Below are 124,044 nucleotides of genomic sequence, written 5' to 3'. Positions count from 1 at the left end.
TGGGCTTCTTAGCGGGGTGATGCCAGTTAAAACTTTAAGAACAAGTGTATTAAAACACTAGACAGTCTCTGATAAACATGCCAAACTCACACTTGTCTTACTCCTTTTTAAATCACTTTCTCAAACATTAGGAACTTTGTTTTGGAGCTCCTCGATATTAGATAATATTCATAACTCTTGACTAACTCTGAGTCAGTATAAATGGAAGCATCACTGAGGCTACGAACTACTCTGAATGCTACAGTCACTTACATTATCCCTCTTTTCATTAAAAAGGTGCATTTTTAAACTCTAAAAGCACTTTAGAAAACAATGAATGATAACCAACAGCACTGGTCTGAGAAATGGTGGAGGTATGCTTTGGAGACCTGTCATCTGTGTGGGGTGATGGAGCACCTCTTCAACCTGAGCCTGAGGTTGGGAAGAGTCCCACAGCTCTGGAAAACCTCCTGTGTTGTACCAGTGCCAAAGACTTCACGCCCCAAGGACCTCAACAGCTACAGGCCGGTGGCTCTGACATCCCACCTGATGAAGACCCTGGAGCGGTTGGTCCTGGCTCAGCTTCGGCGCCTAATAAGCTCATCACTGGACCCACTTCAGTTTGCCTACCAGCCTGGCATTGGAGCGGATGATGCCGTCATTCACCTCCTACATCGTTCCCTCGCTCACCTGGAGACCGCTGGAAGCACTGTGAGAATCATGTTCTTTGATTTCTCCAGTGCCTTCAACACTATTCTTCCCTCGGTTCTGAAGGACAAGCTGGAGAACTCTGGAGTGGACCATCACCTCACTACCTGGATCCTGGACTACCTCACCGACCGACCACAGTATGTGAGGACTCAGGGCTGTGTGTCGGACAGGGTCGTCTGCAGTACGGGGGCCCCACAGGGAACGGTTCTGGCTCCGTTCCTCTTCACCATCTACACTGCAGACTTCTCCCACAATTCCACCCAGTGCTTCCTGCAGAAGTTCTCTGATGACTCTGCAATAGTCGGCCTCATCACTGATGGGGACGACAAGGAGTACAGAGGACTGACTCAAGACTTTGTGGACTGGTGCCAGCTGAACTACCTCCAGATCAACGCCAGTAAAACCAAGGAGCTGGTGGTAGACTTCCGCAGGCACAAGCATTCTCCACTGCAACCACTGAACATCCAGGGTATGGACATTGAGGCTGTGGACAGCTACAGGTACCTTGGTGTTCATCTGAACAACAGACTGGACTGGACTCATAACTCAGACGCCCTCTACAGGAAAGGGCAGAGCAGGCTGTACCTGCTGCGGAGACTCAGGTCGTTTGGAGTGGAGGGCCCACTCCTGAAGACCTTCTATGACTCTGTTGTGGCTTCTGCTATCTTTTATGGCGTGGTCTGCTGGGGCGGCAGCATCTCTGCTGGGGACAGGAAGAGACTGAACAGGGTGATCCGAAGGGCCAGCTCTGTTCTAGGATGCCCTCTGGACCCAGTGGAGGTGGTGAGTGACAGGAGAACGGCGGCTAAGCTGTCATCCCTGTTGGACAACGTCTCCCACCCCATGCAGCAGACTGTGACAGCACTGAGCAGCTCCTTCAGTGGGAGACTGCGGCACCCACGGTGTGGGACGGAGAGATTTCGCAGGTCTTTCCTCCCCACTGCTGTCAGACTCCACAACAAAGACTTTAACTGAACACACACATCCACACATGTGCAATAACACTAAGTGCAATAATCTTTTCTGGCATCGTTGTATTTTTACTCAGTTGTATATAGCATTCGTATTCTATTTTTATCTTATTGTATATTTTTATTCTATTTTATTCTACTGTATATAGTATATTATTTTATTCTATTCTGTACAGCTGTGTACTGTATTTATTCTTATTGTATTCTAATTTTTGCATCATAACTTTTGCACTGTCCACTTCCTGCTGTGACAAAACAAATTTCCCACGTGTGGGACTAATAAAGGTTATCTTATCTTATCTTATCTTATCTTATCAAAGCATTCAAATTAAATGTGTACCAGCTGCTGCAGCATGGGTGCTGTTGCTGTTGTTGTTGAGTGTGTGCAGCAGTGTTGTCACAGCAAAACGTTGTCCTTTAGACGTCTCATGTAGCAGAAAAAATGACAGAGTTAAACCCTTTCTCCTTTGGCCTTACTGTCTTTGAACAGGTTTTGTCAACACAACCACTCAAGATGTGTCAAAAACACATGTGTAGTTAGAAGATGGGTCTGGTCCACGATGGGAACACATCAGTCTTCTGCTTTATGTCAGCAGATTTGCCTCCACTAGTTGAATATCAGTTGTTTTTGTTTACTAGCACAAGTTAAAAAGAAATAATCACTTTGCGACTGACCATCAGAGCCAGACTTTGGCCATTTAGCACAACTGTTACTGTTCAACAACAGTTTGAAATAATAACCTAAACTGAGGATACGCAGTCATTCCTGACTGCTGAATCATGCAGTTTTTCAAATGACCTAAATTATTGATGAATATTCAAAAATATTACTGAACAATATAAAGCACCTTGAGGCGACTATTGTTGTGATACAGCCAAGTGTGACTCACTTCACACTTGGCTGTATCCAGTGAATACTGTGAGTCAGTTCTTTGGCAGTTCTGAGCCTTCCTTTCTTTATAAGCCAATATTTGCAAAGATTATTTTCTATATGGGTGAAAGGGCTTGTGTTACATAACTGATTGCATGTTGATAAGATGTTTGATCCTTAGCAGTCTGCAAAGACTCTGTGTGCCTCCCAGAGCACTCTGGCATACACACGCATCATAAGGTCATGAGAGAGGTCGTACCTTCTCTTACTGATTTATGCTATGGGAAGACACCTACTCTGTATCTGCTTAAGTAAGACACAGAGAAAAAACCCAACAATCATATGACCCCCTATGAGCAAGCACTTTGGCGACAGTGGGAAGGAAAAACTCCCTTTTAACAGGAAGAAACCTCCAACAGAACCAGGCTCAGGGAGGGGCGGGGCCATCTGCTGTGATTGGTTGGGGTGGGAGAAGGAAGACAGGATAAAGACATGCTGTGGAAGAGAGACAGAGGTTAATAACAGATATGATTCAATGCAGAGAGGTCTGTTAACACATAGTGAGTGAGAAAGGTGACTGGAAAGGAAAAACTCAATGCATTATGGGAATCCCCCGGCAGCCTACGTCTATTGCGGCATAACTAAGGGAGGATTCAGGGTCACCTGGTCCAGCCCTAACTATATGCTTTAGCAAAAAGGAAAGTTTGAAGCCTAATCTTGAAAGTAGAGATAGTGTCTGTGACAGGGGATTTCTTTAAATCACCCGTAGTTCTTCAGCTAAGACACCTGAGTTAGAAAACACAAACACTGCAGTTGTCTTTACTAATTCATGAACGCAAGACCTGCGACCTGCGTCTCATCACTGTCTGCGTTCTTTATTTATACTTTTCTGTGTGTGCATGTGTGTGTGCATGTGTGTGCATGTGTGTGTGCATGTGTGTGTGTACAAAAATAACAACGTCACTCAGAGCAACGGGTTTTCCCCTTTTCTACATCTGTATGTTCTCGGAAAAGAGTTGAGGTTTCTCTTCTCTACATCTAACTGTTCTCTGAAAACAGGAAGCGGTTAGTAGCTGAATAACTTCATCATCACAAAAGTTATTAGGTGAAAAGTCACGTAGACATGTAGATTGCTTAGTGATCAATAAAAAGCACATTTCATGAAGCTGATCACATTATATAAAAACAATTTCCCTTTGACATTCCCTCCTGTTGATCAAAAAAAATGAAATGTACAAGTCATCAGTAAGTAACTACTTGTCTTTCACATTTTCAGTTACTACATAATTAGTTGCACGTCATCTTCATCTTACAAATAGGAAAGAAGTCTTCATGATCTTCATCGGTTTGTGGTACATCTGCGTATGCTGTGAGTGATAAACGTATCATCTGTGAAATTACAGCTTTTAAACAAGGAATAACACAAGTAAAGAAAAGCCAAATAAAATAAAATAAAACCAGGAAAACTCCAACGCCGATCAGCAGTCTCTTTAGAATCTGAAGCCATGTTTAAAGAATGTACATTATCTGGTATGTAGGTGCAGCACATGGTGTTGAAAAAGATACACAATCCTCCTTTCTCAGCCAGGATCATGTCCAGTGCTACACGATGTTGCATTACAGCAATTCTGAGAGCGTCTATTTCTTGGTTTTGTCCCTCGTTGACCTTGCAGGATGCATTGAAGAGCAAGCCGAATCTATAGTCCAGTGTCTCACTTCCGAGACCATGAGAGAGATACTCCCATACGGTTTATGACAAAATTTGATCCGATTTGATTGATGGCCCTAATCATGACCTTTTGACCTCCCCCCTCCCCCCCGGAAGTGTGTAATTTGATCCCCTAAGCGTGACGAATTGCATCCTGAGAAGGGAGGGGGGAAACCTCCGGAAGCGCGGCACCTGTTGTTGGGAAAAAAAGAAAAAAGTTTTTAGAGGGAGGGAGGGTCTGCGGTATGGGAGGAGAATAAAAGCAGAGAGGAGGAGTCCGTCACAATTTCTAAGGCACAGACGCAAGATGGATTTCCTTCTGCAGCCCAGCAGCGCTCCTGTGTACTTGGACGGCGAAGAAATCTGCTCCCCCGAACCCTCGAGCATGGGGGGCAGCAGCAGCGAGTGGTCCTCGTCGATTATCAGCGATACCCCCGTCACCATCTACAGTAACAGATCCGGAGCAACCGCCGCTCCGCGGAAAGAAGGGAGAAATAAGAGCGTCTTTATGTTCCGCAGCCAAATACCAGCACCGAGAAACTTGCGGGGAGAATGGACTCTGCCTTTTGAGGGCTGTGGAAAGTGGGGCTACATATTCAAATATGAGGTAGGAGAGCTTTGGCTTTATCAGCTTAATGAAGGAGAGAGCTTGATGGAGTCGAGCAGCATTGTGAAGCTGACTTCCGGTGACTGGGCCGTGCTGAAGCTGCTGATTGCGATGGTTATCGGAGAGGCTAACGAGGATTTTCCCATTCCGGAAGAGGAAGATGTTGCCCCTAAAAGACGCCGGAGAGAGGTAGATCCCCCTCCTCCCCCTCCTCCTTCTCCTTCTGATGAAAAAGAGTATGATGATCCTCCTGCTGAGAATGATGAAAAAGAGCATGATGAAAAAGAGCATGATGATCCTCCTGCTGAGAATGATGAAAAAGAGCATGATGATCCTCCTGCTGAGAATGATGAAAAAGAGCATGATGAAAAAGAGCATGATGATCCTCCTGCTGAGAATGATGAAAAAGAGCACGATGAAGATCCTCCTTCCCCTCCTTCTGACTCCTCTGATGAAAAAGAGCACGATGAAGATCCTCCTTCCCCTCCTTCTGACTCCTCTGATGAAAAAGAGCATGCTGACCCTGCTGCTGAGAATGATGAGGATAAAGAAAAGACCCTCTCTGTAGAAGATGTTTCCTCCTCGGATGAATCATCTGATGAGGATGATCTCTACACCATTACAGAAGATGATGAGCCCCTGGCTGAAAAACTTCCAGAAGATGACGATGTTCCCCCAGCTCCTGAAAAAAAAGAGGAGAAAGCAACCCCTGCTTCAGCCGCTGAGAATAAAGAAAACATTCCCCCGGCTCCAGAAAAAGCTTCTGAAGAAGAAGAAGAAGAAGAAGCTATTCCCCCTCCTCCACCACGGAACGGGGGCATACGCTTCAATGACGAGGAACTGATCAAGACTAAAACAATCTTGTCAACCGTCTGGTCTTCAGGAACCACAGCCACGGGGAGATGGAGAATGCGTGCCAGCCTGCGCTCGACGGATGAGTCTGATGCGCCTGACATTTTTGTCATGGAGAAATTCAACCCCGACTGCGGTTTATTTCGCAGCATGATGGTTTTACCAGCCAAAGAGTGGGTCGTAAGAATGCTGCAAGTGAGGAAGGATATTACAATTCTTTTTCAAACTTGCCGCTGCTGGAGAGACGCCGTAGGGGTGAGAAAATCTCTCAGCTTTTGAAAATCCCCGCCCCTCCCGGACCACGCCCCCCTTCCTTCTGTTTTAAAAAGGAAGCCCGTTCAAAAAGCCTTTTTTAGCTCAGAGAGAGAGATGGACTCTGCACCCCTGCTTCGCGATGAGGAGATCAGTTTTTCGGACGAGGGCGAGCTGGTACCCGACACTCCCGGCTACTACGGACCTCTGAAGCGACGGTGGCGGCAGCAACAGCAGCAGCATGCCGACAAGATGGACGGCTGGGCGTCTTCTTTATTCATCGACACTGTGAAAACGGCCGTGTATCATCTGGTCAACTTGGTGATCAACAAGTACCGCACCGAGGAATGCAACGGCTGTAAGATCGATCATCCCAGCCAGAGACAACACGAGTGTCTGCAAATCCTGGAGGATGATTTTTACTCCGACAACTATTACAACATCAGAAAGAAACTGCTCACCCCTCGCTTTGTCCCTTCCATTCAACGTCTGCTGATAGCCCGCAACATCAAGACTGATGACGTCAAAGTCGGGACGGTGGCGGAGACTCTGCTTCATGAGCTGAAATCGGTGAGGAAAGTCTTTGACGCCATCACCGATGCTTATGACAATTTGGTGGGTCAAGACGTAGTTAAAATCGGGGAACTGCGTTTGGTCACAGAGTACTACAAAGGGTACTGATTCTTATTCTGCATGCAACCTTGTTTTCTGAATCATGTATTCTTTTTCTTTAAAAAGAAAAAAAAAAAAAAACTACCTCGTTTTTTAATCCTGCTTTATTGTTTAAAAAACAGAACAAAACGAAAAAACATGTATGCTGCTTTTTTAAATCATGTATTCTGTTTCTTAAAATCCTACCTCATTTTTTAATCGTGTATGCTGCTTTTAAAAGAAAAAAGTATCCTGTTTGTTTGTAACCTTTTAGCATGTTTACCTCAGGTTTTTTAAAAAAAAAAAAAAGTTTTTGTAATTGTATTCCTGTTTGATTCTATAAGTGTGTTTTATCTCAGGGTTTTGAATAAAAATGTATTCCTGTTTTTTGCATGTTAAACCCTCTGGTTTTGAATAAAAAATATTTAAAAAGCATTCATCTCTGGTTTTTGAATAATGTATTCCTGTTTTCTGCACATTAAGCCCTCTGGTTTCGAATAAAATAAAATAAAAAAAATAAAAAATAAAATAAAATAAAAAATAAAAACATTCATCTCTGGTTTTTGAATAAAATAATAAAAGCCGACTCCTGCGACGCTATAACGCAGACGGGCTTTTTATCAGAAGACGAGATGGCTGAGGAAAGAGAGATGAAAAAAGTGTATTACGACCCCCTTCACCCCGGTAGTTTCGGAGGGGTAGATAGACTCCGACGTGCTATAGAAGATGAGACCGGTAAAAAAGTAGATGTCCGCAAGGTGCAGGATTTTTTATCTGAGCAGGACGCCTATACTCTACACAAGCCGGCGCGAGTAAGATTTAAGAGAAATAGAGTGTTTGTGACCAAACCCCTGAAGCAGCTTCAGGCCGACCTGTGCGACATGAGACACCTGTCTGAATACAACGACGGATTTAATTATTTATTAACCGTCATAGACGTATTTTCAAAAAAGGCTTACGCCCGTCCCCTGAAAAAGAAGACGGGTTCGGAAGTGACTGAAGCTTTCGAGTCTGTGTTGAGAGAGAGTGAAATACCGGAAAATTTACAGACCGATGCGGGAAAAGAGTTTTTCAACAAGAGTTTTCAAGCTCTGATGAAAAATCATGGCATCTCCCATTTTGCGACCGCCAGCGACCTAAAGGCCTCGGTGGTGGAGAGATTTAACCGCACCCTGAAAACGAGAATGTGGAGATATTTCACCGCACACAATACCAGACGCTATCTGGAGGTGTTGCCCGATCTGTTAGAAGGTTATAACCGCAGTTATCACAGCAGCATTAAAATGGCACCTGCCGAGGTAAGCCTCGAGAACGCGGATCGAGTGTTTCGTAACCTGTACGGAACGACCCCCGCCCGTCCTAAAATAAAGATGAAATTTAAGAGGGGTGATCTGGTGAGAATATCCAAATTGAGAGGAGTATTTGATAAAAAATACGAACAGAGTTTCATGGACGAAACCTTTACTGTGATCCGGGTCCTTCGGCGCTCGCCACCCGTGTATAAGCTAGAAGATTATGACTGGGAACCTATCGAAGGATCGTTTTATGAGCCCGAGCTGCAGAAAGTGAAACTGACCGAGGACAAAGCGTTTCATGTGGAGAAGATTTTAAAGCGGCGCGCAGTCAGAGGCGAAAAACAGGTTTTTGTCAAGTGGAAAAACTGGCCGGATAAATTCAACAGCTGGGTGAAAGCCTCGGAAGTGGTCGGCGTATAAAAAAAGAGGCCCCTCGGATCATTCGGCTCATTTCTTTTAATTTTCTCATGGAGTCCGATGGGTTTTACGTGACCCTGCCTTCCAACGCCAGCAAGGACTTATTTAAAGATAACACCAGCGGCTGCTACACGGTGGATCTGGCCAAACCCCTCGAGCTGACCGGAGAATGGACCGTGGGCCTCTGCGAATTTATTTATCCGCACACCTGGTACAATCTACCGTCGGACGCCTCCTACTTGGAGCTGATGCGGACGACGGAGGAGGAAGCTCAGCCCGTGGTGATTTTAAAATTCGGCAGGGGAGGTCATTACGGACGCGTTAAAGATCTATTGGATCACCTGGTGCCGGCGATCAAAAAGTACGACCCCTCCTTCGAGGCCTCTTTCAACAACATCACCAAACGTCTGGACGTCAAAGGAGACGGGAGCCATAAAATAAAGGTCTTCCCTCCTCTGGCTTACATGCTGGGATTGAAAACGAACGAGTGGTGGACTCTGACGAAGCGCTCTACCCCCTATCCGTGCGATATGAGCGCGGGCGTATATAACCTGTTTCTCTACACCGACATCGTTCAGTACCAACCGGTCGGTGACAGTTACTCGCCACTACTGAGTGTGCTGAACGTGAAAGGCGATTACGGAGACGTGGTGAGCGTCAGACACAACACGGTGCATTACCTGCGCGTATCTAAAAAATACATTAAAACCATACGCGTAGAAATTAAAACGGACCGCGACAGATTCGTGGATTTTGTTTACGGGAAAACGATAGTCAAGCTGCACTTTAAACCGGCTTGAGAATGGCGGCGCGTCTCCCACAGGACCCTCACCGTTTTGTGAGATATTATGAGGGTCAGGTGGGCGGATCCCTTCCGGGTTTTTACGGAGCCCCCGTGATGTACGGCAGAGGGATAGGATCCATCTTCTCCAGGCTGTTTCGTTTCGTGTCTCCTCTCTTCAAATCGGGGTTCGCCGTAGCTAAACCTCACCTGAAAACAGCCGCTACCAACATCGCTACAGACGCTGTGAAAAGAGTGATGGGTAAGCTGACCGAGCCTCGCCAGGAGGGGGCGGGGGGCATGATGGTCCTCTCCCGCAGGAAGAGGAAACGCCCTCCGGGCGAGCGGGTTAAAAATAAAAGTGCCGGAGTAAAAACTAAATCAGTCAAGACCGGCGGCGGAAAGAGAAGGAAGCCCCAGAGGAGCTCGGACATATTTTAGAAGAAAAAAAAAAAAAAGTCTCTCTTACACAAGAAATCTACCGAATGCACCCTGGCCGAACTGGATCTATTTTCGGCTCCCATGACCCAGCTATCTATAGAGGATAAAAAATATCAAGAATGTCAGCCCCTCTCTGCGTTGAACGACAACTCACCCATTGAATTTTTCATCCCCGGAGACGGGGAAAAGTATCTCGATCTGAACGATCAATTATCCTCTCAATACAATTTTCAGTCAGTGCGACGTTATTCTGGGGGATCATTTGATTTCGCAGTCCAGCGCCACCCATCCTTACAGGGCCATGATCGAGACGCTGCTCAACTTTTCAGAAGACACTCTAAAGAGTCAATTCAGCGCCAGTCTGTTTTACAAAGACACGGCCGGAGACATGGATTCTATAGTTATAAGCAACGGGCCGAACAAAGGGTTAAAACAGAGAGCCGTTTTCACGGCCGAGTCGCGAGAAGTGGACCTGCTGGGTCCCCTCCACGCAGATATTTTCTTCTGCGAGAGGCTCCTGCTGAACTCTGTGGATTTGAGAATTAAATTGATACGCAACAGCGACGCCTTCAGTCTGATGGGAACTCGGGATTCGCAGTTTGCCCTGAAAATAACTTCGGCCTCTCTGTTCGTTAAAAAGGTCACGGTCTCGCCGGCCGTCAGGCTGGGGCACGCCGCGGCCCTGATGAAAGGAAACGCCCTCTATCCTCTTTCGCGCGTTTCTGTGAAAACCTACTCCATCCCTGAAAATTCCAGGATCTGCAACCAAGAGAATCTCTTTCTGGGAGCCATGCCCAAATACGTGGTCCTGGGCATGGTTCATCACGACGCCTTCACCGGGAGGAGGGACATGTCGCCACTTTAGACACAACGACGTGGAGTATCTGGCGTTGTGTCAGGACGGCAGGCAGGTGCCCGCCAAAGCTTTCCAGCCACAGTTTGACCGCGGAAATTCGGTCAGGGAGTTTTACCACGTTTTCCGCCACGGGGAGACACCTCAAAGATTTGCCTCTGAGCATCGACCGCCGGGAATTTAACGAGGGGTACGCCCTGTTTGCCTTTAATCTGGAGCCCTGCGAGGATGCGGACGCCCTGTCTCCTGTCTCCAACGGGAATTTGAGGCTGGAGATGAGATTCAGAGTTCCTTTGCCTCAGACCACCACTCTCATAGTATACGCCTGCTACGACTCCATTTTGGAGATTGACTCTAAAAGGCAGGTGCTGGTGGATTATTACTAAAAAAAAAAAATACATGGATAACCTTCAGCTGGAGCACATTCTGCATCGCGCCTTGGGAGACGTTTTCTGCGGGGTTTGGGCCTCGGACCAGCTGGCCTTTTTGAGGCGCGACTTTAAATCCCCCGCCTACTTTATAGTAAACACTCACCCCTCGCACTTGAGGGGAGAACACTGGCTGGCTCTGACTCTGGAAAGGGACGGTTCCTCCACTTTTTTTGACTCTTACGGATTCCCTCCCGACTTTGCTCACTATCCCTCGGTCATCTCAGAGTTTCTGGAAGACCGCTCTGACAAAATACTCTATCATGATCGTCAGCTTCAGCACCCTATGTCTGTCGTTTGCGGGCAACATTGCATTTTTTATCTATGTCACAAGGCTCAGGGGTTATACGTCGGCAAAATACTTTCTCTGTACTATAACGATGTGTTTAAAAATGATGACATGGTGTCTGACTTTCTGAAAGGACGCTGCCCCGCTCGCTCTCGCAGAGGTCATCACGGGGCGTGCTCCTTACAAAAGTTTAAAGATGCGTGTATCGAATAAAGAAACGTAAACAAAAAAAAAGTTTGTTGCAGCGTTTTTTATTTCATTTGTAAAAAAAAACAAAACGTTTGTTTTACATAGAGGTCCAGGTCGGGGAAAGCATCTTTTTGACCCGAGAGGGTTTTCTCCCCCTTTGCGCAGGTGTCTGTACTCCCTCCTCCTCCACAGATTTAAGACGCGCGTACTGGTCGCGAGCTCGACGGTTATGTATGGAGGATGAGGGGATGTTTGATTCGACCAAAGTAGTTAAAAACGCGTTCCATCCTTTCGGTCGCGTTTGGTTTTTACTTTTAAAAGAGAGGGAGAGGTTTTTAAATAGATCGATCATGTGCGAACCCCGCACCGCATCCCCCTTGTAAACAAATTCTCCCCTCTTTGTCCATCCTCCTCCCTCCTCCGCTAATTTCTGCATAATGTAGCGGGCGTTTTTGCGGTCTCGAGGGGGTAAGGATTTTAATACTTCTTCCACCATTTCATCCTCCTCCTCCTCCCTGGGCTGCTGCACCTGCTCCTGCACTTGTTGCTGCTGCTGCTGCTGCGCCTCCTCGGGCGGGAGGTGGAAAGTCACCTGACTCTCCTCGTCCCGACCCTGTTTAGAGAGTGTGAGATATCTCCGCAGCAGAGACTCGTATCTTTTGACTTTTTCGTACGAATTTAGCCGCGGATCCTCCAGTATGGCTTTCATCTTTTCGTCCAAATCATCTTTGGCAGTTTCTCTGACGGTAGGCTCGGTGGGTCGGGTCAGTTTTTTCAACTCGTGAGAGGGAACGAGAATCATTTTTTTAAACATCTCAACGTTTCTGAAATATTCCTCCCAGCAGGTTCCCCAGAATGGGTACGGCTGCAGACAGCAGAGGGAAAAGAAACCCACCCGTTTGTTTCTTTAAAACTTGACGTTTACGGTTTAAGCTCGTTTTCTTGTCGGCCAGCAGCCTGATGATCTTTTGCTGGCGTTTCAGTTTTTGGTATTGAGAAGCGGAAAGAGGTATGTTCCCCTTTAAAAGATTTAAAGCTATCTCGCACAGCGCCTGGAGGAAATCCGGGGAGCTGTGAGCGAGAATGTCTTTGCGTTTCTGCGGCGACGCGTGGTACAGAGCTTGCAGTAAGACTGCGTTTCTTTTTATACGCTGAGACATGGCTACTTGGGTTTGGGCAGGTAAATGACGGGGTACTGCCCCGGAAGCAGACCGGCGCGCACTCTGTAGCGTTCTGGGCACGAGGGAGTGAGATCGAGGATTAAATACCCGTGGGGCTCCTCGGTGGCGTCTTTGAAACTGTCTGAGAAAAATGTTTTTTGCGAAGGGAAAATCTGACGGGCCAAAATCTCATTCTGCAGCTTGTCTCTGGGGTTTTTAAACAACACCATATAATTGGAGTTTAAGCTGATGGTGCGGCTGTATTTACCCTGATGGAAAACGTTCTGGGTCAGCATCATGACCGAGACGTTTTTATGGTGGCGGTATTGAGTGAAAATTTTAACCACTTCCTGGTGATCCGAGGCCTGAAAGATGACGTCATCCCGCACCACCAGAACGTCTCGGAAATCTTTGAAAGAATCAGGCAGCCCCTCGACAAATGTAATGTTTTTATTGGTCTTTGAAAGTTCCTCGTACATGGGTTGAAAAGAAGTATAAATCCACACAATATTCGCGGGCACAGTATCCATGACGCGTTCGCAGTTTTCCAAAACACACTTTACAAAATGAGTTTTCCCACACCCGCTAGGCCCCACAACGAGACAGGAAAAAGGCACTTTCAGTCTGTGATCAAAATCAGTTTCCTCCATTTTTTAGAAAAAAACAAAAAACAAAAACAAAACAAAACAAAACAAAAAACAAAAAACACCCTAGTACCCGAAAGGCAGAGTTGTGCCGTCTGGAAAGAGACGTCTCTTGTCGTAAACCACGCGAAACTTTTTCTGAAATGATCTGTTTTTGAGCACAAAGCCTCTCTTATCCCTCTGAATCCCGTGCTGAGGGGTCTCGAGCTCCGCCTCCTTCATACCAGAAAGGTAACTTTCCACCAACCCGCTCATACTGTCAAAATTGACCCGGTCGCAACATTCTCTCGTCTGCGTTATACCTTTCATCTTTACCACCAGTTTCTTTTTGTTTCTGGTCCAGTAGGCGTAACTCTTTGGACCCGCGGAGACAAATTCCTGGATGGTGTCCCCGTCTAATTCGTCCGTGAGATCCCCTAGATAGTTGCCCAGCTCTAAAGGTTCCTCCCCCTCTTTCACTACGTAGATCAGAGAGTCGGTGTCGGTGTACAGAACGCTGCGCTGCAATTTTTCTAAATACTTGTAGAGTTTTAGACGGGCGTAGGCTGTGGTGAAAGCGGCGATGAAAACGTTATTGGTCGCGCCGGGAGGTATCACGCACCGCTCGTTATAGCTCCACTGAATTAACGCCACTTCCTGTTTTTTGGTCTTTAAAAAAGAGACGTGTTTAAAGTCGTACTGGCCTGAAAAGACGTAGTTAAAAAACTGACTGGGCTTTCTGACCAGAGTGGTCTGAGTCAGGTTGGTTCTCTGAGCAAACTTTCCCCAGAAACTGTTGAGACACAATTTCGATACCTGCCTTTTGGCCGGATTCACCTCTATTTTTGACGGGTCTAAACGTATGCCCTGATGCCTGTGGTACTCTTCCACGTATTTGCTCCTCTCATCCTCGTCGCGAGCTTCCGGAGGATAGCCGGAGGCTTCCTGTTTGCCTTTGAGAAAAGTGTTAATATAACCAGCAAAAATGTCGCTGCTGCGGCTATCAAAGTGCCAGACCTCTGTGATTTTTGCCACTCTGTAACCCAATTCTAAGGCTTTGTTAAACTCGACGGTGACCCAGACCCCTGTGAGAGCTCTGGTCTCGTCGTCGTGAAGGCACGGGCCGCTTTGATGATTAGTCTCGGCGCAGGTGCGACAGAGGGAGAATATTAATTTACCTCCGGGGGTTTTGTACGGTAGAACGGGGAAATAGAGCCCGCGCGGCGGGTAAACGGTGGCTCTGATCAGCCCGAAATAACTGCGAGGGTCTGCAAAATTCTCTCTGATGATTTGGGGGTGATGCAGAGGGTAAGCGCACTTGGCGTTGACGTAAGGGTACAGGGATGTGACGTCTACGTAATACACATTTTCTCCTGGCGAGGCGCTGTAACGCAGCCTCAAGGCCGAAGTGCGGCCTCCGTAAAGTCCCGAGTGAGGAGACAGAGGTTCCGGGGCTTCGTAGCTCCGCATAAAATTTTTAACCTCCTCGTTCGATTTTTTCATCTCGTTCCATTCGTGCTCCCACAGCGTGACCGTGCGGACTCTGTAAACGTTTCTCAGCTCCCGGAGCCTCGCCTCGGCGGAGGCGTGCAGGTCCCCGTAAGGAGCGCGGGTCAAAGGGCAGATTTCCTCGGGCCTGTAGCATTTTGGACAGCCGTGATAAAAGCATCCCAGAAATTCCCACACCCACTTTTCCCCGTTAATCAGCGCGTATCCGTCGACAAAGTACGGGCCTATTTTTTTCTCCCCTCCGGTTGTGAGAGCGTGTTGAATGGGAATTTTCTGAGAGCGAGCTACCCACTCCAGCCACTGAATGGACGCGTGCGAATAGGCTTTGAACCTGCGGCCATAGTTGTCGGGTGAGGGGATGGCCAGAGTGTTTTCGGGTAGGAAATTGGTGAGAAACACTTTCATGCAGGCTGAAGCTATAGTGACGCAGCTGAAAGGGTCGACTTTAGTTTCGCCTATAAACCCGTCTCTGAACTTTACGCACGCCTCCCTCAGGATATTAACGTCGTTTCGGCAGTAATACAGGGACTCTTTTTCAAAGTTAAACACCCCACGGGAGGCCTCGCCGTGCCAACGCAAAAACTCCTCCCGTTCGGAGAGGGACATGCGTTCTACCCCGTAATCCGAAGGAGGCGGGTACGGACCCACGTATTTTAAACGGTCCCGCGAGCTGAATTTGTGAGGAAAAAATCCCTTGGATTTGTCCTCGAAGCCTAAAGCTTTGGGCATAGCGCTGAGACGCATGGTGAGAAAAGAAAGCGAGTCTATGAATTTGAGAAGGAAATCGGATTCTGTGAAACATATAATTTTACTGCCTTGCATGATGAGAGAGGGAGTCATCCCCTCTCCCACCAGGTGACTTAGAATTAAATAGCTGTCAAACCCTTTCGCGTTGTGCGCAACGAACGTGGTCTCTCTATATCTTTTCCTTCTGTATCTTTGGAGAAACTTTTCAACGCAGTCTACACCGTAAGCGTGCCACTCTTCTCCTTCTAGAGATTTTGTGCACACTAGGTAAGGGACGTGCGTCCCCTCCCTGTCTGGGAAGGTTTCAAAGTCATAAAAGATTATGGAAGCGGTGTCGAAGCTTTCGTGTTTCAGAGGTTGAATGTAACACAGGTGCTGATTTTTGTCGGGAGGAAGCTCCACGCGGCAGATTTTACATCTGGCGGCTGTGCACCTGTGCTTTTCGCGACGGGAGAGGAGTTTGCAGTCTGGACATTTATACAATTGTTGACAAACGCTGAGGCCGGAACTGGAGTGAATTCTGGGTTGTTTGTGTTTCAAATAACACATGCGTGTGCGACATGATCTGTTACAATCCGTACAGATTACAGAGTCCAGAAAGTGAGTGGGGCACGCGGGGTCAAAACAGAGGTTGCAGCGGTTTTGACAAAAGTGTTCCTCTCTTTTATAATATATGACACTCCTCGCAAATGTACTGGATTCCTAAAAATGTTTTTAGATTTTTTATCCCGTAATAGTGATGTCGGAATAAGAATAAGTACAGCGGGTGAGACGTGTTTGGGTAGTCTGTTTCGATTAGCGAAAGAGTTCTGTCCTCGGGCGGGCGGTAAAACACGACGATTTTACGATTTAGTATCTGCTCGAATTTACCTATGTCGGTGAGGGTTACCTGGGTGCGATCGCTCAGCCCCGCTAAACGTTGCAGCTCTCTGCCGCGTTCCAGGGCCTGTTTATCTGTGAAATGAGGTTGAGTGAGGTGAATCAGGTTAATGGCGAAACACAGATTATCGTTTTTGTTTCTTACCACGTACAGACAGCGTCGCTTTTTGACTAGAATTTCATCATCTAACGTTTTGCGAATCTTTTTACGCGGGTCATTGCCGCCTCTAGGATTTCTAATTACTTGCACAACAATTTCTAGGGGAGAGCCCGCCACGATCGCGCCGTTTGATTGTATCAGCCTGGCCAACAGGTCCTCAAAAACCGGTACAATGTTTTCAACGCTTTCGTCGACGTTAAAAACAGCGTGATTTCGCGCGTGCTCGCTGATGATCTCCAGTTGAACCCGGTCGTTACGACTAACTTCCGGTCTCACCCTATCCGCTAGATCTACAAAATTATCCCTGACGTCGAGGTAAAATTGAGCGAGGTCGGTCGCTTCATCAGGTCTGAAAATGACTAGACACTTCCGGAGTATTTCCGGTAGGGTCATAAGGTCCGGATCGAGGCCTTCCATAGTAAATATGCTGTATTTGAATATGTCATATTCAAAGCCTTCTTCGGGAGAGCAGATTTCTTCGCCGTCCAAGTACACAGGAGCGCTGCTGGGCTGCAGAAGGAAATCCATCTTGCGTCTGTGCCTTAGAAATTGTGACGGACTCCTCCTCTCTGCTTTTATTCTCCTCCCATACCGCAGACCCTCCCTCCCTCTAAAAACTTTTTTCTTTTTTTCCCAACAACAGGTGCCGCGCTTCCGGAGGTTTCCCCCCTCCCTTCTCCGGATGCACCGGGGGGTTCCCCCTCCCTTCTCAGGATGCAATTCGTCACGCTTAGGGACAGGTGGCGCGCTTCCGGAGGTTTCCCCCTCCCTTCTCCGGATGCAATTCGTCACGCTTAGGGGATCAAATTACACACTTCCGGGGGGGAGGGGGGAGGTCAAAAGGTCATGATTAGGGCCATCAATCAAATCGGATCAAATTTTGTCATAAACCGTATGGGAGTATCTCTCTACCATGTTTTCCGACTCCTGTCCACGGGGAAGAGTGAGTTGAGTACCTTTTGTCCGGTTGTCCAGAGTTGAATTCTTCAGGTACGTCGGTTCCCCAGATTGAGTCATGTGGTCTGACTGTTGAAGTTGAGCGTTTCTTCCTGGATGAGGATGTTGATGTTGATGTGCACTTTACAAAAGTCATTCTGAAGGTGTGGTCGGAGATCAGAATTAGTGCACTTGTTCCAGGGTGTTTCCCATAAATGGTTGTGTTAATATGCTCGACATGTGCGAGCAGACGTAGCAGTCTTTCTCTGTGGTCCTCTTAAGCACGTATCTGTATCAGGCATTTTTCATCCAAGGATAGATGTGGTCTTGTGTCATGTCCATTAGGTGGAAGTTGTCATGCGTTCATCTTCTCAGTCTGCCTCGTGGCTCAGCTGCTGTTGGCATCAGCTGGGGTCCTGTAAGGGTGAGCTTTGCAGTTAAGGTAACCAGGAGGGTTCCCCTTCCCATGGTTGCACATAGGTCCATCACACCCACACCTGGCTGCCCTAAAGTTGATCGGATGGAAGGTGGAAGTGCGGGCTTACCCTACGGGGGCCCAATCTTCACTCATCCCCGAAGCAACCAAAACGTGGGTGAGACTTCCCTAATGTGCTTCCTCCTTGGTGTCGGGGCTTCCCGGGACCTCAACCTTTTTGCAGTGGCTCTGATGTATCCAGGAGGGTCTCTCTGCAATTTTACAGGCTGTGGGTGTGGTCAATAACACTTGATAGGGACCCTCCCAGCGAGGCAAGCGCCAATTTCTCCTCTGGAGCACTCGTATTAGGACCCAATCGCCTGGTTTCAACCTGCAAGAGACTAGAGAAGCGTCGCACGGCAGTTTATTGTTCAAAACAATATCCTTATTTTCTAGTAGTTTTGCCATCCATTCTGCCAGAGTTGTTTCTCTGACAGATTTGTCTAGAGGTTCACTTGTCACTGGTAGTGGAAAAGGTCTGCCATGAACAACCTCAAATGGTGTAAGTTTTTGAGAGCCTTGTGTTAATCTCATCCACATCTTTACTAGACCTATGCATTCAGGCCATGGTCTTCCTATTTCTTCCATGCATTTTCTGAGTCTCTGTTTTATGGTGCAGTTAGTTCTCTCCACTAAGCCTGCACTTTGTGGGTGATAAGCACAATGGTTTCTCATGCTGAATCCTAGTGCTTCAGAGACTTTGCTGATCACATCATTGACAAAATGTGTCCCATTATCTGATCTTATCAGAGTAGGGATGCCATATGTTGGGATGAAATGATTACATAGACATTTTGCCACTGAGATTACATCTGCTTTTTTCACTGGATAAATCTCTGGCCATTTTGAGAATACGTCTATAATCACTAGAGCGTATTTTGAGCCTTGACCTTCACTTAATTCAATGAAGTCCATATGAATGGTGTGAAATGGATGAGGTGGTGTGGGGAAATGTCCTCTTTTTGGCCTTAGATTTCCCTGTGAGTTGTGTTTCTGGCAAATCATGCATGTTCTCACAAATTCTTTTACTGAAGTTTCGAAATTCAGAGTGTAAAAGTGTGTATTAATGATCTGAATCATCCCCACCGATGACACATGAGTAACTCCATGTGTCACTAATGCTGCTGTTTTGTGTAGGGATTTGGGAAGTATTGGTTTTCCTTCACAAGTCATCAGATCATCTTTTAGTTGTGCTCCACACTTTAACCATTTCTTCTGTTCTGTGGTTGGTGCTGCTTTTTGTTCATCCTTAAGTACGTCAAGTGGTATTTGCATGGTGAATGCAGACATTAATGTGTCTACAGTTTTTTGTGCGGCTAACTTAGCTGCTTGACCTGCAAAGTTATTGCCTTTAGTTATTTCTGATTTATCTTTCTAATGTGCAGCACATTTGCATAATGCTAACTGTTTTGGCAATATTATTACATCTAATAGTGTTTTCAGAAGACTTCCATGTTGTACCGGGTTTCCAGTAGATGTAATCATTCCTCTGTTCTGCCAGATTTTTGCAAAGTGGTGCACTGCTGAAAAAACATACTGGCTGTCAGTGTATATATTTATATCTTGGCCTGCGTGCAATTCACATGCACGTATGACTGCTTTGAGTTCTGCACTCTGAGCGGAGTGTGAGGATGTTAGCAGTTTTGCTTCTATCACTCTGTCTGCTGTCGTTACTGCATAGCCTACACAGTTTTGTCCTAGGCTATTCTTAGACACTGAGCCATCTACAAAAATGTCACTGAAACCGGGTTGTGGTGTGCTGTGAATGTCAGCACGTGGCTTTGTCTCCTCATCTAATTTTTGCATACAGCAGTGTGGATGACCTTCTTCGGGTGAGGCCAAAAGTGTGCTCAGGTTCAGCTGACAACATTTCTTGATTCTAATGTGTGATTGCGACAATAAGATTCCAACATATGAGAGCTGTCTCGCATGTGTGAGGTAGATCAAATTGGCTTGGAGTAGAATTGAAGTCACTGCGTGGGGTACTCTGATTATGTGCTCTAATAGGGTGATATGGTACTACAAGGTCATTAAGATAAGATGGGGCCTGATTATTTAAGCCCTTGTATGTGAGGAGCAGGATTTTGAATTCTGGATTTAACAGGAAGCCAAAACAGGAGAAATCTGCTCTCTCTTTCTAGTCCCTGTCAGGACTCTTGCTGCAGCATTTTGGATTAGCTGAAGGCTTTTCAGGGAGTTTTTAGGACATCCTGATAATAATGAATTACAGTCGTCCAGCCTGGAGTAATGAACTAGTTTTTCAGCGTCACTCTGAGACAGGATATTTCTAACTTTAGAGATGTTGCACAAATGGAAGAACGCAGTCTTACATATTTGTTTAATATGTGTGTTGAAGGACATGTCCTGGTCAAAAATGACTCCAAGGTTCCTCACAGTGTTACTGGAGGCCAAGGTAATGCCATCCAGAGTAAGAATCTGCTTAGATACCATATTTCTAAGCTTTTCAGGGCCGAGTACAATAACCTCAGTTTGATCTGAATTAAGAAGCAGAAAGTTAGCGGCCATCCAGGTCTTTATGTCTTTAAGACATTCCTGCAGTTTAACTCATTGGTGTGTGTTATCTGGCTTCATAGACAGATAGAGCTGGGTGTCATCAGCATAGCAGTGTAAATGTATGCTATGTCTTCTAATGATGCTGCCTAAGGGAAGCATGTATAATGTAAACAGAATTGGTCCTAGCACTGAACCCTGTGGAACTCCATAATTAACCTCAGTGTGTGAAGAGGACTCTCCATTTACATGCACAAACTGGAGTCTATTAGATAGATATGATACAAACCACTGCAGTGCAGTACCTGTAATACCTACAGCATGTTCTAATCGCTCTAATAGGATATTATGGTCGACAGTATCGAACGCTGCACTGAGGTCTAGCAGGACAAGCACAGAGATGAGTCCACTGTCAGAGGCCATAAGAAGATCATTTGTAACCTTCACTAAAGCTGTTTCTGTGCTGTGATGAGCTCTGAAACCTGACTGAAACTCTTCAAATAAACCATTCCTCTGCAGATGATCTGTTAGCTGTTTGACAACTACTCTTTCAAGGATGTTTGATATGAAACGAAGGTTGGAGATTGGCCTATAATTAGCTACACGCCATTTCCTCTCCAGCTTACGAGTCATCTGCTTTAAGCTACGTGTTTGAGAATTATACCACGGAGTCAGGTACTTCTGATTTGAGGCCTTAGTTTTCACAGGAGCTACAGTATCCAGAGTCGTAAGTAGTGAGGAGGTAAAATTATTAACAAGATAATCGACCTCTGTTGGAGCCGCGTTCAGATAGCTGCTCTGCTCTATGTTAGTACAGGGCATTGAAGATGATAACAGTGGGTGGATTATATTCTTAAACTTAGTTACAGCGCTTTCAGAAAGACATCTACTGTGATAAAGTCTACTCTCCACTGCTGTGTAATCAATTATTGTAAATGTAAATGTTATCAGGAAATGATCAGACAGGAGAGGGTTTTCAGGAAACACTGTTAAATGTTCAGTTTCTATGCCATATGTTAAAACAAGATCTAGAGTGTGATTAAAGTGGTGGGTGGGTTCTTTTACATTTTGAGAGAAACCAATTGAGTCTAATAACAGATTAAATGCCATGTTGAGGCTGTCATTTTTAGCATCTACATGGATGTTAAAATCACCCACAATAATTATTTTATCTGAGCTCAGAACTAAATCAGATAAAAACTCTGAGAAATCAGACAGAAACTCTGTGTAAGGCCCAGGTGGACGATAGATGATAACAAGTAAGACTGGTTTCTGAGTTTTACAGCTGGGGTGGACGAGGCTAAGCATCAGGCTTTCAAATGAATTAAAAGTCTGTCTGGGTCTTTGGTTGATTAATAGGCTGGTGTGAAAAATTGCTGCCACACCGCCCCCTCGGCCTGTGCTTCGAGGTTTCTGGTAGTTAGAATGACTCGGGGGTGTTGATTCATTTGACTAACATAATCATCCTGCTGCAACCAGGTTTCTGTAAGGCAGAGTAAATCAATTTGTTGATCAATTATTAAGTCATGTACTAACAGAGACTTGGAGGAGAGAGACCTAATATTTAATAATCCACATTTCACTGTTTTACTCTTTGGTTCAGATGTGGATACTGTATTGTTCTTTCTTTGTAATTGTTTATGTTTAAGTTGTTTGTTGCTGGTTTTTAGTTTGTTTTTTGTCTGTTTGGGAGCTGACACAGTCTCTATGGAGATGGGTTTTTGGGGGGGTAGCAGGAGGAGAGAAGCTGCAGAGAGGCGTGTAAGACTGCAACTCTGCTTCCTGGTCCCAACTCTGGATAGTCATATTTTGGGGGGTTTAATAAATTTGTCCATATTTCTAGAAATGAGAGCTGCTCCATCCAAAGTGGGATGGATGCCGTCTCTCCTAACAAGACCAGGTTTCCTCCAGAAGGTTTGCCAATTATCTATGAAGCCCACATCGTTTCTGGGACACCACTCAGACAGCCAGCAATTTAAGGAGAACATGCGTCTAAACATGTCACTCCTGGTCTGACTGGGGAGGGGACCAGAGAAAACTACAGAGTCCCACATTGTTTTGGCAAATTTACACACCAATTCAATATTGATTTTAGTGACCTCCGATTGTTGTAACCGGGTGTCATTACTGCCGATGTGAATTATAATTTTACTGTATTTACGATTACCCTTAGCCAGCAGTTTTAAATTTCCTTCAATGTCGCCTGCTCTGGCCCCTGGAAGACAATTGACTATGGTTGCCGGTGTCTCTAGCTTCACATGTCTGAGAACAGAATTACCAATTACCAGAGTTTGACCCCCGGCGGGTGTGTCACCGAGTGGGGAAGAACGGTTAGACACAAAAAGCGGTTCACAGGGGAAAGCCAGTTCAAGATAACCTTGGAAAGCAGATCTTTAGTTAACAATGGAGGATAATAAGCTGTCACGATCATTTGAAAAGAAGCTTTTTCTTTGCATATGAATTCGTCAAGGATCGATCTGACAGTTGGGTGGGCCCTCTCCCATTTCAGTCACCGAAACAGCGTCAGCTATTACAACAGGAAGTAAGACCTCAAACGTCTCATGTCTCTTTGGTGTAGGAAGGAAGCCAGAGATGAAAGGCCACTATGTACAGTTCATGGAAAAGATGTCCTGCAATGGTCAACCAGATTCTTCTTACATGGTAAAGAATGCTGGTACTTATCAAGGTTTGGTGTCTGTCATCCGCAGTAGTCATGGCAAATCAAGGGAGTGTTTGACTTCAGCGCTCAGTACAATAATATGTCCCTTTTTCATGTGCTACGCCAGGCTCAGGTCTAAATAACAGCCTGTTCGCTTTGCTTATCTGTTTCAAGTGCGAACCTTTTGCAGTTTAACTGACATTCAGCAAATGTTCCACAGCTTCTTGAATCCCAAAGAAAAACTTTGGTATTATTTCTGTCTTGTGGTTTTGTGACCTCAACCTTGAGTTTCAGATGAAGGTCCATGTGTTTGGTAATGGCCGATCTCCAGTGGCGGCCATCTATGGTTTGAAAAGAACAGATCAAACAGTTCACAAGAGTAAGACAATGGAAGTATGTGTATACCGACAACAATCCAGCTGACCAGCTAGTCTTTTCCTCATGGCTAATCAAGCCAACTCAGCAAAGCACAACCTTTCCTCGAAACATCTCAGAGTTGTCGGGTGGTTAACAAGAGCCCAGCTAACATCAGATGAATCACGCCTGATACTCATTCCTGGTAAACATCATGTTATTAAAGATTATCAGAAATGGTGACTGTTCCCGAGACCTGTGTCAGAGGTCATTCTTCTTGTTTGTGTTTGCTTGTTGTGTTTGTTAGTGTATATATGTTGTTTCTGGATTTGGCATCTTATAGATGCCAGGCCGGGAGTGTACGGATCCCAGTAAAGTAATTTAAACTTCTGCATATAAAACAGATCCACCGTTTTATTCTGGGGCACAGCAGTGTAAAGAGGCATTATTTGATGTTGAGTTTGTACAATCTGTAAGTATGTTTCAGTTGATTTCATGATTCACAGATTGTTATTTTCTTGTAATTTAATTGTCTCATGATTATAGTTAGTGAGGCAGATGGTACTATCCAGTCAGAACTAAGTATGTCACTGTTAAATGGCTTCCAAACCGTGCAGTTACTTTACTTGACCATATATTGAATAGGGTGTGCGACTGATGTGAACTTACACTGAAATTGTCTTTTATCTTTATCTATGTTTGCTTACAGTTTAACAAGTATGGTCCAGTAAACTACCTCAAACTTTGCTCTGGTCTCAAGTGTTTTATTGGACACTTGTTGAGCTCACTGTCCGTGTAAACTGTACATCGCATGGTGAGGGCAGCAGCAGCGTCTTGACTTTAAACATCTTACAGAATTCTTCAAGATTTTTTTCAAATATTTCAGCATATTTTCTCAAAGGTTTTTCACAGTTTTCTTTCATAAACTACCTCTGAGATATTAGGCCATTCACTTTCTTTACCCCTGTAATACTCCATCATCTGTATCAATCAAACCCAGCACAGTGCTCTTAGACTACCAAAGGTTTCCATTCCAGTACAAAGAAAAAGAACAAATAAGCGGAGAACAAGGCATTGAATAGACACCACTAGCCTCTGAATGCTAAAAGTGGTTGAGCAATGTGTGCTGTTCTTTCAAAGTTGTGACTAACCTTTCACATAGAGCAAAGGTTTAACAGCTGGCTGAGTTACGCATTTATAATCAGGTCAGCCAGCTACTGCTCTCAGTGCAGTCCAACTCATATGACCATATTTCTTTGAGTTGTGCTGCTATGGATCACAACTGGGTTTTTTCCTCTGTATGTATTATTGTTGGGTCTACCTTACAATGTAAAGCACCTTGAGGCGACTGTTGTTGTGATTTGGTGCTGTATAAATAAAATTGAATTGAATTGAATTCTTTTCCAACTAATGTCTTTACTTTTACATCTTCCACAATGTTTCAACATTTTTTCAACATTTCAGGAAATTTTAAAATATTTCCCACACTTTCACCACATCTGAGAAATTAGGCATTCACTTTGTTTACTCCTGCAATACTCCATCATGTCTACCCATCACATGTAATCACAGCACACAGTGCAGTGCTCTTAGGCTCCCAATGTTTGCCAATCCTTGAAAAAGGAATATGGCAAATTATTGGAGAGGTGGAGAAACCAACGAATGAATAGAAACCAAAAACTTCCTTTGGCTCTATCATATTTATGTGACGTCTTCACTCGCGTTTAATATAAAGAATCAATGTTCATAGGACAAAAGACAGAGGCAGAACAGTTGAGCTATTAGATTGTAGCATGTCAACCAGCTAGCCTCTACAGTGAACTAAGGGCTGTGGTATATTTAAGATGCTTCACACATAAATGACCACCTTAAGACTGAGACATGTTTCGTTAACTGTGGAGTGAAGGATCATAAAGAGAGATCCCCTTATCTTTGTTCTTTCATAACCTCAGCTTCTTGTTGCATATTGTTAGAGAAGACAGGTACTGATGTACAGTAGCCTATATGCACGCTAAAAGTGGTTGAGCAATGTGTGCTGTTCTTTCAAAGTTGTGACTAACCTTTCACATAGAGCAAAGGGTTAACAGCTGGCTGAGTTACGCGTATATAATCAGGTCAGCCAGCTACTGCTCTCAGTGCAGTCCAACTCATATGATCATGTTTCTTTCAGTTGTGCTGCTATGGATCTGCGTTTTCTTTATCATCCTTCAGGTCAAATCCAAGAGGCCAAAGAACTTCCCACCAGGACCCCCAGTCTTTCCCATACTGGGAACCATTTTGCAGCTGAGTTTAGAGAACCCCTTGAAGGACTTTGAGAGGGTAAGAAAAACCTTGCAATGAAATGTGTTTAAATGTCATATTCTTATCCCACTAGTGGATTTATTAATAGTATTAAATGGCTCTAAATGTTTAGATACTAAAACTCACACATAAATTAACATTATTGTGATTTTCCTGACATTAACAGATTCAAGAGTTGTTGTGGTTTTACTGTTAAAGACATGAAACCATGAAACAGCTGTGACTGGTAAATGAAATCATTTGAAATCCAGAAATCTTACACTGAAAGTGAAAATGCCACCATGAAACTAAACTACACTGGAAAAAGTAAAAATAAATAAATAAAAACTAATTAGGAAATGGAGACTATAATAACACCTGCGTCTCTAATCGGTCACACACTCATTAACATCTTTTAGAATATGAGTAAAACCCTAAATAATTGTGAAAGTTCATGCTAAACATGCACCTTTATGCAATAAACAACTTACTGGTTACCAGTACAGTTCCTTTTATGTCATGACTGTTAACTTTTGCATACATAAACTTTATATGGTACTTCCCCCGAAACACTTAGCTTAACTAATTTGGTAAATATGTTTAAGTCCTTTAGAAAGAAATGTTGATCTGAATATGTGTAAATGATTTCAGTCACTGTCATGTTACTTGTGGCACAGATCCACAAATGTAAGCATGTCCCACTGTAAATATGTGGGCTTCCTCTGTATCCCTCCATGAAATGTTCAGGATTAGTTCATTTGATGCTTTTTTCTCTCCACAGAATAACTGAAATTACTGGACAGAAATGTTTAACCGTGTTGGAGGGAAATGTCCACCTGAGTATCTGGTTCATAAATTTCAAAAACTGCCATGTCATTTTGTTCCCTCCCAGCTGAGGAAGTCTTATGGAGATGTCTACAGTATTTACATTGGCCAGAAACCAGCTGTAGTCATCAATGGGCTGAAGGCCGTAAAGGAGGCGATGGTGACTAAGGCTGCTGATTTTGCTGGACGACCCCAAGACTTGTTTGTTAATGATGTCACCAAAAGGAAAGGTAGAACAGATGTTATCTATCATATGAATTTTATACACCTAATATTTTACAACAAAAAAATTAAAATATAGACACCATCTCATTTAATGTTTTTTCTTTACTGTCACGACTACTTGAAACTATGAATAAACACATATGGATTTATTTACTAAATAAAGAAAGTGTGAAATTTGCTCACTCTTGGCCTTCTCTCCGTGAGCTTCATCAGGTCGTCACCTGAAATGGTTTCCAACAGTCCTGAAGGAGTTCACAGAGATGCTGAGCACTTGTTGGCCTTTGCCTTCACTCTGCGCTCCATCTCATCCCAAACCATCTCCACTGGGTTCAGGTGACTGTGGAGGCCAGGCCATCTGACACATCACTGCATCTCTCTCCTTCTTAGTCAAATAGCCCAGACACAGCCTGCAGGTGTGTTTGGGGTCATTGCTCTGTTAAACATAAATGATGGGATGGCATGTTGCTGCAGGATGCTGTGGTAGCCGTGCTGGCTCAGCGTGCCTTCAGTTTTGAATAAATCCCCAAGAGTGTCACCAGCAAAGCCCCCCCCACACCATCACACCTCCTCCATGCTTCACCTTTGCACAAAAACACGGCAGGTGGAACCAAAGATCTCAAATTTGGACTCATCAGACCAAACCACAGATGGTCTAACGTCCACTCCTTGTTTCTCAGACCAAACAAATCTCTTCCGCTTGTTGCTTTTCCTCAGTCGTGGTTTCTCAGCAGCTATTTGACCATAAAGGCCTGATTCCCACAGTCTGCTCTGAACATGTAGAGATGTGTCTGCTACTGGAGCTCTGTGCGGCATCTATCTGGGCTCTAATCTGAGCTGCTGTTAATGATTTCTGAGGCTGGTGACTCGGATGAACGTATCCTCAGCAGCAGATGTGACTCTTGGTCTTCCTTTCCTGGGTGTCCTCATGTCAGACAGTTTGATCGTAGTCTTGATGGTTTTGGGGGACACATTCAGAGTTTTAGTGTTTCCTGGACTGACTGACCTTCAGTTCTTAAAGTAATGATGGGCTGTTGTTTCTCTTTACTTAGCTGATTGGGTCTTGTCATAATATGAATCCTAACAGTTGTCAAATAGGGCTGTCAGCTGTGCACAACACACCTGATGGTCCCAACCCCATTAACAAGGCAACAAATTCCACAAATGATCGCTGACAGGCACACCTGTGGAGTGAAACCATCTCAGGTGACGACATCATGAAGCTCGTTGAGAGAAGGCCGAGTGTTTGCAGCGCTGTCAACAAAGCAAAGGGCGGCTGCTTACAGGAATCTAAAATATAAGACACATTTAGAGTTATTTATCAGCTTTTTCTTTGCTACATAATTCCATAAGTCTTGCTTCATATATTTGATGTCTTCAGTATTTATATAAAATGTAGGAAGTAGTAAATATAAACAAAAATTATTAAATGAGAAGGCGTGTCCAAACTTGGTAGTGTACCAGACCAGACTGGTAGTATATTTGATACTGATCTTGGAGGTTTTAGTGTGTTATTATTTAGTGCATACATAGGGGAAAACACGAATCGTTTTGGAAATAATCATGGTAAGAAAACAGACATGGGTTAAACTGCTCTTTAATATGTCTTTGTCCTATACTTCATCTTTGTCACGGGGTCCCCTTCCAGACCTCTCCCGGACAAACACAGGCGTAGTCGGTAAGGTATTAGTGTGGATACTTTATTTGAAACGGCCTCCCCAGTGCATAAAAAGATGGTTACAAAGACATAAAACTGAGATCCGCGCTACACAGCCTGTATGTTACAACACACTCCCCTTCATATCCGGCTCGCCGTCTCTTATATCCCGTAACCCCTCCCCCTTGGCGTCACCACCAATTCTCTATTCTAACTTTAATCCCCGTCTCCCTCCCCCAGAATTTCTTTCTCATTATACACTCACAAAACATATACATTGATACAGGCTCTCAACTATTTCCAGGAAGTCTACCCGACTTCATATACACATTAACGGCCCACGTAATGAGGCCATTCTCATGACGGTCCAGACACATTATTTAAACCCCACACCCCCATACCATCGGCTTGCGTCACCCTGCACGATTGGCGATCCCCCGCACGTCTCCCCGACCGACGCCCTTAACAAGTAAGTGGGAACCAAAATCTAGCCACCCCCGATGCGGCTCACAACTTGCTCCTCACCCCTTTTATTCCTCTACTCGGTCGACAGGAAGATACGCCGCCCCTGGTGCCAAATCGAACTAATGGTGGCGGTCTAATGGTGGCGGTGTCATACTCAGCGGACTCTGCCTTGAGACGGGTCACTCCGTCACAATCTTATCACAGAAAACAACACAAATACATGAATGCAAATTAAAAACACAACAAGCTACGTTATTATTGATAACCTTCATCTATCATGTAAAAAGCAATAAGTTATAAATTGAATCTAAATTCTAAGATGAGTCTAAGCTGAGCTAAGTTTTCAAACCACATTGGTTCATCTTGTTTGTTATTTCTAATTAATGAGATGTTTTTTGTTGTACCGTATTTTTTGGACTAAAAGGCGCACTCAAAATCCTTTTCTCAAAAGTGTGCCTTATATACACACTTTTGTGTGATCGTGGCTCAAGAGTTGGGAGTTCGCCTTGTAATCGGAAGGTTGCCGGTTCGAGCCCCGACTTGGACAGTCTCGGTCGTTGTGTCCTTGGGCAAGACACTTCACCCGTTGCCTACTGGTGGTGGTCAGAGGGCCCGGTGGCGCCAGTGTCCGGCAGCCTCGCCTCTGTCAGTGCGCCCCAGGGTGGCTGTGGCTACAATGTAGCTGCCATCACCAGTGTGTGAATGTATGCGTGAATGGGTGGATGACTGGATATGTAAAGCGCTTTGGGGTCCTTAGGGACTAGTAAAGCGCTATATAAATACAGGCCATTTACCATATATGAATTCTGGTTGTGCTTACTGACCTCGAACTGATTTTATGTGGTACACTCAAAAATCTGTCAACAAATGTTTTAGTACGACTTTGGTAAGCTATGAAGCCGCACCGCTTGATGGACTGTGGGAGCATTACGGCTACCGTAGTGATCGCAAGGCTCCTGCAAACACAATCGCATGGCAGGATGCTGTAAACGGACCAAACTTCAGTCAGGAGAACAACTGAGATAATCCATCCACAATATGAGGTTAGTCATTAATATACTGCAACAACATGGGAATAGAGCAGCGGCCAGAGAATTCATCATTGATGAATCAATGGTACAGAAGTGGAGGAAACAAGAAGAATGAGTTGAGTAAAGTTTGACTTATCTGTTTTGTTACGCTTAATGCGCCTTATGGTCCAAAAAATATGGTACTAGCCTGTAGGTTCAGCAAGAGTCTAGCATTCCCAGAGCAGCTTCTATCAATGGACCTGTTATTCTCATTTCAAGATCCTTGTAGTTATCCTGGAACTGGACTCGACTAGCTTTGCATCATTCACAGTTTAAATAATAATTGAATTTTAGCATGCATGCTAGAGATGTTAACAGTCCTTTCTGACTGCAGTGAAACTCCAGTGAGATGCTGGTGTATCGAGCTGTATTGAACTGGACATAAATAAAAGATGAAATGAGCCAGAAAGTCGAGGTTCTCTGAGAAAGAACAAAATGCCACCATTGATTATCCAAACGTTCTTCCCTTCTTTGTCGCTATTACTGTCGTAGGTGTCGTTTTGGTAGATTATGGCTCTAGTTGGAGGGAACATCGTCGCTTTGCTCTGATGACTTTGAGGAACTTTGGTCTGGGGAAGCACTCAATGGAGGACCGGGTTCATGAAGAGATAAAGTACCTCGTTAGTACGCTGAAAGAGAGCGTTGGTAAGTGTCCACATAACTGAATTTTGTGCTGTGCCATTATTTCTGTAATGTTTTGTGTTACATTACCAGGTAAAACCATGAGTCCTGGAGTTGTGTTTCACAATGCTGCCTCCAACATCATCTGCCAGGTTCTGTTTGCGAGACGCTTTGAGTATGATGATGCGCTAATCAAACAGATTGTTCAGTGCTTCACTGAGAACTCCAAGCTAGCCGTTGGACCGTGGGCTATGGTGAGGACGTTTTTATGAAGTAATAAAGCTCAATTAAGTATATAATTTATATTGAGCTCTTAAACCCACAATTCTACCAGTAACAAAACTAATATACAGATGTTTTACATATACAGCTGTATATTTACCAATCTGGACTGGCCTCTTCTGCTCCCAATTAAACAAAACTCACTTATCGTTCTTTCCAGCTCTATGATTCGTTCCCTATAATTCGTAACCTGCCACTGCCGTTTCAAAAGGCCTTTGAGAATTTTGAGGTAATATTAACAAAAACTTTATCAGTAGGAAGAATATGTTTTTGTTTCTTTGTGAATGACAGCTTTTGCTTTTTAGACTTATGGGACTATTGCAATTGGTTTTATCAATGAGCACAAGAAGACCAGAGTCCCTGGAGAGCCACGAGACTTTATTGACTGCTATCTGGATGAACTTGAGAAGGTGTGTGAGTGTGAAAAGAATCAAATCTAACCAGTGTAATCTTTTGAATTCGTGGAATCCTGGCTTTTCCACTGTGGAATTTTGACCCAATACAGGAACGTCTATAATTGGTTCTGTTTAAAAAAGTCCAAGTCTATGAATATTACCTTGTAGGAAAACAGCTTAGATAATGGAATTGTGAAGAAGACTCGCCCAGCTCTGACTGCTTTTCAGTCATCCATATGTTGAGCTTGCTCATTCTGGCCTAAGGTGTGCATGCAAGGATGGCCCTCCATTTGAGCCCAAATCCCCTCAGTCACAGCCATGATCAGCAGCTCTCCTCTAAATCTGTGCACTTGGTTACATACCAAAGTTAGAATTAGTGATAATTACTGTAATCATAATCCTGTTTTTGCCTATTACAGTATACTCAGAATAGCTTTTTTCAAATTATACATGTTAACATCAGAGTGTCTCTTTAGTGTCTCGCTTATTCCCCACTCCCATCCACACAGCCTCCAAGGTCATCTTTAACATGAACAAGCCACTCCACACAGAATCTCAGTGAGAGGACTGTTATTATTTCCTTACTCAGATCATATTTTATGATTCGTCGTATTGGTTAAACTCATACTTGATTGTATTCGGGCTAGTATTAAACATAATTACCTGTCAGCAAAATTAGATACACATTATGAAGGCTGGAGACACATTTCTTATCTTACACACACACACAACACACACACACACACACACACACACACACACTAATCTGACAGGGTCGATGCAGAATCATGCCAGCGCACAAAAAATCCAGACACGATAATCATTTTCATTTCCCGACGGCATTCCTAATTCAACATATTAATTAGACTTATACTTTGATTATATATTTGATTAAGAATTACAATTACAATTAGCAAACTCACGTACAGAAACATGACGTTTGAGCCCTCTGTGTCACTTTTACAGTTTTTTCTGAATGCTTAAACCCTAACTGTGATTCCTGTAGCACAATCTCTAAAACTATTCAGACTTATAGCAAAACCACTCACTGAGTTTGCAAAACTAAAAGCACAAAAACTGCTTTGCACTCAGTTTGCAATTTTGTAACACACACTTTGCAAAACTGTAGGCACAATTCACTGCACAACACTCAATTACCAAATTTCCAACACACTCCTAGCAAAAGTATACACATGTATGGCTATCATTAACTCTAATTTGCCAACTGTCTGGCACACTTTCACATGTGAAAACTTTTCTAGATAATTAGTTCACTTTGCAATCAGCCTAAGCACTATAATACAGGTAAGCTGTGTGTGCGGAGTACAATGGAGGGAGCAGGAAGAGTGAGAAGTAGAGGAGGCCGAGGAAGAGGACGTGGAGGTGAAGAAGTAGGATGAAGAGGACGACAAGGACAAGGAGGAGCAAGAGGAAGACGAGGAGGGGGGAGAGGAAGATGAGGAGGGGGCAGAGGAAGGGTAGGAAGAGTAAGAAATAGAATTGCTGATGACATCAGAGCTACAATAGTGGACCATGTAATCAACCGTGGAATGACCCTGAGGGTAGCTGGTCAACGGGTCCAGCCTAACTCGAGCCGCTACACTGTAGCAAGCACCATAAGGACATCTTGAAATGAGAATCGGTTAGTACAGTCACTTCGCACAAAGATTTGTAGCACTGCCATATGCCAATGAGAAACACACCAATACCATTGATGTAAAAATACTGAAATTGTTACTTTACAGAATTGCTAGATGACCAGATGCTGGGGCAGAGGAAGCATGTTCACTGCAGACCAAGTAACCCATATAGTCATTATGGCGATTGCAAATAATCCTATACTTGGAAATAAACACTTGTGTTTGTTTTGATGTGTTTGAATAAACACCAGTACTTGAAGTTTGGATCCCTCTATGCTTATGGATCTATGACAGAAGTATGAGCTCAAACTGACATAGCCTACCTACAGAGAAAGCAAAAGCCAGATGTGTTTTGTATTCATACCATCAGTGTGCAGTTGGCGCATTGTGTGATTAGTAGATGATGGCTTGTGTGTACTGTTTGATACGGAAACACCATTTTTACGAAGGTGTGAAGAGTTAATCTAGCTGTGTTTGCTTTTGCAAGAGAACTACAATGTTTTGATGATTGGGTGACAGGTTTTCTTATTTGTGTGAAGAGTTTTGCAAAATTAGCCAATAGTTACAAAAAATGTGCTTAAGCAATCAGAAAAAACTGTAACATAAAAAGCTGGATTTAGTCTGTTTACTGTCTCTCAGATATACTGAAAGGTACGCTTCTCAACACCAAAGAGAGATATCCATAAAGTTTTAATTCACACATTTAAAAAATGCATTTCCTTATTACAACTGAAAAAGACATTTGTCTTACAATAATCATTCTCCTCTTTTTAGAGAGGCAATGACAGTTCTTCATTTTCAGAAGAACAGCTCATTATGTACTCTTTAGATCTTCATGGTGCTGGGACTGACACCACCTCCAACACACTCCTTACTGCTTTCCTTTACCTTATGACCTTCCCACACATACAAGGTAAATCTGCACATGTAAATAAGACATAATATGTTTTTTTGATATTTGTATCTGCTACAGGCTCTGTATCTTCAGTTTGTCACATTCACGTGCACTTTAGGCTTCACATAGTAGAATCTAATTTGAAGAACACCTGGTAGCAACTAATTAGGGGTCAAAAAGTGCCCTGCGCATCACATATCATCACATCTTGTAAAGGTATGAGTCCTACTGAAGTCAGCTGAAATAATTTCCATTAGATCAACTGTGGATTTTGTATTTAATGACTGGTATTGTTTGACAAGATGAAGTGAATTAATACAGAAGGTTTCATATGTTTTCCCCACTGCACGCATATAAAATAACTTCACTCTCAACACGACATGCTCCTTTACTGACAACATCAAACCAGTTCCTTTTTCAAGAATGTAGTCGCAACAATGCGTTGGCTGGAAACAACTCTCCTAGTGTGATAGTCTCAACATATTATATAAGCCGTCATGTGAATTGTGTTATTTTATTTTGTCTGCACAGACAGATGTCAGCAAGAGATAGACCAAGTACTGGAAGGGAAGTATCGGGCCAGTTTTGAAGACAGGAACGAGATGCCTTACACCCAGGTGCTGTACATCAGGCAGTTCTACTTATAAATGTCCCTCGGTTTACGTCTTGATGCGTGCTCAATCATCTAGCATTTTCAGTTGAACTACGTCCAGATGAACAGAATCAACCTTTGGAGGTCCCTCTGTTTAGCAGGTGTTGTTCAATGGTGTGTTTAATTCAAAAGCCGACACAACTGCTGGCAGCTGTAAAAATTCAAGGGACCTTATGGAAGAGTGAGGTATAATCCATTCAATTACAAAAAGGCTAAGAAATAAACAATATTAATATAAAAGGGACACAAAAAATGCTTAGGGTCCACAATAATAAGAACAGATGAAGAACAGGAGGTGGAAACTCCAATAGACAGAAGTCCTTTATTGGGGTGATATGGTACTATGAGGTCTTTAACATAAGACCTTTTATGTGAGTGGAAGGATTTTAAATACGAATTCTGGATTTAACAGGGAGCCAATGAAGAGAAGTCAATATGGGGTACATATGCTATGCTTTCTAGTCCCTGTCAGTACTCTAGCTGCAGTATTTTGGATTAACTGGTTATTAGGGAGTTTTCAGGACAGCCCGATGATAAAGAATTAAAATTATTAACCCAGAAGTAATAAATGCATGAACTAGTTTTTCAGTGTCATGCTTAAATGGGATGTTGCTAATTTTAGAGCAGTTTAGCTAATTGGTGTGTGCCATCTGGCTTCATGGACAGATAAGGTTGGGTATCATCTGCATAGCAATAACAATGTATGCTGTGCCTTTGACTGATACTGCCTAAGGGTAGCGTGTATAATATAAACAGATCTGGTCCCAGCACAAAATCCTTTGAAACTGCATAATTAACCTTTATTGCATATGATTCAATCCACTGCAGCACAGTAGCTTTAATACCTACAGCACGTTCAGCTCTCAGTAATAATACATTATGGTCAAACCTTTTGACCAGTGGAGGGAACAGCGTCGCTTTGCTTTGATGACTTTGAGGAACTTTGGTCTGGGAAAGAATTCAATGGAGGAGAGAATTCATGACGAGATCAAACACATCATCAGTACCCTGGAAAAGAACGTTGGTATGTTCATCGATGGGTTCACGCAACAGTTTTGCACAGTGCTGTTGGTTTCAGAATATTGATTTGTACTCTCGTACAGTGCTGTCTTGTTTCATTATGTCTCCTACAGGTAAAACAATGAGCCCTAAGGTTATGTTTCATAATGCAGCCTCCAACATCATCTGCCAGGTTCTGTTTGCTAGACGCTACAAGTACGATGATGAGTTAATCAAACTGTTTGTTGAAGTCTTTACCGAGGTTTCAAAGATAGTCAATGGACCGTGGGCCACGGTGAGTAAAACTGACAGCAATGCTATCGAGGCAAAGTGTTTACAGTTTCCTAACAGGTCTGTGAGACTGCCTGGAGCATGCCAACATGGCTACAGTCTTCAGCTCAGTCTAGAGCTGAAGGTGAAACGTCTTCAAGATCAAAATCCACTGTGAAATCACTGCTATGCTCTTATTGTTTAGAAGTCAGAATGGACTTTGTATCGACTTGTTGACTGTCCATCCAACATAGTTTTGCCAGTCAAATAAAAATCTTAAAAGTTATCTTCAGCAATACGTCTTCTTCCACCAATTATGTTGTTTGGTTGTTTTTCTGCAGCTGTATGACTCTTTTCCTATAATACGTAACCTGCCACTGCCCTTCCAAAAGGCCTTTAAGAAAATGGAGGTAATGTTGAAGATCATTCTTAACACACGTTTGTACAATAAAGATAGAAACATACGCATGCACACTGTCAGTGAAAAACAAAAAGTAATGAAGAATTGCATGTTTTAGATTTATAAGAATCTTTCACGTCGCATGGTGAGCGAGCACAGAGAGACCCGAGTTCCCGGAGAGCCACGAGACTTTATTGACTGCTACCTGGATGAACTGGAGAAGGTGTGTGAGCGTGAAAAGGAAAGCAATAAATAAATGGAAATTCTCAGTATTTACTCAGTATCTTGTTACACAAGTATAACACTCATACTCTTATATGTATGATAAGATACATTTTTGTCTTGCTTGAATGTTTCGTACAATTATCACTCTCTGCATTTTTAGAGAGTTGATGAAGAGTCTTCATTTTCAGAAGAAGAGCTCATTATGTACTCGCTGAATCTTCACTTCGCTGGGACTGGCACCACCTCTAACACGCTTCTTACTGGTTTTCTTTACCTGATGAACTATCCACACATACAAGGTAATACAACTCCCCCCGTACTCATTTATAATCAAGAAAAATTCAACTTGTTGGCACATTTATAGTAAAATATTACACTACACTGCCGTGTTTTATTTGCGTTATCTGTGCACTAGATATTACTTTGTGCACACCAGATGTTTTTGTACGCTAGACTAAAACAAATGATTTTGATCCAAGATTTTGCTTTTTACTGTGAACAAAAAGAGTCCCTGCTAGAGCTGTGCTTTCACAATCTTTTAGTAATATGCAACAATTCCCATGTTAGAACCTAATAAGGTATACTTAGATAGAACTTTATTAATCCCTCGGGTGGGTTCCTCTGGGAAATTCGATTTCCAAAAAAGCACAGCACCGACAGAAGTTACAGAGTTACAGAATATTATATATATATATATATATATATATATATATATATACATATATACATACATATATATATATATATATATACACACACACACACACACACACACACACACACATATATATAAATACAGAGACAAATATAAATAAAATATACGAAGGGGATAAATAGAATAAATAGGAATAAAAAATAAAAATACAAGTGAATTGCACATTTCAAGTATGGAGTCTATTGCACTGTTGACTATTTACAAAAGGTATTGCACAGTGAGGTGAAGAGGCACTACAGCTTAGTTGTTCCCCCCTCCTTTGTCCTCCTGTTTCCCCTCCCTCTCCCCTCCAGAGAGGAGTTAAACAGTCTGATGGCGTGTGGGACAAAGGAGTTTTTAAGTCTGTTAGTTCTTGTCTTTGGGAGAAGCAACCTGTCACTGAACAGACTCTTCTGGTTGTTAATGGCCGTGTGCAGAGGATGCCTGGCATTGTCCATAATGTCCATCAGTTTCTTTAATGTCCTTTTCTCTGCCACTGTCACCAGAGTGTCCAGCTTCATGCCGACCACAGAGCCAGCCCTCCTGATCAGTTTCTCCAGCCTGCATGAGTCCTTCTTTGAAGTAGCTACTTAGAAGTAGCTGGAAATGGTCTATAAGCCTGTGAAATTACATATGAATTTGTCTTGAATTTGTTTGGGTTTTTTTTCATGTTAGGGTGTCGAAAAACAATGCAGAATTACAGCAAATGAAAAGCACCCATTATTAAAAACTTGACTAATCCTATGTTTAGTTCATCATTCACTCGTGGCATTTACCACATTGCTAATTCACTTTGTTTACTCCTGCAATACTCCATCATGTCTACCCATCACACGTAATCACAGCACACAGTGCAGTGCTCTTAGGCTCCCAATGTTCGCCAATCCTTGAAAAAGAAATATGGCAAATTATTGGAGAGGTGGAGAAACCAACGAATGAATAGAAACCAAAAACTTCCTTTGGCTCTATCATATTTATGTGACGTCTTCACTCGCGTTTAATATAAAGAATCAATGTTCATAGGACAAAAGACAGAGGCAGAACAGTTGAGCTATTAGATTGTAGCATGTCAACCAGCTAGCCTCTACAGTGAACTAAGGGCTGTGGTATATTTAAGATGCTTCACACATAAATGACCACCTTAAGACTGAGACATGTTTCGTTAACTGTGGAGTGAAGGATCATAAAGAGAGATCCCCTTATCTTTGTTCTTTCATAACCTCAGCTTCTTGTTGCATATTGTTAGAGAAGACAGGTACTGATGTACAGTAGCCTATATGCACGCTAAAAGTGGTTGAGCAATGTGTGCTGTTCTTTCAAAGTTGTGACTAACCTTTCACATAGAGCAAAGGGTTAACAGCTGGCTGAGTTACGCGTATATAATCAGGTCAGCCAGCTACTGCTCTCAGTGCAGTCCAACTCATATGATCATGTTTCTTTCAGTTGTGCTGCTATGGATCTGCGTTTTCTTTATCATCCTTCAGGTCAAATCCAAGAGGCCAAAGAACTTCCCACCAGGACCCCCAGTCTTTCCCATACTGGGAACCATTTTGCAGCTGAGTTTAGAGAACCCCTTGAAGGACTTTGAGAGGGTAAGAAAAACCTTGCAATGAAATGTGTTTAAATGTCATATTCTTATCCCACTAGTGGATTTATTAATTAATATAAATTAACATCTGTGACTGGTAAATGAAATCATTTGAAATCCAAAAATCTTACACTGAAAGTGAAAATGCCACCATGAAACTAAACTACACTGGAAAAACTAAAGAAATTTAAAAAAAAAACTAATTAGGAAATGGAGACTATAATAACACCTGCGTCTCTAATCGGTCACACACTCATTAACATCTTTTAGAATATGAGTAAAACCCTAAATAATTGTGAAAGTTCATGCTAAACATGCACCTTTATGCAATAAACAACTTACTGGTTACCAGTACAGTTCCTTTTATGTCATGACTGTTAACTTTTGCATATATAAACTTTATATGGTACTTCCCCCGAAACACTTAGCTTAACTAATTTGGTAAATATGTTTAAGTCCTTTAGAAAGAAATGTTGATCTGAATATGTGTAAATGATTTCAGTCACTGTCATGTTACTTGTGGCACAGATCCACAAATGTAAGCATGTCCCACTGTAAATATGTGGGCTTCCTCTGTATCCCTCCATGAAATGTTCAGGATTAGTTCATTTGATGCTTTTTTCTCTCCACAGAATAACTGAAATTACTGGACAGAAATGTTTAACCGTGTTGGAGGGAAATGTCCACCTGAGTATCTGGTTCATAAATTTCAAAAACTGCCATGTCATTTTGTTCCCTCCCAGCTGAGGAAGTCTTATGGAGATGTCTACAGTATTTACATTGGCCAGAAACCAGCTGTAGTCATCAATGGGCTGAAGGCCGTAAAGGAGGCGATGGTGACTAAGGCTGCTGATTTTGCTGGACGACCCCAAGACTTGTTTGTTAATGATGTCACCAAAAGGAAAGGTAGAACAGATGTTATCTATCAAAAAACATAACATCTGTTACAAAAAAAGCCAAACAAAGTCTTTCTATTTCTTTCTGGATTCTAATGTTGGAGGTTGTAGTGTGCTGTTATTTGGTGCGTTCATAAGAGAAAAGACTCATTACTTTGGAAATAATCATGGTGGCAAAACAGACACAAAACATTGCAAATAAATTGATGTAAAATAAAAAAATACATCATGCTACATTATTACTAATAACTTCCATCCATCATACAAAAAACTACAAACACATTTTTTTTAAACAGCAAATATGAATCTAAATTATAGGAAGACTCTAAGATGATCTAAGTTTTCAAACCACTTTGGTTCATGTTCTTTGAAACAAGCTGGTTAAAAAATGACTTGCTTCACATGTTCAGGCAATGAAATGTTTTTATTGCACGTGTTTGCATGTTTAACCAGAGTCTAACATTCCCAGAGCAGCTTCTATCAGTTGACCTGTTGCTTATTTTAAGATCCTCGTAGTTATCCTGGAATTGCACTACTGTTCACGCTTAAATCAATAATTGAATTTTAGCATGCATGCTAGAGATGCTAAGTCTTTTCTGACTGCAGTGAAACTCCAGTGAGATGCTGGTGTATCGAGCTGTACTGAATAAAATAAAAATAAAAGATGAAATAAGCCAGAAAGTAGAGCAATGATGACAAATTGTCAGCATTGATGATCTTTACGTCTTTCCCTTCTTTGTGTTTCTAATTTTGTCGTAGGGGTCGTTATGATAGATTACGGCTCTAGTTGGAGGGAACATCGTCGCTTTGCTCTGATGACTTTGAGGAACTTTGGTCTGGGGAAGAACTCGATGGAGGACCGGATTCATGAAGAGATAAAACATCTTGTTAGCACGCTGGAGGAGAGCGTTGGTAAGCGTTGGTCCACATAACTGAATTTTGTGGTGAGCCGTTGTTTCCATAATGTTCTTTTGTGTTGTTTTACAATGCTGTGCTGTTACATTACCAGGTAAAACCATGAGTCCTCGAGTTATGTTTCACAATGCGGCCTCCAACATCATCTGCCAGGTTCTGTTTGCTAGACGCTACGAGTATGACAACGCATTAATCAAACAGATTGTTCAGTGCTTCACTGAGAATACCAAGGTGGTCAATGGACCGTGGGCTATGGTGAGTAAAAGCATGTTTCTGAGGTAACAAAGTTTCCTCAGGAATTTCGTTAAGGCGGAGATTTTACTGCAACAATTCCACCTGTAACAAAACTAACATGCAGATGTTTTTGTCACATCTAGCTTTAGCATGCTAGCGTGGTCATTTGATAAGTAGAACCAGCAAAAAAGGAAAACCAGGATTGGTCGCCTCTGATGATATTTAAGCAAATTACCCAGCTTGTCTTTCCTTTCAGCTCTATGACTCTTTCCCTATAATTCGTAACCTGCCACTGCCCTTCCAAAAGGCCTTTCAGAATGTGGAGGTAATTTTAATTTTCACTTTACCAGAAGGAAGAAGTAAAATTCTTTCAAACTGTGAATAATGTCGTTTGCTCTTTAGACTTGTAGGAATATTACAATTGATTTAATCAATGAGCACAAGAAGACCAGAGTTCCTGGAGAGCCACGAGATTTTATTGACTGCTATCTGGAGGAACTGGAGAAGGTGTGAGTGTGAAAAGAAACAGATCTGTTTTTCATATTCTGTTTTACATATGTATTAGGCATATTTAAAATCAAATTAATTTAATCCTACTTTCTAAAAGGAAATGCCTAAATACTTCACAGAAACGTTTTTGTTTTTATTTTACAGTTTTTAATTAATTTCCAGGAACAGATTAAGACATTTGTCTTACAATAATTGTTCCCCTTTTTTGTAGCGAGGCAATGACAGGTCTTCATTTTCAGAGGACCAGCTCATTATGTACTCTATAGATCTTTATATTGCTGGGACTGACACCACCTCCAACACCCTACTGACTGGTTTTCTTTACCTTATGAACTACCCGCACATCCAAGGTAAACCTGCACATGTAAATAATGCATATTATGGTTATTTGTCATTGAATTCTATGACTTGTCTGTAGCCTTCACATAACAGTCTAAATTGAAACACAGCTTATAAAAAATGTAGGCGGGGCCAAAAGGAGACCTGCTTAATCATTATGCATTTTCATCTTTCTTTTGAACCCCAAATTATTACTTACAAAATACAGTGTTATCATGTTGTGTAAGCTGTCGAGGATACTTGAGGGCACACGGGAGTTTGCCCAACTGGTCTATATGTGTTTTGTGGACTTGGAGAAGGCATTCGACCGTGTCCCTCAGGTGTCCTGTGGGGTGTCTGACCCATTGCTACGGGCCATTCGATCCTTATACAACCGTTGTAAGAGCCTGGTCCTCATAGCCGGCAATAAGTTGGGCTTCTCTGCTTGGGCTGCTGCCCCCGCGACCCGGCCCCGGATAAGTGGAAGAAGATGGATGTATGGATGGATGGATGGAAGCAGTATTGTGAAATGTGGATGTTAATGTGTGATGTTATCTCTCTTACACAGAAAAATGTCAGCAAGAGATAGATCAAGTATTGGAAGGGAAAGATCAAGCCACTTTTGAGGACAGACACAAGATGCCTTACATTCAGGTACTGTATATATGCTGCCCTCATGACACGTGACCATGTGAAGCTAGACAGCTAGCGAACAAAATAGAGGAGATCTTCCACACAAGGCTTGCTTTTCTTGCTTTTAATGAAGATCCTTTAAAGCCTTATCCTCTCTCAAGGCTTCTCCTTGCTATTTCTTATTTGTAACTGAAACATACAGAAAATGAAAATAAATTGCTAGCTAATACACATCTTAATGACAAATTTACTGATTAGCCTAGCTTAACACGTGCGTTACATTAGCATCGCAGTTCACTCCAGTTAAACACATATAAAAGTTATTTCTGAACATATAAATACTCACAAAGACAAACGTTTCCCAAGGTACAAGCGTGTAGGGCACTCTTAGCGTGTACATGAACTCGTTCACTCTTTTAATACTGCCGAAGCACTTTTCACGGCATTAACGGAAAAAATACATCAAAGATAGGCAAATGATCAGAGCGCTCCCTCACTCCCATTTCCGCACATACAATACAAAGATCGCTTGTGATAACGATGTCTCACTCTGAGCAAATTTCGAACCCAGACATTTTAACTGTTTTTAGCATGAATTACTTAGAATATTTCTTAACTTTGAACTTATTTATCACTTTGCTTATGTAACTTAATCAGACTATGCACTAACTACTGACCTTTGACCAAAAGGCATAACAGTATATGTTAGAGATCTTGCTACTTACAGTTGTCCTCTATTTAGACGAGTTGCACTGGGTCTTCATAGATTGAGGGAAATCATATGATAGGATGCCAAGAGAGAAACTATGGTACTGGATGAGGAAGTCAGGAGTGGATACAAAATATATTAGAAAAGTGTAGGACATGTACGAGGACAGCAAGACAGTGATCAGTAATGTAGCAGGATTTGAAAATTGGTTCAAGTTGGGGCTGGAATCACTTCAGTATTGGACCTTTTGTTTACAATGACAGATGAGATCAGGCAGGAGTCTCTGTGAACTATAATGTTTGTAGATAACATTGTGATCTATAGTGAGAGTAGGGAACATGTGGAAAGAGCCTGCAGAGCAGACGTATGCTCTGGAGTGACTATGATGGTAAACATTACAAGTCAGTATATCAGAAGGACAGCTCACGTTGATCATTTTGGAGATGCAATGCTGAGATGGTTTGCTGTACACATGTACATCCCTCCTCTGTGAATAATTTGGACAAAGTATAGTAAAGACTGAGCTGGCAGGTAGGAAAAGAGGAAGACCATAGAGAAGGTTCATGGATATATTGAAGAAGGACATGCAGAGTGTTGGCATGACAAAAAGAGGATGCCAGAGATAGGATGAGATGGAGACAGTAAGCACAAATTCCAGCATTTCAGCTGAATTAAATTGTTGTCAAATTGGTGTCATCCTGAATCTTTTGCTTCTTCAAAACCTTTCATGGTCTGGTTGTCTTGGCAACAGATCCAAAATCTTAAAACTACAAAATGAATTAGAAGATGCACATAAACAGCATTATTCAGGAAATCCATCCAACCATGGCAGCTCTGCTTTTACTGAAGGAATTGGTCTGACTTGATGTAGACTTGATCTACTGACCAGAAAAGAAGCATTTCATGGTAAAGGAGTATCATCATAACCTTTTCCATGCTTTGAATAGTTATTTGTAAGGAGTAGAAGGAACATTATTTATGCAAACAACATGTTTTAACGTAACGCATAAAATCTAGTAATGCTGCTGTGTGATAAAAAACACATGGAGTACTTGGACAAACTCCACTGGGTGTTGTTCTTGCAGAACACTGGTGTGTGCAGACAAAGTAGTTTTCACGTGATTGCAGGTTAATTAATAACAACAGGTAACTATTTGTTTTAATGAGGAAAATTAGACTGATATGGCTTTTTATCAGGATTTCTTACTGTGTTCAGATCAGTTCCATATTAAGTAACAGTGAAGAGAGCCCTCCCTCTGAATAGAAAAGGTCTCTGCTCAGACAAAGATAAAGCACAGATAATCTCTTCATCCAGGCTGTGATTCATGAAATACAGAGAGTTGCCAACACTGTTCCTCTCAGTGTCTTCCACTGCACCACTAAAGACACAGAGCTGATGGGATATTCAATTCCCAAGGTAAGGGACGACTGATTAAATCATTTTTAACATTAGATACAATAAAGTCAAGAGTGTCCTTAATGGACTTGTCTTTGCATTTGTTTTCTTCTCAGGATACAGTGATCATTGAGAATCTGACCTCAGTGCTCAGCGAGGAGGGACAGTGGAAATTCCCTCATGAATTCAACCCTGAAAACTTCCTCGATGACAAAGGAGAGTTTGTTAAACCAGAGGCCTTCATGCCTTTCTCTGCAGGTACATGAGCACAAACACGCTGGCTGACACAGACAGGGCCGATTAACCTGTAAACCCTGCTTGAAATATGCAAGCCCAAAATTAATTGATTATTTTTCTATGATTACAAACTCGGTGTAAAATATCTTGGTATCATAATAAAGTTAATAGGTAGAAGCATCAGAGCAGATGTCACTGTGTCAAACATGAAGGCTTTTTTTCCTTTTTGTCTTTTATAGCATGTAAAATATGCCGTAGTTAGTAGACCAAAAACCTAAGAAAACTGTGAATCCACATATGGACATGCCCCTGTTCCCACAGTACCAGGGATGTTGGGTAAATCTGTTTGTTTTTGATAACTTTGAAGTGTCTTGTAATGCCTCAGGTCCTCGGATGTGTCTCGGAGAGGGTCTGGCTCGCATGGAGCTCTTCCTCATCATGGTGACTCTTCTGCACAAGTTTAAATTCATCTGGCCCGAGGACGCAGGAGAACCAGACTTCACTCCAGTCTACGGCATCACCATGACTCCCAAACCTTATGACATGAAGGTTCAACTCAGAATGCCACAGTGAGCCAATGTGCTTCATAGAAGGAGAAAGAAACAATTTAGTCTTAGTCTTTAGTCAATTTAGTCTAATTTTATTTTCATTAAAATTATTGTCCTTTATTCATTCATTGTTGGTTGGTTGATGTCCTATGATTACTGAAAAAACAGTGAGACTTTGTAGAACATGTCCTATTTTATAAAATCTTCTTTCACGTTTAAGAAAAGACTTTTTAAGATTAGAAACATGTTCTGCTGGGCAGGTTTCACTGAGATGTGCATCAGCACAGCAGTTCTCAAGCTGTGGGACATGAGCGTTGATGACAAGGGGAATAATGAGAAAAACTAAGTTGAATGAGAATAATTTATGCAGGATATGTATATCTGTACGTAGGGCTGCTCAATTAATCGAATTTTAATCTCGATTACGATCTGGGCTTTCAACGATCATTAAAAATGACTGAGCCGATTATTAGCCCCTCCCTCATTTATCCGCGACACCTTAAAGGCCGGTCCGTGAAAATATTGTCGGGCATAAACCGGTCCATGGCGCAAAAAAGGTTGGAGACCGCTGATTAAGAGGACCCGAGGGAAGCTCGGAAAGCTAAGCAGAAGTTATTTGGAGAGTGACTGCCGTTGGTTGAAAAGAGGTAAAAAAAAAACTTCAGTGGTGTTGCACACTATTTTATATTATTTTTTAAAGTCATTATTCAATACATTGTTATTGTTAACCCTTTAAAGCCGGTCAGAGCAGCACGCTCCGTTTTGCGTAACTATTTTTAAATCCCTGTAGAACCTGAACCGTGTAAGCTAGCGCAATAATTTGTTTTGCATATGAAACCGGAGGAGTTGTACTTACATCTGATGCCATCAGCTTGTCCTCGGTCACGGTTTCCTTCCACATAAAGCTTTGCAAAAATTGCATAAAAAGCGCTTGCAGGAACAAAAACATAATATTCCAGAAACACGCTTTGCCGATCCGATCAGCTGTTCAGAACATTCTCCACAGTGAAACAGACGTCAGCGCGAACTGTCGCATGTCCGCCATTTCCTGGCCGAAACCGTAAGTGACGTCATTTTCGCGGAAATTGTAGTTTTTTACTTGTAGGCCTTAAAAGCCTATACTGGTGTTTTTATAAGTCATGTTTGACTTTTCTGAATAGTTTCTGGGATGCTTGGAACTCAAATTGCACTGCTGGAAATAGTTTATTTTGATGCACCTGCTGTTTTCTTTGCAAATTTGCATCATAGGATTGTTTTTTGTTTTTCCTGCAGTATATAAAAATTGCTGTATCTCCAAAATAAAACTATGAAGACACTCAAAATAAATTTCCTGTTGTTGTAAACTAGTTTGTGCAACTTTTTGTATTTAAAGTTTTGAGGGATAAGCCTCTTAAATTTCTCCAAGTAGAAATGTATGTAAACAAAACAAAAGCAATTTTCAATTTTTTTTGTAGTTTATTGCACTTTTTTGCAATTAATGCAGTTACTATGGACTTAATGCATACATATTAGTAAAATATGGGCTATAACAGTTGTATTGATGTATAGCAACTTGAAATGCTCCCACAAATGGCACTACAGCATGTAAAAAAAATAATATAAGCTCTGGCGGACTTGGTTCTATAGTAGGTCTTAAAGGGTTAAATAAATATCGTCGAATAATCGAGATCTCAATTTCAGTGAAAATAATCGTGATTATCATTTTTGCCATAATCGAGCAGCCCTATCTGTACGATTTGTGTAGGAAAAAATAAATGAAAGATCCCCGTACGCTCTTGCTGAGTGTCATTTTTATTTGATTTTGTTTATTTTTTGCCCCAAAACATTTGTGGAGCTTTGGGGGGGCATGGCTGTGAAACGTTTAATGACTACTGCTATTATCCATGAAGCAGAGTCTCCAAAACTCATTTTTGTCTTGCTTCTGTCTGAATCACTTTCTTCCACATAAAGGACGTGTCCAGCAACATCAGGGCTACAAACAACCAGTTAAATAATGAATGCTCTTTAAAAAAACCAAACCAATGGTTACCACATCCACTGAGAAACCATCAACTTAAACTTTACAACTTTGTAGTTCACATCAACGATAGTTAGTCTGATAACAGTCAGCATGGAAGTGTCATGGTTCTCGGTCCTTTTGACCCAGCATTTTGAGTTTTTGTGTTTCTACGTCATTTTTCTTTAAATCATGGTTTATAAACTCAGGATTTTGTAATCCTGAGTTTATTCCATGTTAGTTTCTTTTACATCCAGGTCCTCCTTGTGTCTCGGTCCTCTGTGTCCCTCTCTCTGTGTTCAGTGTCCTTGTCTTGTTTCCCTTTTCTGTTCCCGTGTTCCTCTCCTTGTGTTCCACGTCCTGTCATCACTTCTCACTGTTTCCTGTTTTATTTTGACAGCCTCGTTGATAGGTTTGCAGCATAAACCTATTCGCTGGAACGTTAAGGACAATTTAATTACACAGCAAAGCAAGACACGAGTGGGCAAAGTTCTTCATGTTTCTCGTGCACGGGAGAGAACCGGACAAACGCCGTTCCTTCGCTTGACCCCAGTTGCTCTTGTCTGCTCCCCCGTAACACTGCTCTTTTATTGAGGTTACATGAATATGCATAGGTGCATTAACATACGACGTATACATACAAACAAAGAGTACCTTGCCTGTGCGTTGTGTAAGTGTGTGCGTGTGTGCATGTGTGTGTGTGTGGGGGGGTCAGAGTGTGACCCCATAAACGACTTCCCTAACCCTGCTGGTTTGGAAGTCCAACAGTTCATCTAAACAAAAGGCACTTAGACTAAAACAGACATAGCTACGTTTATCCTACCATAAAACGATAAGAGAAGGTACGACCTCTCCCACGCTCCCAGAGTGTGGGTGTGAATGCCAGAGCCCTCTGGAATGCACACAACGTCTCTGCAGACTACTAAGGATCAAACCTCTATCAATCTACAACTAATTATAAAACTCTAAGCATATATAAGTAGATATTTCTAAGCATAAATGATAATCAACAATACAAATCCAACACTGGTGTTTGGTGTGTTTGTTCATTTGTGTCAGCTGTGTTCCCCGTGCATCTCCACTTCCCTCGTTACCCTCCTGTCTGTATTTATGTCTGTCCTGCATCACTGTCTCTCTCGTGGGTGTGTTTTTCCCTGCATGTTTCTCTGTATGTTGTGTTTATGTTCCTGTATTCCAGTTTAGATTAGCTTAGTATTGTATCTCCAGCACTCTGTCAATAAAGCTGTTTGAGTTTCTAGGTCCTGTGATTCTGCACTTGGGTCCTAACCTGCCTGCGTCACACAGCTGTTTCATGACAGGAAGTCACTTTAAAACTCAGATTAAATAATCTATGAACCAGGGTTAAAGGGCTGTGTCTTTTGGTTAGTTATTTTGTTCTAATTCTGATCTGATTTGACTTGTAAGTACTTTTTGTATTTTGTATTTTCGCTATTTGGTGATTTTGTGTAGTATTGTGCATGTTTGCATACATAGTCTGTGGAAATTCTGAATTTGTGAATACAGAACAAACAAATTCAGAGAAGAAAATATTAACAAGTCATAATTTTGTGCATGAAATATTGGTAAGTATGGTTAATGCAGGCATTTCTGGGTTCTGTTGTGTTCAGTTTTTCTAGAAGGAAGTACAGAAGAAATATGTGTCTTTTAAAAACATTTAAGTTGCTTCGGCAGTTAAAATTACAAGTGCTGGACTTCTCTGTGAAATCAGTCGTCTGTCTTCACACGAAAACATGACTCTGAATCGGGCTGTACAGTTTTATACCTCAAGAATAACACATTTTATTATGACTATCTTCTTCCGGAAGCAACATGGTGTCGCGTTCGAATTTTGAGGAAGAGACATACGACTGAAATTCCACAGTGGATCAACACAAATTATTTTATTAAAACACATATATGTGGTGAAGATCGGCTCTGCAAAACATCAAGCTCCATCTCCCCCTACAATAGGTGGGTGTAATATTTATACTTATGATGACCAGTACCTCGCGTCACTAAAACAGAACAGTTCCTCTTTCAGTTCCTCCAGATGCATCCTGTTATTCTGCTTGTCCAGACTTAAACAACACTTGCAGTCAGTTTACCCAGACAGGCTATGTGTCTGTGTCGTTACTCTAAGTGCACGACCCCCCCCCTCTACATCATCTGTGACCAGGCAAACTCCAGTGCAGCCTGCTGAATTCACACAGGCAATATGTAGTAAATTATACTGTAAACATGTAGGCAACCTTTCAATAGCTGAACTTTGCTCCATTGATCGGCCAGACATAGCTGGCCCGTAGCTTCAAACCATTAATTAACTTAACCGAGCTTCAACCCTTTAAGTATGCAATATGTGTATAACATGATTACAGTTGCACCTGCAATGAAAGATTATTATGTGCTTATGCTAACACCTGAAATACAGACTTTAATATAACCTCACCAGTTTCAATAAATGTGTCAATAAAATGATAACAATGATAAATCATAAATGATGCAACAGTAATAATAAGGATTATGAATAGTGACAGTAAAATAATATTTCATCTCGACAATGGCCTGCTGTCTCCCTATTGTCTTCTCTCCATCCACGTTCAACCTCGGATCTCCTCCTTTTCCTGGAATGACAGAGCCAGAAAAGAAAACACCTCCCTGCCTAGCCTTGATGAATTAATATCATCCTACTGATTCTATTTATTATCTAAGATCTGGACATTCTGTTCGGACTTCCTTTTCCCAGAAAATATCATCGTGACTGTCAACCAGTGTGATGTGTAAGCATGCTGCAAGAAGACGCTCTGTGCTCTACGTCAGTCTCAATATTTCAATTCAGTCGAAGCGCTGAATGAGGATCCCGACCCTCAAAAACACGGCAGCAAGCTAATGGGGGCGACCGTGGCTCAGGGGGTTGGGAAGCGCCGGTTCGATCCCCAGGCTCTCTGTCCTGGTCGTTGTGTCCTTGGGCAAGACACTTTACCCTACTTGCCTGCTGGTGTTGGCCAGAGGGGCCGATGGCGCGATATGGCAGCCTCGCTTCTGTCAGTCTGCCCCAGGGCAGCTGTGGCTACACCTGCAGCTGCCTCCACCAGTGTGTGAATGTGAGAGTGAATGAATAGTGACATTGTAAAGCGCTATATAAATGCAATCCATTATAATGAGCTGAAATGTGTATATAAAAATAATTAAAAAAAACAGCTTTACTTAATCATTCTAACAGTTCACATAGTTTGTGAATGAATTCCAATGGGTCTTCAAAAATGAGTTTGAGGATCTGCTACTTACTAGACACCCATATGGAAAAGACTTGCATAAGATGTGGCCTACTTCATATAGTGAATCATATAAGGCTCATATGATTTACTCATGAAAGTGGCCACTTTCATATATTGTTTTAATAAGTATCCAAAACATACAAGTTGTCACGGCTCGCAGTGGCAGACCGTGTGGAGAGTGTGAGGAGGACTCAGGTGCAGACACAAGTGAGGATACGGGAGTGAACTTAAACAAAAGCGAGCCTTTAATTGTGGCTGATGAACACAAAAGAAACAAGAGTGAGGGCAGCACAAGAGCAGTAACTAAACAGAAACCTAAACTGGGAACAAACTATGGTAAGGCTATGGGGTGGGAACACAGACGACGCGACACAGACTGCATGAAACACCGAGACTAAATACACATGAGGGATGATCAGGGGAAGTGGCCACACATGGGAGCACAGCTGACACACATGAACCTAACGACAGGACAGGAGAGGTGAAACTAAATACACTGACATTGAATACAGACTTTCAAAGTAAAACAGGAAACATGGAGATTAGACATGACATGAACTAAACATAACCATGCAGACATGACTCATGACAGGTAGACGCACGAACCAGGGAGACGGAGTACAGGGGAAGATGACAGAAGCGACAGCATGAACTTGACAACACAAGACACACAGACATAAACACATGAAGGGCAAGGGAGGCTTAATACAAGGGTGATATAATTACAAATGAGCTGGAATAACGTAATGAACCTAAACAAACAATAAACATCAAAATAGACTAAAACTCAAAACACTGGGTCGCACGACCCAGGACCATGACACAAGTTTCATTTATATAATTTTTCTAGGGATCTTATATCTGTTTTCACTCTTGTATGCTTTTCATACAAGTTTCACACAAGACAGAAAATTTATAAGATTTCTATATATATATCTTTTCCATATGGAAACCGTGCACAAATTTTTTTTTTTTAGCTTGACATGCTTTTATTTGAAAGTACACAAACAGAAAAGGGAGGGCCAACGACTGAACTACCCCTTTAAAAGAGGCTAACCATGTACACTACTCCTTTTTTCAGTGCATTCCTATCTGTCTCAACATGTTTGCTTCACTTGTGCTGCTATGGCTCTTCATTTGGATCGCCATCCTTCATCTCAAATCCCGGAGGCCCAAGAACTTTCCACCAGGACCTCTTAACGTGCCCCTACTGGGCAGCGTTTTTCACCTGAGCCTAGAGAACCCCTTGAAAGATTTTGAGAAGGTAATAAAAATGCTGTTTGTTGAATTGTGTTGTTTTATCATTTTAAGTAAGGAAAAATGGGCCATTCACATACAGGCACTTAACCCTTTAAAGCCGGTCGGAGCGGGCACGCTCTGTTTTGCGTAACTATTTTTAAATCCCGGTAGCTAATTTTTTTGCATATGAAACCGGAGTTATACTTACAGGGAGTGCAGAATTATTAGGCAAGTTGTATTTCTGAGGAATAATTTTATTATTGAACAACAACCATGTTCTCAATGAACCCAAAAAACTCATTAATATCAAAGCTGAATGTTTTTGGAAGTAGTTTTTAGTTTGTTTTTAGTTTTAGCTATTTTAGGGGGATATCTGTGTGTGCAGGTGACTATTACTGTGCATAATTATTAGGCAACTTAACAAAAAACAAATATATACCCATTTCAATTATTTATTTTTACCAGTGACACCAATATAACATCTCCACATTCACAAATATACATTTCTGACATTCAAAAACAAAACAAAAACAAATCAGCGACCAATATAGCCACCTTTCTTTGCAAGGACACTCAAAAGCCTGCCATCCATGGATTCTGTCAGTGTTTTGATCTGTTCACCATCAACATTGCGTGCAGCAGCAACCACAGCCTCCCAGACACTGTTCAGAGAGGTGTACTGTTTTCCCTCCTTGTAAATCTCACATTTGATGATGGTTCTCAATGGGGTTCAGATCAGGTGAACAAGGAGGCCATGTCATTAGTTTTTCTTCTTTTATACCCTTTCTTGCAGCCACGCTGTGGAGTACTTGGACGCGTGTGATGGAGCATTGTCCTGCATGAAAATCATGTTTTTCTTGAAGGATGCAGACTTCTTCCTGTACCACTGCTTGAAGAAGGTGTCTTCCAGAAACTGGCAGTAGGACTGGGAGTTGAGCTTGACTCCATCCTCAACCCGAAAAGGCCCCACAAGCTCATCTTTGATGATACCAGCCCAAACCAGTACTCCACCTTCACCTTGCTGGCGTCTGAGTGGGACTGGAGCTCTCTGCCCTTTACCAATCCAGCCACGGGCCCATCCATCTGGCCCATCAAGACTCACTCTCATTTCATCAGTCCATAAAACCTTAGAAAAACCAGTCTTGAGATATTTCTTGGCCCAGTCTTGACGTTTCAGCTTGTGTGTCTTGTTCAGTGGTGGTCGTCTTTCAGCCTTTCTTACCTTGGCCATGTCTCTGAGTATTGCACACCTTGTGCTTTTGGGCACTCCAGTGATGTTGCAGCTCTGAAATATGGCCAAACTGGTGGCAAGTGGCATCTTGGCAGCTGCACGCTTGACTTTTCTCAGTTCATGGGCAGTTATTTTGCGCCTTGGTTTTTCCACACGCTTCTTGCGACCCTGTTGACTATTTTGAATGAAACGCTTGATTGTTCGATGATCACGCTTCAGAAGCTTTGCAATTTTGAGACTGCTGCATCCCTCTGCAAGATATCTCACTGTTTTTGACTTTTCTGAGCCTGTCAAGTCCTTCTTTTGACCCATTTTGCCAAAGGAAAGGACGTTGCCTAATAATTATGTACACCTGATATAGGGTGTTGATGTCATTAGACCACACCCCTTCTCATTACCTAGATGCACATCACCTAATATGCTTAATTGGTAGTAGGCTTTCGAGCCTATACAGCTTGGAGTAAGACAACATGCATGAAGAGGATGATGTGGACAAAATACTCATTTGCCTAATAATTCTACACTCCCTGTACATCTTATGCCATCAGCTTGTCCTAAGTCACAGTTTCCTTCCACATATAGCTTTGCAAAAACTGCATAAAAAGCACTTGCAGCAACAAAAACACAATATTCCAGAAACACGCTTTGCCATCCAATCAGCTGTTCATAACACTTCCTACATTGGAATAGACGTCAGCGTGAACTTTTGCATGTCCGCCATGTCCTGGCCAAAACTGGAAGTGACGTCATTTTGCGGAAATGTAGTTTTTTACCATCAGGGCCTCATGAGCCTATACTGGTGTTTTTAAAAGTTATGTTTGACTTTATGTCTTTCTGTGTGGTTTCTGGGATGCTGAGGACTCATATTGCACTGCTGGAAATAGTTTATTTTGATGCACATGCTGCTTTTTTGCAAATTTGTTGTATAATATTTATTTTCATTTTTCCTGCAGTATATAAAAATTGGTGTATTTCAAAAATAAAACTATGAAGACAATCAAAATAAATTTCCTGTGGTGGGAAACTATTTTGTGCAACTTGTTTGGGATAAGCCTCTTAAATTTCCCTAACTAGAAATATATGTTAAAAAAACAAAAACGATTTTCAATTTTTTTTGTAGTTTATTGCACTTTTTTGCAATTTATGTAATTACTATGCACTTAATGCAGACATATTATTAAAATCTGGGCTATAATGGTTGTATTGATGTATAGCAACTTGAAATGCTCCCAAAAATGGCTCCAGAACATGTAAAAATATAATATAAGCTCTGGCGGACTTGGTTCTATGGTAGGTCTTAAAGGGTTAACAGTACTGATCTTACCTTTTTATTGTGATTGCCTAATATGTTGTTGGTATAAAACTGACTCTCTGCACAGTTGGCATTTACCCAGCCAATACAGATTGGACCTTACCTTCTTGATAAGTCAGTATTTGCCAACAGAGTTTTTCTGTATGTGTGAAGGGGGTTATCTTTATGTTTCTTTATATAAAATAATAAAAGAGCAGTATATGCTTCAAAAAATCAATTATTTTATTGAGTATAATTTGTCAATATAGCTTTACTAATATGCCACAAGCTGTGTCTAGCAGGATGCGTACACAGGGTCCTATTTTCAGGTCATAGTAGAAAAATATTAAGGACATAAATTACATTTAATTCAATTTTTTTCATAGCTGCTTTAGACCATATAAAATGTTAATTCCTCTGGTCGGTAAATATGTTTAAAGCCCCTTCAAAATGTAATATTCATCTGAGGGTGTGACGCATGGATTTCAAACATGTCATTTTGTTTCCTCCCAGCTGAGGAAGTCTTATGGAGATGTCTACAGTATTTTCATCGGTTGTAAACCAGCTGTAGTCATCAATGGTGTAAAGGCCATGAAGGAGGCTATGGTGACCAAGGCTGCTGATTTTGCTGGACGACCTCAAGGCTTGTTCATTAATGAGCTCAGTGATGGGAAAGGTAGAATTTACATCATATGTTATATGAGGTATAATGGAATAATAGTAAAATCTTCTTTATCAGAAATTCTAAGTGCGACTCAGAGTCAAATGTACGTTTTGGTGGGTGTTTTGTTGCTGCTTCTCCAGTGCCCCTGTCGTGACTTTCGCGTGCATCAAAACAAGCGAAACAGACTCACAGTGGTTTATGTTTCCTACCTGGGAAAGTTGATGTTGCTGATGTTTTACTGACTTTAAACTACACTGTGAGGATCAATTGTTCACTTACGTTTTAGGCCAAGAGGTTGGAGAGCTTTGGAACAGGGAACATTTTTGAGTTCTTTCTTCTTTATGTTGCTCAACCTGTTGTAGGAGTCATTATGGCAGATTATGGCTCTAAGTGGAGGGAACAGCGTCGCTTTGCTTTGATGACTTTGAGGAACTTTGGTCTGGGAAAGAATTCAATGGAGGAGAGAATTCATGACGAGATCAAACACATCATCAGTACCCTGGAAAAGAACGTTGGTATGTTCATCGATGGGTTCACGCAACAGTTTTGCACAGTGCTGTTGGTTTCAGAATATTGATTTGTACTCTCGTACAGTGCTGTCTTGTTTCATTATGTCTCCTACAGGTAAAACAATGAGCCCTAAGGTTATGTTTCATAATGCAGCCTCCAACATCATCTGCCAGGTTCTGTTTGCTAGACGCTACAAGTACGATGATGAGTTAATCAAACTGTTTGTTGAAGTCTTTACCGAGGTTTCAAAGATAGTCAATGGACCGTGGGCCACGGTGAGTAAAACTGACAGCAATGCTATCGAGGCAAAGTGTTTACAGTTTCCTAACAGGTCTGTGAGACTGCCTGGAGCATGCCAACATGGCTACAGTCTTCAGCTCAGTCTAGAGCTGAAGGTGAAACGTCTTCAAGATCAAAATCCACTGTGAAATCACTGCTATGCTCTTATTGTTTAGAAGTCAGAATGGACTTTGTATCGACTTGTTGACTGTCCATCCAACATAGTTTTGCCAGTCAAATAAAAATCTTAAAAGTTATCTTCAGCAATACGTCTTCTTCCACCAATTATGTTGTTTGGTTGTTTTTCTGCAGCTGTATGACTCTTTTCCTATAATACGTAACCTGCCACTGCCCTTCCAAAAGGCCTTTAAGAAAATGGAGGTAATGTTGAAGATCATTCTTAACACACGTTTGTACAATAAAGATAGAAACATACGCATGCACACTGTCAGTGAAAAACGAAAAGTAATGAAGAATTGCATGTTTTAGATTTATAAGAATCTTTCACGTCGCATGGTGAGCGAGCACAGAGAGACCCGAGTTCCCGGAGAGCCGCGAGACTTTATTGACTGCTACCTGGATGAACTGGAGAAGGTGTGTGAGCGTGAAAAGGAAAGCAATAAATAAATGGAAATTCTCAGTATTTACTCAGTATCTTGTTACACAAGTATAACACTCATACTCTTATATGTATGATAAGATACATTTTTGTCTTGCTTGAATGTTTCGTACAATTATCACTCTCTGCATTTTTAGAGAGTTGATGAAGAGTCTTCATTTTCAGAAGAAGAGCTCATTATGTACTCGCTGAATCTTCACTTCGCTGGGACTGACACCACCTCTAACACGCTTCTTACTGGTTTTCTTTACCTGATGAACTATCCACACATACAAGGTAATACAACTCCCCCCGTACTCATTTATAATCAAGAAAAATTCAACTTGTTGGCACATTTATAGTAAAATATTACACTACACTGCCGTGTTTTATTTGCGTTATCTGTGCACTAGATATTACTTTGTGCACACCAGATGTTTTTGTACGCTAGACTAAAACAAATGATTTTGATCCAAGATTTTGCTTTTTACTGTGAACAAAAAGAGTCCCTGCTAGAGCTGTGCTTTCACAATCTTTTAGTAATATGCAACAATTCCCATGTTAGAACCTAATAAGATATACTTAGAAGTAGCTGGAAATGGTCTATAAGCCTGTGAAATTACATATGAATTTGTCTTGATTTTTTTGTTTTGTTCATGTTAGGGTGTCGAAAAACAATGCAGAATTACAGCAAATGAAAAGCACCCATTATTAAAAACTTGACTAATCCTATGTTTAGTTCATCATTCACTCGTGGCATTTACCACATTGCTAATTTTCATTTTCTCTTTAAATATCATTAACTGTTGTTTGTTATGTAACATTTGTTTTTGACTTTCTTTACAACACATTGTATGATGCAACATCTCCCACAGAACGATGTCAGCACGAGATAGACCGAGTGTTAGACGGGAAGGACCGCGCCAGTTTTGAAGATAGACACAATATGCCCTACGTGCAGGTACAAATCATACAACATATGTCTGGTCATATGTTTACTCATATTTTACAATGAAGACAAGAAGACCCAAATGCAGGGTATTGCAGACTGAACATTTCAACTGGTTATGTCGCTGTAGTATTGTCATGATCGAGCCAGCGTTTTGAGTTTTCATTTATGTTGATGGTTTGCGTTTAAGTTCATTTAGTTATAAGCTTCTAGGTTTCCCAGTTACGGTTCATTGTTTATTAGATTATGTGGGCTCAAATTTTGGTCATAAATATTTTTTAACCTTGTAAACCCAAATATCTGAAAGTTTTATGTTTCCGCATCTATAGAGGAGAATTTGTGAGTGTGTAAAAAGGATTTGTGTTTGTAAAAGATATTTACACAAGTTACAAATTTTTTTGCTATGGTCTGCTTACAGATACAAAACAAAACAAAAACAGAAGCATTTATGTGTCGACTAGGCGTGCGACAATACACAAAATTGATGGTTCGGTTCGACACTTTGGTGTCATGGTTTGATATTTTTTCGATACAAAAAAATGTTCATGCCTTTTTTCATTTGCAATTTATTAGAATTATAAATATTTCTTTTACCTCAAAAGTACAATTTTTCAATTAAATGCTGCTGAAACAACAAAATAATCTTCTTCCTCCCAGTGTTATTTCCGCTCTGCGGGGTCCGCTTTTCTGCAAAGCCGCCTCCACTCAGCACGCTCAAGGGCGTCGTTCAGGTTGGCGCCAATCTTTACGTCGTCTTTAATTCGGTCCATCCATCGCCTTTTTGATCTGCCCCTTGGTCGCCGGCCTTGGGGGCTGAGTCGCACTGCTGTTCTTGCCACCAATTTTTTGTCACTTCTGACCACATGCCCGTACCATCGCAGTCGCGCTCCTTGCATCTTCTCCGTAATTGGTGCGATGCCCAGCCGCTTTCTGATGTCGATGTTCGTGACGTGGTCCCATCGTGTCAGGCCCAGGCACTATCGCAGCATCCGCATTTCCATTGTGTGAAGGGCCTGTTCGTGCTTTGCGGCGGCTGGCCAACACTGATCCGTAAATGGCCACAGGGTGCACAACGCTCTTGTAGATCTTCGACTTGAGGCGGTCAGGCATTCGTCGGTCGCACAGGACACCATTGACTTGGCTTCACTTCATCCAGGCCGCATTAATCCTGGCTCGTACGTCTGGCAGGATGTCGCCATCGTTGCTGATCATTGATCCGAGGTACTTGAAGTGAGATACTCTTGCCAGGTGCTGTCGGTTTGGGGGCCGGCTTCTAATTACTCAGTTTTTTTCAACCTCAGCCCGTACTCAATCAGGCGTGTCTTCCATTGCTATGTTTGGTGTTGCAGCTCCATTCGAGATTCAGCTGCGAGGAAGACATCATCAGCATTGAGGAGTGTCCAAGGGTGGGGAGCTTGGAGGTCAGCGGTCGCAGTGTCCATGCAGAGGATGAAGACAAGCGGGGACAGCACGGAGCCGTGGTGCACGCCCACAGTGATGTTGAAAGGTGGTGATGTTCCCACTGGGCTTCTGACTCTGCTGGTCACATTTCTGTACAAGAGCTTGATCCAATTGACGTAGGCCTCGGGGACCCTGTGTGATCGCAGAGAGTGCCAGATCAGGTCATGAGGGACTCGGTCGAAAGCCTTTTCCTGGTCGAGGAAGACCATATAGATGGTCTTCTTCTCTCGGTGCTTCTCCAACAGCAGGCGGGCCTCATAGATGGCATCTATTGTGCCGCATCCTTTGACGAAGCCACACTGGTTGGGCGTTATTGTGACGATTTCTTGCAGCCTGGCGTTGATGATCAGCTCGAAAATCTTCATGGTGTGGCACAGGAGTCGAATTGGGCGGTAATTGAGAAATACTTGCTCCAACGTTTGAGAATGATGGGCAGGTCATGGAGGATCTGATGGTTGGCATCCTTGATGTGTTTGACCTGGCCGATGTCCTGCGTTGCTCGATGGCGGTTTCTGGCGAGGCGGTAGATTTTGTTCGCTCCCCCAGGCATGTCCAGTTCTTTGTAGAGTTTGTTATAATGTGACGCCTTTGCCGCTACTATTGCCTTCTTCGTGGCCGATTGAAGGGCCCTGTAGTGTTGATAGTCGCCATCGTTGCGAGACTGAAGCCACATCTTGAATGCTGTCTGATTGTTTGCTGCACGCTGTCATTGACAGCAATAAAAGTTGCAATTGCCCTGTCTATTTCTTTTGCCCTCTTATAACCATGTGCTAACGGCTGTCTAAATGACTCGGGTAGAGTTTGTAGCATGTGTGCTTGTTGTTGTTTTTGTCTGCTTCCACTTGTCTTTGCACTAGGGTGATGTCGACATAAATGTGCAGTCATATTCGTTGTGTTCCCACCGATGGAATTGAGCATTGCGTGACACAATCCAACATACTGTTGTACTTTTGTCCATGACGTGTTTACCATCAGGGTCATGCTTCACATGAAAACCAAAATAGTTCCAAACGCCAGATCTGAACGATGGTGCGGGAGGTTCAATTTCGGGTAGCGTTGAGGCAGTTGCCATGTTGCAACGAGCTTAACTTCTGTCTCGCTAGCTTGAGTGAATGCATATGGGCGGTGCTTAGTGGATCTGTGCTCGACAATGCAGCCTAGGCGGAGTAGTCAAACGCAGATCCACTGAACTCTCAACACAGACAGCATCATCAGAAGAAAAGTTGATAAAATAAATGAAAAATTTTGTATTGTTCGATACATATGCGTACCGAACCGAAAGCACTGTATCCAACAGTTCAATACAAACACATGTATTGTTGCACCCCTAGTGTTGACAATGCACAACTTTCAAGGATAGAAGACATACTAAAGACAGAGACAAGAAGACTCACATTAAACATGAAGACGGAGACAAATGCTTTGCAATGGACCTTATGCTTCTCACCTTATAACATCTGGGAGAGGCTTCGGACAAAGTTTGCTTTGTCATTGATTGAAGCCATTGATTTGGATAGCTGTTGTAATCATTCATTCATTACAATCTCTTTATAGAGAGAAACTAGATAACTGCTAGTACTAGTGAGCCTGCACTGTTTGTCTTTTGCTCTATGCTACATAAAACATGTCTTAATCCAGGCAGTGATTCATGAAGTACAGAGGGTTGCCAACACTGTTCCTCTCAGCGTCTTCCACTGCACCACCAGGGACACAGAGCTCATGGGATATTCCATTCCCAGGGTAAGAGGCAACCGGCTATATAGGTTTTAGGAATAGAGGCAATGAAGAGTTTTCTTAATGTCTTTTATTGTTTTGGTGTTTTTTCAGGGTACAGTAATTATCCAGAATCTGACCTCAGTACTCAACGAGGACGGACAGTGGAAATTCCCTCATGAATTCAACCCAGAAAACTTCCTCAAGGCGCTTCATAGATACAGGGAAAAACCCAACAATCATATGAGCCCCTATGAGCAAGCACTTTGGCGACAGTGGGAAGGAAAAACTCCCTTTTAACAGGAAGAAACCTCCGGCAGAACCAGGCTCAGGGAGGGGCGGGGCCATCTGCTGTGATTGGTTGGGGTGAGAGAAGGAAGACAGGATAAAGACATGCTGTGGAAGAGAGACAGAGGTTAATAACAGATATGATTCAGTGCAGAGAGGTCTGTTAACACATAGTGAGTGAGAAAGGTGACTGGAAAGGAAAAACTCAATGCATCATGGGAATCCCCAGCAGCCTACGTCTATTGCAGCATAACTAAGGGAGGATCCAGGGTCACCTGAGGGAAGCCAATGCAGGATCTGGAGAAGCCTATTGCTGGCCTAGAGGGGGTAAAGTTTAATATCTTTTCTAATATTTTAAATATATAAAACAATTCTACAATTTTTTTAATATATGCATTCATTGATGTACACACTGATAGGTTTGTCTGAGATTCCTGCATCTTTAATTGTTTCCTGGTGTTAGTTTTTGTTTTCCGTTCTCTCTAAAAATAAAATATTAGATGGGATTAGATAAAACTTTATTAATCCCTCCGGTGGGTTCCTCCGGGAAATTCGGTAAGCTGCATACAGGTTAATAAGGGAAATGACTGTTTTTAGTCTAGATATAATGATACTCACTTGTTGAATAAATATCTTAAAAGATGAATGAAAATAAAGTTGAATATGCCAAAGGTTTTTTTTTCGTGGTAGTTATTTCACTCGGCTGTTTGTCTGCCCGAGCTGATGAGCTGAGCTCCTCACAGAACAGAGGGGGCTTGGCTCTGTGACCTGATGGTCAGTTATTTATCAAAAAATCTAACTTAAAAGAATAAAAATGCTCTGCAGAGCTGCTGTGAGGTGATTTTAGTCCAAACAAGGTCACTCGTTTGGACTAAATCTTTACGACGACGATAACTTTTTAAAATCAACTGTAAATCAATGTTACAGTGTCTCATAATTGCACTGAATCTGAATTTCATACCCTATTTTTATAAAACATGCCACTTTATCTCCCCCAGCTGGCTGAACACTATGGTAACATCTACAGCCTTTTTATTGGTCCCAGGCCTGCGGTTGTTATCATTGGGCCTTAAAGGAGGCCCTGATCCACAAAGCTGCTGACTTCTCTGGCAGACCACAACACCTAATGTACAATCATGCTGCACAAGTGAAAGGTACGATAGCTTTCTGTGACTTTCTGTCTCTTTATGCAGCCCCCGCAGACATGTTTCATCTCGTCTCAATTTTTACACCAGATCCTCTTCCTGATACAGCTCCCAAGGGATTTGTGTCTCTTCCAATCAATCAATCAATCAATCAATCAATCAATCAATCAATCAATCAATCAATCAATCAATCAATCAATCAATCAATCAATCAATCAAAGCTTTATTCGCCACATGCAGGTTGCCCTGCAGTGAAATGGGACCCCACCCTCCCGACCTTACACACACAATACAGACATCACATGGGGATACAGGTCGGAGATCGGTAGCGTTACAGAAAAAACACTGAAATATACACTACAATGGGAAAGTACAAGAGGAAAAAAAGAGACCTCTACTCATGCTGTGCTTCCATGGTAGGACAGCATGAGAACAGGAAACAAAAAAACTCCTCTGCACAAAAAGCACATAAATGTCCACAGCACAACTTTGTGAAAGACATGACAAGTCACAGGATTGGGTGGGGGGTGAGGAGTAATCCGAAGCGAACACAGCAGCCGCCCTGCACAGCGCTACCATTCCAGCGCGGCGCACAGACCCGCCGTGTTCCCCCGCAGGAAACAAGCATCGAAGGCGTTTGGAAAGGGAGGGGGATGAGTGTGTGCTTATCAGTGTAAGTGTATGTGTGTGTGTGTGTGTGTGTGTGTGTGTGTGTGTGTGTGTGTGTGTGTGTGTGTGTCCAGAGTTCAGCTGAGACAGTGTCCTTCGCCCTATCATGCTAAGTAAACAGTCTTCCAGCCAACCCAGGTGGCCTTGCATGGAATGGGGGGAGCAGTCTAAACACAGTCGTTATCAGGGTGTTGTTGTTCAGCTCCAGCCTTGAGGCCGCAGCTGGCGCCGAAGGGGTCTCCGCATGAAGTGATGATGGTTTTTACTTTAGTGCGAACAACTCACATGAATTTCAAAGCTGTTCTACAGTCCGACACTGGTCTCTCAATCTCCCGTTGGAGAGCCGCGAGCTTCCTATGATGTTATCAAACTTACGTTCCGTGATGTTGTCGTTCTTTTTGCTCAAAGAGCCGATTCTGAGAACTCACGACCGCAGTGCACTTCCCCAAGATGTGATCGAATTTGCGCTCAAAGTTGTTATTCGAGCGAGCCCCTCCAGATGTAATCCAGTTTTTCACTCAGAGATCTTATTCTGAGTATTCACAGCAGCCGTAGCCTCTCCAAGATCTTCTCCGTGCTGCACTCAATGAGCCCATTTTGAGAAACTCACGCCTCTCCCATCATTTCAATCCCAGCGGGCAGCCGGTTTGAACAGCCGGTTCCGCTTCCTTAATTCTTCGATAAGTCAGGGTCAAGCCAGCTCCGATCAGCCAGAACCCTGTTACCATGGTTCCGAATAGGTAGATATCTTCAGCAGTCAGGCTCACCCGAGCCCAGACTTCTAGTTGAGAAAGGGGTGTCAATTGCATTCAGGGACCAGTTGATCAAATCCATAATTCCTCTTTTAGGTTTTAGAGAACAGACTGTGAGAGAGTGTTCCAGGGAAAAGTACACGAGACAGGACAAGGACACAAGAGGCTAAGCAGCGAAGATAAGGGGAAGAGGAGAGGAGAAAAGTGCGACCGCCTTCGCCGTGAGCCAAACGAAGTTTGGAACTGAACTGCATAACTTTTGCTTGTGAGGTGAATGTGTAAACCACTAAACTATGAAAATGTAACTGCTGTGGTCCTCCGTTTGTTATTTTAATGGTAAAGGAGTAAGAGCACAATGACAGCCTCGGGTCTCAGAGTTGCATCGGATAACAGTGGCCACTGGAAATGTAATGCAGACGTATTAGTCTGCATGTGGTTGGAGTGCAAGATTAAAATAAATTAAGTGGGAATACTTTCTGTGGTGACATGAATGTGATGTAAATACTGTGAAACAAAGTAAATGCTGAATGTCAAAACTCCTTACACTGGCACCATCTGGTGGTAGCAGTGAGAACAACAGGTGATGTGCTTGTAATTACTGAAACATAATTAAAGGGATAAAAGTTTCCGTTTTTGCATGTAGCTCACCCTCCAGGAGTGGTTTTAGCAGATTACAGTCCCGGTTAGAGCACAGACGCTTCTGCCTGATGACCCTGAGAAACTTTGGTCTGGGGAAACAGTCCATGGAGCAGAGGATTCTCGGAGAAATGCAGCACGCTGTGAAGCTTCTGCAGGAAAGCGTTGGTATGCTTTTCTCCAGCAGTGAGTAACTAATTGTTTTTGTTGCTCTGTTTTTAATGACGTGTGTGACTAAAAACGTCTGTTCACATTGTTTCTCCAGGTAGGACCACAGACCTTCAGCTGCTGTTCCACACTGGAGCCTCAAACATCATCTGCCAAGTTCTGTTTGCTGAGCAACGAGGATGAATTCATCAAGTTTTCTGTTCGTCTTTTTCATGAGACATCCAAATTAATCGCTGGGGCACGGTGAGCTGCTTTCATAGTGACGCCTCTGAATATCATGCTGTCACTAATATTATGCAGAATAAATACAATCTGCAAACAAGGTCACACCATAACAAGACCTTCAGTAAAATTACATTTCATCACTTTTTTCATCTGTACAGACTTCCTGTGGTGCGCACCTTCCCGCTGCCTTTCCCGAAAGCCTTCAAGTATTTCAGGCTATGTTTTGGAAAGTTTTGATTTGCAAAACTTTTGTAAATAATCCTTATTTTATGTTTTAATGCAGAGACAATAGCAAAGCTGTCATATGTTTGATGATATACTCCTGTAGAAGTGAAGGAGCTGACAGGTGAAACCTCTTCCTTAGATGAACATGATCAATAATCATGTATAACCACTATATTAAAAATCAAATATTCTCATTCAAACCAGGAAAATGTTCGTATTAAAAATTAAAATTATGTCACTTGAAATTGAAATGTTGAGGTGACCACATGTGACCACATTGAGGCACATTTGAATCAGGCACAAATGACACAAGCACTGAGTGCTAGCTCTCCATATATTTTCAAACATTTCCCCCAAAAGCAAGAAAAAGCCCCAAAATTCTGTTATTTTACTGGACGTAGTATGATGCAACACAGGATCAACAATACAGCACCTGCAGTATTAAGTGTGAGTCAGTTTTATCCATGTGTTTAAAAACATCCATGTCAGCATGACACACGGTGCAGTCATCGAAACAGCTCATCAAAGCTTTTTTCCTGTTAGATCGCCCATGAAAGAGATTTGGAGAAGTTGACAGAGAACAAAAAGAGCAAAGTTCCCGGTAAACCACGTCGTTTATAGATTGCTACCTGGAACCTGGATGAACTGGACAAGGTGTGTGTGTGTGTGTGTGTGTGTGTGTGTGTGTGTGTGTGTGTGTGTGTGTGTGTGTGTGTGTGTGTGTGTGTGTGTGTGTGTTTGCTGTCTCCTGCTCAAACATTTCAGTGTAAACAACTGATTAAAAAAACACTGACGCACTCGTTTCCTCTCGTCTGTTCATCAAGAGAGGAAACGACGGCTCGTTGTTTTCTGAAGACCAGCTTTCACTGCGCACCGTCACTATGCTGGAACTGACCCACCTGCAAACACCATGCTTGTTGCAATCCTCTACCTGATGAATTAGCGCGAGGTGCAGGGTATGCTTTTTATACAGTGTCTCGTTTAGCCAAGGATTAGCTGCATGTTTGATGCTTTGTGACCTGCAAAACTAACGACATCTTAATAATAATAAATAATAATAATAATACATTTTATTTAAAAGCGTCTTTCAAAACACCCAAGGACACTGTACAGAACAAACAATACAGCCATAAAAACAGGAAATAAACACAATAATAAAAAAAATGTTTACGAGCATGGAGAAGTTATATAGAGAAGGCTATCTTGAACAGGTGGGCTTTGAAGGTGGACTTAAAAAGAGGGAATGAACTGATGTTTCTGAGGTCGGGGCATAGGGAATTCCAAAGTCGAGGGGCAGAGCGACTAAAAGCCCTGCCTCCCATGGTGAAAGGAAGACGAAAGGAAGGAACAGAAAGAAAAAGAGAAAAGGAGGATCTGAGGCACCGGGATGGGATGGAGATCTGTACCAAATCAGAGAGGTATGGTATGAATAGCCTTATAATAGACTATAAAGGAGTATTTTAAAATTAATGCAAAGTTTAACCGCTAGCCAGTGAAGCTGCTTCAGGATAGGGGTGATGTGGTGGGTAGGGGGAGTCCTAGTGATAATACGGGCAGCAGAGCTCTAATCCTGCAGGGATGATGGAATGTGTGTGAGTTTGGGGTATCACGCTTGGTAAACATGTGTTACCATCCTGCAAGGATTCGCTGTGTACCGGCTGATATGAAAACCAGATTTACAAAATATGTAGACGATAAGGAGAATCAGCACCTCCAAATCCGAGGCCATGGTCCTCAGCTGGAAAGGAGTGGAGTGCCCACTCTGGGTTAGGAATGGGTTCCTACCCGGAGTGGAGGAGTTTAAGTATCTCAGGGTTTTGTTGAGTGCGGGAGAAGGGAGCGGGACGCTGACAGACTGATTGGTGACGTGGACACTGTGCTGGTCCACTGTGGTGAAGAGAGAGCTCAGTGTAAAAGCAAAGTTCTCAATTTACCAGTTAATCTGCGTCCCCACCCTCACCTACAGTTTGAGCTGTGGATGGTGACTGAAAGAACGAGATTGCGGATACAAGCGGCAGAAATGAGCTTCCTCTGAAGGGTTTCTGGCCTCTGCCTTAGAGATGGGGACTCAGGATAGAGCTGCTCCTCCACATCGAAAGGAGCCAGCTGAGGTGGTTCGGGCATCTGACAAGGATGCCCCCTGGGCGCCTCCTGGGTGAGGTGTTCCAGGCATGTCCCACCGGGAGGAGGCCCCGGGGCAGACCCAGGACACGCTGGAGAGATTATATCTCTCGGCTGGCCTGGGAACGCCTTGGTGTTCCCCCGGATAAGCTGGAGAGGGGTGGCTGAGGAAAGGGAGGTCTGGGCTTCTCTGTTTATGCTGCTGCCCCCACGACCCAACCCGGATAAGTGGAAGAAGATCGATGGATGGATGGATGGATGGATGGATGGATGGATGGACGGACACCACCAACATAGCATTTGAATGCAAAGCAAGGAGATCTGCTCATTAACTAACCTCCTTTAATTGGCCTGTAATTAGTATTTTGAGGCCATAACAGACGTCGGTCAGCCAGGACAAACTGACACCAGGTGCAGCTACTAACGTCTTTGGAATTGTGGTTGTATACACAGCTTAAAGATAACTGTGTTTCTCCGAGCATTGTCAGCAGGAAATAGACATAGCTGTGGATGGGAAGGATCAAGCCAGTTTTGAAGATGCTCTGTGTGCAGGTAGATTCAATTTTGTTTATTTATTTATTTAGACAGACTATTAACCCGTCATTGCTTTAAAGTCACCAATAAGACAAACAGGTACAATAAATGTAGCCTGAATATTTACATAGTCTGAAATAATGTATTATAGAAGGATGCTGCTGTTTCTTTGATGTGGTAACAACATAGTGTCATATTTGTCATGCAGGCTGTTATTCACGAGGTCCGGAGGATGGCTAATATTGCTCCCCTCAGCATTTTTCACCGCACTACTAAAGACACTGAGTTAATGGCGTACTCGATAGCCAAGCTAAATATGAAAGAAACAGAAATAATTTTCTTGAATAAAACATTTGAGAAAATGTTACTGCTGTGCTAAACAGCTGAGAGAAAAGTGAGGGCAGCAGTTATCGTTTTTACAATAACGTATATTTACAGCATTGGAAAATGTATGAAAGCATATGTGAGGTGATGAGGGTCATCTTTGTATTCTTTAGGGAACCATCGTCATCCCCAACCTGTCATCGGTGCTTTTTGAGGAGGGGCAGAAACTTCCTCAGTGTCAGTGGAGGGTTTGTTAGACCAGAAGCCTTCGTGCTTTCTGTGCTGCTGCACAAAAGATGTCAAATGGTCTCTCTGGTTCTTACTAACCACCAGAAGATTACAGGCTACCCTTCATTATCCTTCAGTTTCACAAAATGCTACGTGTGGGTTTTTTGCGAGGTTGTTGGTGTGAAGTTGAAATAAACAATAGCTAATAGTCTTTGAGCATTAACAAATTTATCCTTTACATCCTCAACATGAAAGACAGACATGGTCACTAAGATGTCTTCTATTAGTTTGCACTTTTTGTTTTTTGGAGGTTTTGGAGATAACAGTTACCAAATATAGTCAAGACCTTTGACCTGTGACTGATCAGTTAATGAGTCTGTTCTTTATTCTACAAACTCAGATACAAAACGAAGATAAAACTACCATTTATATGTGGACAGGAGGATGGAGTGCTAAGCTATCCACTGAGGCTAGCAGTCTGGGTAGAAAGCTGCATCCATAAACTGTATGTGTGCAACCCACACACACATAACAACTTCTAAGTTTAGCAGAAAGCTGTTGACTACACTTGTGTCAGCAGTTTCTGACACTTTTGTGTAGGCTTCATATTTCTGCCCTGGACATTACTGCTTGGTCAACATTATAGTTTAGAGGTGAATGATTGGCTCCTCCGGGGAGCCGGAGCGTGCTTCCTCATTAGTCAAACGGGAATCTGCTGGTGAACTGCTAATAATTTTTTGTGTACTTTTAAAAATGTGGCCTGATTTTGGAACTTAACGACAGAAGGACTTAATCTCTTGAGATGAAACCCGCAGTGATAGATATCTGACACGAGTCATCATTCGTTTGTGATTCACTCAGATGATTAAAAAGTTGGTCTGTTGCTGTGGTTTTACTGTACAAGAGTTACATGTGTACTTAATAATGACACAAAGATATTTAAGATATGCTCACAAATGAATCAATTCTGTCTTTTCTGGCTGACATAAAGGCACACTGCACGCTGTTCACTTTTACCAGTAGCCTTTTGATGGTAGGACAGCACTGTGTTATTGAAGCTTTTGTGTGGATGCTGTATTGTTTGACTGGGCGGGAGGCCGGGGTGGGGGGCGGGATTGTGCATGTGTGTGTGCTGACATGGACCTTCTGTGATGGCTTTCAGCTGGATGGATGATGTGGTACTGAGGACAGTGAGAGGAGAGTGGAAGAGAAAAACAGGCTGAAGGAAGATTTTAAAAACACTCATTAAACAAACGAAGCACGCGGCGAGACGCACGGCTGACTGAGATGGACTCGAAGACACTGAGACAAACTTGGGATTATCAGTAAGGGATCATCAGAAGAGGAGTTTCTCAAACATGGACTAGTCTGGGAGCGTGCACATATATAGACAAACACACACTCACCCTCATACATTCGCACACTCTGTTCCCTCGTGAGAGGCCTTGGAAGCGGACAGGTGCCATTATGCAGGAGTCTCCAGGTGCGGTTGGTGTGGATGGCAGCTACACTAGTAATGTTCCAGCCTTTCTAACTAAGCTGTGGACCCTGGTTGAGGACCCAGACACCAACCACCTTATCTGCTGGAGTGCCGTGAGTCACATCTACATTAATATTAATGGTTACTACTTAATATTAATTTTTAGTACAGTATATATAAGAAGTGAATATGGCATAGGTTGTCTATGAGAGACTGACCAGCTTGTTAAAGCTCTGGGGAAACTGTTGAAGCTGATGTTGCAGCTTTAACAGTACAAAAAATCCTACATGTCTTTATTGTACGGTTGCAAGATCTTTATTTGGTGGTGACTTAGTGGTTTCAGTATCAAGGCTTTGTTATTGGGTTGTTTAGCTTGTTAAGTAGTTGCATTTCTGATATTGATCCTATGTAACAAGTAACTCCATCAGTGGACTAAAGCTTTGAACAGTATCGTAAAGTAAATATTTCTGTTAATCTGAAATAGTAACAAAAATCTATTTGTGTAGTGTGAAGGCATCGAGTATGACCACAAATCCAGCACAGAGGCTCTGCCATGTGTCCTCGAGAACACCGCTGTGCATGTAAAGCTCACTGCTCATCCATGTTTGAGTTATTTTAACAAATGCAAACAAAAGCCGCTAACAAAAGCGTTACCCCCTTCAAAGCGTGTAACGTTTAGTTACAGCAGACCTTCCCAAAGTGTGGGGCGCTGAGCCATTGCAAGGGGGGGGGGGGGGGGGGGGGGGGCGGTATGAAAGGGGGGGACGCTTGGACACTGCTAGCACGGGGCGCCCACACAAACGCAAAGCAGGAGATGAAGCATCGCTGAATATGTTTCCAAATCAACTTCATTCTAAGCCAAAGACTAGAAAATCTGGTGAAGCAAATCTGCCCTTTGGCTTCACCTGCACAGGTGCGGAGGTAGGTCTCCCTGCAGGGTTGGTTTTCCCTGTGTCGGGAGCAGCGCTGGGCTGTTCAAATCACGGACAAACAGGATCCCACAGCTGTTTATGTTTTTACACCCATTTTGCACAGAGAGGCATTTTTGAAAAATGTATTGACAGCAATGTTGAACATTATTACACAGGAAAAAAACAAGTACACGTAAAATAATCACACGGTGACGCCTCTGCCTTTGTAAATGGAGGGACAGTAACTGCGTGTAAACCTGCAGACAGTCAGATTAACAGTATTTTGTCTCTATCTGCCATTCTGCGATTCATCTCCTGTAAACAATAACGTGGCCACAGTGTGACGTGAAAAAGGCGCATACCTTTGACGCTGCGTGACCAACTCTGTATTCCTCGTCCACACAGAAACGCAAAAATTTCGGAATTTCGGTAAAATGTACAAATTTATACCTGCTGGTAAGAAAAAAAAGGACAAAAATGGGCAAAAACTGGGTAAAAGTTCTGTTGTTATTCATTTAATGTTCCCCAATACATGCAGCATCCATATAACGTTGATTTCACCTGGTTTCAAACAGTGATGTTGCATTTTATCACTGACAGACTCTCTGCTTGACCAAAACACCAAATTCCCAAATAGACAAACATTTACTTTCATGTTTACACCGAGTTTGTGCTGCGCTGCGTTACTGGCGTTACTCACTGCTAGTTCTGATTAAAATGTGTTATTATTGGGATCAGTCATCTGTAGACGAACCCCGGCATCGGCCAGTTTTCCAGATGACTCCCTATTGTTAGTATTATTTAATAACTCATAACGTATTATTATTTAAAGTTAACTCAGCTACTTGTAAGAGCTTACCTGGATGTCTGTGAAATCCAGAGATGGAATCAAACGCAGCACGATGGTAACCGCACTCAATGTGTAAACACATTTAAAAAGGCTAAAAGTTAACCTGATCTTCAGTTTCTTCATGTTTTTGGTTGATCTGAGGAAAAGTACATCACAGCGGTGTTTCCTGTCACACTGAGCTGCCGTACGCTAATGTTTGCAACACAAAAACGATTCAGTACAGATTAGTACGCACATGAATGATGTATTTCTCTCAGTGCTGGATTAGCTATGCACAGAGATCCTGAAAACTGATTCTGCATTTCTGTGTTTTCTCTGTTTCAGACTGGGACTAGTTTCCATGTGTTTGACCAGGGTCGCTTTGCTAAGGAGGTTTTGCCCAAATATTTTAAACACAACAACATGGCAAGCTTCGTCCGGCAACTCAACATGTGTGAGTTTCTCCTCTCCTCTCCTCTCCTCTCCTCTTCATTCTCCATTTATTTATCAGTCCTACTTTTTGCTTATAGATGGTTTTCGTAAGGTGGTAAACATCGAGCAGAGTGGTTTGGTGAAACCTGAGAGAGACGATACAGAGTTCCAACATCTGTACTTCCTCCAGGGACATGAGCACATGCTGGAACACATCAAAAGAAAGGTATGGATGCAGATAGGAGCAATGTCTCTGAAGGAGTTCTTCATTATGCTAAATTGTTTGTTTTCCTTCATAAAAATTATTAAGATCCAGTCCAGATGCTTTTCTTTTCAAGCTCCTTAGACGACGCTTCTATCAAAGCCAATAACAGTGTGGTGCTTTGACCAAAGTCCAAGACCTTGCTATTGGTCCAGTTAGGTGAAGCTGCACGTTTAGAGAGGGGTTTTGCACAAAAAATTTTATTTCTCTCTTACAAAAAGACATCTGAGAAACAGAAATCATTGTTTTCTTTTTATATCAGTCTGTAACAAACCATCTCCCTCAGCTCTGGACATCCAGTGACAACATCATACTTCAAGAGTTCAGGCGCAGCTTTTTTCACTGAACACTGTTCAAATTTTCACATAAAGGAGATTTTAAAACGTGACATGAAAACACAGCATTGGTGTAGTTTGTGGACATGAACTACCATTCGTGTAAAACGCCCGTAGAACTGTAGTATTTCTGTTGTCATAAATTAATTCTATGCCAAAGTTCTTATGATTTATCTTAACATATAATTCAAATCATTCAAAAATGAGAAATGTGATTTTTCCTTTGCATTTGTGGGAAAGTGAGAAAAATGGACCCGATATTGATGCTTGATAATTGCATCATTTGAGGTGTTTTTACCTGAACACACAACATAATGTTAGTTTGGAAATGAGTTACCCAGAATGCATCATGTTTTCAGGTGTCCATAGTGAAGAGTGAAGAGACTAAAGTTCGTCAGGAGGACCTCAGTAAGCTGCTGTACGAAGTCCAGCTTCTCAGGACACAACAGGACAACATGGAGTGTCAGATGCAGGACATGAAGCAGTGAGTACAGGACGTGTGTGTCTGTGTGGGTCTGTGTGTCTGTGTGTGTCTGTGTGTGTCTGTGTGTGTCTGTGTGGGTCTGTGTGTCTGTGTGGGTCTGTGTGGGTCTGTGTGTCTGTGTGTGTCTGTGTGTGTCTGTGTGGGTCTGTGTGGGTCTGTGTGTCTGTGTGTGTCTGTGTGTGTCTGTGTGTCTGTGTGGGTCTGTGTGTCTGTGTGTGTCTGTGTGTGTCTGTGTGTGTCTGTGTGGGTCTGTGTGTCTGTGTGTGTCTGTGTGGGTCTGTGTGTCTGTGTGTGTCTGTGTGGGTCTGTGTGTCTGTGTGGGTCTGTGTGTCTGTGTGTGTCTGTGTGTGTGTCTGTGTGGGTCTGTGTGGGTCTGTGTGTCTGTGTGTGTCTGTGTGTGTCTGTGTGTCTGTGTGGGTCTGTGGGTCTGTGTGTGTCTGTGTGTGTCTGTGTGTCTGTGTGGGTCTGTGTGTCTGTGTGTGTCTGTGTGTGTCTGTGTGGGTCTGTGTGTGTCTGTGTGGGTCTGTGTGGGTCTGTGTGTGTCTGTGTGGGTCTGTGTGTCTGTGTGGGTCTGTGTGGGTCTGTGTGTGTCTGTGTGGGTCTGTGTGTGTCTGTGTGGGTCTGTGTGGGTCTGTGTGTCTGTGTGTGTCTGTGTGGGTCTGTGTGTGTCTGTGTGGGTCTGTGTGTCTGTGTGTGTCTGTGTGTGTCTGTGTGTGTCTGTGTGGGTCTGTGTGTCTGTGTGTGTCTGTGTGGGTCTGTGTGTCTGTGTGTGTCTGTGTGTGTCTGTGTGTGTGTCTGTGTGTGTCTGTGTGTGTCTGTGTGTGTGTCTGTGTGGGTCTGTGTGTGTCTGTGTGTCTGTGTGTCTGTGTGGGTCTGTGTGTGTCTGTGTGTCTGTGTGTGTCTGTGTGGGTCTGTGTGGGTCTGTGTGTGTGTCTGTGTGGGTCTGTGTGTGTCTGTGTGTCTGTGTGTCTGTGTGGGTCTGTGTGTGTCTGTGTGTCTGTGTGTGTCTGTGTGGGTCTGTGTGTGTCTGTGTGTGTCTGTGTGGGTCTGTGCGAACTGATATCACAAGTCCCGCCCCTTCTTGATTTTGATTTGTCATTGTCACAGAGGCGACACTGTTTCAAAAGTTCAACAGATTTTTAGGTAAAAGGGATTTTAGTGCAGCAGAAAATAAAAACACTCAACTTCAGACGATTCGCACAAACGTGCTGAAAAAAGTTCCCTTTGACTCAAAGCCTGAAGTTTCAGACACACGTTTCAGTCCAGTGTGAACTGGAGCATCAGACGTTCTGCAAAATCACTTTGTTTATTTTACTGTAGGTGCAAAAACTACATTTGTAGATTATTACAGTCATAAACACGTGTAAGCACAGAAACGTTTAATAGTTTATATTTGACTGAAATTTGAATGTGAATTACTGTGATTGTGGAAGAGTGTTGTGCTGTTCTCTGGAAGAATATAAGCACAGTCTTTCATATTAACTAACAATTATTAAAGCGTAGACACCTAAATAAAAACAGTTAGCCCTTTTGGATCGTTGTGATCCTGTTTTTATTTATTTTAACATTTTAACCTCTGAGGGAGCTGAAAAGTATGATGTGTGTGTGGAGCCCAGAAACATGACTGACGCTTGTTGGGCTGCATAAAGTGTCCTTGTTCAGTTTTACACTGGCAGAGAAACGATGCCCTTCCTGACTCTTCTGTCTCCTTGAAAAAATATTTCACATTTTTCTAGTTAAAAACATTTTTTTTATTTGTCCTCTGAACTTGTTTTTGGTAAAATAAATACAGCCATGCTACAGCGATGTCCGCTCGTGGTCATCTGACCCACACACTCACACATTGCTGGCCCATGTTGAAGACAGGGATTGTGTCAGAGCAGCAGCTAACCTGTGTTTTGTTTCTCTTGCTAAGTAGATGACCTCACTTTTTTTCTACACACTATTGTTACTGAACAGAGCTGCTGTGCCTGTTGTGTGGCTGCTTTGTGCTCCGTATTGTTTGTTAATGAGAGAAGAGAATGTTCACCTGCTCACCTGACTAACACACACACACACACACACATCGGTAACCACTGGTAATCTTCTCAGAAAGGTGAGCACACGTGAACACAGGTGCGTGCATATGTATGTGAGCAATGGTGTGGACATCCATCACAGAAAGTCAGTGTGTCAGCAGGTGGATGATGAACATCATCGCTGTGTGTTTATGTCGACGTGACGCCATTGCTTCCTTTAGCTACCCTGCACACATTTCCACATTGAGGGAAATTTGGGATTTAACCAACACAACTATTTAAACTTTTCTTCTTTTGCACATCAACAAAACAAAGACAGAATCTTCATTTCCTCAGGGTGGATTGTTTTTAGGCAAATGGAGGAAAAGACAGCTAATAGAGTCATAAATACATTATAGAGATTGCACATGATTAAACTTGTTGAGCATGTTTGGCTGAAAGATTTCTGCTGTGCACTGATGCCTGACAGGTTAAATGAAACACTGCTTGTGCCTGAAGCACGCATGCTCGTGAGATTAACCTGAATGAACCTAAAGTAGTGAAAAAAACCTACATGGAAGAATCGACTGTGCTCTTTTCTTTGCATCACATCGAAACCCAGTTTTTAACTCTGCTTATTAAAAACGTAATTAGTCTATAAACAGGTGGCTATAACAAAACGTTCAGGTCGTACTTGTAATGTTTCGCATTCGTTCTGCTCGTTCCGCCTTTCTGATCTCTGCAGTGTTTCCCCTCCGTTTGCAGGCAGAATGAGGTGCTGTGGCGGGAGGTGGTGTCACTGAGACAGAACCACACGCAGCAACAGAAAGTCATGAACAAGGTCAGTCTATGGGTACTCATGATGCATTTATATGTTTATGTAAAACACAGATACAAAAGTAAGTAATGAAAGTTTTTGCCTTCACGTTTGACTCACGGGGCGGTCGTGGCTCAAGAGTTGGGAGTTCGCCTTGTAATCGGAAGGTTGCTGGTTCGAGCCCCGGCTTGGACAGTCTCGGTCGTTGTGTCTTTGGGCAAGACACTTCACCCGTTGCCTACTGGTGGTGGTCAGAGGGCCCGGTGGCGCCAGTGTCCGGCAGCCTCACCTCTGTCAGTGCGCCCCAGGGTGGCTGTGGCTACAATGTAGCTGCCATCACCAGTGTGTGGATGTGTGGATGACTGGATGTGTAAAGCGCTTTGGGGTCCTTAGGGACGAGTAAAGCGCTATATAAATACAGGCCATTTACCATTCACGCTTCTGTATTTCACATGTATCTTCCACTCTAAAGGAATAAACACTGAACAAATACTTCAAAGCTATATTTCGGTGATGTTACCGTTTCTTTCTGTTATCGCTGAGCTTCCAGCATCTTTGTAACTGATGAAACCTGCCAGAGGTCGGCAGCAGGAGTATAATTTTCCTTCCAGACGTTATTCAAACTACACAGTGGATGTTTGTTCTCTGTGGGTTCGTCGCTGTGGTGGAAAGTAAATGAAGTTCTTTTCACAGCTAAGGTGATTTATGTATAAATTTGTGAGACGTTTGAATGCAGGACCGACGGCACTTGTATCACAGTGTTTTACAGTATTTCTTTTGAACTTTTTGTTTTAGAGTTGAAGGTAAATGTTCTGGCGTCATAAAGCATTGTTTCCTTTGCTTTGATAGAGTGCTGTTTTAACACCGTCAGCTAGCTTACTGGATTGTTACTTGAAGCATCAGCACTTTTGCTGCATGTCTGATTCACAAAAAGATGAATCAGTTTATAAAGTGAAAATGTTCAGACCATCAGACCTGAGAAACACAAAGGTTCATCGTCTGAACATGTGAGCGGGGAGGTTAGGGCTCGTGTCTCTCAGTTTCCTGTTCTGTTTATATCTGAAGGTAAAAATGAGAGTTGGTGATGTTTTCCTGTGTGAGCTGCTGATTCACACATGCTCGTTCTGTCTTTGCCAGCTGATTCAGTTTCTGTTCAGCCAGATGCAGTCCAACACACCCAGCACTGTGGGCCTAAAGAGAAAGCTGTGAGTAGACACACACCTACACACACAGAGCCGTGCACAAACACACACGGGCGCACAGTAGAGCAATCAACAAAAGTGAGACAAACAGGGCCACAGTGGGGCAGAGGGAAGGGCTGGCTCAGCTGACAAACTGAATAATCGAACTCAACAAGCGATGTGAATGGAGACAAGTGCTGAATCAGTCAGTCAGACACAAACACACACACACAGTGAAGGCAGAGCAGGGTGCGCGACCCTGCACGACAGGCTGTGTGTGTAAAATGCTGGTTCAGCTTTGTTACTGAGAGTGAACGAGGCCGACGTGAGAAAGCAACGGCACGCCGCAACACAAAAGTGCCAAAGAAATGTGTATTTCTGGGTCGGGAAGAGTTCAGATGTATGCTTTGCAGAAATGTGTGTCTTTTTTTTCATACACTTCCACAATCTGGGTTTTGTGTCCTAGTTCATCTACTCTCACTGCAAGTTTCCTTGCTCCAAAATTAACCTTTTAAAAAAGCTTCGAGCTCATTTCTGCATGGGTCTTAACATGAGCACAAGTCTAGCATGTTTGCCATCATAGTTACAGTGTTAGCATGTAAACTGAAGCACAGATTCCTTGGATGGTCTGTATCACCACAGACAAGCATACAGTTTGTTGGTTAATCCATTAAAAACATTCCACATACACATCACAGAGGTCCAGTTTAATGATTTAAAACAGTGGAGGTGGGGTCTAGCACACCACTGGCTGCTGCCAGCTGACTTTGCCCTTCAGTGTTGAGATTATTATCCGTGGATATAAAGCACACACACACAACCATGTGTTTGCTGCATGGACTTGTTGGTTAATAAATACAAAACCGAAGGAGCACATGAGCTCTTGAAAGACTGAATCTTGTGACACAGCATTGTTAATTACAAGAAGCCGTGTAACAAAGACGGATCGAAAAGACCTGTAGCATTCAGCAGGTTTCAGTGTAAACACCACAGACAAACAGACGTCTGCTCCAGTCACACCAATTAACCATTTGTTAATTAGTACATTGATGATCATTGTGCGTAGCTGATATTACTACTGTTTTATAACTTAGTGAAACAATAACGCTTCCTCCAGGCCTCTGATGTTGGACGATGGCTCTCCCAGCCCTCCTGCCTCCAAGTTCAGCCATAGTCACCAGATGGAAGCCATCCACGAGCCCTTCTACATCCAGTCGGTGAGAACGACACACCTCAAGTCTGGTTTTCAGTTTGTTGAAAGTACCGTGTGGACACATTTTACTGGGAACTATAATTAATAATCTGCTGTGCTGCTGCTGACCTTCCACATTCAGCACAAACAGCGCTGGTAGCAACATGCAGTCAAATCAGCTGTGAGGTAAACAGCTGGCCTTCCTAAGTGCTCGGCTATGTGCGATTCTAAAATGACCTTTAAAACCAACTGATCGAGTACATACACACTTCCCAATACTGATGAATCTAAATGTAGAACCATGACAGCTACTGTGTTAAATCATAATTTATTATACAGATGAGGACAGAATCATTAGCACCTCTGATACTAATAATGAATCATATCATTTTTGCTGGATAATAGATTCTATTCTTTTGTTGTAGGTTTTGGCAACTCGCACCTACATCGCCTGAAATATCACAGCCCATTCTTCTTTGGCTAAGCTCTCAGGCTTCTCCATGTTTGATGGTCTCTTCTTGCATTTACCTCAGTCTGAAGAACTTCAGTGGGATTTAAATCAGTGCATTGTGCAAGCCATTCAATAACATTCACTTTGGCCTTCTGCAGGTAGTTCTTCACTGTGGAGTGCTTGAGGTTTTCTTTCAAAATCTTCTGTTATCTTTCCCGACTCCCCACAGTTGTGTCTCACTGTGGGAATGGTGTCCTTGGGGTTGTCTAAGGAGCTTGGGAAGAAAAGCATCTGGAGATGCTTGAAGATGTTTCACCTCTCATGGTGGAGAGTCCCAGATTTAAGCCCTGTGGGAGTGTTCCCCCAAGAGGGTCATGGACTCCCTATTGATCCTCTACCTAATCCCACGAGCCAAGGTGTGAAAACAGGTGTGGGTCACAATCAGCCAGAGTTTCGGGTGTGTTCATTGTGAAACCTGGCCCCACCTTATCATGTGATTTCCTGAGGTCAGATGGCCCAGGATGTGAGTGGGCATTAAGGCGTCTGGGAAGGGATCTCAAAACTGGATTATAGATGGCAGAGAGTTGGTGTCGTAAACCCCGCCTCTGTTCAAAGATGGTCGCTCACAGTGGACATAGATGCTTCTTTCACTCCTCTTTCAAACCATCTGTCCTCTCTGTCTAAGATGTGAACACTGGCGTCCTCAAAAGAGTGACCTTTGACCTTTAGATGCAGATGGACCACTGAGTCTTGTCCTGTGGAGGTGGCTCTTCAAACAGGAGAGGCCTCTTCAGATATAAGTAGTGTTTCTAGCCAAAGAGCTCTAGTTTTGTCTTATCTGACCAAAGTCTTCTGGCTTGAAGACGTCTCTTCTGAAGAAGTGGAGTTTTGTTCCTGTGCAGGCTTCTCGTGATTATCTTCTTTGAGACTTCAGTTCCCAACTCGGCCAAGTCATTCACCAGTGTCTCGGTCGTTCTTCTGCTGTAAACACATCTCTCACTAGTTTCCTTCTTTGAAATCTTTTGCTTCCTACCTCTGACAGACTGGCTCTTTACTGTCCAGCTTTCTTTGATGAAACTTCTCACTCCAGTTCATGATACTTGGAATGATAACTTTGGATCCATCTCCTATTTTATGAACATCAACAATTATTTTTTTCCATTTTAGACAAGCGTGTTTATAACTGATGCACTTTTTAACCTTTAATAGGAGGGGTTAATCATTTTGTCCTCATCTGTTTGAATACATATCCTAACACTCCAGCGCCATCAATCCAGCTGTTACTGTACGTCACCACTAGGGGGAAGCAATGTGCAGTGACAGATTTAGGGGGCCACCGATGTGCTTCACTGCAGTCCGAGGTCAAACACATGAGTCTGTAAAGGACTGTTACATACAGGCTCTGCTGCAAAGGCAACAATCACAGAAGTGTTGAAGTTGAAAAAAGGTCTAAACGAGTCCAACGAAATTCTGACTTCAACTGTTTTCAGGAACCAAAAGCATTTATGTGGGCTCACAACCAGATATGTTTGAACAGATTCTAGGTTGTGTGTTGTTTTGTTTTTTTAACTAAATACAAGCATCCTGAAAATCTTCAACTTCATTGGTGCTAAATTTATTAGAGCAAACATGCATCACAGTCCTCTCCTCTTTGCCCTCAGCCATCCAGTGATACTGCTTCCTGCTCTGCTAGCGGACTTGCAGGAGGACCGATTATATCCGATGTTACTGATATGTCTCAGGCGAGCATGGCTCTGCAGATGCAGCCTGATGAGACTAGGTAGGAGATCCATGTGTGACTTTCTTGGCTCACTATTAAAAGCTACTTTTAACACACAACGTGTGACTCTGCTTGTAGGGAGAAGTGCATGATGCTGATCAAAGAGGAGCCTGTGAGTCCAGGGGTACGAGGGGGAGGAAAAGGAAGCAGTGTACCGGGAGGAGAGGCTGTAGCGTTGACCTCCCCGTGTGAGGTGTGCTCCTCTGAACCACCTGTCCTTCCTGTTGCAATGGTCCAATCTGTTCTGGAGGGGAGGGGCTCTGTAGGCTCCATGCTGGAGAGGAGGAGCAAGAGACCTGCTCTGGAGAGGTAGGTGCTCACAGGTGGACGAAGTCATGAAAAATGTAATGCAACAGAAAAGTACTGTGAGGTGTATGAATTGTATAACACATCCTCCATGTGTGTGTGCAGAGCTGAGGTTGCAGACACAGTGGAGAATGTGGACATGAGTCTGGAGGAGCTGCAGCATCTGCTTCTTAGGAGCCATCAGCAAAACGCTGTGGAAGCTGGGACCAGTGCTGTCATGGATGTCAGTAGATATTTGCGACATCAGGCTGACCGATGTCAGTTTGATGATTATTAGGGATGGGTATCGTTTAGGTTTTATCTGATACCAGTACCAAACCGGTACTTTTGAAACGGTGCCGGTGCTTAAACGGTGCTCGAACCGGTGCTTAAAGAATCAAGAACACCAACTTTGTCCAAAAACCTCTCATGTTCAGCTGTTTTTTGTAAAAAGATAACAATGTTAGCCTTTTCTGCAGCTATGGGGGATTTATGGCATCACTCTTGGCTGGAAGCAGTGCTTAAACAATGGAAAAAACAAACTTTGTCCAAAGTTTAGCTGTTTTCCACTTTTTCTTTGGTCATTTTAGCCTTTTTGGCCAGGGTGAAGGGAGTATCTGCCATCAAACAAGAAGACAGCCGCATGTAACTACGACGGTGTTTGCTAGTTCACCTTACATGCATTAATGTAATAACGTGGTTAGCCTACTCAACGTAAATTACACACGAACAACATTAAGCTACTCACGCAGAGAAGAACGGCTGCTGCTGCATCATCATCCTCATCATTTCTGCTACACTGGCAGGGCTAGGGGCCAGGACTCTCCTCTTCGTGTTTTTGGGGGATGTTGCATAACAGGCACCACACCCGCAGTAGATGTGCTCGGTGTGAGGTCTCGCAGCAAGCTATCAAATACGGCGCATTTCTCGGCTTTAAAAAAAAAACGCTATGCGTCGCCAGGTGTTTCATCAGATTCGAGGTGTTACCTCCTTTGACAGTATCACAGTATCAGCTTAAAGCACTTGTTGCTGCTGAGTTTGCATCTTTTGCTGTGAAGTACAGCCAGACTTTGACCGCTTCGCCTTGGACATTTTTAATCTGTAGCTCTGCTCTAACAGAACGTACGTACCTGGCCCCGCCTACTATCCTCGGAAACGTAAAATGATTGGCTAGAATCCAAAGTGTGTGACATCTCAGTAAAAAAAAAAGCAGAAATAAAGCACCGAAATGTGCTCTGCTTTTCGGTCTGGTTACTACCGTTTATGTCAGAACCGGTGCCATGATACCGGTACCCATCCCTAATGATTATAGACAGCAGCCAGCGGAGTGTATTATTGTATTCATATCATTATGCTGCTTCCCCCCTGTTTCTTCTAGCCTTTCAGTCTAAGTCTGCCTCTGACTGAGTGGAACTTCACAGAGATGGAGCCCAACCTCAAACCAGTAAGTTTAGTCATGTGACTCTCAAAGCTTTAGTCACTGGGAGGTAAACCAGCTCAATAATATTGAAAAGACCCAACAATCCCCTACGAGCAAGCACGTGGCGATGATGGAGAGACTTTCATCTTCTATTTTATTTCCAGTTTCAGTAACATTAAATTCAATGTTCATCTGATTCTTAGACATTTTTCCGCACAGCAACACAAGTGCTTCAGTTTCACTACGATGATGTGCATCAGTGTGAAAACACTGATCAGCTACAAAGTGAATGCTGTAACAGGATCAGTCACATCAGTGCAGTGTGAAAAAGCCCCAGCAGGTGGAGCTTTACTACAGCAGCTCCATACTGCTCTGTGACAGAGACACTTAAGGAAGCAGAATGTGACTCTGATACAAACTCCAGATGTTTTTATACCGTTCACCTTGTGGGAAGCTCTCACTACCAGCAGCTGCAGGAGGACAAAATATTCTTCTTACAGCCTCATATTCACTGGAGTTTAGTGATGTTTTGTATGAGACCTCTCCACCTTTGAGGATCTTTGAGAGTCTTCTGCAGATCTCCTCCTGATTGGTTGATCCCATGGGCTGGCCTATTGATGTGTCACCTGCTGATTGGTTCCTGTGAACATTTTAAAAACACTGGTTCCTGCTCAGCCTCCAGTCAGTGATGATGAACTGACTCTGACACCGGAGCTCCCCAGTCTCTTATTTTGTAAAGCATCTCAGCCTTTCCTGTGGTGCCAGCACTCTTGTGTGGGGGTAAAAATGAGTATGTTCAGACCCTGTAGCACAAAGTTTCTCTCCTCTCAAGCCTTGGGGTTCTCATCAATCAGTCACCATGATACTTTGGAATGATCTACAGCAGCAGGGGAAACCTGCTCGTGTGTCTGCTGGAGTTGAAACTTCTTTTGAAGTAAATAAACATAATTTGTCCATGCACTGCAGACCAACCCAACTCTGGCTAAATGTCTGCTGCCAGCTCAAGCAGTGAAGGTTTTGGGAACACTTTGGAAGGCTGTGCCTTTTCTGGCTTTCTCCTCGGTCACTATTGTTGGAGTTTCTTCAGTCAGATTTTCCCCCACTTTCGTGCCTCAGAGGTGCAGCCCTCTTTCTCGATACATCGTCACCAACATCTGGCTTTTTAAAAACCCACTTTGAGAGATCTGCATTTTTAAAAATTGCCTTGAAGAATGGTCACATGGTAACCTAGTGCCATGAAATGTTGATCTGAAGTCAAAGGAGCTTGCAAAGAAAAGCGTCTGGACTTCTTTAAGTTGCTTGAAGACGTTTCACCTCTCATCCGAGAAGCTTCTTCAGTTCTAAGGTCAAATGGTGGAGAGTCCCAGATATAAACCTAGTGGGAGTTTCCCCCCACAGAGGGACAAAAGGACCCCCTGATGATCCTCTAATCGCCTGAGCCAAGGTGTGAAACTGGGTGTGGGTCCCAATCAGCCAGAGTTTCGGGTGTGTTCATTGTGAAACCTGGCCCCACCTTATCATGTGATTTCCTGAGGTCAGATGGCCCAGGATGTGAGTGGGCGTTAAGGCGTCTGGGAAGGGATCTCAAAACTGGATTATAGATGGCAGAGAGTTGGTGTCGTAAACCCCGCCTCTGTTCAAAGATGGTCGCTCACAGTGGACATAGATGGCTTCTTTCACTCCTCTTTCAAACCATCTCTGTCCAAAATGTGAACATTGGCCAGAAGAAGCTTCTCGAATGAGAGGTGAAACGTCTTCAAGCAACTTAAAGAAGTCCAGACGCTTTTGTTTGCAAGCTCCTTGACTACGATGACCTGGATGACTGAGAACCTTCACAGACATGTTGATCTGAAGTGTTTTTTCAGATCAACCACTGCTAACTGCCTTTTCCTAATTGTTGACCCTGAATGTTCCTGCTATCCTACAAAAACACAAAACCCCAGCACTGCACTCTGTTAAACTGTCTTATAATTACAGTGTTTTCTGATCCTGTGTCACCACATTGTTATATCTGCCATCCTATATTTCACATGTGCAACACGGGTGGCTTCAGATACCCCCCCACAGCCCACTCATGTTGACTGAAGACACAAAGACCAGCTGTGGAGCCCTGCTAGTTCTGTTTAATACAACTGTTACTTTAACTTGTGGTCTGAGTCTTAATTCATTCTTCATCCTGCTTCTGTTCCTCTTCAATTTAGATGAGAACACTTGATTGTTGACATTTTCTCTGTGTGATTGTAGAGTCTTTACCTTACAGTATAAAGTGCATCGAGTTGGTTGTTGTAAATAAAATTGAGCTGAGATTATTCAGTAATTATAAATACATAAAATTCAGAGTTTTGTATGAAGAACACATAAAGTGTGATTTGGTGTATTTTGGATGTTTTAAAGCCACTAAAATTACAACCTTTTATTAAATGTTCAAAGCTCCCTTTAGTGCCACGTTTGTTCATAATCTTTTCTGTTCCCAGCATTTACAGCCTTGGTGTTTATTAGCATGGATATTTCATAACAACATGAATGAGTGAATGATTTATTAGCTCATACTGAGTTTTGTACAGTGCAGTCCTCACATATTTGTTGTGTAAACAAATTGTTTGATATAATATGAAACGTTTCTGTTGGGATTTATTTTAACGTGTGCATGTTTATTTTCACAGTACATGTTCCAGAACCAGGAAGTCGAGGCTTTTCCAGCCGCTGGCTGTGAAGAACAGTGAATTTGTGCCGTGAACAGTCCTTTCTGAGGTGAAAGGTAAAAGTCTCTTGTTTAAGACTAATGTCAATGCAGCTTCATATTGTCAGAGGATCATCAGACTAATCGAACTGTCAAACAAATCCATTTCTTTGTGCACGAATGCAGGACTGTTTTTTACAGTGTTGTCACGTCACGAAGAAATGATTTAATCAGCGTATTTCTCACATCAGCCACAAACCACACGCATGCTGCATCTGACTGAATCGTATTCGTTTAGCTGCTGGAAAGTGTTATGGTAACTTTTTGTGATTTAAATAGACTTTTTGCCCGTACACAATGAGACACAGCTTCTCATTGTTCGTTCATAGATCCCCCTGGTATTACACTGAAAATAAACATTGTAATGTATTAACAGATATAAAAATCGTGACACAGCTCCTCGCTGCTCGCACACAGCAGACCTGCTCTCTGATTCCTGTTCAGGTTTGCCACCGTGTGGTCAGAATCAGACTTCAGAGGTTCAGAAGTCTTTGGATGACGAGAACATTTTAGCTTCTGTGTATCGACCTCGTAGATCGTTAGTTAAGCAACCTGGGACTGAGGGGGCGGCTGAATCCTTGGTTTGGGCTCAGGAGGAGACTCACGTTGCTTTGGGATGTGTCAGGGAGGAAGTTTAAGAATCTGCTGCATCAGATCTGTGGAGGTACCTGCTATGGTGACCTCTTGAAAGTATAAATAGTTGTTGTCACTTTTAAATAAACTGAGTGGCTTTAATGCTTGCATGAATGAAACCATTATTATAAAGACATCACTTGACCCACATGTCCAAACTCCTGAAAGAGTAGCTGATCGCAGCACAGAAACAGCTTTAGTGAAGGTTACAGCTGATACTCTTAGAGCCTGCTAGACCTCAGGTTGACACCTCAAACCTTTATATTTTATTACAGAGATTAGCATGCTGTAGGCTTTAAATGTACTGCGTGCAGCGGATGAACCAAATCTCTTTAATATGCTCCAATTTTTAATATAAATGGGGAGTCTTCTTCACAAATTAAGGTTAATTATGGGGTTCCAGTGGGCTCTGCACCGCGGCCGGCCCTGTTTACATTATACATGCTTCCCTCAGGCAGTATCATCAGCATACATTTTCATTGCTGCTCAGATGATACCCAGCCAGAAACAGAGAGCATATTTCTCCCATATTGACTTCCTGTTAAATCTGGAACTGAATTTAAAATCCTTGAATAATCAGATTGGCCCTTATGTCAAAGACTTCGCAGCACCACATCAGCACAGAGCTCCTCGCTCGCAGACCGCTTCTGGTTCGTTTAAAGGAGAACGGGAGGCAGAGCTTTCAGCGTTCAGGCTGCTTTTCTATAAAACTAGACGTTTTTTGTAATGTAAAGGTTTGTAACCTCATCTGCATTATTTTTAATAAGAAAATGAACGTGATGCCACACCGATGACTGAAAACTGTGTGCTCAGTTTCTGACGCTCCTTTCTCCTGTTTGTGTCTGCAGGTCACAGACGCTGCCGTTACGCTTTGTACTCCAGTGGGCACCAGTTTGAGCCCCAGGCCCTGCCAGGCTATTTCCTACAAGTGACTTTGATTTTATTCTTTATACATCCACATGCCTACAACAGAAAAAGGTCTCTGCAGTCGTTTTGATCAAAGCTTTTACTTCCTGGTTTTTTGACTTCATCGGATCTATCAGCTGTCTGATCTGTGGGCGTGAACGATACCCACATGGCGAAAAAAGATGTTAGTGACTATGATTTTCACAGTTAACCAATCACAGAAGAGCATTACGACAGCCTTACATCTAGACTCTGATATTAAGCCGGATGGATGCAGACGGTGCATTCTTGGCTCCTGCACTTTAGTCTTTGTGTGAGAGGGAGTTCCTGCTTGGAGAGGTGACTTTTTCTTCCTATAAAGATTTCACGACAGATGAATATTTTTTATTAGTTTATCCTTATTAAGAATATGATGTATTTGTATCAAAGAACAAACTTTGGCAGATTTTATGTGATTTTCTCAGTCTGTGTAGGAGTGTAGATTTTGAGGTATACTTTAGGCATTTGAAAAAAATCATATCCTTCAGAGAGATAAGCGTGTTCGCGTTTCTATCAGGCTGTGTTAAAATCCATAAAGAAGGCTCTCTGAAATCTATCGCAGTAGAAGGTAACACCCATCTTTGCACAGTCCCAACGTGAAGCCTGGGATTAGGTTATTTCTCTTCTGTCTGATTTAAGTGTTAAGTTTTAATAGACAGATTCTCATTTGACAAAATCTACACTGGACACTACGGCATATTTGCACAATCGGTATATCTAGTCATTTATCTCTAGTTACAACAGTGGGTCATTGATTTCCTGTTTGTAAATAGCCAGCACTGGGTTGCTCAGTAAATGAATGACAGCATTTTTAAACCGTAATCTTTCATCTTGGAGACGAGTGGTCACACAGTGTTGCTGCACTTGTATCTGTGCTCAGTGCTACACATGCATAAAAACCAAAGTCAGGACAGGGGGCTACGCCAAAACCACAAGGAGACGAAGAATTCGTCAGCTGTCCAGGAGCCGGTGTTTACTTTGACTTTGTTTCACTGAATGTACGGTGGGGTGATTACTTGATAATTGAATCTTTTACCTGCTTGAAGGAATGCGTCTTATTTACTCTGGATAACGACAGTTTATGACAGATTATGACGTTGGACATCGAATATTAGTCCTCACCACTGTTTGGAGGCAGTAGATGAACTTGAATTGTGCAATACTGTACAGAACTGTGAGAAACTGCAATGACCATAGGAATGTAGAGAGCAGCAGCTGTAAGTGGTGGACTGGAAAGCACCATAGAAAGATGCACTGCAGAAGGATAATGTTAGCTTGTGAGCCTAAAAGCCCCGCTATTCATACAGAGTCTCACAAAAGCTTCAAATTTTAGTAGCATTAGTGAGGAGGTCAGCTGCAGCGCTGCCTGCAGCAAGGCCACGACCAACATCGTGCTGCATCGTGTAGCCGCGCCTCAGTACCTCGGCGCTCAACCAAAATCACGACTTGTGCAGAAAATCTGCAGCTTTTGCCCACGATGTGAAGCTGACCATCATGGTTTTTCCCCCATATGTATATATATATATATACATATATATGTATGTATATATGTTTTTTTACATACACACACACACTTATACACTTGCAGGCTAACATTTGATAATTTCATTCTCCATGCAGCTTTTGGAAAAGGGACGGAAAGCAAGTTGTGGTGTAAACAAATGAAATTGCACTAAAAATGACAGTTGTATGATATTTGAGAGTACACAGTACATTTTAGACATAGCATTTATTTGTGTTCCTCATAATAAATATGAGTGTAATTACTTTTTTCCAAGGAGTGATGAATACATACATTCAGCTGCTGTTGTGTTCTTAATTTATTCCGTTTTCCACTTTTAATCATTTGCACTGGAAATGATCAAACTGTGTGTTCAGATGACATTATGCCTGTCGGGATTGCAGACAGATAAATAAGTATTGATGTTCAACGAGTGAAAAGATCTCTGCTGTAACAAAGCCTGGCATCCAAAAGCACCTCTGCACGCTAAATGGACTCTAAGAAATGTGCATAGAAACACACATCACGTATATTAAAGCAGAAAATCCTGTCGACACCGGCTGTCAGTGAAGACAAAGACATGATCTCAGTGCTTAGATGCTTTTGAAAGTGGGCCGCTGAAAATGTGAATTGTTTTAAATGGATTTTTATTTTTAAAGAATAAAGTGTATCGTTACAGGGAGTCAAAGAAACTGAACATGTATTCCACCTGTGTGTGAAATATTTAAATGGAAACTCCAAATAAAAATTCATAACAAACAAATTATTTATTTGAAGGATTCATCAGAATGTGTTAAACTGTATTTATTCTGTTTTATGTAAACAGCTAACAGGAGCATGCTAAGTTAGCTTGTTAGCTAGCTTAGTAATAGTTTATCTAAAGCAGGGTGACCAACCGTCCTCTTTTTCCCGGACATGTCCTCTTTTCACGTTCTGTCCGTGGGGGATTTTCGAGATTGATAAAAATGTCCGGGTTTTCCTATATTCTGACAGAGGACCCATGTGTGTGACGTCATCCCCAATCTGCTGCTTTGTGAGCACGTTCTGCGCTCACAGACTAGTGATGGGATTTCCGGCTCTTTTTAGAGAGCCAGCTCTTTCGGCTCTGAACCGGCTCTTCAGGTTGTTTTGTTGCTTTAATTAATTTATTAACAATAATATAAAATTATGCACAAAAGGAACTACTAATGTAAAAAAAAAAGTGGTTTTATTTCTATATGTTTATATATAAATATTTACGGTGGCCCCTAGAGACAAAACACGTACAAACTCCAAAACACTTTTCTAGCATTAACTGAACTTCCAAAGCAGAGCTACTAGATCACTTAAATTACACAATTGAAAGCATGTGTGTATTGTTTGTGTATTTATACACAGGCACTCATATATATTCAAATAATTTTTTAAAAAAAAGTTCATTTACCTGTTACTACCAGTCAGAGGTGGGTCGAGTATCCAGAAATTGTACTCAAGAGTAGCATTACCTTAAACTATTATTACTCAAGTAAAAGTGAAAAGTAGTCGTCAAAAAGTTACTCAAGTAAGAGTAAAATAGTACTTGGCAAAAAGACTACTCAAGTAGCGAGTAACTGTTTGAAATGTCCGATTTATTTTATAAATAAATGTTATCAGACAAACAAAAATAAATAAATATACAAATTTTAGTATTTTCAACAGGAATATATGTAAAAACAACAAAATAAGGCACAACAATTCTAATTTCCAGGTTTCAGTTTTTCACAACATAAAGCTTTTTTCACCAATACCTGCAGTAAATAATATAAATATATAAACAGTGCAAACAATTTCCAGTGACAAGATATGCTGTGAACTTTATATTCATGTTTGCTCCAAATGGCACAGCAGCCTCAGAGAAAACAGAACGAGGCATCTTCAACATATGTTCATACAAGGCAGCTCAGTTTACCATAAGTTGTATGGGTGTGCATCTGTTTCTGCATGTTTAGCAAAAATGTGCCATTTCTTCACTCAGTGAGGTGATGGTTCAGCTTCAGCAGCAGTTTGCTCTCAAGGTTCTTTCTGTGAAGCTGTGACTGTTTAGCAGTGAACACGAGTCCTGCATGACTAAGATTCCTTCACAAGCTCCAGATGCAGGAAGAGCTGTATTGATTTTGATGGACAGCTTCTTGATGTGAGGAAAGCCATGCAATAGAGCCACACCTCCAGTGAATGGACATGAAAGGTACCTCTCCAGCTCCCCTGCTTCTGGCTTTCCTGACCCCATGGATCCATCATCTTCGTCGGTTAGGCCGCTGTTTGTGCTGGCCTCATCCAGCTCTGTGTCTATGTGATGTCTGATGAAGTGGAGACCTGTGGAAAGATGTAAGGTTTTCAAAAGAATTAGGTCTGGTCATTATAGTGCTGTATACACTGCCAAGCTGCAGATGTTTGCTTGGAGCTAGCCTCCAAAAGCTGCCCATACACTGTGCGATTTTTGGCCCATTTTGAGCCGATTTTTCAGTCGCGCAACTATTTTGGGGATCGGCCAAACCAGGCTAGCTGTTAGCTTATAGCTCACGCTAGCTAACCAGCTAGCAGTTAAAAGGACAGCCGAAGCTGCACAAAACACCCACAAACTTATCTCACTACAACGTAGCGCCGAAACATGACTCGCAGCTCGACACAGCTACTGTAACATAAGACTGACATCCAGCTAACCACAGCTAAAAGATATTTAGAGAAAACTTACTCAGGTTACACGAGCTGAGTTGTTTCACGCTGAAAAGTTGTTGTTTTGTTCTCACTGAAGACACTGACGCTGAAGACAGAGCTGTTCTTTTGTGCTGCTTTTAAGAGAAACATCCTTTGTATGTGAGGCCAAGGCTGTTCATCCTCTTCAGCTCTAGCGTAGACGACTGGCTCTGCCATGTTTTCATGTTTCTTCTTTACGTGTGTCGCTACTTTGAAACGCTTGGGCCGCTCTGCCCGCCACAGTTTCAAACTGGTCATGTGACTGCATGGCCACATCTGATTGGTAAAAAAGTTACCGGAAACTCCACTGGCAGCATGTTATCTAATGTGTTAAACGAATTACTTTTTCAAAAAGTAACGAGTCGAATTTTGCAAATGTAGCAGAGTAAAAGTACCGTTTCTTCTTCACAAATGTATTTAAGTAAAAGTAAAAAGTATCGTGCAAAAAAGGTACTTTAAAAGTACATTTTTTTCAAAAACTTACTCAAGTAAATGTAACGGAGTAAATGTAACTCGTTACTACCCACCTCTGCCTGCAGTCTATCTGGATCAGATATAAACCAAGTTTAGGTGGAGTTTATTTTCGTTGTGCTGACTTTTTACAGTCAGTTACAATAACTCGTACTGCGTGCTAGCTAGCATGACGGAGTTTCTATACAGCTGGGTGGTGCTATGATGTTACTGATAGTGAACTTTATTTTATTCATAAGGTTATTAGAGTTGCCAACCTTCCGGTAAAAAGAAAAAAAAAGCTGAAAAGGAACAGTTTGTCCCGGACTTCAGCTAGAATTAAAAAAAGACACAAAGCTGGAGTTTTTCTGTCGTTATGCTGTCAGCTGTTTCTTCTTCTCTCATCCTCTCACCCTCCCTCTCCTGTTGCTCCTTCAATCATGAAACTGATCAATGATCAGCTGATCGGCTTTTCTCTCTTCTTTGTTTATCGCTCACTTTGCGCCAGAAAGAGGAAACCAGCGGATGTTGTGCTAAACAACAGCAGCAGTTTAAGCTTGATCAGCTTTTGTTAGAATTTATTTAATATTAATTTCTAGTATCAGCTGATGTTTGCTGGAGCCACAGCTGTAAAGCTGCTGGTCATGATGTCGGTTTGGATATGTGGTGAGAGTACGGTTGCCAACTCCCTGAAAAATAAATAAGGGACACCTCGTGGCCAGGGCCGGGCGACCCAGTTGTCTTCACCCTTCCCAGTGTGGTAGCTCTTTTTTTGTGTGTGAAATTATTTTTTTAACCATTTGACTTGAAGTTGATTTAAGCAGATGCATATTGTTTGTGATATAAACACATGTGAAACAAATGATCATTTAGCCATTTATTTTTAGCTCACAATGACAACATTAACACAGTAAAACAGGTCTCTTTCTTAAACAGAAGCCTGTCATGCTTAACTTTTGAGAATATAAGTAAATCTTTCTTTAAAAGAACTCTGTCCTGCTTAACTTAAAATAATAGAAAACAATAGAAAGAAAAATATTCTTGTAACAGTGCACATTTAGTGCATTTAGTACAATTGGCTTCAGCTGAGGTATTATTTCAGCTTTTCTAAAGCTAATCAGCTGCGCCTGTTTGTAAACCCGCTTGTTCCCATGATTACGCATCTTAACTCATCATCATTATTCATCTATGTATTACTTTTATGTATTAGTCATCTATTTGTTGTAATCATCTATCCTTGCAGTTGTTTATTACACAAAACAAATTATATTATCACACTTCTGGCCACATAGCGCTGATATTCACTGCACATGCCCATATTAACTTTTTCCAGCCAGGTGTTTTCCTTTTCCCATTCTTCCCTTTCTCTGAGGGGAACAAACATTGCTGCTCTAATGCTGGGCTTACACTGTGCAGTTTTAGGCCCATTTTGAGCCGATTTTTGAGTGATCGGACCGATTTTGGCCTTCATCGTGCGTCGTGTAGTATACGTGGGGTAAAGAGAAGTGATTAACACCTCACGACCAGCTCCCGATCATCAATCACTCGTGAGGGTGTCACCACAGGCGCTCACACTGCTCACGCGCAAACACGTAAACGCCGTGAAAAAGATGGAGCAGCACGGCTGTGCAGCGTGTGATCTGGACACAAGCGATGGAGGCACAACTTGTAGAACTTTGGAAAGCTCATCCGAGCCTTTTCGATGTGGCCTCACAAAATTATCACGACCACAACAACCGTGAAAATAGTTGGATTTACATGCTGCTCAATCACAGCTGCCTGATCATGTTTTTCATTAGCAATTTAGCAAAGTTGATGGTGGTGGTGTGTCTGTGTGAGTGAAAGACAGAGAGAGAGAGCGAGCGCGACAGATTTTCTGTTATAACCTTCGTGTTATGGAGGCACAGTGTGAGCACTCAGGTCGCATCAGAGCATCGGGCCGTATAGTGTGAGACCCTGCATCGTGACCTATGAACTTCTAACCCCTGCGAGTCAATTGTGCAGTTTGAGCAGGAGCTGAATAACGTGACTGAAAAAATCGCACAGTGTCTGCCCAGCTTTAGGTGTACTGTCGTCCGAGACTTGCACCGCAGTGTCGGCGTTTGTTTCCCTGTTGGCCATGCTTCTTGTTGTGGTCATCGGTTGTCTTCCGGTATTTTCTCCGACCTTTCCTCGACCAATGAGATGAGCGGTAATCTGAATTGTCATACTCGAATTGTCATAAGTGTGCTGTCAGCTCATTGGTCACAAAGCAGGAGAGGGGCTGGGAATTATGTTTTCAAACAAAGCGTTAATTCCATTAACATTTATAGACTACTTTTGATTCTCACTGTATTACGGGACAAAGTGCGTCCCTTATTAGCTCAATACGGGACGTGTACTTTTGTTTCTAAATACGGGACGATTCCGTATTTTAAGGGACGGTTGGCAACCCTAGGTGAGAGGGAAACATGAAGATGAAACCAGGAGATGTCCTTACTGGATCATCAGAGCTGTGATGGAGAAACAGGTTTACCTTTAGGTGACATGAATGAGTTGAAGTTATGAACTGTTTCTGAGAGACAAATAACACCAGGATCCTTTTCTAAGTAGCTGACAGCTGGTAACTGTGCAGGGGCGGGTCTAGCAAAGTTATGGCAGGGGGGCAGGTAGGGCATTAATAGGGAGAGGGGGGCACAAAGAAATACTTTTCTTTCTTATTCTCATTTAAAATGTTGAGCTTTTATTAAATAATTATCTGAATCTTACAACCAAAATTTTCATCTGACGTTCAATGTATAGAAATCATACATATACCAACAAGACTGTACATCACTGTCACAACAGCGTCTGTTTTCATTCAAAGGCTTTATGGCTTTAATACCTGGGGGGCCGGTCTCTAGTCAAAATTTTTTGTTTCTTTAAGCAAGTTCTTCATGACTGAGCCAAGTGTCGTCTCTTTTGGAAATCAAAATATGGTCACCCTAATCTAAAGTAATCAGATTCCCAGATTTGTTTATTTACTTTTTTTATTATTAGTTTTAATTTGATAACCTTTTCAGATTCTGGTGCAGCAAAACTCAAAGACAAACGGGGCCGTCATTTTGGGCTCCACACTTTAATTCTCCATGCTAGCCCTAACACTGCGCACACATGCATCAATATTGTGTTTAGATAATACAGTGTAAGTGTTTTTAATGATAATGTCATTAGATCTTTTTTTTGGCACCTTACACCTGTCAAAGTGACCGTGTGGAGTGGAAAAGTAGTGAAGGAAACGTGCCTTTTATTGATGCCAGAAAACAGAAAATGAACCGAACACGAAAAACCAGATAAATGAGAAACTAATTTTAAAAAACCTAAACTGGGAAAACTAAATACATGAAAACCAGGAACACCTGAGACACGGAAGCAACAAACAGAGGAAGTCACAGGGCTGTAATAAGACCCAGGAGGAGAGCACAGCCGAGAGCAATCACAAGCAAGGAAACCCGGGGGAAGCACTTAAAACACTGAACACAAGACTATCAAAGTAAAACAGGAACATGAGACGAGCACAGAGGCAGAATTCAGGAGACAAGAAAGTAAATAACAGTGAAATTAAAGACTATTAATAATTCAAAATACGAAGCACAGGGTCACCCACACAGGACATACCTCTATAAATCTATAACATGGTTTAAACACATTTATTTAAAACATTAATTATATCCATTTTAAACAAAGACACTAAAGCGTCTGTGTGCTGAGACCTCGTGGAGCACAAACAGCTTTTATGATTAAGCTGATTTACGTACTGAAAGCTCTCTGCACCTGCAGCAGTCATAGTGCAGAGAAACTACTCTGTTTGTGTGGGTTACAATGGTAATGTATTATTATTATTACAAAAGGAAAATACATTTCCCATGAGGCCTTTTGCATTCACACATTTATATACATGTGGGGCTGGCTCAGTGTCAGCAACGAGGTTTGATCCGTTTGGCCTGGCAGCAGGTTTTAGGGTAGGATGCACAAAGGGTCTCTCTGCACTAAATACAGGTTGGTTACGTAATTTCCTTAGGGATTAATAAAGTATTCTGATTCTGAAGAAATAACACAAAGACATTATTTTCTGTTAGAAATAAAGCTAACTAACATTAGGAAACTCAAGCAGTTTGTTATGAGCTGCCTCTTTTTTCTTTTTTGAAACAAACTTCACACTTCAGAGCTGTCCTACAGTCTTACCGCTCAGCATCCGTTACAGGAAATTGAGCTGTACAAGGCTGATATTATGCCCCTTGAGGTTGGGTTGACCATTAAAAAATCATCTACTGGATTGTGTGGAGGCATTTGGGGGAATTCTGCTGTCACACTCTGCACGTAGTGTCCGGCCTGTAAGAACCGAAAAAACTGAGCTGCAGCTACACCAAATTTGGTGGATATTTGAGAGAAACTTACAAATTGTCCATCTTCATTTAAGTCTGCAAAGGATTTTAGGCCCTTTCTATGGCAGATATGAAAAGCATTATCTGCCACTGAGGGAACAAATAGGTGGTTTGCTGCAACTGGGCTTTGAAATGAGAAAGCCCGGAGACCCAGACTCTTCCTAAACTGAGACCAGTTTCTAAGAGATTGCTGGACAACTCCATTGTTACTGGGTAGAGGCAATGCCAAAGGGAGTGATGAACCTAAGGTCGCAGGTAGAGAAATTTTCCCACTTGAGTATGACTCCATGGCAACCCAAACTGGTTGTGATGGTTCGAGATGGTAGTGTCTCCAATACAACAAACACCTGATATTGGCGGCCCAATAATAGTACTGGAAATTAGGGAGGCCTAAACCTCCAACCGGCTTGGGCCTTTGAAGAATAGATTTCTTCAATTTGGGAGGTTTACCATTCCAAATAAATGAAGTGATTAGTGAGTCTAGAGATTTAAAAAATGATTTTGGAATCAGGATAGGGAGGCATTGAAAAACATATAAGAATATAAGTACAAAATATTTATGACCACGATTTGAGCCCATACACACCCTTGTTATGGCCCTGTCCATAATCTGTTTTGGTGGCTGTTGTTGTCTGTGCCTTTAAGTCTTTGCAGGTCCCGGAGTGGATGAGCTGACGGCTGCTGATTGGTCCCCTGGCCATGTGATCTTCATTCAAATCCCTCACCAGCAGTTGTCCCGGGGCAGCCACTGACAGCAGCAGCAGACCTGACCCTGGCCTCCAAAACCTGAGACTTTTGTGCGACTTTTTTGGAGTTTTGTATATAGTGTGTACATTAGTTTTCATTGTAAATAGCACATTGTAAATAGCACTGCAACAGAAGGGCTGAGCTGCCTTATTGTTTTTCCTTGCACTGTTTTCTCCTGTTTATTTCAGTTAGGGAGTTAGGTGTAGCGCTTGTCTTTTGTTTGATATTTGATTTCACATAGGGTTGTAGATAACACCTCCACCTGACTTAGCTTGTTTTGTTTGTTATTTTGGCCTTTGTTCACCCCGGAGCTTCATTTTTGCAGTGCAGAAAAATAAATCACGATTCACTAAGAAATTGGTTTCCCTTTGTGTATGGTTTTGGGGACCAGGGCGGGGCAATTCTTTCAAACTTGTGTTGCGTTCCTGTACCCCTAGACTGGGGCGTAACAACCCTGCCACCGACGGCTGCACCTGCAGATTCTGGCCAATAAAAAGTTATGAACTATAATCTGCACTTTAAAAACTGCAAACTTGAAAAGCTCTTAGCTCTTTTCTTTAGACAGACCTTGAAATGTGCAGTATTCGTTTTGCAGGCTGACAGACACCAGATCGATGCAGATACATATTCCTGAAGGACGTGCACAGAGTCATCAAGAGGAAAAGCATTTTTGATTCCCTCCCAAAGATAAAAACAAGTTTGTTTATATATATTGAAAATAATCTGTATTGATATCTCTGTAAATTAACAGTAATAATGAATACTGCAAAAAGTCAAGAATGACTTCATTACATTACACATGTGTGCGTGCATGTGTGTGCATGTGATGGTCTTGCTGCACGTCTCTTGTGCTTCCTTGCTGAACTGTGACAAAATGAGAACCTGAAAAATAACCTGCTTCACTTACGTAACAGCAAAACTCTCAAATTATTTTTAGCCTCGAGCTGAATTTTGGATTTTTTTAAAATATAAAACTGTTTTACACTGAAACGTAAAAAGGTCCTCGTTGGCTGTATGAACAGGAGGAACATATGGCGCTTTAAATGCTTGTATGAGTTTATATGTTTCCTTAAATGTAATAGCGAGTATTAAAACACTGCTTTAGTACTATAAATGGGAGTAATTACATCAATTTGGATTTCAAACTGAGTCATCAGCAGTCACTGAAAAGTTTTTCATTAAAATATGAATTGCCTTTATTTTATCTTCGCACTATAACTACGCTCCTCCTGCTGCAGCCACAGAAAGAGTCTGGAGCATTTTAAAAACAGACGGGGCGATATGAGCCGAGCTCGCCGCCATTACCAGGAACACACACTGACAGGACGTACAGAAGCTAGAAATACATAAATATTTCCTCTCTCCTCTCAACTTGTGCGTTTGTCAGCTTCTCTTCATCTCATGGTTGAGCTGCACTCGTCTCCAGTTACGCCTCTGATGTAGCACATCTTCCATTTGTGAATCCTCCAAATTAGATTTCTCCCCTTTTAACCAGCCATCAACCTGAGAGTGTGAGCGGTAAAGTCACCGTCTAATATTTGGATGTGATGTCAGGGAAACGCTGCGTTCTTTCATCAGTGCACACGATTTATAATAGAGATCCCAGTTTTCCTCTTTTTACATGAACAAATCTTTAGACTGGGTTTGGTTGGCATTACTCGTTTTTAATTGTCTCATGTTTTTGTTCTTGCTGGTGAGGATAACAACATTAAATGCTCTCAATGCTGTTCTGACTTACACAGTTGTTCTTTGGTTTGTTGTAAACCAAAATTGTCAGTGACTACACTCTGTATGTCCCTGACCCTAACCCATGTCTTTATGGACCTTGCTTTGTGCGCTGGTGGAAGGGGGGCATCCCCAAACTGTTCCCTCAAAGTTGGGAGGGTGAAATTGTCCAAGATGTCTTGGTAAAACTGGGTGAAAAAACCCAAAAAAAACCCACACCATAATCAAGCACCTGGTAACCACCAAACCCAGACTCGTCTATCGATTGCCAAACAGAGAAGGCTGATTGGCCGCTCCGGAGAGCTCGTCTCCACTCCTCTAGAGTTTTCACAGCACTGCATCTTTGCATTGCACTTGGTGATGTGAGGCTTGACTGCAGCTGCTCAGCCATGGAAGCCATGAACGTCTCTACACGCAGTTCTTTAGCTCAAAGTGTTCCCAGTTGCTCCCACGTCACTGAGCTCCTGACGGCTCACAGGTCATTCTTTCACAAGGGTTTTTAAAAGCAGTCTGCAGGCCTAGGTGCTTGATTTTATAGACCTGTGGTCGTGGACGTGATTGGAACACCTGCATTCAGTGATTTGAAAGGCATAGAGTGTATTTCTGTCTAAGGTCTGCTACAACTCCAGAATTTGGGTTTGGTTGGTCATATCTCATATGAATATGAACACAGCTACAGTCGACCGATAGAGATCATCTCCAGCACCAGAAGCTGCACACACTGTAGTGACTGCCAAAACTCATATTTCATTGATTTTGCAATAAAATAATAGAAGTCTACTTTGTTACATGCCTGTTGCTCTGACTGCTCCCTCTTCATTGGTCCTTCCTTCTTCTCCTTGCATTAGTGGTGGGCGGGACTAAGACACAAGGAAAGGAATGGAGGATGTGCAGGCAGCAATAAAAGGAGAGCGAAGGTGTCATCTGACCAAACAGGCGCGGTGGAGAGCATGCTGTCAGCGTGAGGGAAGACATGTGGCAGTCGTTCAGTTTCTCCAAAGGCCTGCCACTTGGTTTTTTTTAGGGATCAAGTATGTCAAGAATTCAAATTGAAGAACCTGCTTTATTTATTTTTATTTAAAGTCAGATGACCCCAAATCATTTCTTCCTCCCTTCATATCAAACGCCTCACGTGTATTATAATTTAGCCTGTAGGCAGTTGCCAGAAACTGATCCTGTTTCAAATGGAGCTTTTTGAGTTTTATGGCAGATTTAAAACACTGCAAACAACAGTAATCACTTTTAAAATGTACACAGTGTACATGCGTGCAAGGGCTCAAGCCGAACTGGCTACACAAAAAGAAACTTTTGTACGTTTCTCTGCCTTAACACACATTCACAATTTCAGTGTTTACGTTTCATTCATGTAATCGTCTTGCACAATGCAAAATATACAGGGGGCTGTTCGGTGAGCCACGGTGCCTATAATGAGATGCTGCTGGGATTCTTTATCTCAGCAGCTGAAACGCAGGCCTGTGCAGTTATTTTTAGCCCTTTAGGAAAAGCTTTGTAGTGTTCAGAAAGTGTGTGCGTCTGTGTGTGTGCAAATGTGTGCGTACATGTGCGCGTGTGTGCGCACGTCTGTGTGTCTGTGAGTTGGGGGGGCTTTTGTGTAGTTATTTATTTAATGGTAATGCTAATAACCTTTGTTACTCTTCCTCCTCTCCTGCCATCCTCGTCCTCCACGCCGCTCTTCTGTATCTTTATGAATCAGCACGATTATGTTTTGTTTGTTTCTCCCTTCGGATTGTGCACATTATTTCGCCTCTTATCTCCACCACCTCTGCCTGTGCTCGCTCGGCCTGTAACTCTCTCTGTCGGCACTCACTACACAATCGCTCACACCCTGCCCGGTAATTCTTCCCTCCCCCTCGCTCCCTGCTCCATACTGCTGCATTATTCAGACTGAGTGCTATTTGGAATGGCTTGTGTTGTCCCTGCGTACCTCTCCTTTCATCGTGCTCTGTGGAGCATCGCTCGAGAGGTTACCCCTCCTTGCAAAACCACAGATTGCACCAGAAACACATGCACACAAATGCACAATTTACCAGGCCATAGATTCGCTAGACGTGACAGACGCATCTTTATAAACCTGGTGTAATCCTCATATAAGGTAGTGCTCCCTATTGTCATGACAAACATACTCCTTTATTTCTTCCCTGAATGCCGGCCAGGGCTCCACAGAGATCACTTAAGAAGCAGCTGCAGGCAGATGCACGGCCAAACTACAACAGAACTCGATGTCTTTTATTTATAACCAGCAGCAGCAGAGCTGAAGCACTTCAACTGCAGGCGCCACAGACTCACAACACAGAGCAGGGACGAGGCTTTGCACTGGTAGAAAAAAGGGAAAAGAGGACAAACAGCCCTGCATATTTAATCATCTAAAAGAGCCAGGATGACTGAACGGAAAGCAAAGAGCTACTGAAAGTCTCTTCATCAGAAAGCTCTGCATCTTTAGCAATGTGTAAAAGCAAATGTGGCGTATGAAAGGATATACGCAGCAAGGAGTAGCGAAAAATGTGCCTGTTGGGCCAGTTTTGTACTGTTTAAGATGTCACACATCACAAGCAGGAGCAAAAACACTGAGAAATAGATGGCGATGAAGTGTATATCTAATAGGTATGAAATCGTATCTGTTTATGGCGCTTCTTCTAAAATACCAGCAGCTGAAAGTGGCTCTTGAAGGGTTCTGGCAGCTGTTTCTGTTGTTCAGTTTTCACTTGTTTTAGGGAAGTGGCCTCTGTGGCACCTCCACCATCATTTGTTCTGCTTTCCCCTTTTTCATTTTATGCCCGATAGCTATGCAGATGGACTTCAGGGAGCACAGCCGAAAGATGAAAGCTATGAATGTTCGTGAGAGTAAAAAAAACACAAGGGAGGGTTAGCGGTAGCAGCGGCAGTGATGATGATGACGATGACTGGGGCATCAGGGTTGAAGCTCTGCTGCATTTTTCATGTAAAATGTCTTCTTATAGCTGCGCTTTGAGGATGCATACAGGCTTTTGGTGAAATGGAGTTATTGATGTCAAACAAGATGAGGACACTGAACCAGTGATGGTTCGTATTAACTTCGAAAATATCACGAGATATACAGTCATTCTAGTTTTACACTTAATGTTTTAGTAGCCAAGGCGCAAACAGTCAGTTTTCCTTTTTACAAGATGTTAGGTTTTGTATTGTTGATTGTCACTTATGCTTAAAATATAATATGAAATATTTAACCATATATGCTTAGAGGTGTATAATCAATTGTGTAGTGATAGGACTGTGATCTTTAGCAGGCTACAGAGGCTTGGTGTGTATTCCACACTGGAATGCACACCTACATCCTAGGAGCATGGAGAGGTCGTACCTTGTTTTATTGTTTTATGGTAGGATTAACGTAGCTACGTCTGTTTTAGTCTAAGTGCTTTTTGTTTAGATGAACTGTTGGATTTTCCAGACCAGCAGGTTAAGGAAGTCGTTTATGGGGCCACACTCTGACCCCACACACACACACACACACACACACACACACACACACACACACACACACAGTATTCTTTGTTTACATGTATACCTATGTAAGATGCTATATGTTAATGACCCTATGCATATTCATGTAACCACAATAAAAGGAGTGCTGTGGGGAACCTGGCTGAGGTTACTCATGCATGAGTAACATGGAGAACTTTGCCTACTTGTGTCTTGCTTTGCTGTGTAATTATATTGTCTTCAACGTTCCAGCGGATGGGTTCAAGCTACAAACCTATCATAAGAGTTTTCAGTGCGTCTCACTGACAGCTATAACATTTCAGCAGCTTGTCCAAGCGGGTTCGCAGATGGAGTAGCATCATCCCAATCTATGGTGAGTCTATCACTACTGAACAATAACAACTTCTTTTGATAAAACATTTTACCAGTTTATTACACTCCTATATTTATTTCTCTTTTCTGAAGGATGACTCCTGCCACGATGTTCTTACCAGACAAGCAACAGCTCTTGTATTGACGTTTCACCTCTCATCCGAGAAGCTTCTTCAGTTCTAAGGTCAAATGGTGGAGAGTCCCAGATATAAACCTAGTGGGAGTTTCCCCCCACAGAGGGACAAAAGGACCCCTGATGATCCTCTAATCGCCTGAGCCAAGGTGTGAAACTGGGAAGCTTCTCGGATGAGAGGTGAAACGTTTTCAAGTAACTTAAAGAAGTCCAGACGCTTTTCTTTGCAAGCTCCTCTGACTACGATGACCTGGATGACTGAGAACCTTCACAGACATATGTCCATTAATACTGTTTGTAATATGAACGCTTGGAAAGCATGATTGTTCGGTCATGAGCCGAGACGGAGTAAACTTTGAGAAAATCCAACCAATCCTGTTTTCCAAATCCAGAGGAGAAAGGCGTCCAGGAGGGCAGGCAGGTAGGTGATGGCTCCAACATTTGGAGGCCACATTATGATTTGTGAATGGCAGACAATCTGGCTGCTCATTATGTAACTGTGCTTGATTGCAGCTTGATGACGTGCAGGTCTTTCTGGACCAGAGCAGGGACCGGCTCTGCCCTGGAGGGAGGAGACAACAAAACCTGTCATCAGAGGTTAAAGGAACAGATTCCAAAATGCCCAAACCTTTTCTTAAAAGTACTTCAAATGAATGCAGCGTGTTTCTTATAGTAATGAACTGCCAGAAGTTACTTGCCTGAGAAAGGAATTGGTTACAATACTTGTTACATTATTTTTATGTTATTCAATATAATGACGTGAAACAGTAGCATATAAATCTGAAGCTACAGTTGCACACACTAACACATCCTTATCCTAATGAGAACACACATATGCTCTGTTTTTTAGTTGTTATGTGTAAACACAAAGCAAAAACTACAACATAACTATAACAGGAGCAAAGTGAAGGAGGAGATGAAAGCAGCACAGCGGGAGGTGAAACGCTGCCTGAGGGAAGCAAAGGACACCTACAGGAGGAAGGTGGAGCAGAAGTTGGAGAGGAACAATATGAGGGAGGTCTGGAATGGTGTGAAAACCATCACAGGCCACAACACCAAGAAAAGCACAGTGGGGGGGACTGTGGAGAAGGCAAACGAACTCAACAACTTCTTCAACAGGTTTGACCAGCCCACAACCCCCCCACCCTCACCCTCACCTTCACTACAGAGTCCTCCCCCCACTCTCCTGCCTCCCTCGCTTCCCCCCCTTCCTGACACCATGACACCCCCCTCCTCCAATCCCTCTCTCAGCAGCAAGACATCTCCCCCCCTCCCCTCCTCCCAAACATCTCCCAGTGTCACAGTGGATCAGGTCAGGAGACAACTGAGGAAGCTTCGCCCCAGAAAGGCAGCAGGCCCAGACAAGGTCTGTCCTAGGATGCTAAAGGCGTGTGCTGCTGAACTTGGGGAGCCGCTACAACGAGTCTTCAACCTCAGTCTGCGACTGGGGAGAGTGCCCGCCCTATGGAAGACATCCTGCATCGTCCCGGTCCCCAAAAAGAACCGGCCCAATGAGCTGAATGACTTCCGACCGGTGGCACTGACGTCACATCTTATGAAGACTCTAGAGCGGCTCTTCCTCAACCTCCTCCGACCACAGGTACAACATGCCCAGGACCCACTACAGTTTGCATACAAGGCGGGTGTCGGAGTGGAGGATGCCATCCTGTACCTCCTACACAGAGCCCACTCACACCTGGATGGGGGAAAAGGCACGGTCAGGATCCTGTTTCTTGACTTTTCCAGTGCCTTTAATACCATCCGGCCCTGTATGCTTCAGGAAAAACTGAACAGGATGGAGGTGGACCCCTGCCTGGTGGCTTGGATCTCCGACTACCTCACCGACAGACCACAGTACGTCAGGCTGAAGGACATCACGTCTGACACTGTGGTCAGCAGCACAGGAGCACCACAGGGAACTGTGCTGTCCCCTCTTCTCTTCACCCTGTACACCTCTGACTTCTGCTACAACTCTGAATTATGCCACATTCAGAAGTTTGCAGATGACACGGCCATCATGGGGTGTATCTGGGATGATCAGGAAGAGGAGTACAGAAGTCTGGTGAGGAACTTTGTCGCATGGAGTCACACAAACCACCTGCAACTCAACACCTCAAAGACTAAGGAACTGGTTGTGGACTTCGGGAGGTCCAGAGAAGGTCCACTGCCGGTTCAGATAGAGGGGGAGGAGGTGGAGGTGGTCAACAAGTACAAGTACCTCGGGCTGTGGGTGGACAATAAACTGGACTGGTCATGCAACACAGAGCACCTGTATAAAAAAGCCCAAAGCCGACTGTACTTCCTCAGGAGGCTGAGGTCTTTTAACATCTGCAGGAAGCTCCTGAGGATGTTTTACCAGTCGGTGGTTGCTGGAGTACTTTTCTATGCTGTGGTGTGCTGGGGGAGCAGCACAGCAAAGAGGGACTCATCCAGGCTGGAGAAACTGATCAGGAGGGCTAGCTCTGTGGTCGGCATGAAGCTGGACACTCTGGTGACAGTGGCAGAGAAAAGGACATTAAAGAAACTGATGGACATTATGGACAATGCCAGGCATCCTCTGCACACGGCCATAAACAATCAGAAGAGTCTGTTCAGTGACAGGTTGCTTCTCCCAAAGACAAGAACTAACAGACTTAAAAACTCCTTTGTCCCACACGCCATCAGACTGTTTAACTCCTCTCTGGAGGGGAGAGGGAGGGGAAACAGGAGGACAAAGGAGGGGGGAACAACTAAGCTGTAGTGCCTCTTCACCTCACTGTACAATACCTTGTGCAATACTTTTTGTAAATAGTCAACAGTGCAATAGACTCAATACTTGAAATGTGCAATTCACTTGTATTTTTATTTTTTATCCCTATTTATTCTATTTATCCCCTTTGTATATTTTATTTATATTGTCTCTGTATTTATATATGTGTGTGTGTGTGTGTGTGTGTGTGTGTGTGTGTGTGTGTGTGTGTGTGTGTGTGTGTGTGTGTGTGTGTGTGTGTGTGTGTATATATATATAACAATTCTGTAACTGTAACTTCGGTCGTTGCTGTGCTTTTTGGAAGTCGAATTTCCCAGAGGAACCCACCCGAGGGATTAATAAAGTTCTATCTTATCTTATCTTATCTTATCTTATCTTATCTTATCTTATCTTATCTTATCTTATAACAGTCAACTCTGTGATTCTACTGTAGAAACCTGTACCAGCAGAAATTGAGGCTTCAACACGAACCTGACTGCTCGTCACTGCTTTTGTTACCAGTTCAAGATCAAGGTCTGGTTATGCTGGGCAGACACTGTGCGATTTTTTCAGTCACGTTATTCAGCTCCTGCTCAAACTGCACGATTGACTCACAGGGGTTAGAAGTTCATAGGTCACGATGCAGGTCTCACACTATACGGCCCGATGCTCTGATGCGACCTGAGTGCTCACACTGTGCGTCCATAAAATGAAGGTTATAACAGAAAATCTCTCTCTCTGTCTTTCACTCACACAGACACGCCACCACCATCAACTTTTGCTAAATTGCTAATGAAAAACATTGATCAGGCAGCTGTGATTGAGCAGCAGTGTAAATCCAACTATTTTGTTGTTGTGGTCGTGATAATTTTGTGCTGCCACATCGAAAAGGCTCGGATGAGCTTTCCAAAGCTGTGCCTCCATCGCTTGTGTCCAGATCACACGCTGCACTGCCGTGCTGCTCCGTCTTTTTCACAGACGTTTATGTGTTTATGTGTTGGCTAGCTTTGTATTGCCGTGCTGGCTGTTCAGATGCAGAACGAGAGCCAAAGCTGTGTTAGCAGTATAATGCAGTTGTTTCTGTCCTGGATGCAGTTTGCATGTCTGAGTTGCATCGTTTTCCTTTTTTGCAATCAAAATAAAAGGAATGCCTATGTCTCCATTCCTCAAAAGCTTCAGATCGCTGTAACATTTCCTCTTCCCAGCACACATACAGGATGCAGCAGATTGTAACACAAGCTGCAGGACGAAGAAAGCGTCATTTGGATTTTTTTTCTTTCTATCTACTGAGTGCAGATAACTGAAGAGGCTTAGCATTAGCAGTGCTATAACTGTAACTGTGATGCAATTACAGCATTTAGCACGTGCGACATTATTGTGTAACTGAAAAATGCAATGTCATTACATTAATGCATGTGACCACTAACTACATAATGGTGTAGGATTAGGTGACCCAGTCACACAGTCAGTAACCCAAGCAGCTAGCAGAAAGATGCTTGAACGTAAGTGACAAATTTGTCTAGAAGTGGCCAGCCACTCTTGGAGCTGCAGCGAACTGCCACAAACCAGAACTGCCTTCAAAGTAAAGGCTGCACATTTTGAGACATGTTGGCTAAGGCACAGAAGCACAACCTTTCTTTTGAGGGTGAAGCTTCTCTATTTCCTGGTTCCATCACACTTTTAAAGTTGAACTTGCAGACAAAGATGAAAACGACCACTAGAAGGCTTTTGTGCAGTACCTTCTTTGCAGCCAGTTTCATGCAGCCACAACAAACAACTTCAAGGAACCTCAGTTAGGTAACTGATGGTTGATCTGTCTTTACACGTATTTTAAAATATATCTTTCCCAAGTGAATCAGAATCAGAGAGACTTTATTTATCCCCAAAGGGCAATTAAGATACAACAGAGCAGCATGACGTTAGAAATAAGGACAGGGCATAAACAGGCAATAAGAATGAGATAGAAATACTTAAAATATACAGTATATACACAGTTTTAAGTGACTGAATAAGTGAATAAATAACTGTAAGTGACTAAAAGTGAATAAAGTGTCGGAAGTATTAAAAAAAAAGATACATTTTCCTGTTTTGCATCTTTGTGACACTTTCCCTGCAGCCGAGAGCAGATCTCAGTGATGTCATTTTAATCATGTAAATGTGGAATTAAAATGTACAAACACTGTGTAAAACCCCCAAAGTACAATGATAATCCTTACATTAGTTATCACATGAGCTACGAAGATTATTTTTAAGAGCATTTATTTTTGTAGGAACATTATAAAACACACACAGGCACATTCATTAGATATATTGCAGTGGATTAGCTTTATGCTGATTGTGTCTTTAATTTTACCTCAGTTAAACCATATCACAGGGCCTCCGACGATCAGGAGCCTTTTTGTGTAATGATTTTTTCCAGGTTCAAGTACAAACGTTTAGTAAGACTTCCACTGAGTCTCCCCTGATTACTACAGTAGTAACAAAGAGATATTTTGGGGGTGTAAACATTTGAGCTTGAATATATATTTTTGACCTTGGAGAAAATTTCAGATCATTTCAGATTTTTGCACCCATTTCCTGTTTGAAGCATCTAAAGAAGGAAAATGAGATTAGTCACATTTTGCATTTCATATTTAATCAGAATCAGAATACTTTATTGATCCCTGGGAGAAATTATTCTTTTTATTTGTTTATTTGTGATTGTTGTTGCTGTTGTGACTTATATCCTTTCACTGACCTTTCAGTGAGGTCAGAGATCCAAGCTAGCGACTGAAAAACGTCGCTGATGTCTACGGTTACTTCAGCAGGTTTTTAAACTAGGGGCTGACCTTCTCCTGATTCGCTCTCCGTTTTGATTGATGAAGACTAACGCTTCCCTCATCTCACCTCAGTTTTGTGCTCATCACATATGATGTAGTCATGGTAGTATTAGGACCTGCACTGCACCCCAGTATTCCTCTTTTTTATCGATCCATTTATCTTTTCTCTCTCTTTCCATCTTTAACTGTGTTGTTTTTAACGTTGCAGACTGAGCACTGCAGATGATGTCCTGACACCTCCGGTTAGCCCTCTGCCCACACTCTGCTTCTCACAGGCTGCATCGGGCCCCAGCCTCTGTGCTCTTTCTTAGAAAAGATTATGTAGGAGTTGTATAAACATTTATGCTCTTTTTAATAGAAATAACTGGGAGCTCTTTGCTTATTTTGGTGGGGACACAGTCTATCATTTCTGATAATTACAATAAACCTACGAGGCGATCCATCTTTGTGTTGCTGTGTTGCACAGCGGTAACATTTACTCCGCAAATCATTGTGATTTTAAACCAGCATGAATTCTTGTTTTGAAACAGTCAGAAGCAACTTTTCCTTTCTAGGTTGGTTAAAAAGACTGAATTATGTCGCCAGCTTCATTCTGATAGACTTGATGAAGGTAAAGCTAAAAGGTTTTTACAGTTTTAAAAATCCTCCTCCTCAGCAGCAGCTGATACATGTTGAACATCCATCCATCCATCCATCCATCTTCATCCACTTTATCCGGGGCCGGGTCGCGGGGGCAGCAGCCTAAGCAAAGAGGCCCAGACCTCCCTCTCCCCAGCCACCTCCTCCAGCTTATCGGGGGGAACACCAAGGCGTTCCCAGGCCAGCCGAGAGATATAATCTCTCCAGCGTGTCCTGGGTCTGCCCCGGGGCCTCCTCCCGGTGGGACATGCCTGGAACACCTCACCCAGGAGGCGCCCAGGGGGCATCCTTGTCAGATGCCCGAACCACCTCAGCTGGCTCCTTTCGATGTGGAGCAGCAGCTGCTCTACTCTGAGCCCCTCCCGGATGGCCGAACTTCTCACCCTATCTCTAAGGGAGAGGCCAGCCACCCTTCGGAGGAAGCTCATTTCTGCCGCTTGTATCCGCGATCTCGTTCTTTCGGTCACTACCCACAGCTCGTGGCCATAGGTGAGGGTAGGGACGTAGATCGACCGGTAAATTGAGAGCTTCGCTTTTACACTCAGCTCCCTCTTCACCACGACGGACCGGTGCAGCATCCGCATCACTGCAGCCGCAGCCCCAATCCGTCTGTCGATCTCCGGCTCCCTTCTTCCATCACTGAACATGACACCGAGATACTTGAACTCCTCCACTTGGGGCGGGAACTCGTCCCCGACCCGGAGTGAGCACTCCACCCTTTTCTGGCTGAGAACCATGGCCTCAGATTTGGAGGTGCTGATCCTCATTCCCGCTGCTTCACACTCGGCTGCGAACCATTCCAGTGCGAGCTGGAGGCCCTCACCCGATGAAGCCAACAGAAAGACATCATCCGCGAAAAGCAAAGATGAGATTCTGAGGCCACCGAAGTGAAAGCCCTCCACCACTTGGCTGCGCCTAGAAATCCTGCCCATAAAAATTATGAACAGAATCGGTGACAAAGGGCAGCCCTGGCGGAGCCCATCACGAGTCCGTGGGATGCATGATGAACGAGTCCGACTTATTGCCGGAAATGCGAACCAAGCTCTTGCAACGGTTGTACAGGGATCGAATGGCCCGTAGCAATGGGCCAGACACCCCATACTCCCGCAACACCTCTTGTTGGGTTTAGATTTTATTATTGTCATTTGTATTAGGAAATATTTAACCATATATTCTTAGAGGTGTGTAATCAATTGTGTAGTGATAGGTTGTGTGATCTTTAACAGGCTGCAAAGGCTTGGTGTGTATTCCACACTAGAATGTCTTCATTGTTTTATGGTAGGATTAACGTAGCTACGTCTGTTCTAGTCTAAGTGCTTTTTGTTTAGATGAACTGTTGGATTTTCCAGACCAGCAGGTTAAGGAAGTCGTTTATGGGGTCACACTCTGACCCCACACACACACACACACACACACACACACACACACACACACACACACACACAGTATTCTTTGTTTACATGTATACCTATGTAAGATGCTATATGTTAATGACCCTATGCATATTCATGTAACCACAATAAAAGGAGTGCTGTGGGGAACCTGGCTGAGAGTCTGACAGAGGTCAAGTGGTGGAACGACGCTTGGCTCCAGCCAGGTCTCCCTCATGCATGAGTAAACCAGAGAACTTTGGTGCCTTGTGTCTTGCTTTTTGCTGCGTAGCAGATTGTCCTTAACGTTCCAGCGAATAGGTTTATGCTACAAACCTATCATTAATTGGTCCTTCGAGCCGGATCCCTGGAGTCGACATTCACCGAGGGGAAAAGAGACACGCCGACAGACTGACGTCAGCCAGGACTTATAGAGGTCCTGCAGCAAAGTCCCGAGGCGTGAGAATTCGTCATCGGGCCGGTGGATTAGCCGTCTGTTTTTTCTCCTCGATGGATGACGATTGACGGGATTCGGGACTGATGCTACACGCAATGAGCAACACCAAGTAAGTTTAAAGAGCCCGACTCTATAACCGTGTGGTTGTGCAGTCTCCGCCACTTTGTGAGGCGTTGAGAAGTTCGCTACTTTGTGGATAACTGGGTTCCTCGCTGCTTTGTGGAGCGAGAGGTTCCTCGCTGCTTTGTGGAGCGAGAGGTGAGTTCTCCGCCACTTTGTGAGGCGTTGAGAAGTTCCGTGGAGTCCAGACTGTGCTGGACGATAGGCCTATTTTGTGTTGTTGTCGTTGTTGTCGTTGTCATTGTTGTCATCGTTGTTGTTGTTGTTGTTGTGTGAGTGTGTGCGGAGCAGAACGCGTGGTGTGTTGTTATTATGGGTTCCCAAGCAACCAAGAGTGTGTCAGAGGGTGATGAGAAGTTTATGATGAAATTCGCTCCGGGTAGCGCAAAGTATTTAGGACGTTGGCGCAAGAAATATGATTTTGAAGGTAAATTGGTTGTAGGACAATGTCAAGTGTTAGTAGACCAGTTGACAGTAAAGGCAGCTTGTGCGAAAGGAAAATTGAAACAGGAGAAAGAGTTACAATTGGCGTCCGCTAAATTGTGGTTAGAGCAGGCGCAGAAAAGACAGGAGGCAGTGAATGCGAAGAGAGCAGCTTTGCAGGCATTAGCTGTGAAACCACTACTTCAGTGGTGCTGACGTTAAAGGACCAACAGCGTAGAGCAGCATTAGAGAGAGAGAGAGAGGTCAGAGAGGAGGAAGAAAAGCGGGAGCAGGAGAAGAGAGAGAGAGAGGAGGAGGACAGAGTACGGCTGGAGTTTGGGGATGCCGCAGCAGAATATTTAAGCCCTTATAACACTAGATCCAAAGCTACAGGGGATAAGGCGAGTGCATTTGCTATGCCTGCCTCCCCTTTCCATGATACCTTTCCCATGGTGGAGGTTGCGAATCCCCATTTTGGTGTTGAAGATGACCGAAGCTGTGTTATTTGTGTTTACAGGCCATGGACTGAATCTGAATGTGCAGAGGCATGTAAAGATTTAGGAAACCTGTTGACTAATGTTGATGAATTTATCGCCCGACACAAGCAACTCACTCCCATGCACCCTCAAGTATCCTCAAGAGGATAAAGAGCTGGTCCAGTGTTCCGCGACCAGGACGAAACCACATTGTTCCTCCTGTATCCGAGGTTCGACTAGCGGACGAACTCTCCTTTCCAGCACCCTGGCATAGACTTTCCCAGGGAGGCTGAGGAGTGTGATCCCCCTGTAGTTGGAACACACCCTCCGGTCCCCTTTCTTAAAGATGGGGACCACCACCCCGGTCTGCCAGTCCACAGGTACTGCCCCTGATCTCCACGCAACATTGTAGAGGCGTGTCAACCAGGACAGCCCTACAACGTCCAGAGCCTTCAGGAACTTGGGGCGGACCTCATCCACACCAGGGACTCTGCCACCAAGGAGTTGTTTAACTGCCTCAGTGACCTCGCCTCCGGAAATAAGCGGGTCATCCGCAGACTCTGCTTCCTCCTCAGAAGACGTGCCAGTGGGATTAAGGAGGTCCTCGAAGTATTCCTTCCACCGCCTGACAATTTTCTCAGTCGAAGTCAGTAGCGCTCCGCCAGCACTATACACAGTGCAGGTAGAGCACCGCTTTCCCCTCCTGAGACGTCTGACGGTTTGCCAGAATCTCTTCGAGGCAGTCCGACAGTCTTTTTCCATGGCCTCCCCGAACTCCTCCCACACCTGAGTTTTTGCTTCAGCCACTGCCCGAGCCGCATTCCACTTGGCCTGTCGGTACTTGTCAGCTGCCTCCGAAGTCCCACAGGCTAACCAAGCCCAATAGGACTCCTTCTTCAGACTGGTGGCTGCCCTCACCTCTGGTGTCCACCATATGGTTCGGGGATTATCACCACGGCAGGCACCAACCACCTTGCGGCCGCAGCTCAATGCAGCAGCTTCAGCAATGGAGGTCCTGAACATGGTCCATTCGGACTCAATGTCCCCAGTCTCCCTCAGAATGCTGTTGAAGCTCTGCCGGAGGTGTGTGTTGAAGATCTCGCGGACTGGGGCCTCTGCTAGACGTTCCCAGCACACCCTCACTACACGTTTAGGTGCACCGGGTCTGTCCAGCGTCCTCCCCCCACCACCTGATCCAACTCACCACCAGGTGGTGATCAGTTGACAGCTCAGCCCCTCTCTTTACCCGAGTGTCCAGAACATATGGTCGCAGGTCTGCTGATACGATTACAAAATCGTATCACCTGACCTGCGACCTAGAGCATCCTGGTGGACACTCTTATGTTTGAACAAGGTGTTCGTTATGGCCAAACTGTGATTTGTACATGTTGAACATATTCTTGATAATTGTATATAAGTGTAGGAACTCATATTCAGCATCTCTGGATAAATGGTGGCTGAACAGAGCATGAAACTGGAAAAAGTGATTGCTGTCAGCAAAAAAGTCTTATTTAGTGAGTTGCAAAATACATTTTTAGTTTAGTTTTTGTGTCCTCAGTAAGTGGATCCCACCCCACATCTGATGCAACAGTTCTTACAAAGACTTGCATCACATCACTATTTACAGTGTGTGCCTGTGTGAGGGTACCTCATGTACTCATGACTCACGTTGACCACATGTGACAAGGAAAAGAGAAAAAGAAGGAGTATTATAGATGCAACAATACTTTTCTAACATCACAAATTATCGAATGCTGTTTAGGAATTTGTCATCAATAGTGCAATAAAAGTCTGAATATATTGAATGAACATTAATGTCATGTTTCCATTTCCATCTGAGTATCTGAGGTTGGGACGATGAGGGAAACCTGGAGCTTCAGTTGAAAACAAACTGGATATTTTTTTACTTTTTTACAGCGTGTGTGTCACGATGAGTTGTGTGGCTGTCAGTGGCTGGACCCACGTGCAGGACTCGGAGACAAAACATTAACTTAAACGACGGCTTTATTTGCTGGAGAGTCACCTTTGGACGATACATAAACAACAACTTAAACTAACTAGACAGGAGATGCTGAAGGAAGACGACCATGGATACACACACAACAAATGTGGAGGACGCAACAACTGGCAGGGAAAAACACAGGGCTTAAATACATACTGAGGTGATTAGGGAATGTGAAACAGGAGGAGAGCACAGCTGGGACTCATCAGACATGACAAGACAAGGGGAGGCAAAACTCAACACATTGACATAGTACACAGACTTTCAAAGTAAAACAGGAAACTGAACAGACGTGGACTAAACTAGGGGATACAGTGACAGAAATCAAACCCAAGAGAATCAAAACACATCATGAAAACAAAGATAACTAATACAAACAGAAAAACACTGAGTCCACAGACTCAGGACCGTGACAGTGTGTCTGCGCACAGCTCGGTGACTCATCTCCGTACACGGGATAATGAAAGACTTTGAGATTATTGAGGACCTGGCAACAATGCACCAAGTGAAAAAAAACTACTATAGGAAGTGATTTGTTCACAGACGTAAGTGCACGATCAGATAGGCTGTGCTGAAAAGTGTTAGAACCAGGGGCTGAACAGGTCTGAGGGGAAATGGTCAGACTTTGCAAGACAAACTGACCAAAAAGAGCTTGTAACTAAAATATTTAACTCCACCAGGACAAGAAAACTGAATGAGTTTGTTGTACCTTTGCAGGAATGTGAGGCTGAAGATGGGGACACAAGCTATCGCACAAATGTCAGGCTCAGCTCAGCCTGAGCAAAGTGGCAGCAGGAATCTGAGAGCAAAAATCTGAGAGGTTTGTGGGACAAAGGGACATCCCAGAGCTCTCAGATGCAGAATGGTAAGCACATCTTGAATTTGCTGTTGATGTGACTGTTATTTCCCTTTGAACCTCAGACATTAAGGTGGAAATACAAACATTACCTTCATGCACTTGTTCAAGTCCAAAACAGACTGACTGCAGATGAAGTAATTAAACTACAAGCAAAATGCAACAGTACTTTGTTTAAAATTAAAATGCTTTGGAATTTTGCAAAAACATGCACAATTTGATTAAATGGTGATTTAATGTTGATATTTTTTATGATGTCGGTTTTACGTTTTCATTGTGTAAGTATAACTTCTGCTCTTACCAGTAGGACCACGTCGCTCTCGCACTGCAGGCTTACTTGTTGTTGATGTGATGTGATTTGGTGCTATATAAATAAAATTGAATAAGGCCAAAAAATGATTATATAATAATTATATCAAATGACTGTGTGATGTTGGACCCGTTACACATGGACAGAACACAGACGTAATGACAACACTTCTTTATTTACAGATTTGGTTTCACTGTGGTTTTGTTTTACTGGGACACAGACACTCCCGCACCGCTGTCACGTTCGCTCCCCTCCCCTCCGAATGTCACTGTGAACATATAAAGAGTCACAGTCACCTTCTCATCCCAGCACTGTCATGAATCGCTGTGCGGCAGGCAGGAGTTGGACCCAAAATGCAAGACTCACAGACTCAGGGGATGAACTCAAAAATCACAGCTTTATTTGCTGGTAGGACAAACATACAAACTAAACTGGGAAACAACAAACTAAGAACTCACAGCGAGACACAGGGAGATCCACACTGCATGAGGGACGACGCGACACTGACTCAGAGAAACACAGGGTTTAAATACACTGGGAAGTAACGAGGGGAATGAGACACAGAAGGAGGGCACAGCTGGGAGAAATCAGGACTGATGAGACAAGCAAAGCAGGACACATTCACATAAGACACGGACCTTCAAAGTAAAACAGGAAGGATCACACAGAGATGCGAACTTGACACAGTGGAGACAGCAACTAAGAAACACAGAGACATAAACCATAAGGCAGAGGACTCTAAGAACCGAGAGACACAGAGGGGAACTCAAACATGCAGACACAGACTTAGATTAGATTAGATTAGATTAGATTAGATAGAACTTTATTAATCCCTCGGGTGGGTTCCTCTGGGAAATTCGATTTCCAAAAAAGCACAGCACCGACAGAAGTTACAGAGTTACAGAATATAATATATATATATATATATATATATATATATATATATATATATATATATATATATATATATATATATATATATATATATATATATATATATATATTCACACACACACACACACATATATATAAATAACTTACACAGAACAGAGGGGACACAGAGAGACATGAAGGGCAAGGGATCGAAACTAGAAACCATCGAATAACTCACAAGTACAATATTACAAACATCACAAAGAACTAAAAACGCTGGGTCAGGAGACCCAGGACCGTGACAAGCACACCTGTTGACCCCGCCCCTGCGCTGCCCTGGGAGCTCACTGCCTCACCCCTCCTCTGCAGCTGGCCAGAGACCACACCCACTCCACAGACTGTTATTATAGCCTCTATGTTATCATTATTGTAGTTGTTGCAGAATTGAGTGCTGCTTATCAGCTGGATCTCCACAACAGTCCCAGTTTCTCAAGTGGCTCCTTGGGAAAATGAATGAGACCCCCCCCTATAGACTTTAAACTCATACTGTATATACTTCATGTCATGCTAAATAAAAGTGTCATAGTGGAACACGGCATATATAACAAATGTGTTCATCTTCTCTTTGTTTATGTCAAATTACTCTGCAAGTCACTATTTTGTGAACAGGAAATAAATAATAAATAAATACATTTTTATTTATATAGCACCTTTCAAGACAGAATCACAAAGTGCTGCACATAAGATTACAAGTCATAAAAAGATTTAAAAAGAGAAAATAAAACCGGCAAAAAATTAACCAAAAGCAGTTTTAAAAAGGTGAGTTTTGAGTTGTTTTTTAAAAACAGCGACTGAGTCCACAGTTCTTAATGTTGGGGGGGAGAGTCCACAGTCTCGGGGCCACAAAACCTCTGTCACCCTCAGTCCTCCTCTTAGTATTTTTATAGCAAGTAAGCCCTAATCAGATGACCTCAAAGACCTGCTGGGGACATCGGGCTGTAGCAGATCAGAGATGTAGGCTGGTGCCAGTCCGTGCACAGCTCTGTAGTCAAGACCAGGATCTTAAAATTGACTCTAAATTTAACAGGAAGCCAGTGTAACTGAGATAACAACGGTGTCACATGTGAGTACTTGCAGGAATTAGTCAAAAGCCGCGCTGCAGCGTTTTGCACAACCTGCAGACGATCCAGAGAACCTTTGCTTAGAAACATAAACAGCGAGTTACAATAATCCAAGCGTGAAGAAATAAATGCACGTATAGCAATCTCCAGTTCAGAGTGAGATAACATTGGGCTTAGCTTAGCCGCATTTCTGAAATGATAAAAACAAGACCGAACCAGAGATTTCACATTGAATGTGAGAGTCGGGTCAAAGGTGACACCTAAATTCCTGATAGAGGATTTAACACAAAGTGAGAGAGGACCGAGGGCTTTCACTATCTGCGATAAAAACCTATCAGGGGCGCATACGAGGACTTCGGTTTTCCCCTCGTTGTGTTGGAGGAAATTTGCAGCCATCCAACGTTTGATCGAATCAATCTAAGCAATCATTCAGACGCTGAAGCTTAGATAAATCCTCAGGCATAAAAGAAACGTACAACTGAATATCATCAGCATAACAGTGATAAGAAATGTCCTCAAAAGAGCCCATTATATGCTGGAGGGGGAGAAGACATATTAAAAACAATAAAGGCCCCAAAACTGACCCTTGAGGGACACCATGAGTAAGGGAGGTAGAGGATGACCTAAAATCGGAGACTGCCACAGAAAAGGATCGGTGATGGAGATAAGAGGACCACTCTAATGCAGTTCCAGATACACCAACACAATTTTTCAGCCTTTCAATGAGGACGTGATGGTCAGCTGTGTCGGAAGCTGATGTGAGGTCCAACATGAGTAGAACAGAGCATTTTCCTGCATCATTATCCATCAAGATATCACTTGAGACCCTAAGAAGAGCTGTCTCCGTGGAGTGAAACCGACGCAAACCGGACTGAAACTTATCGTAAATGCCATGTTTATCAGGAGCTGCCATAAGCTGCTGAGCCACAACCTTTTCTAAAAGCTTAGCGATTAACGGTAACTTAGAGATAGGTCTAAACGTGGGAGAATAGCAGCGTTTTTAAAGTAAACCGGAACTATACCAGATGCCAGTGAAGAGTTGATTAAAGTGAGCACACATGGGCCAATAGACTGGAAGACATTTTTCAATAATGATGCAGGTACAATGTCAAGTGAACAGGAGGATGCTTTCACTGAATTCACTAATTTTACCAGCTCAGGTAGTGAAACAGGAGAGAAAGTATCCAAGATAGCGGGTCAACATGGGGTAGAGATCGAGATAACAGGTGCTGAGTGTGTAAAATTCATTCTCACGTTATGAATCTTTGCAAGCAGAAAATTTTCACAGTCCTCGTTAGAAAAAATAAGGGCCGCAGGCAGAGCAGGAGTAACAATGTCGCTAATGGTGTTGAATAGCACCTTAGGATTGCCTCTGCTCTTTGTAACCAAGTGTGAGAAGTGGGCAGCCCTCGCAACTCTGATCGAATTATTAAAAGAAGCTAAAAGGTCCTTAAGATAGAGGAGGTGAACATTTGGATGAGTTTTCCTCCACCTGCGCTCCGCTTTACGACAATCACGTTTTAGACAACAAATACTGTCATTTAGCCAAGGAGGAGATTTGGAGGCAGAAACACTCCTCGTCTTAACCGGACAGATTTCATCTAAAATAGAAAGGCAATAATTATTAAAAAGACTGGTTGAGAAATCAACACCATTTTGAGGTGATAGCTGTAAGTTAAAAGCATCCACAAATTTCTCCGCTGTGGAGGAGTTTAAGATGCGAGAGCTAACCATCCGTCTGACGGGGGACAAAGGCTCATTAAAAGACAAGTTAAAAACTATAACATAGTGATCAGAAATAAAAATGTCCTCAGAGCGAATAAAATCAATATTTAAACCCAAAGTAAAAACAAGGTCCAGTGTGTGAGCTTTGCTGTGTGTAGGACCGGACACATGCTGAGCAAAATGAAAAGAATCCATAATGTTCATAAAGTCTCTGGCGAATAGGTCGGAGTCATCATCAACGTGAATGTTAAATTCCCCAACTATAAGCACTCTAGACAGCCTCATAGTAGCAGATAACAAGTCGCTGAGCTCCGATAAAAATAACCTGTTATATCCAGGTGGACGATACACCACAGCACAGCACAAAGGGTCCTTGTTCCCAATTTTAAGCAGCTGCAGCTCAAACGAACGAAAATGTCCAGTTTTCACGGAGCAGCAGGAGAAACGGTCCTGGAAAGCCACGGCGAGCCCACCACCCCGACCAGACAACCGAGGCCGGGTAATAAAAGTACAGCCATCCAGGCAGAGTTCAATAAGTGACGAGTAGTCTACATCCCGCTGCCAGGTCTCAGTCAGGAGTAAAAAATCCAGTTTTTTAGATAATATAAAATCATTCAACAAGAATGATTTATTAGAGAGAGATCGAGCGTTAAAATGCGCCATATTCAGTGAGCTAGAAGCCTCATTATTTGCAGAGGCTCGAGTTAAGGGACGTAAATACACAGGGTTCGAGCCGTCACGCTCATAGAGTCCACTCACCGAGGGAAGAAAAAGCCAGCCCGCAGAAGAGTCTGGATAAACCCTCCTGAGGTGGCACGGTCTCAAAGAGCCAGGCCCAGCTCATCCAAACAAGGCCGTGGAAAACAAGTCGCCCTCCATGGAGCTTTTCTGGACGCAGGAGACAACGCACGCTCAACGTCGCTTACCAGCCAAACCACGCCGCCAGTAAAGCCCGAGCTTTACCTGAATACCTCCTCTTCTCCCTCTCCTTCTCTGTGGTCTAGAGCAGGGGTGTCAAACTCAAATACACAGTGGGCCAAAATTCAAAACTGGAACGAAGTCGCAGGCTAACGTTAATATTTATTGAAAAAAAAATCTTCCTCCAGGTCAAGGTCAAGGTCAAGATATAAGAATGAATCTTTTCTTATGGACTCAAACACGTTTTGCTGGAAAACTGAATATGGAACAAGCAAAGCTTAATACTACACAATATATATATTAGCTGTATAATACCAGTAGGCCAGCTCTAATAGTAATTTGGTATGGCTTTGTGGGCCAAATATAATTAGGCTGCGGGCCAAATTTGCCCCGCGGGCCAGAGTTTGAAACCTATGCTCTAGAGGGACCACTGAAATCGCCTGACGAGGATCCAGCTAATGGAGGAGGGTGGAAAATGCCAGAGGACGACGAGACATCGTGTGGCATCATGGTAAATAGCCTGGCTTTGCCAGGCGATCATACACCAGAGCAGCAAATACATCATTAAAACTGAGTGAGAACAGTAGAGCAGAAAAAACAACACAACAGTAGTAGAGCGCGACAAACTGCACCCGGCAGCGGCAGAGCCAAACACCATCGCCAACATACCGGAAACTATGACTCTAAAGTCTAATGTCTGATAAATTATTAGCAAAGGATGATGTTGTCTGAAGTTTTAAAATAGATCCAAATGGAGGCACGAAAACACTTACGCTGAGGAAAGCTGGGCCAGAAGCTTCTTATTTTGCCACATATGTAACCTCAGAGCTGTAGCCAAGATCCAACCATTAGTCATGGCTGTAACCACTGAGGGCTTCTTTTTCTTTCTCAAAGCCAATGTCATTTTTCCCAATTGACTACAATATCAAGACTGAAATATTACACAAAGTCAATAAAAGCAAGGCATCTTAGATGATCTTGTGCAAACAGAGGGGTACAAGGTGTGCATGTAATGCGTGTTTTTCCATGTCATATTGTTGATGATGCTGATTATTACCAAACCAGCCACACAATCAGCTGGAAAATGGCTCCATTTCCACAAACAGTGTGATGGTTAGATGAACAGTGCGGCTGTATGAAGCCAGCAACTCAATAAAAACGATGTAATGGAACAGCTGCCTCCCTCAGTATTTTTTCCTTAACAATATTATGTCCATGAACACATTTGTGATATTAGAACTGCAACTGTATTGAATTATAGTCAAAATATATATAAACTAATACTGTAGCTTCGATATTTAATCTTGGATTAAATATTTGTTTGTAGGATGAAATTATGATCACTGCTAATGCACTGGCTACTTATCTTTTTTGTTTTATGACCTTTGGTCACTCGCAGCTGTTTACCAGATGCTGAACATACGTGTTTGTGTTCACCTTAGCTAATTTATGCTCCACGTAGCTAAATGTTGTTGTGCAAAAGTTGATTCTGTTCATCTGGACGTAGCGTTTTGTGGGAGAAACGTTTCGTCACTCCAAGTGACTTCTTCAGTCTCAGCTGACTGCAGGTTTCCCCAAATCTTATAAACAGGACATTTTATAAGACTGGGGAAACCTGCAGGACACCGGCCCTCGAGGCCTGGAGTTGGCCACCCCTGCTTTAAATTGTCCAACAAACTTTTGCCCTCTGAATTACAAAAATGGGGTTTTAACCTGTTTGCCAAAAATGGGAATCCATCTATCCTGTACATTTCCTTCGGGCCATTTACATACCTAAAAGGGACAATTTTCTCAAAAACTTGTGGTGGTAAAAATGAATATGTAAGGAGGTTGGGGGTACCAAATCATGAGTTAGCCTGGGGTATCAGAAAGGTTAGATCCAGCCCTGCATGTAACCACCGCACTGCTGTCTTTGGGAAGAGTCTCAGAGATACTTTCAGATCAGTCCAAGTGTCTTATACAATGATGCCAGGACATTATTACTGAAGAGAACTTCAGAGAAAGCTACACGAGCAAACAAATCTCATGCATTTGCAGTTTTATGCGTCTGAAAATGAAATCTGTTGCTCTATCGAGTATGAGATATCCATTTAACCCTACTTTATGTGATTTTCTACGAGCCATCGGACCTATAGACAGATCAACCTCACGGTTAACTTAACCTGGAGTCGCTTTGGGTTTAACTGTTTCTGAAGCCTATAGGCTCAAAATGTGGTCATAAATATTTTGTACTTGTATAAAAGATTTGTATGTGTAAAAAAGATTTGTGTGTGCGTAAAAAAGATTTGTATGCGTAAAAAAGATTTGTATGTGTAAAAAGAATTTGTGTGTGCGTAAAAAAGATTTGTACTTGTAAAAAAGATTTGTGTGTGGACTTAGAAAAAAACCCCCTGCAAGTTACAAGTACGGATTTTTGACCCTATTTTTCTTCCCGTCATCTGATTGGTCAATGTCATGTCAATCACAAATGTAACAATCCAATCAGAGAACAGATGGGTTTGGCTGTCGGAGGGGCGCTGTTTTGAACTGCAGGTCCTTGAAGGGTGATACAGTTTGAAGCTGGAGGATCGCTATATAAATATCCGATAGCAGCTAGGTCCCCTAACTTTCAGTAGCTGTTGAAAGGATAAAGTTGTGGTATATCAGTGGTTAGAAATACATCATTACTTTAGGATTAGTTTAACACAAAGTCAGGGCTGACCCAGGACCATTGCTGTGAGTCACAGTGCGCAGCATAAAAGTCCTTTCACATCGGACGCAGGATGTGCTGCTAATGCTAACTAAAAGCAAAGCATCCAGAATTTGTTGCTGGCTGCTGGGCTCTGTGGGTTTTTGCAGCAGCTCTACCTGTACTAGATGCACCTGCTCCTTGTCTTTTCTATCTCTGACTTTATGTCCTCTACAAGAGTTTGTTTTTTTTGCTGGTTCTTCAAATGTTCAATAAAAACATGTATGCTAATTCATAACGAAGAAAGCTTTGTAATGAAGACTGTCATTTCCAAAACACTGCCCGCCCCCACCCCGCGGTCCGCAGCGCTGTTGAAAAGGCTGTGGAAGTCCCTGTATTAAACACGTAGACCTGTGACACAAAAATCACCAAACTCGGACGACCACAGACTGTTTTCCTTCGTGGTGATGAAGGAAAACGCTGGGTTGGCATGTAAAAGGGCATTTATTCCCTTCAAAGACCTGCAGTTCAAAAAAAGCGCCCCTCGACAGCCAAACCCATCTGTTCTCTGATTGGATTGTTACATTTGTGATTGACATGACATTGACCAATCAGATGAAGGGAAGAAAAATAGGGTCAAAAATCCATACTTGTAATTTGCAGGGTTTTTTTCTAAGTCCACACACAAATCTTTTTTACACATACAAATCTTTTTTACGCATACAAATCTTTTTTACGCACACACAAATCTTTTTTACAAGTACAAAATATTTATGACCACATTTTGAGCCCATAGAAGCCCATGATGGTACTATATACCAGTGCGCCACAAGGCCGCGCCACTGGGAGCGTGGATGTGCTCTCCCACATTTGTTTTCACTGCTCTGACGTCAGAAACCTGCAACTGAACGAATGAACTAACGGAGCACTGAGCCCCTACCGGAGCTACCGGGAGGCAGTAGTGTTACAGAGCGAGTCCCCGCCGCCGCCCGCCCCGGAGGAGCCAAACGGAAGAACCGAGCAATGCGCACCGCCGCCCAGTAACGCAGAATAGACGAGTGGAGAAGAAGAAGAAGAAGAAGGGAACCGTTATCGTGATTTACTAACGGAGGAAAAAAGAGAAAAGAAAGACACGGATAAAGGACGGACCAGCTCCGAGACCACGCGTGAGAAGCGACCAGCTGCGGAGGCTATATCGTCTCGGTGTTGCGCTGTGGATCAAACCGAGCGGATCCCTGATTTCAATGCTTTAACGGTGCTTCTACCCGGCTGCCCAGAAAGAAACAGGGATCGTAGAGGGATCGAAGCCTGAGCAGAGAAAAGGGGGGCAATAAACCAGCGAAGGAAAGAAAAAGGATTTGCAATTGAAGTTTCATTCATTCGTCTAATTATTGCGCTTTCTTCCGTGGATCCCGGTACCGATACTCTATCAAGCTGTGTTCTCTGACCATGGGATGTACTCTGAGCGCAGAGGAGAGGGCGGCTCTGGATCGGAGCAAAGCCATCGAGAAAAACCTGAAGGAGGACGGCCTCACCGCGGCCAAAGATGTTAAACTGCTGCTGCTCGGTAAGAGACTTGGCTTTAATGCCCTTCTCTTCGGCTGGTAGCGCCAGGGCTGAGAAATGAGACCCTGGGGCCGTGGGAAGGTGTGGTGTGTGTGCGTGTGCGCGCGCGTGTGGGTGGGTGTGGGTTGGTGTTGGAAATAAAGAAAGAAAAGACAGAAACTGTCGACGTCTGTCACAAACTATATTCAACAACAAGAACAAAGATGCGTTGTGATTTTTTTATTGTGCATTTGAAGGAACCCTTCCTTCCTATTGCGTCGTTTTGAAGCCACCTGCTTGAATAACGGCAGATGGTCCAAATGTTTTAACGCGCAATCAGTCGGTGGGTCGGTAAAAGATGACATCTACACCAGAGATGTTAGCTGCAGATGGAAGCCAAGGCGAAAAAATGGCAGCATGCAGCAGTGGAGGGCCCCGCACAGGCAGCACTGCTTCATTGGTTTGGGATTGATTCATTGATACTTTGCGCGAAATTAACCTCGAGTGTTTAATCTGTTTGACTCTGTTGCAAGATGGAGGATGGAAGAGGCTGAGGAAGAAAGGCTTCAGCCACTTTGTCCATCTCTTTCATCTCCACCCGCTGCTGCTGTGCTGTGCACATACCTCCCTGCCTCTCTCTCTCTTCCCTACCTACCCCTCCTCTCTGACACTCTATCTCCATCTTTCTGTCAAACACACACACACACACACACACACCCTGTTTATATTGTCTTCTTGTCTCTTATCCCTCAGGGGCCGGAGAGTCAGGGAAAAGCACCATCGTCAAACAGATGAAGTAAGTCTTTCATAACCACGGTCTAATAAACCTATAGTGTGCATGTGTGTCCTTTTTCTTATGCCCCACACTCACACACACACTCACACACACACACACACTCACACACACACACTCACACACACACTCACACTCACACACACACACTCACTCACTCACACACTCACACACACACACTCACTCACACACTCACACACACACACACTCACACACACACACACTCACACACACACACACACACACACACACACACACTCACACACACACACACACACACTCACACACACTCACACACACTCACACACACACACTCACACACACACACACTCACACACACACACACACACTCACACTCACACACACTCACACACACACTCACACACACACACTCACACACACTCACACTCACACACACACACTCACACACACACACACACACACACACTCACACACTCACACACACACACTCACACACACACACACACACACACACACTCACACACACACACACACACTCACACACACACACACACACACACACACACTCACACACACACACACACTCACACACACTCACACACACACACACACACACACAGGTGCTGCACTGTTGACAGCCTAGTGTAACATTTTTATCTGATGCAAAAATGGATCCAGATTTAATGTTTAGCTACTAAAAAAACCACAATTTTAGAAACGTATGATTGGTCTGGAGTTTCCAAGTTTGTGCACCCACTGCAGTGACTGGGTAAGTTATGCATTCGCTTTCCATTTTAAAAGCACTGAACTGTTGTTTTGTTTTTTTACTGTTAAATCCTGTAATAATACATTGTAGGAGGATTAGTTTGTGTAGACACCAGGGAAATGCTGCTACCTGTTACCCTGGTTGAATGATAATGTTCCCACACAAATGACTACCATCATTATATAATCGTGATATTTTATTGAGCTTAAACACTTTATCCATTAGCGATGGGGCTGACTGACTCTAAAGAACTATTCTCATTTTATTCTGTATTGGTTTTTTTTTCAGGCTCTCAAATTATTTACTTGTTGATTTTTTTCCTGGTGGGAGTGGTTGGGATGAGGCTTATAGGCC

General features: G+C 42.9%; 5 protein-coding genes across 8 annotated transcripts in view; all 5 read left to right on the top strand.

The window, feature by feature from the left end:
- Positions 1 to 25,041: 25,041 nt before the first annotated feature.
- LOC146627507 (cytochrome P450 2D3-like) lies at positions 25,042 to 45,188 on the top strand. 2 transcript variants are annotated; one of them, XM_085358963.1, is made up of 11 exons: positions 25,042 to 25,627; positions 26,481 to 26,643; positions 30,320 to 30,472; positions 30,542 to 30,702; positions 30,891 to 30,959; positions 31,036 to 31,140; positions 33,540 to 33,678; positions 34,192 to 34,277; positions 44,019 to 44,120; positions 44,216 to 44,357; positions 44,722 to 45,188. In XM_085358963.1, exons 1-11 carry the CDS (start codon positions 25,460 to 25,462, stop codon positions 44,907 to 44,909), a joined length of 1,476 nt encoding a protein of 491 aa, XP_085215089.1. In that variant the 5' UTR covers positions 25,042 to 25,459; the 3' UTR covers positions 44,910 to 45,188. The 2 variants fall into 2 exon arrangements, with proteins under 2 accessions (XP_085215089.1, XP_085215090.1); XM_085358964.1 differs by lacking the exons at positions 25,042 to 25,627; positions 26,481 to 26,643; positions 30,320 to 30,472; ... (3 more) ...; positions 33,540 to 33,678; positions 34,192 to 34,277 and adding exons at positions 37,599 to 38,492; positions 39,232 to 39,394; positions 40,144 to 40,296; ... (3 more) ...; positions 41,255 to 41,393; positions 41,930 to 42,015.
- LOC146627508 (cytochrome P450 2J6-like) lies at positions 35,192 to 36,456 on the top strand. Its single transcript, XM_085357152.1, has 5 exons — positions 35,192 to 35,336; positions 35,446 to 35,606; positions 35,923 to 35,991; positions 36,100 to 36,204; positions 36,395 to 36,456. Exons 1-5 carry the CDS (start codon positions 35,192 to 35,194, stop codon positions 36,419 to 36,421), a joined length of 507 nt encoding a protein of 168 aa, XP_085213278.1. The 3' UTR covers positions 36,422 to 36,456.
- Positions 45,189 to 51,226: 6,038 nt separating the features above from the next.
- LOC146627506 (cytochrome P450 2J6-like) lies at positions 51,227 to 60,399 on the top strand. The gene is made up of 10 exons (XM_085358965.1): positions 51,227 to 51,419; positions 54,430 to 54,592; positions 54,943 to 55,095; positions 55,205 to 55,365; positions 55,682 to 55,750; positions 55,859 to 55,963; positions 56,126 to 56,264; positions 56,843 to 56,928; positions 60,016 to 60,117; positions 60,205 to 60,399. Exons 1-10 carry the CDS (start codon positions 51,258 to 51,260, stop codon positions 60,388 to 60,390), a joined length of 1,326 nt encoding a protein of 441 aa, XP_085215091.1. The 5' UTR covers positions 51,227 to 51,257; the 3' UTR covers positions 60,391 to 60,399.
- An 8,473-nt stretch (positions 60,400 to 68,872) lies between these two features.
- Positions 68,873 to 87,834, top strand: hsf4 (heat shock transcription factor 4). The gene is made up of 13 exons (XM_085358967.1): positions 68,873 to 68,998; positions 70,971 to 71,079; positions 71,156 to 71,283; positions 72,014 to 72,138; positions 74,901 to 74,976; positions 76,090 to 76,157; positions 77,251 to 77,350; positions 79,438 to 79,556; positions 79,635 to 79,865; positions 79,968 to 80,085; positions 81,220 to 81,285; positions 83,925 to 84,019; positions 85,483 to 87,834. The coding sequence occupies exons 1-12, from the start codon at positions 68,873 to 68,875 to the stop codon at positions 83,982 to 83,984; spliced, it is 1,326 nt and encodes a 441-aa protein (XP_085215093.1). The 3' UTR covers positions 83,985 to 84,019; positions 85,483 to 87,834.
- Positions 87,835 to 121,525: 33,691 nt separating this feature from the next.
- The window catches only part of gnao1a (guanine nucleotide binding protein (G protein), alpha activating activity polypeptide O, a), a 109,016-nt gene continuing 106,497 nt past the window's right edge, over positions 121,526 to 124,044 (top strand). For all 3 annotated transcript variants that reach the window (XM_085358960.1, XM_085358962.1, XM_085358961.1), the window contains exons 1-2: positions 121,526 to 122,171; positions 122,903 to 122,945. In XM_085358960.1, the coding sequence (XP_085215086.1) occupies positions 122,054 to 122,171; positions 122,903 to 122,945 (161 nt within the window). In that variant the 5' untranslated portion in view covers positions 121,526 to 122,053. The remainder of the gene's footprint in view (positions 122,172 to 122,902; positions 122,946 to 124,044) is intronic.

This window comes from Diplotaxodon limnothrissa, linkage group LG7 (assembly GCF_057381915.1).
Source record: "Diplotaxodon limnothrissa isolate DT_005_m linkage group LG7, D_limnothrissa_male_GT1.1, whole genome shotgun sequence".
Taxonomy (NCBI): Eukaryota; Metazoa; Chordata; class Actinopteri; order Cichliformes; family Cichlidae; genus Diplotaxodon; species Diplotaxodon limnothrissa.
Note: the sequence above shows the minus strand (reverse complement) of the source record. Positions and strands in the feature narration are given on the sequence as shown.

Coding starts and splice junctions, on each gene's coding strand:
- LOC146627507 (XM_085358963.1), top strand. CDS start 25,460: ATGATCATGTTTCTTTCAGTTGTGCTGCTATGGATCTGCGTTTTCTTT. Junction 26,644..30,319: donor TGATGTCACCAAAAGGAAAG/GTAGAACAGATG, acceptor TTACTGTCGTAG/GTGTCGTTTTGGTAGATTAT. Junction 30,960..31,035: donor AGGCCTTTGAGAATTTTGAG/GTAATATTAACA, acceptor TTTGCTTTTTAG/ACTTATGGGACTATTGCAAT.
- hsf4 (XM_085358967.1), top strand. CDS start 68,873: ATGCAGGAGTCTCCAGGTGCGGTTGGTGTGGATGGCAGCTACACTAGT. Junction 71,080..71,155: donor CGTCCGGCAACTCAACATGT/GTGAGTTTCTCC, acceptor TTTTGCTTATAG/ATGGTTTTCGTAAGGTGGTA. Junction 77,351..79,437: donor AGCCCTTCTACATCCAGTCG/GTGAGAACGACA, acceptor CTTTGCCCTCAG/CCATCCAGTGATACTGCTTC.
- LOC146627506 (XM_085358965.1), top strand. CDS start 51,258: ATGTTTGCTTCACTTGTGCTGCTATGGCTCTTCATTTGGATCGCCATC. Junction 55,096..55,204: donor TACCCTGGAAAAGAACGTTG/GTATGTTCATCG, acceptor TGTCTCCTACAG/GTAAAACAATGAGCCCTAAG. Junction 55,964..56,125: donor ACCTGGATGAACTGGAGAAG/GTGTGTGAGCGT, acceptor CTGCATTTTTAG/AGAGTTGATGAAGAGTCTTC.
- LOC146627508 (XM_085357152.1), top strand. CDS start 35,192: ATGGTCAAACCTTTTGACCAGTGGAGGGAACAGCGTCGCTTTGCTTTG. Junction 35,607..35,922: donor TCAATGGACCGTGGGCCACG/GTGAGTAAAACT, acceptor GTTTTTCTGCAG/CTGTATGACTCTTTTCCTAT. Junction 36,205..36,394: donor ACCTGGATGAACTGGAGAAG/GTGTGTGAGCGT, acceptor CTTCATTTTCAG/AAGAAGAGCTCATTATGTAC.